The 144,179-nt window shown below is 32.0% G+C and overlaps 2 protein-coding genes across 2 annotated transcripts; both read right to left on the bottom strand.

The window, feature by feature from the left end:
• Nucleotides 1-118: 118 nt before the first annotated feature.
• Nucleotides 119-9,098, bottom strand: LOC143230888 (trypsin-1-like). Its single transcript, XM_076465179.1, has 6 exons — nucleotides 8,923-9,098; nucleotides 3,974-4,062; nucleotides 3,273-3,361; nucleotides 2,238-2,512; nucleotides 1,714-1,868; nucleotides 119-533 (listed from the first exon to the last, which is right to left on the bottom strand). Exons 1-6 carry the CDS (start codon nucleotides 9,005-9,007, stop codon nucleotides 372-374), a joined length of 855 nt encoding a protein of 284 aa, XP_076321294.1. The 5' UTR covers nucleotides 9,008-9,098; the 3' UTR covers nucleotides 119-371.
• Nucleotides 9,099-39,845: 30,747 nt separating this feature from the next.
• On the bottom strand, nucleotides 39,846-142,867 carry LOC143230884 (uncharacterized). The gene is given in 21 exon segments (XM_076465177.1): nucleotides 39,846-45,774; nucleotides 49,282-49,419; nucleotides 49,669-49,821; nucleotides 57,122-57,264; nucleotides 62,833-63,143; nucleotides 66,767-66,906; nucleotides 69,090-69,239; nucleotides 69,863-70,045; nucleotides 77,333-77,424; nucleotides 88,103-88,306; nucleotides 95,620-95,716; nucleotides 97,144-98,295; nucleotides 100,519-100,750; nucleotides 106,233-106,336; nucleotides 114,333-114,477; nucleotides 115,280-115,465; nucleotides 123,354-123,511; nucleotides 126,915-127,073; nucleotides 136,163-138,083; nucleotides 138,085-139,095; nucleotides 142,499-142,867. Coding segments are annotated over 20 exon segments (6,597 nt in total). The 5' UTR covers nucleotides 138,712-139,095; nucleotides 142,499-142,867; the 3' UTR covers nucleotides 39,846-45,472.
• Nucleotides 142,868-144,179: the final 1,312 nt, after the last annotated feature.

Below are 144,179 nucleotides of genomic sequence, written 5' to 3'. Positions count from 1 at the left end.
GCACATTTGACTAGCAAAATCACAGTTTATTAAAGTAAAGGATAATTTTTTTAACTTTATAAGGTAAATTTGATAAAATTATTTGACAAAATAATCACACTTTACTTTTATCTTACAACATTAAAATCATAATTTTGGCTTTTTTAATATACGTGTTTTGTTCCGAAATTTACGAAAGTAAAAAAAGACTTGACAGGTATTTTTAATATAAAAATGAAGTTTACAAACAACAGCATAAAACTTCAATATATTCAAAAAAAAAAAAAACTTTTCTTAACGCCACCTACAATACTAATTTAACTTGACTACAACAGAGCTCTAGTTTTCCTTCTCTAAACTGGATCTCGGCAATATTCCTCTACACTGAAGTGTTAAATATTGTTAATGTACTGTAATAGCCATGGTAAGTAAAAGGATACTTCGGTGTAAAGGCCTGGAAGAAGTGGCTTGGCACAGCCGATTCCTGCTGACACAACTCCAATGACCAGAAATTTAGTTCCCTCCTTAATCAAGAGAGGGCCGCCAGAATCACCCTGTATCAAAATAACACAGCTTATAGTTAATCATTTCTAGTGTTTCAATTGTTTAAGAACACTTGAACGTTAAAACATAATTAAGCTATTTCGTATAAGAAAAACTACATACAGTATTGCTTCTTTTAAACGCCCCAAGGGGGTTCCAAACTGTAAGGGGCACTAATTATAGTATTTGTGCAGTTCCGAATTCTATTTTTCGAATGTGATTTATTTCAGTGATAATAAGCATGGGTGTGGATTACAAAAATACTGGGGTGATGATATATATAAATGGGGCGTTCATTAGGGGCAATACGATATTAACAATTTCAATACAAAGGGATTCTCTTGACAGATTAAAATCACGTGGTAATATGTAATTCAACTACGAAGGTATCTCAGTATACTTCAAAATACTTATTTTCAACGTATTATATTCTTTTTCGTATTAAGAAATTCCCATATGAACGGATATGACCAGATATCAAAAATAAAAAAAACAGCACAAACATCTTAATAAATATGTTCATGAAAAGATAATTCTGTCAAATACAGTGACCAATATGTACAAGTAAACACCAACTTTTGTTTTGATTCATAAGTATTTCATATACTTTGGAAATTTTAAGTTTGTGTTGTTGTTTTTTTTTAAATACTAAGTAAATAATACGTGTTGGCCACAGTACCTATGAAAATAAAACGATCTTAAAACTTTTTAACTCCTTATTCATTAGAACATTTGAGAATTATTTAGCAAAGTCACTCTTGTGGGTTTCTAATATCGATATAATTGTAATATGAGTAACTCGTATGTTTCTAGTATCATCATAAATTTAAACAATGAAATATAACTAACGGAAATAACACTTGTATATTTACTGTCACGATAATGATGTAAGTTTTAACAATAACATTTCATTAATGCAAGAACAGTTTAAAGTTTAACAATAAGATTCAACACGTTTGTTGTTAATTATAAACATTAAACAACAGAAGTGATATTTGCATGTTCTTGTTTTAGCCATAAGCTTTAAGTAATAAAAAATAACAGTGTATTTGTTGCTTGTACTTAGTTTTTAGTTACAAGTTTTTTTTGAAAGAAAGGTAACAGCTTTGAAGTTCTCTCTATACATAAGATTGGGTAATAAAGTGTAACGAAAAAGAATTATTGAGTTTGAGGCACCATGGACTTCCTCACCTGACAAGAATCCTTCCCCCCTTCTTTGTAACCCGCACACATCTGTCCTCTTTGCAACACGGCTTTCTTTCCCGCCTTTTGGTACCAACTCTGGCACTGGGTGTAGTTCATTATAGGCACTTTGACCTTCTGCAATCGAATAGCACGTTCTCCACCTGTCGAGTTTTTGATTAATTTATTTTTTTATACAAAATGCTCAATATATATCATAATATTAATTACTCTTGACACAAACTAACTGATAATTCCGGACTGTAACACGCATGCAGTGCCTTCAAAACGACATTATGTTTGGCATATTTAAATAACGAAGTTAGAATAAATCATATGATGGAAAGATTAGCGATAAAATGAAAATAAAATAAACAAAACTTAGCAAAAGAGGTATTAAAACCTAACTCTAAGTACTTGTAAAAGAACATACGTCTATTAAAAAATCGTAACCACAATTTTCAAACTGTAACCTATGTTTGTAAACTTCTGTTGACTGGAATTAAGACTAGATTATATATATTTTTAGTTACCTTCTTTGGGATCTTTGTTCCATCCCCAACCCACAACTGTCCCAATGGAACCAGTAAAAGAGCTTGAAGCTTCAGGTAGACATGATGGCATAACGTAATTAGAAAAAGTTATATCTTCTGCTAGCCTTAGCAAAGCGATGTCATTATAATACAGTTTAGGTTTGGAATAGTTGGGATGGATAAAAAGTTGTTCAACCTTGATATCTTCAGACATTTGATCTTTTTTGGACAAATCAAACTCTCCTACTCGGACGACTAACTGTTGAGCGAAGTATCTATAGAAAAAACTGAATACGTTTAGTCATTCCTTGGTGAGCTATGAGTTGTTATATATAGAATAAAATCATTTAAAAAAGAGAGTGTTTACTTCGATAAATTTTGTATGACATAAAAAAATCGACTTGTAGTTTATCATTATAAAGATGACCATTCTTTTTCTTTCTGTTTGTTGTTTTCTATTTTATTCAGTTGTTTTATTTCCATGATATAACAATTCAAAATGTAAGAAGTCATAATTACTATTACTGAGCCAAAATAATGATAAAAAAACTGTTTGTGCTTCTCATATGTTTGTTCGTGTATTTTCCCAAACTACTTAAAGACTACTTTACTTCCCTATTTTGAAGTAACAGACTAGAGAGAAGGCAGATAAATAACACTGCCTACCATCTCTTGGGCTACCCTTTATTAACAGATAGTGAGAGTAACAGTATATTGTAATGTTCCCACGGCTGATAGGACGAATAGGTTAAGCAAGAGGCAGTTTTCGCAAACTATATCCATTGATGTAAAACTCGCATAAAACTAAGTTTTATACAGTGATGAAATAAATAAGTAGTGTAAAAACATGCATGTTCTGATAAACAATATATCAAGAAAAGCATGTAGACATGCAAATTTAGTTATATCTTATACTTTTAACAAAATGATTGTAGGAGTGATTTGTCTACAGTTAAGGATACATTTATTCCAGAAAGTAAACGTATGTTCACGACTCGTGTCAAAAAATACAGTACTAACTTGTCCTACACTTACAAATACACACAGTGGGCTGCAGTAAGAATCCATCTCTCGTTCAGAATGGTCCCTCCACATAAATGTTCTCCGTCAACTCGAATGGACACCTGTAGAACAATAAAATCCATTTATCAATATTGTGTCGTTAATGTGATCATCCCTAACACAAAACAGCATCTACCATCTACATAGATCAAAACTTTTATTGCACTTAGACAACTTATGCCTTACCAAGAATTTTAAATTTTACATCAATTTTTCAGTGAAAATAAGGTTAAAAATATTTATTTTTCTATACTTACGTCTAAATACAATGATTTAGTGTTTTAACAATTTGCAATAAATTCAGTTTTCATGAAAAACTACACAAGAGCTTTCTGCATTAGCTACCCTTAATTTTGAGATGATAAACAAGAGGGAAAGCCACTAATCTAGAAAAAAAAAAAAAAACAACGCAAGCTCTTGGGCACAACGACTCCCCCTCCAGACTGAAGTGCGCAATTTTGCGTCAACCGCAGGCGAACCTTGAACTCTCGGTTGCACTGACCGGCTTGCTAATCATTAGTCACTCCGGCCCTTTTATAAACAAATAAATACTAGCGTGGTACTTTTATTAAAATGTTAAATGTATTGAAAGCCGTTATTCGTAGTACACGTAATAAGTAAATTAAGGACAAGTTTTGTTTCTCGGTGAAATCGTTTATTAAACTAAAACTTACTGCCCAAGGAAACTCCCCTTCATAAGCATCTTCGCCATGAACAATACGGCCGTTCCTTGCTAGTTGTTGACCACACAGACTTGGCACAGCTAAAACAAAAAAAAAAAAAACAGGGTATCAGTTGGTCTGACAAAAACCTAATTATACAGTTAAGGTAATGTGATCAAAATAAAATCACCTTAAAATTTTGCTAGTTTCATGCTAACTGTTTGCTTAATCAGATTTTATTGGAACGATTATTTCAAACATTATCAACTGTTCTTAATCTTATAATCTTATATTGTGACTACCTACTATTAGCAGGTACCACATCATTACAAGTTTTTGCAAGGTCAGTCTGGAATCAAACTCTTCACATGCTTTTCGCTATACAAGGACATCAGCTTTAAAGACCAATTTTAACCAGACCATAAAACCACATTAAGATGCATTGGAAGTAACTCATTTTTGTTCTCAGTAAAAGAGCCGTCAAATTTTAAAGGTGGCTAAAAACTTAGGGGGCCTCCATCAACTTAAAAATTTGATTTGAAATGTGTCTAGATGCTTGAGGGCTTTTATCAACTTGAAATCTTGATTTTGGAATGTGGTTGGAAGCTTTGGGGCTTTCATTAATTTAAACTCTTGATTGTGAATGGTGGCTGGAATCTGAGGGCCTTTGTCAAATTAAAATAGTTATTATTATCTTATTGACAGTACCAAAAAACCTCACTATATTGGCATTTTAACTCGAAATAATTTTATTTTGTAATTAAAGTAGTCTTCGCTTTTTGAATTAGGCCCTTATCCCGAGTGTTATTTCAGAGTCGCTGATGTCCTAGATGCTCTGCTGTGAGTTTTCTAAATTCATTGATGAACATTGAAGAGTTCCTCTTTTGTAATACTGTGTCATTTGGCTATACACCAACTAACAATCTCTTTGAACAAACATCCTTCCTGTGGTAACCTACATAGATAAGTTTATCAGAGATGGCACTGCTCGTTAAATGGTGACAATTCGTAGGGAATCAAATACATAGGTAACAAACATGTGTCGTCCCCTAGTGGCTCAGCAGTAAGCTAACTGGTGTATAGAGCTAAAATTATAGGCTCGATGCTTACGATGGGCATAGTACAGATATACTGTGCAGCTTTGCTTTCAGCAAAAAACACACCTTGTTAAAATTACGGGCTCGATTTCTTTCCATGGAAATGGTAAATAGCTCCATGTGGCTTTGTTATAAGAAATATATACCCAATTGTTTTGTATTTGGTTTTAACTAAATTTGACGAGCTAATTTATCTTAAATGTAATAATATTTTAAAGAAATTCAAGAAGTATTGCTATCTAAGGTTGTTTAATAGACTAAAACCGTCGCTGTTCTGTTTTATGTCTAAAAATAATAATGCCAGCAATCTCTGTAGCTAAAGCAGACTTTTATATCTCGTCTCTACAATGAACTTCTAGAAAGGAATTTTTTAGAAGTTTTCAGTTAAAATATGTCTTTATATATTGTGGTAACGTAAATGACTAGTAATGATTTCCTTGTATTTATTAATCTGTATTTATGTACTTTTTTAAAGTAATAACAAGTTTTGTAGAAAGTAAATAACGATGAATAAAGAGGAATATAAAATATTTATAAATTATATTTTGAGTTCGTTTAGTTGGAATGAAAAATAATGGTTGCATTAACGAGTAATCTATCAACTACGTAATTAACTTTATCAATAGAGTGAATCATAAGTCAATAATTTATAAATTTATCTAGACCGACTCTAAATAGCTGGTATTACAATACGTTAAAATACACATTATTTGCTACTAGTGAAATGAAATAATGACCTTCACTGACCTAGTTATGTTACCTAATACACTTATTCAATACAGCAATTGTTTTAATAATGATTCGTAGGCCAAAATAATAACTTTTATTTTTTAAAGCTGTACTTTTGCACTGGTTTAGAAATTTCACATGATCATTCATATTTGGAGGCCCGGCATGGCCAAGCATGTTAAGGCATGCGACTCGTAATCTGAGGGTCGCGGGTTCGCATCCCCGTCGCGCCAAACATGCTCGCCCTTTCAGCCGAGGGGCGTTATAATGTTACGGTCAATCCCACTATTAGTTGTTAAAAGAGTAGCCCAAGAGTTGGCGGTGGGTGGTGATGGCTGGCTGCCTTCCCTCTAGTCTTACACTGCTAAATTAGGGACGGCTAGCACAGATAGTCCTCGAGTAGCTTTGTGCGAAATTCAAAAACAAAAAAACATTCATATTTGGACACTAGCCGTACACGATGATATACTAGCCTAAAAGCATCATTTAAGAATGCGTTACACATTTGAAATAGAAAAAAAATGTTGTTTATTTGTGTTATAAGTAGAATATAGTCAAACAAGAACAAGAGAAGTATTGTTTGTAAACAGCTCAATACCTGTAACTGCCTTTTTTATCCTCTTTTAAGCAATTAAAATTTTATACAAGAGTGCTCTGAGTTTTCCAAGCACCTCCACCCGAAATTCTAAATTTGAAAACCAATATATTTCACTCAAAGATTTAAGTACAGTAAAAACTCAATATTAAGGGCACCCTTCCGGCTGTGTTCAAATTCCCTCTATATCAAATTGAGCCACGCAAAGTTGGATTCTATATTGACTTTATCAAATTCATGAATTGTGAAACTTCCCATTTTGTTTGGTGTATGCAGAACACAGGTGTTGGCGAGTTGCACGTTGCCGTGACATAGATAGTTGTCAACAGAAAATCTCAGTGGGTGGATTATTTGTGACCTTCATTATTATTGGTCACAAAGTTTCAAAGTACTTCTTTTCAGTTTAAGCTGGTAAACATTTCATATTTATTTTACTGTTACCGATTAACGTAGAAATCCACTGAAATTAAAGCAACAAATCACTGCTTGTGTCATTAGACCGTTTACCTGACAGCGCAATATGATACCTTCAAGAGCAACGCGCACAGAAATAAGCCGACTTGTCCCCTGCTCCAAGAACATGATTTGGAATTTATCAACTTATGTATCCTGCAGTGTTTACAATGAGAATTCTCCAGAGTGATAAGATTGTACTTGAATCTGAGAAAAATGTTATTACAGTGTGTGGTTCGGAGCCGAGCCGAAAAATGTCACAAGTGTTTGTATATTGGTCATCTTTCTGGGATGTTTGGAATTTAATGGTATACCATACAGGCTTATAAAGATAACTAACTGTCACCTTTGCCTAGTGTATATCTAGATAATAAGACTTAAGACATGCTTTAAATCTGGAATACTGAGGTGCCTGTCATTGAAAAATTAATTTTGTTAGAAATAGCATCAAAAAGTACAGAGAGTGAAAAGGTGTGCCAGTTAATCGATGTGTTAATGTAGTTATATGTGTGAATAAATCTATTAACTTATCCAGAATTAGTCTTATGACAGTTAGTCACGGGTTATTATATTTCTTAATCATCTCAAAATTACTGAGTTATTTGTATGTGTGTGTGTGTGTTTTTCGTATAGCAAAGCCACAAAGGGCTATCTGCTCAGCCCACCGAGGGGAATCGAACGCCTCATTTTAGCGTTGTAAATCCAGAGACATACCGCTGTACTAGCGGGAGGGGGCTGAATTATTTATATTTCTTCAAACAGGTTTATACTTTAGGAAAAACAACGTTCTAAAATCTCCTAGATTTAAACGATTAAAATACTGTATTTATCATCAGTTGCTTTTGTGAGCTGAATTAATTATCTTGAAGTCACCATGAGCATAATTTCGCGAAAACAAGCGTCAATGATAAAGATTTATCTTGCGCGTTTCTTAAAAATACCACAAAAAAAGAACATTTCTAGTGTATAAGGAATAATTCACATTTAAATCCACGAATAATTCTTCTACATTTTAACACTTTTGTTCCAGGGGCTTCTGATTCCATCTTGCCTACTGGTTATCTATCCTGATATAAGAAATTCTATGTAGGTGTTTAGGAAAGTTTGTGTTATCTGCGTTCTGTTCACCACAGGGAATCGAAACCAGATTTTAAGGTTGTAAGTCCATAAGCTTACCACTGACAAACCGATGGACTATAATTAGAGCTGCAAACGAACAATCATTATGTTCTAAAACACTTTACATAAAACGAGGGCCTTCAATGTTTTAGCAGTGATAAAAATAAGGGCCAGATAATCGCGGTGGACATCATACAGATTGCTAAGCGCATGAGAACAAAACTCTGAAACGTAAAATATTTTACTCAGTTTTTTTTTCTATAAACTTGTACTATTTCTAACTTTACACAAACAAAAGAGCAGGCCAATTAAAACCATCAGCGAATGATTTGATTTCCATTAATGTGCAGCAGCATAGATACCTGACACTGGAAAAACCGAGAGGAACAAAATTCGTCCGCAATTCTTGAACATAGAGCTAAGAATTTACATGTAGACTGAAAAGCATGGTTATAAAATGTTAAACATGTGAGTAAAATTTTGACTATTGAGGGTTTCTTAATAAGTTTTATATTTCTTTTCTTAGATAAAACTTAGCAGTCTTAGGTTTCTACTGCATCTTCTAATAAAGATACTTCTTTGTAGCTCTGTTCAAACTATTCCGTCATAAGCTGTGTTGTGACTGGCTTAGCTTCAAACCTTTAGGTTTCAATATATCAGCCCTTTGCAACTGTTGGTTGCATATTTTATTTGTTTAACGAAGTACATTTGATGTCAGTTCTCGTTTCTCTCAACTGTTTCCTTTCTTTTAACGTTAGCAAGCAAGAGTATAATTTCTTTATGATGCATCCTTTGTCATTAACGTCTAAAAAGCAATAGACATTAAAATTACAGCTTGTTAATAAACACACTTGATGTACGAGATAAAATCTTGTACAATGTTTCTTGATGTCAAGAGCAAGGAGCTGCAAGTGTGTGCAAGAGTACAAAACAGTTTTGAATCGTAAGCAGATATATAAACGACTTACCTGCTGATTGAATTGGTGCAATAAATACCAGCAGAATTGTCCAAATCATTGGTATTAGCTGCTGGATTATTACAGTCAAGTACATAGTGAGGAAATATACATGAAATACAGGCAAAACAAACGTGTGGCGATTTGGGCAGCTCCGTAGAAGGACCGTGGGCAGAGGTGACTGACAACACACAACCATCACGCTCAGCTATTTAAACCTGCCCAAATAAATCTAGGTTATATGATGAAGCAGTGGACAATTATCCTTGCTGACCCACTGGCCTCGATATATTTGAAACTCGTGAGCAGAGAAAGTGGCCCTCCTTTGGGGAGATGTGTCGTTGAAAGCGACAATGATAAAGTAAGTCGTTTGTTACATCCTCTGTGTCGTGTCCTGTATCCTTTCATTATGGGGACACAATGAAAAGTGATGTCATTGTCATGTCATAGGGCCAAGTTAATTAACACAATCCATGTTCAATCTAAATATCAAGATTATATTGAACTAACAACAATGTTCTATTTTTTTCCTGGAATAATTGCAAAATACACCTATGAAAATAGTTTTGGGGTGACTATTTATTGACTGATGTCTGACACATTTGTGCATTCAAAAATAATGATCTATTATTTCAACATCAAGATCACTTACGATGTTTTGTATAAAACAAAGTACTTTCTCTAATTTTCAATCGCTGGAAAAATACAGTCATAACTTTACGTTTGAGATTTTAACGGACCATTTTCTGTTCACAGCTTCCAAGTCTGGAACACGGAACCAGAACAATGTACAATCTGTTTTGTGTCTTTTGTTTTCTAATGCTATTTCTTTTACATATTTGTAAAACATTTCTAGTTTTGTAGCACTGAAAACTTGAGAAATAGACTATAACGATTTATTTGATATTCTGTATTAAATTGTTTAGATAGATCATTTGTGGTGACTGTACAGGAATGGACGGCAACTGCCTCTTGTAAAAAAAAAGACCAAAAAAGCACACAGTTGTAGAGGATGACGTTTCAAAAGGCTGTCCTCTCCATCATTTTATTAAAACAGGTAGTTACCATTTTTCTAGTGTATTCCTCAATTTATCTGGTATTTCTTTATTACTATTTGTAATTATACAGTAATTTCTATGCAAATGATATTTTCAACTACCTACTGAATAAATCCCTGAATAACATCCAACAAAATTATCTAACCTTAGCAAATCAACTTACTGTTATTGAACATTGTACAAACGATGTGGATAGGTTGTAATTTCTGTGTTCACAAAGTTTCTTTCAGTTCCAATATCTTCTCGTTTGATGTACTTCTTAAAGGTGAAGGCCTGGCATGGCCAAGCGCGTAAGGCGTGCGATTCGTAATCCGTGGGTCGTGGGTTCGCGCCCACGTCGCCCTAAACATGCTCGCCCTCCCAGCCGTGGGGGCGTATAATGTGACGATCAATCCCACTATTCGTTGGTAAAAGAGTAGCCCAAGAGTTGGCGGTGGGTGGTGATGACTAGCTGCCTTCCCTCTAGTCTTACACTGCTAAATTAGGGACGGCTAGCACAGATAGCCCTCGAGTAGCTTTGTGCGAAATTCCAAAACAAACAAACTCTTAAAGGTGAAAATTTTGAATTCCGGATAAAGTATTAGTAGTTTTGTATATGTCGGAGAATAGCTGATTGATTAAATGTGGTGTTTTCTGTATGCTCTTTAACCTTAAAAACAAGTAGCACATTTGCCACCTTTGACATGTAAATTCATGACGACTTAAAAGTCGTCGGAAGGATTGTTTGTTTGTTGTGGAATTTCGCACAAAGCTACTCGAGGGCTATCTGTGCTAGCCGTCCCTAATTTAGCAGTGTAAGACTAGAGGGAAGGCAGCTAGTCATCACCACCCACCGCCAACTCTTGAGCTACTCTTTTACCAACGAATAGTGGGATTGACCGTCACATTATAACGCCCCCACGGCTGGGAGAGCGAGCAAGTTTGGCGACGACTCGGGCGCGAACCCGCGACCCTCGGATTACGAAGCGCACGCCTTAACGCGCTAGGCCATTCCAGGCCCGTCGGAAGGATGTATTTATCTCTAACATATTACACAGTTTTAGTTCAATCTGAAGACAAATTTAATAAGTGAACGATGTTTAATTATTTTATTACATTTAGGTCTCTGTTTGCCTGTGTAGGGTATACATAAAACATAATAAATCACTTCTGTTGAGATGAAGCAACACTCCACTCTCTTGGAATTGTACGAAGCCTATAATTTTTTTTTATAACGTTATCAGTCAAATGTAAATCAAAACATTATTTTTGTAAAACTTCTTTATATTCCCAACTTCATGATGAAAGGCAATAAGAAACTGACTCTATATCTCAGGACAGCTGTTATGGCTATTAACATTTTCACTAATAAAGATTTAGTTAGTTATTTTGAATTTCGTACAAAGCTACACGAGGGCTGTCTGCGCTAGCCGTCCCTAATTTAGCAGTGTAAGACTAGAAGGAAGGCAGCTAGTCATCACCACCCACCGCCAACTCTTGGGCTCCTTTTTTCCCAGCGAAAAGTGGAATTGACCGTAACGTTATAACGCCCACACGGCTGAAGGGCGAGCATGTTTGGTGCGACCGGAATTAGAACCCGCGACCCTCGGATTACGAGTCGAACGCCTAAACACATTTGGCCATGCCGGAGCCACTAATAAAGAAGAAAACAACATTTCGACCTTCTTAGGTCATTTTCAGTTAAAAAGAGGGGTTGTTCTCTGCTTTATTAATGAAAGTGTTAATACCCATATCAGCCGTCCTGAGATATATTTTTACTTTAAGGGGGTTTCTCATCATCACGAAAGAAATCGACTGTTTCATCAGCTCGGTGAATTCTTATATTTATTATATCTTTCTTATGCTAAAAGGGTATTCAACTCTCAAAATGAAATGGATTTATGATAACTTTCTGTCTGTTTGGAATTAAGCACAAAGCAACACGATGGGTTATATGTACTCTATCTACTACTGGTATCGAAACCCGGTTTCTCGCCGTGGGAGTTCGCAGACATACCGCTGTGCCACTGAGGGACTTTTTGATAACACTTACTTACAAATTTAGTATTTAGACTAATAATTTCTGTATTAACAAAATATAAAACAAATTAATTGTGTTTCTTATTCGTAAATTTAATATTCGGATGCTTATTATATAAATACTTTTTAGCCCCCCCAGTGGTTCAGCGGTATGTTTTAGCTGACTTACAACGCTAAAATCCGAGTTTTGATACCCGTGGTAGGCAGAGCACAGATAGCTTATTGTATAGCTTCGTGCTAAATTCAAAACAACAACAACAATAAATACTTTTAAAATTCATAAATGTGAAATTTATCCTTAAAAGCCCAAAGGTATCGTAAATATGTCTTCTAATATATAACTGTTTAAATGGTTCAGAATAACTATTTAACCAAAATATTAGATCATAACATCAAAAATAATTTGACCCCTTTTGACCCCTCTAATCATGCCATCTGTTTGTTTAGATTATTTTTCATCAAATCTCAATACAACTGTGACATTTCAACAGTAAAAGATTTAAACATTTTAATAATTGCATCAAGTGGAAAAGTGTTCAGACTGGGCGAAACTTGTGGATACAAAAATTATAACCTGAATTGTAATAATCTGCCTTGTTGTTAGATTCTTTATTTCTTGTAGATGGTTGATGTTGCCCGAAAGCTAGTCGGAATATAAACCTTCATGTGAGTTGAGCGATGGAGAAAGATTTGATTGTGTTGTTCGTGTTTTATGAGGGCGGAATTTTAGGTGTTCAATGTTGTTTGCCAGATTTTAATGAATTCCTTTAGGAATGTTAAGTGAAGTAGTAAGTGAAAGATTTAAGTGGAAACAACATTTATTAATATCAGGATTTTAAGGGTTAACTTGCTGTATGCGTTTATTTTTCTCCTCAAGCTGCTGTTTTCTAAATTTGTTTTTATTGGTTCGAATTACTCGAAAAAGACGCAATCATAACGTTTAATGAAATTTAGAAATGTCGAACAAGGTCTTTAATTGTTGAAAATATAGAAAACGTTACTTTTTAAATGAATGTGGCCCAGAACGACCAGATGTTTAGGGCGCTCAACTCGTAAGCTAAGTGTCGTGAATTTGAAACCCCGTCCCACCAAGCATGGTTGCACGCTCGGCCGTGGGAGCGTTATAATGTTACGGCCAATCCCACCATTCGTTGATAAAAGAGTAGATCAAAAGTTGGCGATGGGTGGTAACGAAAAGCTACCTACCCTCTCGTCTTTCCCTGCTTAAGTATGGACGAATAGCGCAAATAGTTCTTGTGTAGCTTTGCGCGAAATGCAAAAACTAACAAACTAAATAAATGTATAGATTATAAATTCGTTCCAAGTGACTTCATTTAAAATTAGCCAATTCTAATTTAAAATTAAATTTACATTATAGGTTTACATGATATTTTCATTTTAAGATTACAATTAAGTTTTAAATTGAGATTATAAAAAATTACAAAATGATTTGAAAAGTGTATTAAAGAATTTAATTTTGACTGGATGTTTTAGGATTAGATTTTAAACATCTAATCGAGGCTTTTATGAAGTTTAAGATTTTCAACTACTCCTAAGAGATTAAATTATTTAACGTGATGTTTGAGTCGCTATCGTAAAAAGTAAAAAAATGTCTCTCTAAATATCAGTTTTGTTAATGACATTTCATGAACATGAATAGCTCTTTCAAGTTTCATACTTTTAGTCCTGAAAATTTGAAACAAAAGTTTTATTTCTTTATTATAAATAACAATCTATACTACTAGCTTGTTCTTCCTATGTGTACCACGAATATCAAATCCCGATTGTGAGCGTTAAAAGGTTTCATGCTTACTGCTGAGTCACGGTGAAGCATTTGAAACAATTTAAACCAGATGAATTTTCAGCCTTGAAATGTCTAAATTGATTGGAAAACTTAGTAATTGTGAAACAGGATAATATAAAAAGTATAGTAATTTTAAACAAAAAATTACATTAAACAGCATTAAATTAATAACATTTATTATTTTGTAAAAAAAATATTTTAGTGTAAGAAATACTTTTTGAGTTTTTAATAATATTTGTAGACGAGATTTATACAAATAGTACATGTAAATTGATTCATTATACACAAATATATTTTTAATATAGTAACAGAGTTAAGCGTAATTTAGTTTTTTAAAGTTCAGACGTTCTTAAAGGTTTAATAAAACCGTATTTACTAAAGTGTTAGAGTTCGCTGGCATTGTGATAAAAAACATAGCACTGTATGAAGTTAAGTAAGGGTTGTATGATGTTTAGATAACGTTTTTTCTAAGTTATCATGAACAGTCTAAACCACTATATTATAGAAGATACGTTTATTGTACCTTTGTGGCGTTGAAAATAAGTTTTATATTTATGAATTTAAAAGTGTTTAAATAATCAATATCTCGATATTAAATTTATATCTCATAAGGAAAAATCAGTGTTTTGGATACAGAAATCATTAATCTAGGCGATAAATAATCAATATCTCGATATTAAATTTATATCTCATAAGGAAAAATCAGTGTTTTTGGATACAGAAATCATTAATCTGGGCGATAACTTTGTAACTGTTTTCGTAGATCAATTTTTTTTGGTTTTCTAATTTCGTTTTGAGAATAAAAATCCTCTTGAGAATAAGAACAATTTAATAAATGTGCGGATTCATCGAACGTATAAAATAATCAGTTTATTTATCTTTCATCGTGAAGTTGGGAGAATAATAAAGTTTTAATAAAAAGTGTTTCCTTACATTTGGTTGATAACGTTGTCATAAATAGTTACACTGTTTCTATAATCCTGAAACAGTGAATTACTCTACATTGAAACAAGTAGCATATTGTATTTTACAGTATATAAACAAATGTGCATTTAAACCGAAAAAATATATATTCTCAAATTCAATTACAACTGTTTAAACTTGTAAGTAGCTTGAAGGTACCGTTGCGTGTTTGTTTGTTTTGAATTTCGCACAAAGCGACTTGAGGGCATCTTTGCTATCCGTCCCTAATTTAGCACTGTAAGAGTCACTAGAGGGAAGGCAGCTAGTCATCACCACCCACAGCCAACTCTTGGGCTACTCTTTTAACAATGAATTATAACGCCCCCACGGCTGAAAGGGTGAGCATGTTTGGCGTGACGGTGATGCGAACCCGCCACCTTCAGATTACGAGTCGCACGCCTTAACACGCTTGGCCATGCCGGGCCTCAGCACTGGTATCTATATAAAGTGTTACATACTATATAAGAACACCTTCAGTTTTAAAGTTCTTGACTGGGACTTTTTTATTCTCGCTGGTTTATTTACATACGGTCTTACGAAATAGTTTCTACCATCTCGCAACCTTTCAGTATTATTGAATAATCGTTTTATCAGTGTCCTATGTTTTATCAGTGTCCCATTAATTATTTATTAGGCTTGTACGACTACACGTCTGACGAAAATGTATTCATATTACATAAAGATCTTTCAAGAGATCATTTAAACTGAAGGAAAGAAGGAAGCAAAAGTAATTGATGGTAATCGTAATGCTTTTACCCGTTAAATAGTATTTATTAATGAATAGCTTAACTGTAGCATGATAAAAAGGAAGTTATTCAACTTTGATATTATTATTATGGTTTGTAGGCTAGCAAACGACATAAGGTTAAACGTTTTTCTGCCCCTGCGGCTGTGACCTGAACCATTTGTAAGAAATCGTAGTAAGAAAAATCAATAAGCATGTATTAAAAATAATTTTTAAAATAGAAAAGGGGAACCTCTGATAATGTTATTATTTCTATAATAAACATCGCAACTCATTTTTAAATAAATCGTTTAATTTCAAGTCTATCTTATAATAATATCATTACTCATGTATTAATTTCTGAAATATTTGCATTCTGTACCTTAATTTATCAGATAATTAAACGTTTAATTACAGCTATTTCGAAATGTGTGTAAATTTATGTGGCTTACTGGCTTTAGTCATAGTTAAAAAACATAAAAGGATTAGAAATCCTGTTTGATATTGCCGAAACCGGAAGTAGAGATGAATCATTTAGAGCTGTCCTACTTTAGAAACTACAGTAATAAAGGAGAACTGAACATTTCCGTCTGTTACAAAACTTAACGACATCATAGGTCTTAGTGTGGAGAAGGTTATATCTCCTATCAGCAGCGCCTCTAGTAATTTTTTTTTTTTTTACTTTAGTTTTACAAGTGTTTCAGATGAGTCTCCGACTTCTTGCGTTACAAACTACTACTTCAAATATCTGGAATTTTTATTTGAACTCACTTGTTAGTTAAATGTTATAACGTATTAAATTTATGTTATTTTCAAACAAGATTGATACACTATTTCGTTTTGCAGCACAAATATATTTTAATATACAAATATAGAAGCATTACAATTTATATTAACGGTTATTACTAATAGTTATTGCAAATTATGGTTTATATACAACAGTTTTACAAACTCAGACAATATTTATATCTGGTCTAGAACCGAATACTGTATCACGCGAGTTTCCAGAACTTTAGACAGTATTCTCGCGCACTTTGGTAAAAAAGTATAGTTTATTTTACTTTCAAGACTTCTCTACAAGTTTCGAGAACAGGCGGGGATTGTACAATACACAGTTAAGAATATACGTCATGTGCATAATAGAAACCATATAGAAACAAACGTAGGTACCAAACTAAACTCACAGGGTTTTGAGTGTGAACTTTCATCCTGTAGGTTTAAGTCATTTGTTCTCACGCGCTCTGCTCTGATCACACACTGACAGAACCATATTTACATGAAGTTTTATGTTTTTAGCCGCGGCATAGCGGCTCATATAATAGCTTTGACTTTTATTTGGTTTGTTTGGAAATTCGCGAAAAGCTACACGAAGGCTGTCTAGCAAAAATTGATACACTTTTATTACCCCATAGAAAACTGATATAAAACATACAAAACAATAATGTTTCGCTGTTTTCTCGTGCATCATTTTGAGAAAATAAGTTCAGAAAAAATGTCTCCCAACCGAAACTCAGCCTCAAGTATGGAGGCTTATAACGCTAAAAATCGGGCTTTAATACCAGATAGCCCGTTGTGTAGCTTTGTGCTTAACAACGAACAAACAAACAAATATAATAAAATAATTTTTACTTTACACAAGTTTTGACGACCTTCATTACGAACACTTTTATTATTATTATTATTATTATTATTATTATTATTAATTGCTTGCAGGATTAGTAAATATTACTTATTTTATTAGTTATTGAATCTGTCCAATTGACAAACAAACATCCACAGTTTCATACCTCAGCTTATGTTAAACTCCTCAAAATGTATTCATTCTCTTTCTAGCCCCTTCTCCAAATCCCACAAGGTACATGTTTTAAAGGGGAAACTCCGAGACGAGCCTATCAATAACTTTCACGTAGACGTTCAGTTTTTCGGTTATTTCATAACACTTACTCCCTGAAATGCCAAGTGTGACCTAGTGATAAGCATGCCCAGGTTGTAAATCAGATGGCTCAAAGTTCATGTCTTGTTACAGAAAAAACGCGATTAGCACTTTAATGAGTACGCTATAATGTTAAGTGACTAAAAATCCCACTATTTAGTCAAGAAGAACAGTCTAAGAGTTGACGGTGGGTACTGTTGGATAGCTTTCATCTGTTTTGTCCATCAACATTTTATGTTTCACATTATCCTATTTGTTGCTAGCATTCATATTTCTATCTTACTTTTAGATTCGATTACTTGGTGTTCTGTTAATCAGGTAATTTTTACTGTTGACTTTATGTACTTAAGAGATAACTTTAGTCTGTTAGTCGAGGCAGATGCTTTTTTCATGGAAATACCGAACGTTAGAGTAATTTAAACATTGGAAACTGGTACACAGACAAATAGAAGGTTATTTCGATTTATCCACATTTGAAGTGGAAGGAAGCCATCACTCATTTTGTCTCTAGTGTACACCCTGGACAAGGTCGTGGCCATCTAGGGCACGAAATGATTAGTACTTTAACATGACCATTAGCAATTACAACTAAAACATATTGTGAGACCTCAATTCCAACTCTATTGTTCATTTGGCCGAATACAATTTAACTATAAAACTTTGCTCGTTTAACTGTTGTTGTTTTTTGAAGTTGGTTGTTAATTAATATATAAAAAGTGGAATTTATACTTTTAAGTCCAGTGACGTAGTACGTCAACAGCAGTTATTCTGAGTAGTATATAATGCATTTAAATAAACATTTAACTACACTCATTTTAACCACATAAGCTAATTAATACGTATGATGAAGTATCCTGAAGTTACTTGGCAAGTGTTAAAATTACAAGAGGTATAATATAATTAAAATAGTCTATAATCTCAACATTTCTTTGCTCTACAATTTCATGTCAAGATTCTCTAAAGTTGTCGCTTTAAAATTATGGTTGGTTTGGTTTGTTTGGAATTTCGGGCAAGGCTACTCGAGGGCTATCTGCGCTAGCCGTCCCTAATTTAGCAGTGTAAGACTAGAGGGAAGGCAACAAGTCATCACCACCCACCGCCAACTCTTGGGCTACTCTTTCACCAACAAATAATGGGATTGACTGTTACATTATAACGCCCCAACGGCTTAAAGGGCGAATTAAAATTATGTAAAACGTTTGCTATGCCTTAAATATAAAAAATAATATCGTAAGTTGTAACAAGTATCATATTTAAATTTTGTAACTTAAAGGCTTACTTTTGTAAGACTATCTTCTAGTTCGTCACAAAGTCTTCATTACATAAATAATATTGAAATGTACTATTTTTGTGTAGTAATGAAGAAGGTTATTAGTAGATGAAAGACGTCTATTGATTTAAAAATAAGTTCCTTAAAGCGTCATATGGACCATTACTTAGGCTTATATATAAATTTAAATGAGTTTTAGAACAAATGTCTAGGAAAAAAAAGAAACTCCTGTACATCTTGCTGAGGATATTGAGCACTTGATAAGTAGTGAGAGCAGTGATGTCACAAAGAAGAATTCTATATACGTAAAAACTGAGTGACATTTGCGATCCTTAACTAAACTGGGAAAAGCTGAGCGAGGAACAACAGTAGAGATTTAAATATTGTGTCTTATCTCTGCTTGAACACTAGAATGAAGAGCTGATAAGCTGAACTGAGAAGCAAAATTTAGCTGATAAAAGTTTGTTATTCAAGAAGGCCTAGAAGTTCTATAGTACTTAAGTCATATCGTATGCTGATTGATACTAAATCCCCAGCCTCTGTTGTCTAGTCATATAAACACTTCAAAATATGGAAAACTGCATTTATAGAGGGGAATATAAACTTAACTAACGTTAACTGACAGGTGTAATATCGATTGACTTGAGAAACAAAGGAAGTTCAACGTTGTTAACAGAAGTGCCTCTATGAGCGACACGACTAGAGTGAAACACAAAATAAAAAAGAATTTTTGAAGAAATAAGTCTTGAGTTTGATTAAACGGTAGCTGGCAAAAGAAGTAAGTTAAAAATACCTATTTATTTTGTCGTTGTTATTTTCTTATATTATTTTGCATGTCACGTTTTTAATAAAAGAAATAAAGATAACATGACTCACCTTCTTTGTTCAGTCATTAATTTTTAACAAAAATGCTTATTTAGAAATTCTGATTTCTTTCTGTACAAAATACTTATTATATTTACTATGAGCTTACCAGCTTTCTTGAAAATGCATAAATCTTATCGTATTAGATGATGTATTAATAAAATCATATCACGACTTCTCAATACGATACTCATATCGTATCGTTGTATCGCTACGTCATAGGTGATAGCGTAATGGTACTTATTTATTTCTAATGTCGATTATTTATTGCTACTATTATTTTATTTGAGTGAAATTTAATATAACTAAGTAATCCATCAGGAGACGGTCTGAACGTTCCAGGAGTGTGTGGAGCAATCACAACGTAAACAGGAGAAAATTGAATCAATATTCTAAGAACTTTCATGAAGAAGAAAAGAACAATATGTTATAATATACCAGCCACACTACATCTACCGTATCGAGGTATGTTATAATATACCAGCCACACTACATCTACCGTATCGAGGTATGTTATAATATACCAGCCACACTACATCTACCGTATCGAGGTATGTTATAATATACCAGCCACACTACATTTACCGTATCCAGTTATATCAAAATATACCAGCCACACTACACCTACTGTATCGAGTTATATCAAAATATATCAGCCGCACTATATCTGCCATATCTAGTGTCAATGGAGATCATTCTCGTCAAAAGCACATTGCAACTCCACTGCCATGTGGTACAAGCATGCACATCACGGTAGTAAAAGGCTATTTTATGAAGTAGAAAGTGAAACACTGCTGACTTTGAGACTAATCAATGACGTTGTACTGATATATTAAATATTCATATAAATGTATTCATATAAAAGGGTGGATTTTTGAATCGGCGTTGTCAAAGAAAAAATGGAGAAAAAATCTTCTTTATTAGGGAGGAGATTAAAACGACAAACCCAATTAATAATGTAGCAGACGAGAGAGAGAGGAAACATCCTACTTCTGGTAATTAAATAAATAAGTACAACGTACGAAAGTAAGAGTTTCATTCCAGCATCTCTCGTGTTTAAGTTAGAAGTGTTAATGTAGTCCTACTGATGAGAGGTCCAAATGAATACGCACAGTTCAAATTCAGTCGCCTGACGACATCAGCAAACGTGAAAATATGGCATTGTTAAGCGAATGGAAAAGTTAAATTAACATCAACCTGGTAATAAGTGTATCAAACAGAAAGTACGCCAATCGAAATAACACCCATGCAACACATTGGTTAGTTGCACACTCGTCTAAAACGGGAGAGGATTCTTCGAAGGATCAACAAGAGAATATTAACGCTAAACCAATTATGAATTATTGAGATACCTACAGTAATTTAAATCATAAAAAGGAATCGTTTGATTACATGTGAAGGAAACTGAACGTATCTAGATTATCTCATCAGTGTTGTAGAAATAATGAGAATCATCGTGAATCACTCGTGACAGGAAGTAGTTAATTACTGTTGTTGTTAATGTTAGGATTCAACAACAGTCAAAGCTTAACAAATTTAATGATAACGTTCTAGCACTAGTATCTTCTTCTATGCATAATTAAACGATGTCTATTATTTCTGTGTAAATAATTAGTAATCATCTCTGAACATAAATACAAAAATGTATATTCACGTCTATCTAATTTTGGTTTAAAATGAATGTAAAGTTCAATAAATTTATTAATGTATTTCTCATTAAATACTTCATTAGAAAACATTTTCCTCGTATCGCGTCCATAAACACATGAAAACAAAAATATCTTGTGAAAGCTAAATGTAAATCTCAAAGTACAGCTGTCAACAAAAGTTTCAGCTATAAACCTAGTATACACTTAAAAAGCTTTATCCAGCTTACCAGGATTAGGCTAGCCTCAATTGTTTGAAACAAAAACCATTGAAATGAATGAGATTACAGTTCTTCATAATGGCGATGTAGAAATACAAAACTCTTACACGTTCACATATATCACTACATAAGTAATCTACGTATTATAACTATTCACAGACGTTATTATTAATAGGTCTTTTAGAAATCAGTTCTAACCTTGCATGTTTTAAGTTTACTCTAACGAAGTTAAAGTAACTTACTTTGGTGATTTATGATTAATCCCAAATTAATGTTGTACTGTGTTGTTTTTTTTCTAACTCTCTGGATCCCCCGCTAGTACAGCGGTAAGTCTACAGATTTACAACGCTAAAATCAGGGGGTAGATTCCTCTCGATGGGCTCAGCAGATAGCCCGATGTGGCTTTGCTAAAAGAAAAACGCACACACACAAGTTGGAAGCAGAAATGAAATAGTAACTGGAATTGTGGGCAACTGGCTGTACGTATTTGACACGTCCTTAAAAATTAATTCTAAATTTTAATTGTTTAGCCACTAAGCAGCATGTGATATTTCCCGGACTGGTCCCTTAATGACTATCCGTCCCTGTCTGCAAGACGATGTTTTGGCATGAAGTAATAATGATGTGTGACTCCTAGAAATCTCCTGGATGTCTAAATTTTAAATGGTTTCTCGAAATGTATTGAGTATTAGGGTAAAATAAATTTTGTACTATAAAAACGTCAGTGACTCAGTGGAGTTAGCGAGCTAGTTAGATAGTGAGTCAGATACCTAACTAAATAGTGAATTAGTTTCTAAGTTCAGTACTGCATTTTTTTTAGTTTGTGACCTAGCTACAATATGAAACGAGTAGGTAAAGGTTGGGCCTTATTTGTGAGTTGGACCTATTGTTTGGTTATTATACAAACTTCGTGAATCCGTGTAAGTTGCACAACTTTCATTTAAGAAAATTTGCAGACTAAACTTTGCGTAATTTTTACTGAATAATTAGAAAACCCGTTTCAATTATATACCTAGGGTACATTTTATAATTCCACATTATAGTGTATACCCTGGGATATTTTCAATTAATGCAGCATTTTTTTTTAAATTTATTCTTGTTTCGGCTTGTTTTTAAGTTATATATGATATACCAACTTAAACATTAGTGCAAACGTCAGTATTACATTGTTATAAGATGCTCAAAATTTACTAACCAAAAAAACCTGAATTTTAAACAAATTTATGGAATTCATAAACTTTGGTTACTAAAAATATAAGCTAGTGTAATAGAAGAATAGTAATTACATGTTATTATACTGAAAGAGTGAATGGTAATAATAATTAAAGTTGACTCCATAATCAAGTGACATTAGCTACGGTTGCTTTTTGTTTGTTTGTTTGTTTTGTGCTGTTATCTTAAGAGTGAATCAAGTGTCCACCGACAGTAATTTAACTCCAAATTTTATTATTGTAAGTTCGTAAACTTTTCGCTCACCCATCGTTAAACAGATATAATTGAAATTGGATTTCCTTTTTTTTTTCATGTAAATGATTTTCAAGGAGTTGCTTCAGTGTAGTTCTATGTCTCTTGTTACAAGTTAATTTTACGTCCCCAATGATACGTTTCCTCCAGTGTGTCAAGGGTAAATTTACGGTTTTATGATACTAAAATCTAGGGTTCGATTACCCATAGTAAACAGAACGCCAATAAAATATAAAGGTTATTATATCTTACGTCTTTGTGTCGTTTGTTGTTCGAAAAAGAATTCGGCTGAGTGTCTGCTACATATCATTGTTAAATAAAGATATGCGTGCGTTTTCTTACATCAAAGCCACATCAAGCTATCTGCTGTGTCCACCGAGGGAAATCGAACCCCTTATTTTACCGATGTAAATCCGAAGTCATCCCTCTGTCCCACCGGAGGACAAAACAAAAGTAAATAATTGCCATACAACTGTTGCTTCCAAATTAACGAGTAACGAAAATATAATTTGTTTGTTTTAGGCGCAATACTATACAACGGGTATTGAAACCCAGCTTTTAGCGTTATAAGTCGTTGCCGCTGAGCCATTGGGGACGAAATGTTGGTCAACTGAAAATGTGTTGAATATTTATTCAAAGTAAAACAAACAAGATTAATAAAACTTGTTTAAGTTAAACCTTGAAAGTTTGTTTCTGAATTTTGTGCAAAGCTACAAAGGGTTATCTGCGTTAGCCGTCCCTAATTTAGCACTGTAAGACTGTAGGGAAGGCAGCTAGTTATCACCACCCATCAACAACTCTGGAGCTACTTTTTTACCAACAAATAATGGGATTGACCATCACATTATAACACCCGCACAGCTAAAAGGGTGAGCATGTTAGGTATAACGGGGATTCGAACCCGCGACCCTCAGATTACGAGTTGGCCAAATCCGGGCTACTATTAAGGAGTTGCGTCGTCTATCTATGCGTACACAGTGAAGACATTTCAGATTGTTGGTTACTTTAGAGACTTCTAAATGGCCAAAAACCCGCATTGCAAACGTCGTGTATACGTACACACGTAGCAGGTAAATAAACAGGAGGGGAAATATGACTTGTAAAATGATGGGGCAGTTATAAAAACTGACATAGTTTACACAAACAGTTAATTTGCTGAAGTTGGAGTTGTAATAACTGACTTTTAACTTATTCCATTATCCACAATACAGGAACTTCCATTTCTGCGAACAAAACAGCTTTTACTTTTTATTTTTCTCTTAATCACTAGAAACGCGGTGGAACTAATTACTAGTAGTAATTATAATATTGTTAATATCTTATCATTTTTAGTCTATTTATTGTATTGCTCCCCAGTGTCACAGTGGCATGTATGGGCAAATCTTTCTGCTGAACTTGAAATAAACTATTTATTATATAATATTTCAAAATGTCTTCACACCGCCATCTCGTGATTAATATTGGAACGATATGTATATAAAAGAACAGATAGCTGTTCATTATAAAATACATCATAAGCAGTCTAAAATTTGTTACTGTAGTTTGATATTTCTTCAGAACGAAATAATTTACTTAGACTTTTGTATTAGATGTTTAAAGGTTATAGCTTCTATTTTATTCAATTATTTAAATACACCTTTTTTTGTTCTTAACTTGTTTCGTTTTGATCATGGTTCTACTCTATGTGGTTTATTTGCGTAAAAAATAAAAAACAAGTGCTGTTTATTAACATCTGTACATTTAATTATGTATCATCGTGTCTTGTTTGTTTTATGTTCGAATACTTACACTCAGGTTTTTCGAAACTCAATAAAAGTACAGGTAGATAGTTTCATTGTTTTCTGTTATGCACAAAGCTACAGCTAAGGGCTATGTGTACTCTGCCCATCACGGGTAGCGAATCCCAGTTTTAAGTAGTATAAGTTCGCATACCTGCCGCTGTACCAAGGAGGCGTCATAGAGTTTTATATGTTAAAATTATGTAATGAAGTAGGGGTGATATTAATCATGGCCTACTGAAAGAAAATGATTTTTTTTTTTTTTTAGACAGACTGAGATTTGTCTTGCTTTTGTTAGCAACTTTCTTTACATGAAATTACTCAGCGAATAAGAGCAAAATCCACAAATGATTCAAACAGTCGTGATAAGCTAGAATGTAGTTTATTTTAAATTATTTTCATTTTAAAATAATCTAGATACTTCAATAAAGGTTTGCCGATTATTAAAAGACCGGATGTTATTTTTAATTGTTTCCTAACTGAGAATTTTAGTTTGTTTGTAATTAAGCACAAAGCTATACAATGGGCTGTCTAAGCTCTGTCCACAACGGGTATCAAAATCCGGCTTCTAGCTTTTTAAATCCATAGACATGTTGCTGTGCCACCCGGGAACCTGAGAGTTCTCATTCGGAAAGTAAAACATTGCAACAGATACTTGTAAATTAAACTACACTAAAGACTGAACTCTCAGTTATTAGTTTCTTCACGTGAAAGTCACCTTGCAATTCGGCATGGCTAGGTGGTTAGTGCGATCGACTCGTAATAGGAAAGCCGCGGGTTCAAATCCGCGTCATATCAAACATGTTCGTTCTTTAATGCGTGGAGGCGTTATAATATTACGATGAATTTCATATTCAATGGGTGTTGATGACTATCTCTCTTCACGCTAGTCTTACACCCCTAAATTAGGGACGGCTAACGCAGATAGTCCTGGTGTACCGTTAAACGAAATACAACCAAACAATAATCTTACAAATAAAACCCGTTCATTTTGCTCGTTTTCTTATAACAGACAATAATTTTGACGAAATAATTTAAATTATTTTTATGACAAATTGGATATTTTACAAAGCATTAGCTTAAAATAGACACAATATGATCCATTTATCCAGATCATATGAGTTTATTCGTCTAGTTTAGTTCAGTTGATAGCTTTGCTAACTTTAGTATTCCCATTTATTTCAAAACGTTACTAAAAATCAAAAATACATTAACATTTTCAACAAACCAAAACAAATCGTCAACCAATCATAACATCAAAAACCTTATGCTATAACAACTTATTTCCCTCCCGAGTATTCCGGGAGTGTTAATGCCCATATCAGCCATCCTGAGATACATTTTTCTTCTAGTGGGTTTCGCATCATCACAAACTACAGCTGAACATAATGAGGAAAAATATGAGGCAACCACATTGATTATAAACAATGTAACTTTTGTCCTGCAAGAATACTGCTGAAATTTAAGTTTGAAAGTTCTGCTGATAAGTACACAAATTAAGATGCTAGTAATATTTTCTTACATTTGGCTACGATCTATTGCTCATTATTTCGCTTTATTTCAAGAGTATTTTTGATGATTACTGCTTGTAAGCAAGTTTGAGTTTAATAAATAAATAAATGAAATGTTTATTAGAAGAAGCTGAAATATCTTTATCTTGTAGATTTTAAATGGAATGCTACTGATAATCTCAATAAAGGTGTTCTAATTGTGGTTTAATAAACATTTGATTTAAGAAGCTTGTTGGACTTCGTGAGCAAAAAAAAAAAAAAAGATACATTATATTTGAATGATTAGAAATTACTTACTAATTACAAATCAGTTTAAGAATATTATTAAAAGAGCTTGTTTATTATTAGTACCTCGGTGGGACAGCGGTAAGTTTTAGGATTTACAACACTAAAATCGGTTTCTCTAAGGAGACACAGTAGACATCCCAATGTGGCTTTGTTGTACAAAGAACACACGTTTGTTATCAAGCGCTATTAGTAGGGTATGGAAGACATTAAAACTTTCCACTGAGGCATCGGAGAGTGTATTAAAATAGCTTATCTACAAATGCAATAAAATGTACGTATTTAATACAAACAAAGTTAGAATACGTTGTCTGCAGAGATGTATTGTCTGTTAATTTTTTTTTTTTTAAATTTCAAAACTTTATTTCAAACGGAAAGTAATGAACGAAACGCATTTCTTGCTTGTTTCAACTCGACATGGATTTGTACCAGTGATAACTTTATCTGTAGTATAGTTTGAACAATTTATAGAAAACTTGTAGTACAGTATACTTTTTACAGTTTTATTTTTATTGTCACTGAGACTAAAGGCACATTCATTTGATTCAATGGCATTTGATAAAACACTATCGGACATATCTGTTCGATGTACGGTGAAAACTTATTCAAATGAACAAATCGTTTGTTGTTTTTATAGAAAATTGTTATTGTTTTGTTTTATATACGTGTACGTCTTAACTGAGGTTTGTGGCTATATACGAGCTCACAAAGTTTTTTCTTTCAATTATTTTGTTTATTTTTAACAAGCTTCTCTTATCTATTTGAGGGAGTGTGTGCGGTTCCCCCGCTAGGACAGCTGTAAGTCTTCGCTAAAGTCAGGGGTTCGATTCCCCTTGGTGGATGCAGCAGCCAATAGCCTGATGTGGCTTTTCTATTATAAAAAGATACACAGTAATATATATATTCAGAAGTCTTACAATAAATAACACTCTGTTGATAGATATTATTAGGAGTTACTTATACCAATGAATATTAAATCTCTCAAATCGCTGATTAAATTAAGAAACGAAAATTTTGCCAATTATGGATATAAAAATATATTAGTTTGTTTTTCCTGAAATATACCACTGACAACATAAAGGACATACGAACAAAATTGTTCATGTCCAGTGAGCTTGGTTATATAAATAAGACTTTATTTTCTGTTAAATTATTTTTACCGAAAAACAGTAAGTAACATGTGACTTAAAAACATCACTCTTAACACCTTTGTTTAAGTTGAAAGTATTTATAAATAATTGCGAAAAATAAATCCTTCACGTGGTTGTAGGTCCGTAATCTGAAGGTCGCGGGTTCAAATCCTCGTCGAACCAAACATGCTTGCCCTTTTAGCCGTGTTTGCGTTATATTGGTCGGTCAATCCCACTATTCGTTAGTAAAAGAGTAGCCCAAGAGTTGGCGGTGGGTAGTTTTGACAAAGCTGCCTTCTCTCCAGTGTTACACTGCTAAATTAGGGACGACTAGCGCAGGTAGACCTCGTGTAGCTTTGCGCGAAATTCAAAAAATAAACAAACAATCAAGTGATTGGCAGGATTTAAAAACGAAATGCAATTGTAGAATTAATGTTTTTCTATCTAGCTATATAGATATTGCTTCTATTTTTATCCTCAACATGTCAATAAAGACTGAAAGTACATAGACTGTATCTAAATCCCATGCAATCAAAAATAAATGTGGAATACTCCTAGTGTTCACCACCTCAGACTGTTCTATATAAATAGTCATTACTAAAGTTATAAAATATACGCATTTAAAAAGACAAATAACCTCTTCTCGGCATATTCCGAATTATTCCTAATTGATTGAAGCTTAAGAGAAAGGAAGAAGCAAAGAAACTTCTCACAAATTTTAGTAGCTTTGTAATATCAGAATTGGCAACAAAAACTGAATCGTCTAGTTCGTCTTTACAGTTCACCCAATCTAGATTTTTCAACTGTCCCCAATCAAAACAATGTTAACCCTTCTGTGCCGCTTTTCACTTTGATTTCCTCCTAAAATAAACAGGGAAAAGTCGCCGGAATTACGGTATTGAACAGGGCAGTAGGACTTGTTTACTGTTGCCTAAAAACGGAAGGAAATTCGTGACTCTATACAGATCGTTTTCCAAAGCTTTCAGTGGAATTTGTTTTATTACAACAGATTGTTTTAATAGCATTCCTAGTATAAAATAACCACTTTCAAATACTAAAAATAATGAATATATATTTTAACAGTACCTTACCGAAAATCCTTATAAGATATCTGGTTGATACGAGAAGAGTTCTGATTTGGTGAGGTGACCGGAGTGTAGCAGATACACCATAGTTGCCCATTACATTCGTTGTTGTTCGGGTATGACAAACAGAATTTTTCCGGTTTAAAATTTGATCGAGTGAGAATATTGTCGAGATCTAATTTCGCAGTTTGTTTAGTTGCTGACATAAATACGTGTTGTTATACTGAGTGTTTTTATATTACTTGACACCTTGAAAACGTGCTCGTTTTTAACAAACCAGCATTGTTCATCGAAATGTCTCGTGGATGAAATAAGGTTGCCGTGTCTCTAATAATTTTTTTTTAAATAAACTGGGCAAAAACAAAACCTTATTCCTTGTACTGTAAAATTACGGTTTAGATTAAGGTTTATCCGTGCGCATAAATATATATATATAATGTTAACTGTCCAAGACCGTGGACATTTATACATTGTTAGGTATAATAGAGGTTAGAACAAAGATCATTTCTGCTTTAAAGTTACTGATTTCTGAACTAATTTATCGAGAGGCGTAGGATGTGCTGATTGGGCGGAAATTTACAAATTATTGTCAGGAATTTTTGAATGAGAGCAATATGTACGTTTTATAACTTTGTTCAAGGTTAGGAGAGGATTTTCAAGATTTTTCGTGGTCACATAAATGAGTCAAATGCCCATGTGTGTAATGTATTGATAACTCAGTGTTTGCAACATAATGCTTTTGTATACTTTTGAGTCAGCTCATTTTAAGTAACGTCAAAATTACGAATTATATTACTTACAACTATTTCAATAGTTTTATTATGTAATATAGAGATGAAAAACAATAAATTGTAATTAAATACAATTGCACTTGAAGCTCTTTCGAAGTAAAACGTGTTTGTTGTTAAACGCAAAGCTACACATTGAGCTATCTGTGCTTTGCCTATCATGGGTACTGATAGGCATTATAAGGCCTCAAAAATTACTACCTAACCTTAATAATAGGGCTATCATGAGAGTAAACTATTCTTTACCGCTATTTAGTCTTGATATTAAAAATGAAATATCCTTAGCACGTTAAAAAAAACCACATACGGTTATTTGAAACTGTATTCTTATGTGTTACTGTGACTGAGGGCGGGATGAAAGGTTAAAGGAGAATTATTCGCCCCACATAAAAGCACTCTATTCTTTCCAGTAAAAGGGCGTTAAATCATATATCATATGTCTCCTTAAATAATATGAAGAGTGTTTTGCGGTAGTGACATTATTTTAAAATAGGGGTGGTCGAGGTTGATACAGGTCGAAAGGAGATAAATTTATATGAAGCATACAAAATGGTGTAGAAAGTGACATAAAAATTGAGGTAGAAAAGAGATTTAGGTTTATTTGCCAGTTCTTGACATTTTTCTGTCCGTTATTTTTATTACGTTTACTCAAAAGTAATTTCTCTATCGAATGCATCCTGCAATGTCTTTGTATCTTGTTGGTTGTTTTTTTTTTAATTAAGCACAAAGCTACATAATAGGCTATTTGTGATCTGCCCATCACGAGTATCGAAACCCGGTTTTCAGCGAACTAAATCTACAGAACACAAATAAGAAAAATATCAGAGAAAAGTACTAAAATTTCTTATACAAAAGCTATCACCAGAAAGTTGTAAAGTTATATATCTAAGCCTCTCTTAATTTGAAAACGGTGTTAAATCAGTTTCAAAACTAACTTTGATCTGGAGAGGGCAAGGACGCACTTCAAACAATCTGGCCTTTTCACTTTGTAAGACCTTCGGCTAGTCTTAGATCGAGTCTTACTTTACGATAATTATGCATTTACCTTAAGTTTTAGGATTTTTAAAAATATATATATATATTCATTGTATAAAGACTTTGAAGTAAGTAATAATATATCTGTTCTATTTCCTTTAACTCGAAATTCTGATGTTCACACAAAATTTCACATATCTTACTCGTCAACCCCCAATGACGCAGCGACATGTCTTTGGACTTACAATGTTAAAAACTGGTTTCGGTATTCGTATTGGGAAGATAACAGACGTCCTTTGGCGTATCTTTGTGTTAACTACAAACTATTTTACATCACCACCTTAAAATGAATTTTATTGGTTTTTGAGAGTATTACATTTTACTGACTTACATAATATTTGTTGAACATATTAAGGTAAAGTTATCAATATAATTGTGCTTAAAAATAACATAATTAAACAGTTAGTTGTTTTCATTGTTTACCAAAAGAGGTTGACGAAGAATAAATAGTAATAAAACATTCAGGGTTTCAAGTAATAAATATTAACAGATTTTAAAAGAAACTGTAAAGTGATTTAAATACTGGCACATTTTGTTTATGCACGGTTTAAACCTTTGTTTAAACTAATCTACTACCTCAGAGTTTTAAGAACACACCTACAATAAATATGTAACAATCAATTATACGTAATTTGGAATTATGTTTCATAAATATAAAGTCTTTATCTATAAAATTCTTACAGATTTTCCAGTTTAGGAAAATTAGTTATAAAACAAATATTGATAATTAATTGTCAGCAACTGACACCAACAACAGTAATGAGTTACTTGAGTATTATATATAATCTGTCCCACACTTGTGTTTTTCTGACAAAAAAAGAAGTTCTTAGTAAGAATCGGTAAGATGCATTGTAATACAATCCTTGAACTTGAATTTCCTCAGGATTATTAAGAAATGGTGAAGCCATATACACAGCAGTTACAATTGCAAACCTTTAAAATAACACAACGTCAACAAATAGTGCTTCAAAATTATCTTATTTATAGATAAATAAGTATATATATATTTTTAAAATAAACCACTACGTTATCTTAGATTTGTCAAGAGGCAAGATTGAAAGTAAGCGTAAAACAGTTGAAAACTGTCACGTTACAATGTCAGTATGGGATTACATAATCAACCAACAAGATAATATGATGACGAGAAAACCACTTGAAATAAAAACGTATCTCGGAACGGCTGGTATGGGTATTTATTTTAGAAAATACCCGAAAGGAAGTTAATCATGACGTTATGATCGTGGCCTTCTTGAACGTTTAGATAATTTAATACATATATACAAAAGCGAGTTTGGTTACGATGAATTATTTAGTCTGTTGGTCAGATAATAATTAATCAGTGCATGATTCACTCATCTAGTTAGTCAGTTAATCAAACTCTGAGCTCAGAGTATGTTTCGAAGAAGAAATAGGGAAAATTAGAAAGGAATTGAAATTTCTGTTTAAGCGTTTTTGTGTGTGTATGTGTATGCAGTTAAGCTTTTGTTTATTTGTTTTAGAATTTCGTGCAAAGGTCAGTGTGGCAAGAGAAATTTGTAGAATGGATGATTTAGCATCCTAATTTAGTCCCTAATTTAGCAATGTAAGACTAGAGGGAAGGCAGCTAGTCATCACTACCCACCGCCAACTCTTGAGCTACTCTTTTACCAAGGAATAGCGGGATTGACCGTCACTTTATAACGCCCCCACCGCTGAAAGGGCGGACATCTTTGGTCAAGGGGATTCCAACCCGCGACTCTCGTATTATGAGTCGAGTACCTTAACCACCTGGCCATGCCAGGGCCGTATGATAAAGAAAGGCTCGTATCTGTCCATGAAGAAATGGCTAGGTTATTAAATTCTACCTTTTCTTCAGTTTCTGCTAATGAAGCATTCCTGATCTTGAGCAATTGATAGATGAAGACAAAATTAAACAAGACAATTACATAAACTCTGACCTTATAAGTAAAATTAGGGAGTTTAATTAATGATAAGACTCCTGGGAGAAATATTTTCTCAAGAGTTTTAAAGGAGATCAAGAGTTAGATATGTGATCCACTTACCAGAATGTTTTGTGAGTCCTTGAATAGTGGACAAGTACCAAAGGATTAAAGATTGGCTAATTTCACTCCTATTTTCTATGGAGGTAATAGAAGTTGTCCCAGTAATGTGTGTGTGTTTTCTTATAGCAAAGCCACATCGGGCTATCTGCGGAGCCCACCGAGGGGAATCGAACCCCCTGCTTTTAGCGTTGCAAATCCGGACACATACCGCTGTACTAGCGGGGGACTGTGTCCCACTAATCATAGGCATATTAATCTTACATCACTCGTGTGAAAAGTTTTTTGAAAGCCTGTTAAAAGATGCTGTGTAAATCCATTTAATAAAATTTAGAATTTTATAAGTTAGTCAACGTGGTTTCACTAGGGGAAAATCTTGTTTTGAAAATGCTATTGCGTAATGAGGATATGGGTGAAGATTTGGTGTATTTGGATTTTCAGAAAGCATTTGGCAAAGTACCACGTGATAAGCTTATAAAAAATTTATCTCTGTATATATGGGGAATAAGTTAACTAACTGGATAGAAAAGTGGCTCGATAGAAAAACCAAACGGCAGTTATAAATGGAGTTGAGTGAAACTGGATTAATGTTGCATGTGGTGTACCTCAGGGCTCAGTCTTAGGACCACTGCTCTTTTTGATTTACATTAATGGTGTTGCTGGCTGTGAAGAGGATGCTGTTGCTTTACAAAATAATTTGGATCATTTAATGAGTTGGGCAAATAAATGGCAAATGGGTTTTAATTATGATAAATGCAAGATATTGCACATTAGATATCATAATTTGAAGTGTAAGCATAATTTCGATTGGAATAACCTTAACAGTGTCATGAAAAAAAAAATCATAGTGCGATGGTTGATCACACTCTTAAGCCATTCAAGCAGTGTGCTATTGTTAGTGGTAAGGTTTAGGTTGTGTCTATAGGTATATTGAAAACAAGTCTAAAGAGGTTATAATTTGGTAGTACAAGTCAATGGTCAGGTCACATTTGTAATATTCTGTTCAGTCTTGGGCTCCTTATTTTAGGAAATACAATGAATTGTTGGAAAGGGTTCATAGGAGATTTATTAAAACTGTACCTGGGATGTAGGGATTGTCATATGAGGAAAGATAAAGCTCCTTAAAATTATATCATCTTGAAACAAGGATTAGAGGGGTCTGATTGAAGTGTTTAAGATTGTAAAATAAACTGATAATGTTGATGCATCAACATTTTTCATTCTTAACATCAAGAATTATAGAATTAGGGAATACAAATATAAATTTAGGCAATGTAGATGTCGTTTTCAGCTAAAACAATGTTATTTTTCAAATAGAGTAGTTAGCCTATGGAATAGGTTGCTTTCAAATGTTGTAAAGTCAGCAAATTTAAGTGATTTTACAAGAAAGTTTGATTAATATATGAATGATAAAGGTTGACTTTCATTTTTATAATTTATCTGTTTAATAGTTTTAGTTTGACTTAGAGGATGAGACAGCTGAAACGGACCAACATATTCCTTGTTGACCCTAAACGTTATGTTATATATTTTGTTTTGTACCCTTTAAATCATATTTGAACATTTGTTATTTATAAATATTACGAAAAAATTCATTAATTCGTCCACATGCTTCACTGAAATAGCATTTAAATATAAAATTTAAGAAAATTGTGTCACTCCTTTTATTCAGGTATGGCATGGCTAAAACCACTTTTCTGATACCAAATGTATGTACCGTTTATAAGATATATATAATCAAGCTTCGTTCTATACCGATCAGCACTAGTACTAGTATAGAAGGCGGAACAGTCATTTAATTAAGAACGATAGTTGCTTCTAACTAGTTACTTGAAACAAACAACAACAACTGAAACGCTCTCAGCTGTCTTCGTAATATTTTTGGTATTAACTCTATAACACCAATTATACAGGGTGGCCCGTAAGTCCCTACCCATCCATATATCTTATGTATCCAGTGTATCTGTGTGCTGTCCCTCATTCTCGCTGCATAATATTATGCGACACCATGTTCTGTGAGACATTTTCCTCAACATAGCAGAGGTTATTGTTTCAAATGCCGCGGTAACAGCTGCCTTCAACTCATCATTAGTATTATAACGTTGTTTATAATAACATATGGATGGGTAGGGATTTACGGACCACCCTGTACTAACCGTTTAGTAGCAACTTTACAGTAACTTCTGCCCTCTATATATGAAAATTAGCTAATTTTAGTTTAAATTAATTTTTAAGATTATGTTTAAACAGCTGATCATTAAAAACGTAGAAATCAGATTGTATATTCAAACATTCCTAGTACCTGTTCCGTTTCCTCAAGAACATGGCCGTTACTTTGAAACCATGGGTACACTATAAGAATGATGGCCAAATCTTACAATTATACCATAAAATAACAAACGGCGGATCACATCAGGTAGCTTATTAGGTCAAAATTATGGACAACTGTAGTAATGAATAATTATTATTCTATTAACATATCACTGATTGAACTTCGTTAAAAAAACGTTTTTCTTGTTCAAACACAATGGAATGACGCTCCAGATGCAACTCATTTCTGCTACTAAACTCATGTTTATAAAATCCGTTGTAGTTCATGACGGATTTTCGACTATTCAACAGTCCAGTTAGCCTCTTTATGGATGGCGTCAGCCAAAATTATGAATATTCTATAATCGTAACCACCTCCTGGTAATGCCGGATTACTTCAACATTAATAATAATTATTAAGTATCCTCATGATATTGTTCACCCTGGATTATATCATGAATACTAATAATACATATCAGTATTAACATCCACAACATTAAACACTATTCTATTCATTTAACTTCGGTTGAAGTTATTGATGAATATAATTTTATATATTCGCCTTTTCGAAGGCATTAAATTGTACTTTAGTTATAAATTAATTCCATTCATTTAGCACATGGTTCTTGATGCCGGAAAATGACGTGTGTTTGAAGTACAATTCTTGTATGCGAACTTGTAAGCACCTTGTGGTAGATCCAGTATTACCTAAAGAACATTTGTATTTGTATACCGTATGTGATATTTTAAGATTCGATCATTAATCATGAAAAATAGTTGTAGTCCACATTCAGACATAAGGATTCTGAGTGAGTTTGGTTGCATAATTTATGTATTTCATTTCCAATGATAGTTCCTGTTTACATAAATATGGTATAAGTAACGTTTTTGGTTTCCAACATTTCAATTTCTCAGATTATTCAAACATATATAATTAATATGATCTATCATTCCTATTGGAAATATTTTTTCGATAATCCATAATATCTTTTTAATACTTTCAAGCTCTTTATGCAGAAGATCGTGAGTATTGGTTGTATTGTATCTTCAATAAACTGATCGTTTTGTTGTTGTGTTTTTAACAGATTTATCGAAATTGATACAAACCATCAAAGGCAAAATGCAGGCCTGATTACACTACTTTGAAATCCTTGTATCCCATAAACTGAACTGTTCAAACCCTGGCCATTAGAGCTCAACTAGTATAACCAATGTTGCTAAGTTTGGAAGAGATTGCTTCCTCTAGTGCACCAAATTCAGTAAATAAGGTAAATGGACTTTTGGAAAAATCGTTGAACGAATTGAACCGCTGATTTTAGCGTTGTAAGCGTCAGGATTATTAAGAGATGGTGAAGCCATATACACAGCAGCTACAATTGCAAACCTTTAAAATAACACAACGTCAACAAATAGTGCTTTAAAAATATCTTATTTATAGATAAATAAGTTGTTTTTTTTAAATAAAAAAATTGTCTCTGTGGGTGTTGGGAATAAGTAAACAAATTGGATAGAAGAGTGTCTTTAAGGAACAAAGCAGAAGATTGTTACAAATGGAGTTCACTCAAATTAGATTAAAGTCACAATTGGGGCACCTCAGGGCTGTTTTAGGATCTTTGCTCTTTTTTGGTTTATATCAATAACATAGCTAAAGAAATTGTCAATAAATTACTTAAATTTGTAGATGTATTATGTTGCTAGCTGTGAAAAAGATGTTGCTGATTTACAAAAGGATTTAGATCATTTATTGAGTTGAGCAAATAAATATTAGATGGGTTATAATTATAATAAATGCAAGATAATGCATGTGAGTTATCATAATTTGAACTATAACTATAATTTGGATAGAAATAACCTTAACAATATTATGTAAGAAAGAGATCTTGATGTAATAGTCAATCAGTCTCTAAAGCCATCCATGCAATTTGCTTTGCTGTTGTTAGTGGTAGAGCAAATAGGATTTTAGGTTGTATCAACAGAAATATTGAATACAAATTTGTTGTACAGGTCACTGGTTAGGCAACATTTGGAATATTTTTGCAGTCTGGAGCTCCTTACCTTAGGAAAGACATTGAATTGTTGGAAAAGGTTCAAAGAAGGGTTATTAAAATAGTGACCCTGATAGAGGGGTTGTCACATGATGATAGGTTGAAATCTCTCGAGTTGTTTTTTTCTTGAAAAAGAAGAGTTAGGGGGATCTGACTGAGGTGTTTAAGATTGTGCAGGGAATTGATAGTGTTGATGCATAATCTTTTTTTGTATTTAACAGTGAGAATATTTGAATTAGAGAACACAAGTATAAATTTTTGTAGGGTAGGGATAATCTTCAGCTAAGACAATTTAATTTTCCTGGCAGCTTTTGAAATAGGTTGCCCTCAGATGTTGTAGAGGCAGTAAATTTATAAATGAGTTTAAGAAAAAGCTTCATAAGTATATGAATTATAAGGGCTAGCTTTAAAGGATTTTTTAAGTTAATTTAATTTGGAGTGTGGAACATCTGAGATGGACCAACAGGTTCCATGTTGTCCCAGAAATGTTATATTATAAAATCAACTATGAATGGCTTTCAAAAATATGAAGTAATAAGAAACTTAAATTTAGACATCAAATCAAACATTTTATTACTTGTATTGAAAACAGTAAAAGTTTAGTTTTGTCTCAGAACAAAAAAAATTAATGGAATGGAAAAGTCATAAAACTGACAAAAATGTTTCAACAGTTCACTGTTTAGGTAATATATTTGTCTTAATCTATCATCTATATACTTTTACCCACAACAGATCACCTTTTCAATAGTACATATTAAAGCACAACCCTCCATATACATTGAATATGAATCTTGTACATTTTTTTCACTACAAATTTTTCTCCGAAACACTTAAATTATGACGCTGTTTAACTTTCTTGCAGTTAATACTGATTTTAACATGTAACAATGAAACTGCATATAGTTAAAATTAATGACAAATTATTAGTAGTAATAGGGTTTTGAACCTCCTAATAATGTGGTTGGACCTGAAAGATATTTGAGACTTAAATGAAAAGGATGTTGCAGTAAAAATTTGTAATCCTGAATCTTATATGTCAAGGTTGATAGCAAAATTCATCTATATAATAAGGGTTAAGCCTTTTTTCATGTCCAATTTGATGTTGCTAGTGTTCTGGGAGAAATGTCTGAGTATATATCTTACATAAACATATAACAATTTTTAAATGATAGATGATGGGCATAGCTTTCCAAACATATATATATATATATATATATGTGATATATAAAAATAACCAAAATAACATGTCTCTGTAATCATGTGTTCTCCTCAATGGATGTTTATTTTCAGGACAATAATTACAAACTTTTGAGTAAACAAAAAGTTTAGGGTCTAACATAAATCTGGGAAGTATATAATTTGATATAATAACACCACAAACACAGAGTATCAAGAGATATTTTGGATATGTCCATTCAGGACTTGTAATAAAATTAGTTTTCTGAAGCACATGATCTCTCTGATGCACATATCTAGTGTAGATACTCAAATCATTTCATTGTATTGTTATACACAATAGCCAAGATATTTCTTGTATCAATACCTGAAAGTGTATGATTAAATTCCATCAATTATAATCGCTGAACATAAAATTGTGTGAACGTCTTTACATGCTCTCCTTTATTTCAGTTTTGCTTCAGAGGGTAATATGTAAAATGTGTAATGGTTTTCCCACCATATTTAGTTTCCATCATATGAAAATGGTAAGGGTAGGGTGGATTTGAAATATATTACTCACAAATTAGCTCATTTTCCTGCAAGAAAAGTCCTTAAAAGTGTGACTGCATAACAAGAGTAAACCTCTTTTAACTTTATAAGTAACATTCAAATAGTTATAAATGACTGATAATTTACAAAGCTACATCTGTGAGCAATAATTAGGGTTATAGTTATAAAAACAGATACTTGAAGACATGGTGAGATGAATGTAAAGGAGTTCACTATTTAAACTTAACTCCTTATACATGCTTTGCATTTCTTAGTACAATGCCATATTATAATAAAAGCTAACATTTATGCTCTGTGGAAATAGTCTAATACAAAATAACTATTCCTATTAGTCCAAATTAGCTGGATTTACTGTAGGAATGTAAAGGAGATCACATTAATTTCTACACCTGTGTTTACTAATATACTGAGGTGGAATACATTTCTGTGATAGGTTTCATATTTGTAATTTTAGAATGGATGGTAAACAAAGTTGGCAGCTGAAATATTATCACAGAAAAAAGGAAAACCTTCTTACAATTTCGTAGCTTTTTGTCTTTCTATTCTAGGTAAAATATAACCTTGTAAAGGAGAACACAGGTAGAAAACAAATCAAGATTACAGTTTTTTACCATCACATTCTTTCCTTGTTCACCCTGATATAAAAATGTAGATTAATTTAATCAACAACACACCTTAAAAATTACTTTTATAATAAAAGGACTGTATAATAATTTTGACAGATAAATATATTTTCAAAATGTACTAACAAAAAAATAAGCTTCTTATTTGCAATACTATGAATCACATAACTAAATTAACTTGTTAAAAAATAACTCTTCAGAGTAATGATACTTAATTTTTAATGATAGCATGAAAATAACAATAAAACAAAACTGAAATATCTACAAGTTGTATATGGATGGTAATAAAAAATTACTTTTGAATGTTTTTCAGAAGCTACTTGTCCCCTTGGTTGTTGTAAAAGAAAAAAAATAATATGAAAACATGCAATCATAAAGTAATTAAATATGGAAGGCTGAACATCTTGTTTTACAGAACTCTGGTATATTGTAGACATCTGTTGACTGTATTAATTGAAGTCAGTTCCTTTACACAGTACACTAAAACTTTATTTGTAACAATTCCTCCATGTTTGTATACTGTTTTTGATATTAAATAATGGTGAATTTTGTTTTTTAATTACACCAAAGGCCTGATAAAAACAAATAAATATATTTACACAGAGACCTATATGGTATACAACTTTTTTAATATACAAATGTTTTAATTCAAGGGTACACATTATGAAACAATATACACGTATAACAAATGAATAAAATATACACTATTTACAATGTTTTTACTGTTCACTTTAGTTTACAATATTATCTGTATTGTATCATACAAATCAAACTTGAGACATACATTTCCTTAAATTCATGCAAAAGTGGATATATCTACTCATTAAACACAAAACTGTTAGAAAAAGTAACAGTCCACAGCATTAAAACAAATTTTTAACCACATGCAATAAAACACTACGTCACAGTAATAATTCAGATAACCACATGGTTAACTACTAGCTCTGATAAAAGACAAATCACCCTCAACTGATATAAGCAACGTAAAATATATTATACACAACTTGTTTTTACCAATTCCCCCCCAACATATAACAATAAAAGTTAATAACATTAAATATTTTACAAACACTTTTTCTATAAAATAATTCAAGAAATATATTTTTTTTCATCAAAGCATAATAAGTTTAAACTTTTCAGTTATAACTAACTTCGTCATTGAATCTTTACTTTACTAACACAATCAAACTCTGTCATTTATTTAACATTACCCACCTCCTATGGCATTTTAAAAAACTAGTTATTTAGATGTAGTTAATATAACAAATTTTATTAATGGTTATTATCTTTTTTCATATACATTTCTGGTTTCAACAATTTTAAAACTCCGATATTAACTAGCACCATTTCCTAACAAACTTTGAGATCAGATTTACTAAGCCAATATTAAATTATAAAATATTCTTCCAATAACAAACTTATCTTTACTTGCATCATCTAAAACATTTAGTATCACCTCTAAAATGCTGATATATAGTTTCATTTCTTAAAATATTTTACACCCATTTTAAGAAGTCAGTGTATGCTAACATTATATTCTACAATATTTGATATCAGATTTAGCTTTACATTCCTTCCTAAAATTGACTTTTAACATTATCCATATCTCAATAATACTCTTGACATTTTCTGATAGAAGTTACAGTTAGTCAATTTATGATAGTACCACCTTCGTAACATCTTGTCATCAGTTTTAGTGTTTCGATTTTGCTTTATGTCATCTTTCCTGAGACATCTTAATCATTCAAGACCAAAGTGAATTAAGTCATTAACTGTCATTTTTATCCACAATTCTGTTAGGTCGAGTACTAAACAATTTCAGTGACGCATGGGAAAAAATAACTACTGACTACCTGCAATGAAAGAACTGTAAGTAAAAAAATTATGAAATAAAATGAAACTTTAAGAAACCAAGGAAGGTTTTAACCATTATGAATATTTCTAGTATAATTTAACTAAGTAAGCCAAGTATACGATTATGGTTCAAACAATATTTGGTCTTCTACAAAACACTATTCGTCTTTCTCTAAGCATAGAAGGATATAGTGTGAGAACACTTGGCATTATTCTATTTTGTAAGTCATGAATATTTTTAGTTATTTCAGTGAACTTTGTTAGAAATCCAAAGACACAGTTGAAACATAGGTAGTGACAGATTTTGAAATACTGAATGATGTAGAAAAAATCAATAGCTATTCTTATCTAAAAATATAATATTTATAATATATAAATTCTGTGACAGCATTGGGTATTTATTGTTAGGTATAACTTGGTTTTAGCTGTGTGTGTGCCACTTCTAAAACAATGCACATTTAATTCTACAAGTTTTATGTAGCATCAGAAGTTTCAAGGTCTTATTTAAGTTATTGAGAATCACAGTAAAACTATTCATACATTTTTAGTTCTTAAGTTTAACACATTCTTAAATATTGAGAATCAAACATGATATTCAATATTTCCCAATGTACTTGTTCAAATTATTGTAAAAAAAATAAATATTTTTACAATGGTGATTGTTTTCTGGCGAGTAAAAATCATAAGTTAGTCTTATTCCTATGCTGTATTTATTGGATGTGTTTAACTGAAAGAGACTTCCTACAGCACGTGAAATTACCATTTCAATATCTCGCAGTAATCAGCATTGAGGTTAAATCTCTAAAAATACTCACATCAATTTTGGTCTGTAAATAAACACTGCCTTCTCACATAAACTACTATCAAATTTAGCTTATCAATTATTACCAGTTGTGACAAATTTTAATTAATAAGATTTTTTATCCAGCTCATGTTTCTTTACCAAAGACACTTCTCACAACAGTTTGTTTTTCAATTAAGAAGAAAATTATTGTCATATAACAACATGCTTACATTGTTTGCATCTATCCATTGTGTAACATGTGCTATTTACAAAATAAATCATCACAATAAAATTGCACTTTAAAATGTCATGTTCTGTTTCTACAAAAGCATTAAACAAATTGTAATATTGTCTTATATTGTTCTATACTGGACAAAAATGTTCCCGTTAAACTCTTTATCTATAGCTTCTATGCTGTTTGATCAAAGAAAAAAAAAGAGAGAGAGAGAAATGAGAAATCCCATATCAAAAATACAACTCTTAAAACTATCCAGAAAATACAATAATGATAAAATTTTAGTATTTCGTGCTGACTTCTGATCAACTCACAAACACACAGCACACATAATATGGACAACTTCATTCCTACAAAAGCATACAAAACTAAGTACAATAAAGCTATATTTTTAATTTTTTTAAAACTAATACTGGTTAAAAGTATTGTGCTCTATGCTACTAGTTCCTACACAACTAAGAAAATGCAGAAAAATAAAAAATATATCCGTCATTACCAATACTGTAGCTCTACGGACTTGTCTGTTACACTGCATGCTGCAGAATTGATAAAATGTGTATTTATTAAAATACATTTTTTTAAATTTAAAAAAACAACAACAGTCTATAAATCATTTTGAAATAGGTTTATATTGTCTACTCATGAAAACAAAAATATTCAACTTAAATACCTGCAATCCTGTATAAAATTTGTGAAATGCATTACTCTATCATTGATTTCATTCTACAACTATATCATTATTATATTAACCATACACAAACTATAACACAAAAATATTAACTTATGGTGGTTGTGTGTTTTCAGTTCAGAGCTACAGAATGAGCTATCTGCACTGTATTCTCTACAAGGAACCAAATCCCAGATTTTAGTGTCATAAGTCTATAAACTAATCACCTACTCACCTGAGAGCATTAATTACAGATGAATGTAGAATGACATCTAGCTGATGAAGAAGCAATAGTCCAGCAAAAGATGCTTATGAGAATTTATATAAATATGCATATATATAACTCACACCAAAAAAATTATCCTGTCATACAAAAACCTTCAAGTAATATAGACATATTTTTAAACAAGACAAATGAAACCACACATGAAGAAAAACAGATTGCACAAACAATTTCATATTATGTGGAGCAAGAGAAAGAGATCAATTGAAACAAATTTATTTAAAATATGTCTATTAACACATTAACAATGCTACTATTTGAACACATTAAAGATCACTTCCACTGAGGTGCTGACAGTATCTTTTATCACAAACAATTAGAATTATTTTTGTGACCATAAGTGTTTTAACAGCACCTAGTCACAGGCATTTACAAGATGAATCTTTTGGAAAAAAAAAGATATTTGAAGCAGAAAAGTTTAGCAAGACCTAAGACACAGCATGTCATTGAGGCAAACAGTGACCACATTTCAAAAATGTTTACTAAGTTATCAACAGCCACGTCTTAGAAACTACAAAAATAAAAAATTATTCTCGATTAACACCAAGAAAGCATTTCCTCTATGACATAGAAACATTTAAGTATCTTAACATAATAACATTAATGATCTACATACACATCAGTAAAAGAATAAATTACTTAAGAAAACTGAATACAAAAGAATTAAATTAATCTCATAAAAGAAAGAAAACATTAAATACAAGACTACATTAAAATATTAAGATACCAAGGAAGTTTTAAAAAGAGGTAGTAAAGCAGTTAGTTTTGATTTGATGATTTTCAAGCAAAATTCTTTAAAAGACTGTATTACACTTCAACATATCAGTTTTAGGTAAACTTCATACTCATTAACTGTAGTTTAACTTTCAACTGAATGCAGAAGATTTAACCAACTTAACAAATTACATAATAAAACTAATGTGATTAACAATTTCCACATCAAACCTGAAACATATAAAGCATTTAATTTAAATGATTAGTTATTATTGGGTTACATGAAATGTGCGTATCACTACTTATTCTGGTCTTGTGTAACCTAGTTGTGTCCACATACAGGTTACACTTCAGCAGAGTGTGTTGAAAATAAGACCACCTTTAAATATTCTGAACTAGATTTTATAGGAATACCACAATAACATAGCTTTACACACACCAACCAGGTCCATAGGTGAATGTTCATTTCCTTCAACCTACAAGTTATAACCAAATCAGTAATTTAGCTATATAAAATATTCTAATCAGAACCCTCTCTCTAATTAATTTCAGTGTCACCATTCAAACATTTCTGCGAAGCTTCCACCTATAGCCCTGTTAAAAAAGTGTTTAGTTAACAGATGTTTAAAAAACAAATGTTTTAATTTGTGGCAAATAATATCTCAGTTTTTACCATAAATTGTAGAAAGATGAAGTATATAAACAGTGAACAGTGACAATCTTCACAAAAAACATGATACTGGTACTAACTCAGATATTTTCTCACTTACAAAATCTTCCAAACATGAATTAAATTCAAGCAATGAATCACCTTTCTAGAAGTAAAAATTTTCATTATATAAATACAGCTGATCATTAAACTTCATAGTCCCTCTTTCATGTGATAGAGTTTTTTTAGAAGTTATTTAGCATACTTGTATTAGTTTCATGCCTCTTTACTTGGTTTTTATTTCATGAGCATATCCTGGAGTATTTTGTTCCAGACATAACAACTACTTTGCAATAAGATCATTTTAATTTGACTTTGCACTTTTATAATGTTAAAGTTTTCTTACAACTATTCTAATAAACAGTTATGTTTAACTTTTAAAAATTTCAAACAGTTCCATTTTTTGTCACATCAAACTTAACCAGCAGAGAGGAAGAGAAAATCAGTTTTAAACTAACAATAATCTCTTTAAGATTCTACCATAGTTGATACACTAGTGCAAAAACATATAGCAATGATTAGTGTTAAAAATAAGTGAATAAAATTACGGGAATCTACACAAAGAAAGAGGTGATAAAAAACTAGTGACTTGTAAGGCTATTAAAACATTTTTCATATCTTTTTAAATATGCCTCATTTCAGTAAACACTCAAATTATATGAAACCAAAGATAGTTTACCTCTTGAACTTTTTTAAACTGCAAAAAACATTACAATATGTAGTAATCTACATGCATCAAACACACATACCATAACACACATGGACATATCCTACAGACTTGACTCTTTTTCTTATTGTTCAGTGACAAATGGTAATAATTATGGAAAATCATTACCGTTAGAAAATTCCTCTAACAAATGTCCTGCTTACAATTTATATGGTTACAATTTTACCACTAAATGCAATAGTAAATTACAACATTTGGGAAGTTAAGGAAATAAAACTTACAGTGAATAAAAAACAAAATCACAAATATTTGTCAAAACAAAATAATTATTTTTCACCAGATATTGGTTGTCCTTGTGAATATGAGGGTGTAGTAGGATTGGACGATGTTTTTGAAGATGGTGGTGGCATTAATGTCTGTAGTGCTTGTGAAGTTGCTGGACTGCTTGGAGATGTGTTGAAGCTTTCTACTTCAGTCTGGTTACCCACTGTTGGTGTAGAAGGATTAGCAGAGCTGATACTGGCATTTGACATCAATTTCTGACGAACTTCGCGAATTTTCAACTGAAGTTTGTATTTGGTGGGGAAAATGTCACGATGTTGTTGCTGAAATGCAGCTGTGGCTTGGGCTGTATGAACATAGGCACGCAAGAAAATTTTATATATTAACTGAAGGGTAATAAGAATTTGTAATATGATAGCTATGACAAAGCAAAACACTATTATAATGCCAAAAATCCCTCCCCCCAAGTTCATTCTCATGAAAGTCAAACATATGATGACCAATCATGTGATTCAAAATGCACAAGATTAGTTATTCAGTTTATATTGTACCTAGTAACTTCAAAAACTCTTTTTTCGCTTCTAGCTACAGTACAGAGTTCAAAATTTTTTAATTGTTCTTGAATAATGGCTAAACCACATAAAATAAAAAAGACTTGGATGTTTCACTTATGTGGAAAGCCATTGAACAAAGAAAAAACAACAAAAAAGAATACACTCACCAATGTAATAACTAAATTGGAGCACTAAGAATTGCCACTGGAGGAACACTACCTGCCAGCAAAACATACAACCAGTATGAGTAGTAGTTCACATATCAGCCTAGACAATGCCCTTTAGAAAGCAATGAAAATAAGAGACCAATAACATAGTGACATCAATTTGATAACAGAAGATATGATACTTTTGATGTCTTTTGCTGGAGAAAGGAAGAGCAAGCCAACCAATTAAGCTGCTGAATTCAACCTGTAACATTGATGCAAGAAAAAAAACCAAGAGAAATAGCAGGATTCCAGGAAATAAATAAATATGAATGGGAACTCTGAAAAGAAAATATAGGAGAAGTATAGCAATGCAATGTTTATACAGGACACAAAAGGTGATCAGGACCTAATTCAGAATAAAAATATGAGATGGAAGGGACAAAGACAAGGGAGAGAAAAATTTTCCTTCCCAGGATGAAGAGGTTTTAGTAAAGAAGACAGGGTACTGTGATAGAGTGTACAAGAAACATCAGTGGCTAAAAGGTCAGACCTAAGTCAATCTGATGCCAACAGGAGAAGAAAATAGGTCTTAAGAGAAAGAAGACAAAGGAAACAGAATGACAAATCTTCAAACAGAGTATGTGACATTGCATAATAGACAACATGAAGAGAAAAATACAATGAAGCTGTAGAAGTCAAAATGACTGGAAGAAGAGGGAAGAATGAGACTCACATAATAAGAGAGGGGGTGATCATATGACAAAGGAGAAAGCTGCAAGATACTGTAAACCTGAGTAATCAAATGTAGGAATGGTGTTGAAAGTCAAATCCTCCACTGTTGCCTGAAAAGAAAGCACAGCAAACAATAAAAATGTGGTCATATTCCTCCTCCTCTTCATGTCCCTCATTGTTAGCTTGCACCACCTCACATGGAGAAGAAGAACCAGGCCCCACATAAAACGCTAACTCCCACTGAACCAAAGCCTATGCCTTCACGGCCAATAGTGCTGAACCCATAGCTTGAATAATGGGATTAAACATGTCTCCAGACAAAGAAAGAGCCAACACAGAAAATGCAGTAGAGGACAGTCCAAGGTTAAGAGGAGCTTCATATACGAGATGTGCTAAGTATCATATTGGAAGTAAACAGACTCCAAAAGACCAGTCTGTATGCTAGAACAGGAAAGCTGTTCTATAATATTAAACAATTTTTAGGTAAGAAAGATGAAAAAAAAAGATATAAACTTATAAGTATGTACACTAAAGAATTGTGTCTTCCTTACTGTACAAAGCAAATGAAAGGTATTATCACATCTTCAAAAATTTTTCAAAAGTGATAAAGCTACCTCATCAACTTGAAACTATGATGCAGGCTATGTTGGTAATGTGCAAAGTTACGTACTTTCCAGCACTATAGATGCCAAATAAAGGAAAGTAACCTTTATTACAATGTTATAAACAACAAAATGTTTTAGCTTTTGTGGAATCACCTCAATGGGTGCTTTTTAAATTATGAGGATGAACTGGAAATGATAATTACAATGTGAAAAATTAACTGAAATGTAAAATTAACCCTACTAACATTATAACTGTGTGCTAACAAATCATTGATGAAAAACTATAGTGCAGTTAAGTTTATCTGGCAGATGTAAAATAAAAATTGAGTACATTTTTCAACTGTTAAAATTCTGTTTGGAAGCAAGTTAATTCATGTATAACTATCAACATTATAAAAAACGTTCATGGCAAAGCTATGAGCCTTCCAGTCTCATCAATCATGGTAAATGCAGTAATTCATAGATCAGTGGACATACAGTGACAATACTTTAGCAAGTTTTTTACTGTGTTAAATAATGATATTGTTGGCATGTTTTATTTTCACTTAAATAAACAAAACAAACAACATTCAGTTTTCAATAGAAAGAGAACATTTATTAATATTATCTTTTCTCACATGGAAGAATGAAAACTTAAAAATGATGTATACTATAAATCAACACATACTTACAGACATTTACATTTTAATTTTCTTCACCTAATTGTCAGTAAGTTGTAGTTCAGACATATTTACATGTAGAAAGTTTAATCCCAGTAAAAAATGAGACCAAGTAAAATAATTAGAAATAAGATTTATACTTCAAGGAACAGATACCTAAACAGTTACAAACATCCAACAGAATAAGATGGAAAACTGTACCAATGATAAATCAATAACTAATAATAATGAATATGAATAATAAATTTTCTTTACATATATTAATGACATCTCAGAAAAGATCCAAAGAGTCTTAAAAATATTGATATTAGAACTATGTGCTCATACAAATGTTATTCCATCCCAAAATCATAATTCATATTATATCAAGCCAATGTTATTTACAAAATTGCTTGTTTAGATTGTCAGGCCATTTCTACTTACCAAAATATCAGTTTTCAAACCCATATACACCCACAAAAAACATTACACACAAAGTAATATCTTTACATCAGCAACTATGAAACATTACACACAAAATGTTATTAGCTGAGAAAGATGCTGAGGTTATTAGCCATGAATGAATTTTTAATTGGAACACATATAAAATACTAAATTAAAACTGAGTCAAAAAAATGGAACTAACTTCATTGTGAATCTATACTGATGTTTAATAACAAACTAAAAATATATTATTTTCAAAATTATTATACTTTACTATAAGTTTTGAGTTCTATGCATCAAAGTTTTATTAGCACCCTGCCTATATGATACACATATCACAAGCCTACCTCTTCTCATGATTCCAAACCTCATTAGTGCTGAGATACAGTTGTATTTTTACTGTATTTATTTAACTATAGTAAAAAAAAAATTTTTTCCATTGTGAGTTCTCCTGGTAATGAAATGGTTTTAATTCAACATGCACACTGTCAATGACATAAGAAAAGATTTTTTAACAGAAATTTTGTTTGAATTTGTAGAAATAATCTGATACTTTTAGAAGTGCTAAATATTTTACCTTTCTGTTTGACATAATACAACTTAAAAAGAAAAGATTCCTTGAAACTGTATCAGAGTACGTTACTTTCTGATTATAACAGTAAATATATTCATCTTTGGGTCATTCAAAGATTACATGTTAAAAAAGAAATATTAATGTTTATCATATTTACCTGTTGGATAGGCACTTTCTTTTTGAAACAACTGTAAAACCAACTGCCTTCGCTGGTCTAGAATTCTTCGTGACTGCCCTTTCTCTCCTTCACTGGGTGTTCTGGGTGTGCGAGGCGAATAAACTTCCTCTGTTAGTTCTAAAAGCCAAGAATTACATATGCTCAATTTTTTTGTCTCATCATATTTTCTATTTAATATTTCAACAACTAATAATAATTGATTCATTAAATGTAAACAAATGCTCATTGTAAAATTTGTTTTTAGATATTTTGGGAACAACATGTAATTGCAACTACTTTATTAACAAGGTTGTAAGTACTGTCTTTCGTTGAATATCAATGTAAGTCTGTTTTAAAAAACTTAGCAATGTTTAAAGAAATCACCACCTTTATAAGAATGATTCTCCACATCAAGGTTGAAATTTGGCCCAAAAAACTTATTTCCTTCACACTTGGCACTTTTTGGAGTTTTTTGAATTTCACCTTTCAGACCAGAACAGTTAGTAGAACCTTTGGTTCCTCCTTCTCCATTTTCATTTGCTGTAGATAATGTTCAGACATATTAATAAAACTAACTCATACATATGAGGACTTGAAAAATATACTTGCTTTACAGACTAACACATATTCCAAAATATTCAAAACATCAATAAAGTATTTATCATACAAGAATAACAAACCAACCATGATGATCTCAACAAAATTCCAAAATACATTCAAACTCCAAAAGCTGATATTTTTGAGGGCATTAAAGTCACAAAAAACAAAATTAGAAGTAAAATGAAAATATGGAGACTAAGTTTCACAAACTGCAATTTTTAATAGGTGTAATAATTTCTCAGAAATATTCCAGGAAAATGCATTTATAGAATCATAGTAAATGAACTTGTTTTGTTTGTTTTGGAATTTTGCACAAAGCTACTCGAGGGCTATCTGTGCTAGCCATCCCTAATTTAACAGTGTAAGACTAGAGGGAAGGCAGCTAGTCATCACCACCCACTGCCAACTCTTGGGCTACTCTTTTACCAACGAATAGTGGGATTGACTGTCACATTATACACCCCCACGGCTGGGAGGGCGAGCATGTTTAGCGCGACGTGGGCGCAAACCCACGACCCTCGGATTACGAGTCGCACGCCTTACGCGCTTGGCCATGCCAGGCCTCAGTAAATGAACTATTATATATGTAAAAACAGCTTGTTTGAGTTGATAATTTTTTTTTTTTTTTACATCGAGGAGTGAACAGTATTTTGACCTTCTTCGGTCATTATCAGGTTCACAAAAAGAAACAAAAAAGAACTATTAAATGCAACAGACAATAAAATCAAGCCAGATAAATGTTAAATGTTTCAGTAATAAAAAAAAACTTTGAAATATTTATTTACCCAAACATTAAGCAGATTCAGCAAATGGTTTGATTTACTATCAATGCTATTAACTGAAACTTTTACTTGCCCTAAAAATATGAAACACACTTAGTTATTCACACATTTGACCATTTGTTTATCAAATAGGAAAAGAGTTTTAAACTATTTTATTTGTCACATTCGACAAATTATGGAAATACTATCCAATAAAAAAAACTTTTTTTTGCTCAGTTGGAAGAAAAGTTTCAGTAAATGTATAACTACATGCTGAAATTTTTTAATGTATGGTTATGCAAAATTTATATAACTCATCTTTATTGGCATTACTAATCCAATTCCATGCTGAAACATTTTAAATATTGCTATAAACTGTACATAACTTAATTCTTCTGAAACTAAAAATCTAATTCCCTGTTGAAACCTTTCAATATTTCAACAAAATCTATGGTACTTATCTCTGTTGATATTTGGAGTTTATGAAGTCACTATAACTGGATATGATATTCTGCAGTTTAACACCTGAAATTTCCTAGTTTTCAAGATAGTTCACATAAAAAATTTCAAAATCTGAATTAAAACCTTGGCTTACAAATTGATAGGAACTAAGTTTCTGTGTTTAGCATATATATATATTTCCAGTTGAATCCTATAATAACTAAGATATAAGTTTCAGGAAACAAAATAATGGAGAAATAGTCTGTCTGTCAAAAATATATAGTGAATATTATAAATGTTTCTTTACAAGCAAAAGTGCAACTCACATTAACCAACAGATATAAACATACTGTTACCTGTAAAGATGCTTGAAACTAATTTAATGATAGTTTAAGCTATACAGCTTTCCTAATTACAGCTCAGGGAAACTAAAATAATAATGTTCAATTAAAAGCTATAATTTTCCTGTACTGAAAATGTATTTTTTATAGGTACTTACCTTTACTCACATAAATTGTTATTCTCATTCAGTGCTTACCATCACAAAATTTTGTTTTTTCCAAATCCCACAAGCCTTATATCTCTCCAATTCCAATGCATCTCTCATGCAAATCATGCATCAATCCTCCACCAGTAAGTGTGTGGCATACTTAAATGATGAAATTCTGTTTAATTCTACCAAATTATCACTTTGAGAATTGGCTAAAGATGGAAGCACCAGTTTTCAAAGGGGAGGAAATGTGATGGGAGCTAAATACTTCTCAGAAATACATTTTCAGTATAGGAAAATTATAACTTTCAATATGGTACATTATCTTCTCTCACATAAGTAGCTAGGACCCCACACTGAAAAAGGGAATGGAAGGAAAGAAGAATCATTTAAAAGTGTCTGAAGGACACTCTGAACCAAGTATACTCTTTGCCCATTGAAGAAAAATGTTACACAAATGGGCAGAAAATGCAGGAGTACATCCACTTGAGGGAGAACTGAAGTCAGACAGGGAGGGATCTGAACCATATAATATTTATGAACTATATCATAAAAAAAATAATAAAAGAGTGTAAATTAAAAGGATGTGTTCTAGGTGTAGAGTGTCGAGGGCACGATGGACCACACTTGGCAAGCCAACTACATCCAAACATATTCCATTGGTAACTGACTTCTATGTGGGGGTGGGATGAGGATAATACCATCAGTATGTAAACTATAATCCAAAATATGGCAATAAAGTACCAACATCCATGTGGAGGGTAAGAAATAAATAAATACCAGTACTATACCAGTACAAATAATACCAGTAATAATACTGGTAGCAAGTTAACTGCAATCCAAAACTCAGCCATCTGATAGGGAAGAAAAAAGGGTCATACCAATTTAACCTCAAGTTCAGGAGGCCAAAGGGAATCAGAAACCCTCAGACCAATGAATGGGATACATGTTAATATAAAAAGTTGTCAGATTGATCCAGGAACCTGATATCCAATACTGAAATGTTGTCTGTATAATGTAGAACCATCTCCCTCAAAATTAAAATTAACCAGAGTTGCCCTAAGCACAGTAACATCCTCAAAATAATAATAATTGAGGGATAGCAGAGAGGTAAGAATCATATGAATTTGCAAACACCTTCAATGTAACCCACAATGCTGATGGAGTAACAAAAGCATAATTGAGGATGGAATATAGTATCTGTAATACATGTGTGAGAACTTGTGTTGATTGTTTCAACTCTATATCCTAAATCCAACCACTGAGAATCAACATTCATGTGGGGGTAGGATGAGAGATCCCAATACAAGGTATGTCAGGAATGGACAGCTATTCCCTTCTGTTTAACCCAAGTAATCCATAGATAAATACAGTCTGGGATGGGCACATTTTTTGATAAAATTCCATCATGAGGATATACCTACAAGCAATCTTATGGAGCACCCCCATCTTTGCAGTTTGTCTTGTGTAGCTATGGAAATATAATGTGTAAGTCAACATGGTTTTACAGTGTGGATTTGATCAGCAGAAGAATACCTGGTTATGCACCATTCACCACAGAACACGATACAAATAGTGATCAATAGTAAAAGGGAAAAGGATAAAATAAGAAGATATAACTTACTCACTCAAAGTCTCAGTGAATTCTGAAGAATGGCTACAGGTAGAAGACAGTAACCTTCAGAAGAAGAAAACCTCAGTCCAATGCAAGTAGTGAGAAACAAACATATCATAGGTAATCCACATGCCCAACTGAAAAAGTACCTCCAAGGGATGATGAAAATGAAATACTAATGAAAAGGTAAGGGGTCAAATTGGTTGAGAAGACACGTAGAACAAAGTACAGGAGGAAGACAATTAAGAGGAATAAACAAATCAAATTAAGAATTAATCCCAACTGGCAAATGTATAGTGAGAAAAATCACACATAGACAAAGGCTCCAAAAGAAGAAAATATGGGAAAAGAAGCCAAAGAACGTAGCTGTGCAGTAATATTAACAGAGAAGATCAAGTTCAGGATATAAACATCTATATGAATCTGGCAGAGGATAAAGGAGTGAAATGGAAAGAATGGAAAGTGGCTAAATGGAGAAGTTATTATCACAGGCCAATGAAAAGTTAAGTAGGAAAAACCATCCAGAGAAAGGAGAAGATACATAGAAGGATAAAGAATACACAAAACATCAAAGGCAAATAAACAGACTACCCACATCCACAGGTGAATAGAAGAAGGAAGGAAGACATAAGAAAAGGTGAAACAAGTAGCACTGGGAGTTATCCAAACATAAGCAAAGTGAGGTAGTTCAGGACCACAAAAATATTTCAGCCTCAAAGGGCAGCATGTAACTGCAGACAATGAATCTAGCAAGAATACATCAACAGATAAAATGTAGGTGAGGTAAATATCTGCAAAAGCAAGAAAACATCATGAAAACTGTGGAACAGGGTTGTCTGAAAATCTGAGATTGAGGCAATAGAAGATCCCTGATCCAAACTTCAAGTAATGAAATTTGTGTAACAAAGAACAGTGAAACACTTCCATAAAGGAAGGACAAATGAAACAAGCCAAAAAAAGCCAGATCTCCTCACCAATAACCAAAGGAAAATCAAGGATGAAGACAGAGGACAGGAAGATCCCAGAGAAACAAGGAATGAAGTCAGAGCAAAAGGTAACACAGGAGGAAGTTGGGAGTTGGAGAAACTATGGAAACCAAGGCTGAAATATCCAGAAAGAAGCTATAAAAAGGACCTAACATGAAGTGCAAAGGATGATAAAAATCACCTGGGGAAGATGAGGGACTGAAGACCAAAACCAAGAGAATTTGTGGTTGAGAGACATAGCAAATGTCTCAATGTGAGGATAACACCAATGAAGTCAAAGCCACTGGAAAATAAAAGAATTGATAGACCACTCCATAAGAGAGAATTTATCTGGACAGGAATGCAATCCATGACAAGAGCAAAAGCACTCATAACCTGACATACAAGGATACAAACAGCAAGAAACTTCAAGATAGTGACACGATAAGACCTATCAGTCCCAAACTAAAACTCTGAATCTTTCTGTTGATCACCCATGCCCCCATTCCCCAAAAGGATGAATCCATGAAAGTGTATATCTGGATAAACAGAGGGAAGTGAGATACCCAATATACATGCATATTGTGTCTAACTGCCAACACTGATTGTTAGCAATGGTAGGAGGGAGGGTAATATGAGCTGACAAAAAGCCCCTTGATTGATTTCACTGGCTGTGGAAAGTCCACAAAACAGTCTGCATATGAGCTTGACCTAAAGCAATAAGGACTACCACAAGAGATCACAACCCCTCTCATGAGTGTAACAGAACTAAACACCCATCAATCAAAATAATTTGAAAGGAGAATGGTGGGCCCAACTGAGATGGGTGATGAAAGAATAAACACCAAAATGAACAAGATATTGGATAGATTACAGCAAGGACGTCTCCAACTTGATTACTTGGCTCACTGTAGCCCACCTCCAAGAACAGCTGATAAAGGTAACAGGCAGATTTCTGTTCAGAACAAACCAACAACAGCCACTCATTTAAAGAAGAGAAAAGCACAACTCAAGAGCATGTAAGTGACAAATTAATGCTCTGACTACCTGACAAATATACAAAGCCAAAGCAAGTATGAAAGTAAGTATGCACTAAACAGATAGATAACCCCATGAAAAACAAAGAGAACAGAAGGTCACATGTGACAAGATATTTATGCAAATAAGCATTTGCAAAATTCCTTGTGGCCATCTACAAGCCTTGAAAAAAAAGCCCACCTAAGAGCAAGAAACATCTCCAAGGTAAAATATGAGACAAACTAAGACAGGCCAAACCTAGTACATGCCATCAGTCTCTGGTTTGTCATAAGGACAACAAAAAGCCTAAAGAAAGATTATGAACAGATGTAACTGGCTGTTGAGACAGAAAATCTTTTACCACCTTGGGCAGATGCTAGCTAGTATCAAAATCCTAAGTCACAGGGAAAGAAAAAGGAGATGAGGAAAGAAATAGTAGGATAAGTCCCTCTGATAAACCCACACAACTCATGGATCTATACTGAAAGATGCCAAAGAGTAACAAAATTACAGAATCAAGTTCCCACTGAATTGGAACCCATTGGTTAGCTGCCAGTACTATTGGCAACCTGTCCATTGACACTGACTAAAACAACAAGATGAGAAACCACTGCAAGGAAGAACATAGATAAAGACAGGAAAGGATTAGGTGCTTATTATAGCTCCAACTGTGACAAACATGCTACCTATTGTAAAAAAAAATCACACATAAACGTATAAATGAAAAAAGCTGGGGCAAAGTCACATCATAACCCATAAGATCCCAATAGCAGTGAAACTACATGTGTAAAGCAAGAGGCAAAGACAAAAGAAGAGTCAATGTGAAGATAACAAGAAATCATAAAAATTGGGGGTTCAGATAAAACATCAGATACCTGAGAAATAATGTCGAAAAATGCCATATTAAGCCTAACTGATTCTGCAGGAGGGGCAGGAAAAGACATGGCAAAGTACTGTGGTGTAAAAAATTATTGAATTTTCATCAGCCCTAACAGTTTTCATTTGTTCAGGAGGATTTAGCGGGGCAAGTTCAGGAGAAGAAGGTTGACCCATATAATGATCAACTTTACAGTGGATAACAGCAGAGTAATCCAACAATGAGTCTTCCCCACTTGCAGCCTGTGAAAATATTGCTACAGGTATAACACCGGAAGTGAGAATATGAACCTCAGAATTAACTGCAGAAATACAATAATGTATAAAATATTCAAATTTGAGAAAAAATTACCAACTGCAAAATTATTTTTCATTATTCAATATAATGAAATCTCACTTCAGAAATTAAACTATTAAAATTACAAAAATAATACACATGAAGAACACCAAAAACAAAACAAAACATTTAACATGAGTACTGCCACACAAGAAATAACAGTTTGGCAGAATTGAATTTAGAAAATCATATGTGTCATAAGAATATGTCACACTCTTATTTGTAGAGGGTTGACATATGATAATTTGCATGAGAAATGCATTGGAGTCAGTCAATTCCAATGGAGGGGAGATAAAAGGCTTGTGACACACATATAGAGAATAACAAGAATAGCTATTTATGTGAAAAGAGGTAATGTACCATCTTGGAATTCACCTATTGATTTAAAGCTGGATATTTTATGACAAGAATACTTTTTAAAATAAATGGGGTTAAAAAAACAAACCAATTAAAATTTAGGTCAAAACATTACACTTGTATAACTATTTATGAAAAAGAAACAAGATCTTAAAATTTAATAACTATATGACTATTTTAGCTAGAATTGTAAGTACTTGTTTTCTGACATACAAAAATTATGAACATTAAATTAAAGTGATGAAACAGGATATAGTAATTGTGATACAATACAATAACAGTTAGATAACCAATATCCATGGTAAAATAAAAAGATGTAGGCTCACTTTTATGGAAATATTCTGCTGTGAATCTTATGTAATAACTAATACAATCATATACCTGTAGATATATTTTGCCTATGGTAACTTTGAACAAAAGCAATAGGAGAATTTGGAACAGATGCTGTGGCAGATGGAGATTTGTGAGGTTCGAATTCTGGAAGTCTCGCAAACCTAGCTTCAAAGTTGACTTTTTCCAAGATCCTAGTAACAAATAAAATAGTTTTTATTTTATATATTTTCTTTAAAATGAAATTACAACATTAGTAATAACATAGTTAATGTTGAATAAATAAAAGAGGCCTGAGATCTCATTTCAATGAAATGGGAATAACCAAATCTACTAGAATTGAGAGTAGGACAGAACAGACATACAAATTTGCAATAAAAAACTGAACTTATACATATATATGTATGTTTATATCTTGGTTTATATCTTGTAAGATTTTACATTTATATGTATTTATTACTTTTATTATATTTACTTTTCAGCCATGTCTAGCTAACAATGCAGTAGTTACAATGTGCACATGCACTCATGTTACCATATCTAATAATATAAAGCTAACCTTTAGTCTTCACAATGTGATCTGTTTAGACTGTGTTTTAGCGGACTAGTATTTTGTAAAATACAATCACATTTCAATTATTATACATTATATATGTATAAAGATTATTAGTATTTACAAACAAGTTCTTAAACTTATTTTTCTTAAAACATAGAACAATAAATAAAGAAGTAAAGCAAACAATTATCTCTCCTAGTTATGGTATTTATACTCTTTTGCTGCTTGTCATACGTTGCTAAGCCTTATCAAATTTTGTATGTGAAGAATGTGAAACATAATTTTTTTTTTTTTTTTTTAGGTTTTATACATCTATATTTAAAATAACCAAAAATCATAAATGATTACACTGATATCATAGAATTCCACTATAATTTATCAAGCTTAGTAACTCACTATAATTTATCAAGCTTAGTAACTAAGCTGTATTTGTGTCAAAAACATTATGAAATTTTGAGCACACTAAAGACTTGGCTTGACATTTTGTATTGAAAGAATGAAATGATGTTATAATACCTGAAAATGGGTAAGAAAGCCACTAGAAGGTCATTTTGAGCTTTTGATTGGTGACTTACATGCCATAAACAGAAGTAAGTGTGTATAAGGTAGTTTTTCCAAAAATGCAAAGGGGTGAGTGGGGACACTATATTCTTGATTCAGTAAATGAGTGATATCTCAGCCATAAACAGAATAAAAAAAAGGGGTGAGTGGGGACACTATATTCTTGATTCAGTAAATGAGTGATATTTCAGCGAATAAAAAAGATGAATGGTTCTTATTTTATATTTTAGCTTGTTCATACTGATAATTTGAGTTTCTGATTTGTACAAAACTACAGACTTTGTATTTTAATATCATAAACATCTAACCTGAACCAGTGCTGCCTTCAACAAACCAAGTGACACACACAAATTGATGCTTAGATGTGTTTTATAATATTAACTCTCAAATTAATAAATTAAATAACGTATAGTACTAAAAGTTGAATTATAATCTACAGTTTGATTACAAACTTATTGACATAACTTCATAAAATAGTAGTTTAATAATATTTTGAATGCTAGTCAACAAACACAATGACATGGTCTTTGACCCGTTACCTGTTTAGAAAAGGTTAATCATCAATTTTATGCTAAAAAGACTATAACTCTAATTTTTCATAATCATGGTTTTTTTCACTGCACAAATTAAAAAAAACATATTCAATTTTGTGGGAAATTTAACAACATGAGTTTTAACATTTTATGAGGTAATCCACCTTATAAAGATTTTCACATCTACACTTGAGCTGCTTGGAATATTGTTCAAGGTAATAATGAATAGCTTTAATGTATTGGCAATCACTAATTTTACCTTCTTAGTTAAAGTTATTATTATATATGGTTAAAATCAGCTGTATAACAGTTCCCTATATAGTATGACATTACATCATTATTATAGCTACTTTAGTTCTTATGATTACATGATTTCTTATAGCAATGGCTCTTATACTATTCCTTACTGTGTATTATCATTTTTATAGTACATTTTTCTTTCTAAAGAACTTATGGTTATTTGTTTTTAGTTTTGTTTTGCAGAAGATTTAATTTTATTTATTAGTTCCTTAACCAATCCTATGTGTTTTTTTACAAGAGATAGTTATAGTAAAACTGGTTTTAAAAGTTTTTATACACATTACATATTATGTTTAGCATGTTGTTTTCTTTTTACCACATTTAAGACTGTTCTGCAGGTATTATTTTATCTTTTATTTTGGACCTTCATAAAATTAGTTTTTGATTGTTTATGGAAAAATTAGTGCTGATAATTCGACATGGTTTAACTGTAACACGTCTTAAATTATCATGAGCATGACTCACCTCTGACATTATACAGTAAAAATGGCTTAACTATTTCACAACAGGTACCTCTTTAAACCATTTTTCCACAAAATTCATTGTATTACATTCAGTATTTAATTAAACACTTTTAATATCAATGTACATGAATGAAAAAACCCTGTAATTTATGTTATTTCACTTTAAGTCCTGCACTTCAAAAGAAACTTTTAAAAACTACTTAAAACTTCAAATATATTGTCACATGACCAACAAGCTCAGAAAATCTTTTGCTTTGGCACTCTTCAATAATACAATGGAAGTTGAATAGATGTATGTTTAGACTATGTGATGCTTATATAACCTTTTCACTCATACACTTTATAGATTTCTGTCTCTGAATGAAAGCATTTGAAACAAGTAATAAATGTTTTAAACCTCTGACACATGTGATACTCACTTGTAACATATTTGTTTGAGCTCTATAGCACACACGTACACACTACGTGTATAATCATCATACATAAGTCATTTTACACTATAATCTAACAAGGGTTATTTTGAAATTGGCACACAGTCATCATCACAGAATACATATAACTGATTATAGTATTGATGACTGCTTGATTGACTACAGCACTTATGGTTGTTTTTTTACCTAAATATGCTATAGTTAGAGATAAAGTTTAAACTATATTTAGGTCTAACTTTTATATTTTAGTTAATTGTGCATTAGTTATGCTTTAAATGCATAATTGAAAGGTTTAAATATTTATTTTAATATGCATCATATTTTGCATCAGTTCTCAAGGCTTATGATATGCAGAGTCCAAATATTTTGCTGAAAGGTTAAGCATGTCTACCAAGGACAGTGTAGTATGCCTCAAGAGCATCTTGACTTATGTCAAGATAAATAATAATAAATAAAAACATTAAAGCTTAATTATACATGAAAAGATACCTGAAATTACGAATTTAATAAAAGGAAAATAATTAAGGGCATTCGACACAAAATTAAAAGGTATATTTCTCTTCTGTTTCCTAATTTTAATTATTTCACTACATTGTATATTGATTATAATAGTTAGAATCAGTGATGTGGTAGAGAAATTGAAAAATAAAATATAAACATTTACCTTAAAAAACTTTTTATATTCTTTTTCTACTTAAAATGAAAATCACCTTGTACTTAAACTATTTTAGCAATTTGAGTGCAAATAACTACTGTAGATAGATAACATTTTTATTAGAAAGATGTAATTAAAATAATGTCATTTTTATGTACAAAATGTGGACTTTATATAAGGTTTTGTGAGTAACACAGTTACCTTATTTTTGTTGCATAAATGTCATTCCCTAATTGGGAATCACGTCCACCAGTGTTAAAAGGGTTAAAACTCTGATAATACAATCTTTACCTTTAAGAGGGTCCTTTGAGAACAACTTTACATTTTGTTCATTGTAGTTACATACCAGTACATGTGTTTATTTTTTGATGCACATTTGTTATTTATTTTTGAATATTTTCAGTGTGTTGGTTGGGTGAGAAGAAAACCAATGTAGTGGTAAACTGTCGAAAAATATATAGCATTTAACTCTAATTGAATGGTTGATAATCACTTCTACCTGTTCTTAAAGAGTTAATGAATGTCTTTCATCAAGAGACACTAGTGAGAAGAGGAGAACAATATTAGATTTTGGAAGATATTTACTTCTACACCAACAGCCCAAGCTAATAACCAACATTCCTGTGTTTCATAAATATTCCATATTATTTACCTATTACTTTCATTAATAGTATTGGTTATATTTGTTAGTATACCAAGTGCCAATATGTTTTTATTATGAATTTATTCCTTATTATTCTGCTATTATTATAAACATTGCTCTGCAATGATAGCTTAACTCTCTTGCTATGGTTTCAGTTGATCTGACCCAAAAACTAACCCCAAATTGACCTTTAGAGTTTCCATACTTTAACATCTGATATGTTTATGGTATTTCACAAGCTTTAAGTCATTTGTAAACAAAAATCAGTATTATTAATGACATATTGTCACTAAACACTTTTCTATGCATTAATGGAGTGAAAGCATTCACTTCTCCCAGTGCAAATTAATTACTGTTAAGACTGAATATAGTTTTCTTAATCTTAAATACATCAGATTTCATTTGCATAATCTATAAAACATCCTAAATAAATTTCAGACTGTTTTTAAGTAAAACTTTTATGTTGTATACATTTATTTTTTCTACCCTACCTCTATACTAGGTCTGTTAATTTGTTTGCTCTCATAACTACCAAAAATTGAGTTAAATGTAAATTATTTATTTTTTACTCTAACCCCAGAGGAAGTCAAGGTTATTGCAATTGGGTTTATGTGTGTCTTTCTGTATATGTATCTTGAAAACTAATAGACTACTGTGCATAAAGGTTTTACACATGATGGCAAGTCAGTATGGGATAATCTTGCCCAAATTTGGTCCAAATCCTCAATTACTTTGAAACAATTTTTTATGATGGGGAGATAGAGAATTTTTGCAGGTTTTGTAAACTGTCAGTGTAAAGTGTGATTGGAATTGTAACAAATTTCATGGGTGCATTAAGATTGTGACTCCTCATCACACTACGAAAAATGATCTGTGTCACTGATTATTCTGGATTAGCAAAGGATTTTCTACACTTTAAAAGGTAAAATTTGACATTATCCAATATAAATGCAAGCAATCTTGAAAAGAGCAGCAGGTCGAGTGAGGATATGTGATCACTACAATTGTTCTCATTTCTTTCTAAAACAATTTCAAATTGTAATAAGGAACAACATTTGTTTTTCCTAAATATCTTTAAATTCATAACAGTATACATCTGTTTACACTTATATTTTATTGTTTTGTTATTCTTTTAACAGTCTATAACTGGCATTCACACCACACAAGTTATAAAAAACTTGACAACTGTGTAGCTCATGTAACCCTATAAAATTACATAATGCACAGGCTATTTAGGAACATGATGTTTGTGGTACTACATAATATCCCAAAAGTACAATAATTAAGGCTGATAAAGATACAAATGACCCTGGAAAGTAAAATCTGAAATGCTTAGGCTTATAATGATGAAAGATGGCTTTCTTGAGTCAACCAAAATATAACTGTTTCAGTTGTTTCTGATAACAATAACGAGAAAACAACAAGAGTTTTACAGCATAAAAAGATAAATACGCATTAGATATTGAGAATCTAATGATGTTTTACAGAATACAATCATTTTTTACATCAAAATATTGTATTTCCTAATGTGCTATGTCTAAAATAAATAAGAAAACTCTAGTACACTTAACACTTGCTGATAATTAGTTTTATAATACAACCAAATGCAGGAAACATACTTATCCATTCCATCGTCCAAACTGCGTTTTAGGATCGGTTTTCTGGGGCTAGCTACTTCTTTTTGAAGTATTGGACGTACTGACTGACCAGATGTAGACTTGGGTGAGGGACTTAAGGTAGTGAGAGATTTACCTGGGGCTCTACGTAACTGTGCTGGGGTTGGAGCAAGAACAAAGCCTTGACTATGAGTAGACACTGGCTGATGGACAATAGAATTTGAAGAACAAGATGATTCAAGAGAATAAGATGGTGAAGCTGGTACTGAAGATGACAATTTTTCTGAATCTATGATCTTTTCTGATTTTGATAACTATTTAAAGAAAATATGAGTAACAAAGTTATACAGCACTAAACAATTGCAGTGGAGCACATAATAACTCCTTGAATTATCTAACATGTGAACTGTTTCAACAAAGTATACAAAAACTCATTGACCTACCTAGCTAATGGCATGCTACAACAAAGCATACAATCATTTCCTGAACTAACTTTTGATGTATTTAAATAAAGTACAAGCATGCAAATATCCTTAAACTATCTACCTTTTTCCATTTTACCACAAAGCATATAATAATTCTTTGAACTAACTCCTGGCATGTTAAACTATGCATATAATGACTCTCAACCACCTAATTCCTAGCATGTCAAAACAAATGATGACTAAACTAATTTCTAGCTTTTTGTTTGTTATTAAGCACAAAGTTACACAATGACTTTTCTGAACTATGCCCATTATTTAGCAATTAAAGCCCCCAGACTTACCACTGAGACATCAAGGTGGCCTAATTTCTGGCATGTTAGAACAAAACATACAGTAGCTCCTTCATTCATCTACCTTAGGCATGTTACAACAAAACACACAACAGTTCTTTCAATTATCTATTTCAGGCATGTTACAACAAAACACACAACAGTTATTTCAATTATCTACTTCTGGCATGTTATAAAAAACATACAATAGCTCCTTCAATTATCTACTTCTGGCATGTTACAACAAAACACACAACAGTTCTTTCAATTATCTACTTCTGGCATGTTATAAAAAACATACAATAGCTTTTCAACTATCTACTTCTGGCATGTTATAAAAACATACAATAGCTTTTCAATTATCTACTTCTAGCATGTTATAAAAGACATACAATAGCTCTCTCATTTATCTACTTCTGGGATGTTATAAAAGACATACAATAGCTCTCTCATTTATCTACTTCTGGGATGTTACAACGAAACACACAACAGCTCCTTCATTCATCTACCTTAGGCATGTTACAACAAAACACACACTAGTTATTTCACTTATCTACTTCTGGCATGTTACAACAAAACACACAACAGTTCTTTCAATTATCTACTTCTGGCATGTTATAGAAACATACAATAGCTCTTTCATTTATCTACTTCTGGCATGTTACAACAAAACATACAATAGCTCTTTCATTTATCTACTTCTGACATGTTACAACAAAACACACAATAGTTATTTCATTTATCTACTTCTGGCATGTTTCAACAAAACACACAATAGTTATTTCAATGATCTACTTCTGGCATGTTATACAAAACATACAATAGCTCCTTCAATTATCTACTTGAAGCTTGTTATAACAAAATATATAATACTTCCTTGAATGATCCACTTCTGGCATTTGCAGCAAACCATACAATAGTTCCTTCAAGCATGTTATAACAAACTATACAACAGCTCCTTGAACTATATACTTCTAGTATGTTACAACAGACATTACAATAGTTCCTTGAACTATCTATTTCTGATATGTTACAAAAAGTCATAGAACAGCTCCTTGAATTATCTACTTCTGGCATGTTGAAACAAACCATACAGTAGATCTTTGAAACAGCTTAGGATGTTATAACAAGGCATACAATATCTCCTTGAACTACCTAGCATGTTACAATGAACTATATAACATATATCCCTGAATTACCAAGCAATGCTAGCATATTACAACAAAGCACACAATGACTTTTTAATACTTTACATCAAAGTAAAAGACAATTACACAAATTTAAAACATAAGCTAATTCCTAGAATTACCTAACTTTTGATAAGTTATAACAAAATTTTGAGATGTAAATTATAACTTTCAAACTTCATAAATTAGCATATTTACTGAACAAATATTGAGCATCCTGCAGAATAAAAAAGCATTATAAAATAAAACATTATCTGTCATGGAGAAATGACAAGAAATAAGTGCTAATGGTCAAGTTTTTGTTGCTTCTTAATATAAGTGAAGCCTTAAAAACAAGTTTTCATAACTTTTGGAAAAATCATTTGTTTCCCCATACTTGTGACATATTCTGGGTTCTGAAAAATAGAAGATAAACAACTCGTAAGTATAATATTATACACAAATACACATTTCATAAATCAACCTGTTCATTGGCGGATGACAAAATTATGGTCATTAAACAATCTTTTACCATCTACTCTCAATTAACAGACATTTGCCATAGACTTAAGAAACCAGGCCTTTTGATGTGGGGGTGTCAAAGGCACTAATATATTTTTCTGGATGGTACTACTTCCCTTTGTCTACTGCTTCTACATTTGAGTTCTACTTTTTATGTCTCACAATTAGACTCAAAAAGGCCTAAAACATCATATGAAATTTCAACTGTAACAAATATATAAACTGAATGTTTCTATATATACTTTATACACATTTGTAGTGTTGACACACTACTTCCTCTCTCTCTCTCTCTGTTTTAATGGGACTTACTTACAGACCATTTTTTTATGTATTAGTAAGCATCAGGTTGCCAATGACCCATGTGAAAAATTACATAAAATTTCAGGAACATGTTGAAATGTTATCATACCAATGGAAAGTTCCACTAATACTTTTCATTTAATACAGTAACCTTTCACACATCTTTTCTAAGTATATATTCACATTAGGTAGTGACAAACCAGAGAAGCATAATATTAAAATTAAATTGTTTGGGTTACTGTGTGTAATTCATGGAAAATAATTTCAAAACTGAATTAAATTTAGGTTTTTGCCTTTCTATTTACTTGGTTTATAAAGCATGGTTTTGGTAATTAATATAAATATTGTAAAAGAAAAATTATGAAAAAATCTAACTAAACAGATGTTCATGAAATATAAGTAAATTAACAATCAAATGTGTCACAATCACTCAAAAGAGTTTATAAAAATAAAATAATATATTCCTGCAGGGAAACTTCCACACTACTACTTGGGAGGGGGTGCTCAGCTCACTTTCTCCTAATTTTTCATGTAATGTTGCTTATAATTAAGAATACCCCTACTTTCCTCTATTCCAGTTTGATCTCCTATTCCTATCCATACTAAAAAAAGTTGCTTTATATTGATTCTAATTCCAAACAATAGTGGTGAGAATTATCATAACACAGAGCAAATCATCACATAAGGAGATGAATTTAAAGATGACTAGTTTACTTTATAAACAACTTTAAGTAAAAATATTTAAAGACTCACTAATCTAGCCTATATTACTAAATTAAGATCAATAAACTCATATCAGACAAATTAACTACACTGACATCATACATGTCTCTTTCAGACCTTTTATGCAAAGCCATACAAGGGGCTACCTGCATATTGCTATCCATAATTTTGAACTGATATACCAGAAGTAAAATAACTATTCAAAAGCAAATAAACCAACTAAATGCAATAAACCATTACATTTCTGATGCATCAGGGTCAGACTGATTTATAATTAGAAAACAGAATCCCTTTCTTTATTGCTTACCTTTGTCTTTGTTAATGTACTGACACCAACAGGTTCCTTATTCTTTATTGCTTACCTTTGTCTTTGTTAATGTACTGACACCAACAGGTTCCTCATTCTTTATTGCTTACCTTTGTCTTTGTTAATGTACTGACACCAACAGGTTCCTTATTCTTTATTGCTTACCTTTGTCTTTGTTAATGTACTGACACCAACAGGTTCCTTATTCTTTATTTCTTCTTCCACAGATGTTTGATCATCAACCTTCAATGTTTTGTTTCCTTTGCTTGCATCAGATTCTGTAAATACTGGTGATTCAGAGCCATCTATTAGGCAGATAAAAACAAAGTGAGAAAAATTATGAAAATTTACTCTTTAGCAATGAGTGAAAGTTAAACACTCATAATTAAATTGAAGTAAAATACCTTGAGTTCATGTTTGAACATAAATGCTTACTGCAACCACATTAATTAAACTTAAATATAAACTAAATGAAAGCTAAAATAAAGAGGAACCATGTGTTATCTGTACAGCTACATTACAGAATGTTAAGTCTCAGAAATGAAATGAACTTTTGTTTTGACACAATATTATACACAAAAATGGTAAGGAAAGCATTATCTTCTCAACTTTTTGGGTTCTAGCAACTCAGCTGGTAGAATGTTGGCCTCAGAATACTAGCTTAAGCCAATGATTTAAGTCCAAATCAGAGCAAACGTCTTTACATCTTGATTCATTACAATTTACCTTATCAGGCTAAATAGCTTCTGGTTATAATTAAAACATTATGAAAATATTTCAAAAATTAATACTTTTTATGCAGACTACAATTTAATCAGTATTTATCAGATAGATTGAAAGTAAAAAATGAAGGAGGAAAGCAACAAAAACATTTTTAAGAAGGGGTTATTATAAACATTACAGTTTAAATGACTACATTTAGACTATGTTTCAGGAATTAAACTGTTGTAAGTAAGAAAGAAACAGAAAGCCTTAGGTTATTAAAAGAAAACAAAAATTAAATCAAGACAAAGAGTGTGTAAATTTCATGTATAAAGAAAAAAACAGATGATTCTGTGATAAATATTACATTGTTACTTGTGTTTTAACCTTTTAATAATATAACTAAGTGTTAAAAAATGTAACCTTGTTTCAATTGATTTTTTTGCAATCACATAATAATAATTCAAAACATATCTTTCAGTGCAATTTATATTAAAAATGGACAGTTCTTATACTTTTCTATAATATTTAGACCAATTTGACCATGTGGAAATCACACTATATGATACCTATGATACCTACTAAGGATAAAGGAGCAAGTCACTGGAATTTGTAAAATGATGAAACCATTGTCTTAAACCATAAGGATAAAGTTTTGAGCAAGTCACTGGAATTTGTACATTACTTTCTGTATGATGAAACTGGTCAACACACCAAGTTTCATAATACTGTGTCCATCAGTTTCCCAAACACAGTAATCTCAAGAGTAGTTATAAGTCTGATAACACCATTTAATTTCAAATGCATACAGTGCCAGCTAAATAGAAAAATAATAAATACATTGTGACATGCACAGTAAGGCAGAACATGTGCATCACATATAACAAATCTTTTATATTAGATATTATTTGAATTTCAAGATTGTCAACTTGCATATCATATACAGCATGATGTTTTGAGAAGCAATGTGTGAGTGTCATGACTGTATATGCCATCATCAAATCTGTTGTATCTTATTATTAAAAATAAAGCATGTTTACATAAAATTCCAACACAAATAAAACATTTACATTGGAACCCATCTAAAGCAGCCACCTTATTGACTGAGACAAACTGGCTCGATTACAGGGTGGCCTGATTAGAAGGGTTCCACTGTACATAATTAGGGATTATGTAAACAGAAAAAGGGACTGTGAATCAATGACCACATTCAAGGGGTGACCGAATCTGAGGGTGGCCACTTAGAGGGGTTCCGTAGTATTTATTAAAGTATGTCAGGGTTAAGGATATTATGTACAGTAAGAAATCTGTACCTTCACAGTTATTTATAACTGATCAGTCTTACTTTCTGTTTTACAAATACTTAACAGGAAGATGTTACACACACGTTGATTCTCTTAAGAAGCATCATAAAACCAAAATAAACAACAATTTCAATACTTGCTATAAAAACATGTATCATACTGAAATTATTTATCAAAATGTTGAATGTAAGAAGGTTAAAAGTATTATTATGAACATAAAAATGTACAAAGACTTTCAAGAACATTCTCATTTAAAATCAAAACCACACTCATGTAACCTCTTAGTATAGTTATAACAATGTTCCAGTATTTTAGTGGCTTTACAGTGGGAGCAGACATGACAAAAACCTCAAGCTGTTCTTCTACTGTGTTAATGTTTGTATTTATATATATGATGCAACAACTAGAATATTCAAGGCAAAGGAATATTACTATGAACAAGTTCGAACATTGCTAAGTAAGCATAGGTCTAAATTTATTACCTTGTACAGGTGAATCAACTACTTCATCACCAACTGGAATATTTACAACTGATGCCTTGACCTTGAGGTCTTTTACAGAATGTGAAAAGTTTAATTCCCCTTTCTGATCTTCTGCAATAGCAAGATTTCCAGACTTGGTATCCATTACTCCTATAAAAATAATTCATTACGGTAAAGAATCTAATCAGTTGTTTTTCACAGATAGAAAAATATGGTTTCTTTTTTTCCAAGGTCAACTAAGTTACAGAGCTTAAAACAGTAAAATCCCCAATACTGTTTTTCAACAACAGAATCCTACATTAATAAAAGCATAAGGTAAAAATACAAATTAGTTTAAATACACACCATAAGAATTTCAAACTCCTATAGGTTAATATCTCTGTAAGTTATACTGCTGAGAAAATACCATTAAATTTCATGAGATATCAAACCCCAACTAGGAATAAAGAACTACCTTTATTCAGGAAAAGATTTAAGTACTAGTGTTCCAAACTAAGTCTCTAAAGAACAAATCTAAAAAATAAATAAGGATGAAGCAATTAATTATAGTTTTAGCATGACTTGGCTCAAAGAAATAAGAAAAATACTGTGTGATAAATCTTCTTTCCATCACCTATAGTTGAACAGTAATTTTGCAAAAATCAATGTTCTGCAATTTTTATACATTCTATTTGTATTTAAATTTTGCATAAACATGCCACAAGATACAAGTAGCTGACTGAAACAGATCAATCTTCAAAAGATATGGAAATAAAAATATAAAAACTGCTGACCTGTAAAACTATGAGTTGCTTGATTCTGCTTCAATGGTTTTGTATTTTGGCTGGACATAATACTGCATGAACTACTGTTTAGGGTTGTTACTCCTGAACTGCTTTTTCCTGCTCCTGAAACATGAACCATTCTTGTGATAGGCAATGACTTCTGAACAAGATTTCCAGTCACAGTGTTCTCATCTAAATGAGAAAAATACATTGTAAAAATAATAGTGGTGACCCAGAAAATGGCTCCTAACCATCACCACCAACAAATAAGCCATAACAAAGATTCTCAAATTTTCATTTATAATTAGTGTGTGGAAAAAAAGATGAAATTATAGCACACACACACAAAAAATTGTGAGATAGCTCTACTTAACCAATCTATCAAGTTTAAAACATATTTTTCTATACAAAACTTGTGTATCACCATCTGATTGTATTTGACCTATAAAGAGTTTGGTTAACATGACAACTTAGAGATCATCTGATCAAGTTATTTTCTTTGATTTTGCCAAACAACTTATTAAAGTTTATGTTTATATAAAATAGATCTCAATATCACCTAATTTGTTCTCTAATTATGAGCTATATCAAAGAGAAACCTGTTTCAAAAACAAATGTTTTCAGGCCACCTAATAATTCTCCTGCTCTCAGTACCTTGTTTTCAATGACAAAGATGTGAAATATCTAATTAATTTTTCTCCATATGTGGTCAAGAGACTTAAGCTTACTTTTGAAAACAGTAAATCTGTAGATTATTTAGCTAAATTGTTTGAGTGTTTTTCTCAATACATTTATTAAATTTTACATTTTTTAAAACTTAAATTTCAAACCTTTTAAGTTGCTCTCATGTTGTCAACAACCATGTAACGTCAAATTCTGAATGTGTTTGATGCATTGTAAAGGGTATATTAACTTACCCACAATTCTCCAATCTCCTATCTATAGGTTCAGTACTGAGAATGTGTGTTAAAATGATGCACTGTACCAAGGCCTCAGAAAAGTTCCAGTGGTACAATTTGGAAGGTAAAATTTTGCAAACATGTTTTTATATCATTATAGCATTAGCCATTAAAAATAATAAGCAATATACAATGATAATGTGTAACCTTCAATATATTGTCCCATAAAACTGAACTAAGATTCAAAGGGTTATAGGAAGCCTGGGTGTAAACTTGTTCCCATTTTCCACAACTTATTTCACATGTATCAAAATATACATAATATGGGTAGGTAACCAAAAATGTAAAAAAAATATTGGTGACCTTCCGTCACAGTGCAAGTTTAGATCAAAAGGCACAAACAAGGTCTAAGTATAGGGCCTTGTGAAAAACAAACTAGGTAATTGAGGTATCAAGGGCACAAAATTCAGAATGTCTTCTGCTTGAAACAAAAAATAAAAGAAAGCATGTTAGGGATGATAAATGACAGAATGGACAAGTCACTGAAAGTTCATGCAGGGAAAAAGCCAAGAAATATAATCACGTCAGTCTAAAATTGGATTATGTGAAGATGAAAAAGAGGCACGGATCTCTGAGCAATATGGGGAGATTAGTAGCTTCCTTGACATATGAAAATGGCAAGTAAGGCAGATCCATAACTAACTATGGAACAATGTGATAATGAATCTAAAAACATGAAAAGAGAAGAAATTTGCCAAAGAGTTGATGATAGACAAGAATATAATATGTCAAATGCACAAACTCCAGAAGGTAGTTCAATATGATTTATATTCCAACCGGGAATAGAGTCTAAAAGAATAGGCACTCTAGAAGAAATTTCAGCTTCTTGGACAAAGTACCTAACAAACATCAGTCAAGAAGCCACAGAACTAGAATATCCCTCTCACAATGTGGATGTTTAAAATCTTTGAAGATGTTTCCAAAGTGATGATGAAACTGACCCCAAATGATAATGTTTATGCAAATATGGATATCATGATTGAGCTCATCAAAGTACAGCAATGAAAAGAAGCCAGCAAATCTAAAGATCATAGGAAGAAGTAAATGAGAAGAGTAAGCTAAAAATAAGGGTTCTCCTAAGACTGACTTAGAATGTCCACAGCCAAAAAATGTGGACCTGTAACATCTATTTCTTCAAAACACCTCAAAAGAGTATCTTAAACAACTTTTTCAAATAATTTTTACACAAAACCATCAACATAATTTCACAGAAAAGAAAATTAAAAAACAGCCTCACACAAAAAGATATTAATTCCATAAACAACTTAAAACAAGACAACAACATCAAAATTCTAAAAACAGACATAGGCAATGCTATGGTTATAATGAACACAAATTAATACATTAAAAATTGAACATCTTATCATACAAACAAATTTAAACTAATAAACACAAATCCAATAAAAACACATGAATGCCAATTAAACAAAATATTACTACAAATGAAAAACCAACACAATGTCAGAAAACCCTTATTCTTACCTGTGAAAGACTGACTCACGTACACCACAACTATACAGCACCCCCAAACCTCACAAACCTGATTGTTCACTACAACCCAGTATGCTGACTATGAATCATTTAACTACAACCTCAGTAAATATATAGTGTGGGCATTTTCTAAATATGCAACATCAGCCAGCTCCTCTTAACTTTAAATATATTCTTAATCAACTGAACCATAAAGCCTTAATGGCCAGTTTTGATGTAATCTCCCTCTTTATACTCCTGCCCCTAAGAAATGTGCCCAGCAACAGTCAGTTGCAAACTCTCTCTTTATTAACCTGAAGATGGCCTAGGAAGGATGAAACATTGTTCTCTGCTTATAAATAAAAGTGTTAATACCCATACCAAACGTTCTGAGATGCATAGACTACCAAAATGTCCATAAAGCCACTGAAAAATCTAAAGATGAATGATCCTTCGTTGATGAGAAGCTGACAATCCCCAGAAAGAGTATTTGCAAAAAATATACAGTACACCAGCAACACAGGCTCAAAGGTGAACATATTGAAAATGAAGTCACAGCTGTAAAACTGCAGTAAAACAAAAGATATGTGAATGAGTGACACAGAAAATGAAGAAAGACACTAAGGTGTATCCATCATCATCATCATCCAAAGGCCGTGTTAAGGAAACTTCCACAGCAACCTAATATTTTCTATTTGAAAATGAGGTATTTCCAGGTAAATATCAGTCAAGGAAAATCCCAAATCTCCTGACATTTTTGGAACTACAAAAAATAAGAGTAAAAATCTAGAAAAAAAGTAATAAATAAATTTTTACTTCTTCTTCCTGAAGGATATTTTGACTTCCTTATCCCAAAAGCATAAGCAAATGAATTAGAAAGAAGCAGAAAGATATTAAGACTGAAGAGTATGTCAAAACTAAATATCCCAAAGCCAAGAGCCCCTCAGAAGAACTATTTATTCCAAGTAAGTCAGTACATTACTGACAGCTCTTGTGCATATTTTCAATAAAAATAAAAAATAAGATGGTAAAGCCAACATTTTCACATACATAATAATTTTATTTTTAAAGACTGAGAGAAAGACACTCTACCTGCTTCAATGATGAAAATGATCCACCATCTTCAGAAAATAAAGAAAGACATGATGGTAATGGCACAATTTATAAAAAAAGTTCCAAAAAATTCTCTTCCATGGCACCTAGACCTAAATCTCATGTTATTAAAAACAAAACAATGAATTTTAATAGAGACACAAATCCAGGTGCCATGGAATTAAGTTTTTGGAATTTGATTTTCTTAATGGCATCACTGCACAATTTTCTAATTGTACACATCTTATTTACTCAAGATGATAAACAAACCTTGTGTGTCCTTGTCTCTTCAAAGTGTTGAATCATGTTTTCAACTAAAATATGAAGATGTTTATTTTTAAACTTATTCAAATAGAATGATTGTGCATGTGAAAATGTTCGAGTTGCCACTTTATGTTTTACTCTTTTACTATAATAAATCTCCAGTAGTCCACATGGAAGATTTGACCATAACAAAAGAGTCATCAAAAGAGTAAAAAAGACCCAAAATGCTTATTACCACATACTCTTCTCCAGTAAGGTCTAGAAGATAGCTCACATCTCCTTCCCAGCAGATGTAGGAGGCAGGACAAGAGTATAAAAATTACATATTGTTTTCTCCAAAAGAATAACCATCAGTGTAAGTTGAAATGCTAAAACCCTTACCAGCTTCTGCTGGTATACTTTGCCTGAGCTAGAGAACCTGGATGAAAATCCTGCAAAAAAATGATGCAGGAAAAGGAAACTCTCTGATGATCTGATGAAAATTTGAAAAGAAAGTAGAGAAACAAATATCATATAACAAACCACAAGGAGCTAAAGTGACAAAAGGAATATAATAGCAACTAAATCTATAAGACTTGCAGCAAAGAAATGTAAAATTTGTATCCTAATTAACCCTATCACCATGGGTATTCTTCAGTGCATGTGACAAGGTTTTAGTGTTTTACATCCAAAATTTTATTAAACTAGTTTTTATTTATGTTATACCAATTTGTATAGTAAAATATTTCTTAGCCTAATCATCACATTTTAGGAGTATACAAGTTTTAAGTTCTTAATTTTATATGAAAATATTTTTAAAAACCTTGAATTTGCCTTAGTGTGACAAATATGACATATGTTTTATAAACATTTTTTTTACTGTTTTATCCACCATCCCTTAAAAAAAGTACAAAATTAAATATAAATTACTCACTATAAAATTGTCATTGCTCAGACAAACCATAATTTTTATAATCATCAATTTTGTTTAGTTACAGTTATCAAATAGAAAATCAGATCCCTTCTGCTTCATCCTCTTTTTTTGGGATTTGTTAATAGTTTACACTTATACTTATTTAGATATTACCTAAAACAAACAGAAAACCAAGATTTTCATCTGTCAAATAAGGTATTAAATGATATTGTGCACTAAATAGATAATCATCAGTTTCACTCAGAGTGCAAGCCCTGTTCCTTTGTGAAAGCTAATGACTATCTTGGATGAATCTGTAACAGCTCTTATGATATAGTTAGAAAGGCAGAGATATTTTGAGAGTAAATGAAAATTGTCTCCTATTTGCATGTTATTAGTCTATGTTCTTTTGTGCATTATTTAATTAAATAAAGTTATTTAGTGCACTACTATCATTAAAATAAAAAAGTAGGGCTAAGTGTCATCAACAACTGACAGGAAAATAAAGACTGGGTAAGTCCTTTATTCCTTGGTTTTTGTTTATTCTTTATTTATTATTAAAAAGTAATGAATATGTAAAAATATGAATATTTTTAGGTTAGTTAAGATTAACTTAGGTAAAATAAATAATATAATAAAAATGTTTCATGAGGCATGAGTGTGAGCTGCTCATGGATAATGTAATTTGAAAGTGTAACATGACTTGCACATTTCCTAAGTGGTTTACAGCTAATGATGACACAGATAGTAGTTAAGACACAGTTCAAAGGGCAGTCAAAAGGCCTATAAAACAATAAAATTTAATTATAAATAGATGTGCATTGTTACCAGCTTAAAGCTACTTAGGATAAACAAATTTACTTTCTTGCTACAATTTGAAGTCATTATAGACAATAAAAAGGAGTAATTTAAATTTATTTTGAGTTTTTGGTGGTTATAAGGTTAGTCAAATTAACCGATCTTTACAGAGATAGGGTAAAGAAAATAACAGATAAAATATAATGTGTTACTGAAAAATAAAACGTTTGAAATCTATTTAGGAGGTTTTATAGATTACACAAAGGAAAAGTAATTTTAATCTTAACATGAAAACCAGTTTGCATATGGGCTTTTCAAAACAAATTCTCAATATATTCATGGACAAATTTTATTTGAAGTTAATAAAAATATTACACTAAAAAATATTAAAAACTGTTAACTGAAAGACTGTCAAATTTTGTGAAGATATGCACACTATTCTGAAAGTTAGAAGTATTAAATCTATAAAGACAAATATGTCACATGGTTGGTCAAACTGACCAAGCCCACATTGAAAGGGTTAAAAAAATAATCCCTAGAAGAGAAGTAACTCATATTTTAAAAATACTATTAAAAAGAAAGCCTCAAAATAAGACCAATTCACAGTATAAAGTGCAGGAACTTAACGATGGGTTGAAGCAGAAATCCACAAGGAAACCTCCCCGACCCCACATGAAAAATTTTCTGAGAGTCAAAAACTAAAGAAGTAAAATGAGTAAGGGTAAATAACTACTAAAACTTATTAAGATTTAGCTGATTTATAAAAACATAAGCAATTATCTAAAAATCACAAGAAGGTGGAAAATAGATCCAAGAACTGAATTGTCCAACATTGCATCAGCATCAGAATTAGTTCAAGAATTAAGGTATAACATACCTGAGAAAAAGAAAATCAGACTAGCAATAGTTCTTCAAAATTAGGGCTAGCTGACAAACCCTACTCTTCACACAATCATCAACAAGAAAAGAGCAGATGTTTTAAAAAATTGAACATATACACAAATTTTAAACCCATGAGTCACTAAAATAGGTACAAAAACAAAAATAAAGGCCTGAATATGTTGATTGGAAAAAGAAGCATAAATATAGCTACACAAAACCCCTCCATATTAGAGCCAAATTGTGTTTATAAAGTCTTCATATACACTATAAAATTTCTAATACTGGTGGTAGAAACATCAGCAGCTGTACAACACTAACTTCAGATTTCATAGTGAGAAAAGGTAAATGCACGACTATCATCAAAAAAATCTGGTTTAATGGAGGAAAAAAAGGCCATATAAAGCTTCATCTGATGTTTGCATAATGAGTGAAATCAAAATTGAGAGAGCAAAGAATTCTGGTTAAGTTGGCGTATGTTTTTGCATTGTAACAAGGAAATTCAGAGTTTGAAGTAACATGGTTGTTGAAAGTGTGAACACAATTTAATGAGAAAGGACTTTTAATTTGAGAATTATGGTTAAATTAATGTATGTTTCCTGCATTAGATCAACTAATTACAGAAACAGAAACTGAATGGTTGTTTTTTAACCAGTTATGGTGCCCTGAAAGCAACTCAGCAACAAAAGACTATTAATTTGAAAATTCTGGCCAAGTTGACATATCCTTTGCATTGCAACAAGGACATTCAGAATTTGAAGTTACACAGTTTTTGAAAGCATGAACTTAGATCAACAAGGAAAAGCTTTTAATATTTTACATGTAAATCTATTTCCTTTGAAAATCTGTTTAGAAACAGTATATCTGAAGATCAGTTACTCATCAAAATATAGTATAACAATCTTTTTTTCCATTTTTTTTATGATTAGTTGTTTTATAGACAACCTAATAACTGAATGTGTCACTATTTTTTGCAAGGTACCATATTTAAAACTTTAATCTGAAAAACATACATACATTTGTATGAGAATAAATACATTATATCACAGCTTAGGTAAAAGCTTATTCTGTGACATAAAATAAACAAAATAACATTTAAAGGATAACACATGTTATATATTTTACCTCTCTGTGGTGACAAGGCAACCTGTTGGAAATAAACTGCAGAAGTCTGTTCTGATGCTTTCGTGCTCAGTGGTGTTGGAGACACTTGCATCCTATTAAGTTGACAGAGAAGTTGGAAAAGCTATAAACATGATATTCTACATTTCTTTTTTCAATTTTACATAAAAGATAAAATGTTCCAATTTATATAAGTATTCAGCTTCTTTTATTTTCTACTGTTAAAAGTTTTTACATTATGAACTTAAAACATATATAAAAGAAACTAACTTGAGCAACAGAGAAATCTACAGCACACTCCAGATATCGTGTCTTGAGTAAAAGATTTTAGTGTTTTACTACACAAGGTCTTCTTTGCAAGAAACATGTTAAACATGCATGACTGTTTATTTTAAGTTTAATACAAGAGTATTATTTAGTTTAAATTGTGTGAATGTTTAAGTAAGTAAGTTAATGAGAGATACAGTTGAATAGATCTAAACTATATTTGTAAGCTCAGCTATAAAGAGTGTATAGTGGCAACTTTTAAAGTGTAATAATCACAAGTTGTATTGTAATAACAGAGTAGAGTACAATAAATCATCTTATCAGTTGATTTCTAAAGTAACTTGAACTAGCCTTTGTGGACTTTTGATGTAAAAGATAATTATCTGAAGATCTGGATACAATTGTGGTAATCAACAGGGTAACATAAGTAAATTTATCACTGACTATATGGTAATAACAAAGTAGAGAAGAATTATTTCTTTTATCAGTTAGGTTCTAAAGTAACTGAGCTATCCTCTGTGGACTTTTAATGGAAAAGAGAACTTTTTAAAACTCTGCATTCAACTGTGTAATGAACATTTGCAGATCTGTCTCAGCCTAGTTTTCACAGGAATGGGTGTATAAGTATATTCTGGTATGTCAGAAAATGTCATGGAATATGCAAAGTTAAAAGTGGCATTGCTGAAATGTTATAGGCTTACTGAAAAAGGTTCATAGAAGTAAACCCTGACACTGGAGAAAGTGTACTTCTGTTTCTGGCATGTCTATGGTGATGCTTCACAAGATGGACTAACATGGCAAAGTGTAAAAACAGTTTTGATGGACTAGCAGATCTACTAACACATAAAGAGTTCATGATCACATGCTCCATTGACATGTCACTATTTCTAAAATAGAGAGTAATAAAAGACATGGACAAGATGATCAAGCTGGCAGGACAGTATATGAAAGAAGATGTAGGAAATATAATTGGCAATTCCAAAAATAACCAGTTAAAGTTGAAACCAAGAGTAAATGACCAGAAAAAAAGATATCATCACAGGTGACAAACCCTCAACAGACAAAAGAGAGAAAAGGTACTATATCTGTTACAAAATGGAGCACATTGCAAATGAGTGCAAGCCTGTAGCCAACAAGCAATGGAAGAAATTTTAACATAAAGCAACTGGCACTACCAATAAAGATAGTAGTGACAAGAAACAAGCAAAGAATGATTATCACCAAAGTTGCTTCTGCCAGAAGAAACAGAACAGAAACAACACATCAAATTCACCACAAGAATGAAGTACTAGCCCCAAGTTTAAACAGTGAATGACTAATAGCTGAAATTGAAGAATGGGACAACAATAAGGAGACTGGTGAGGGATCCACAGTCATCACAAAAGCCCAAAACAGAAAAGCAAGCAAGACATCAAGCTCCTGCAAATCTCAAAATATGACAGCCTGAATGTAGGTTTATGGAAACTGAAGGAAACATAGAAGAGACACCCTTCACTGCAGAAACATTGGGACAGTTCCTGGGGCACAAGACAAAGAGGAAATTAACTTACAGAATAGAGGACTGGAAAGGAGTGCTGTTCCAGATCTATGAAGGCAATTATATTGGTGAGGTTAAACAGATAAGAGTACAAAGAGATTACCAGACTAGAGCAATGGAGTTCACTCATGAATCATTTGCAAGAAGACACCTTGGAGCAGAGAAGGTGTTAAACAGAATAACCAACAACTACTATTTGTCAGTGGTTCATGCGTGTATCATCAGATTCTACAGATCTTTTGACATCTACTAAAAGCCAATACTTAAAGGGAATATAGCTAAGGTAATACTGGATGAGATGCCTTCCATAGAAGAGCCATTCAGCAGAGCAGTTGTGGACTTAATTGAACCACTAGTGCCTATAACTTACAAGGGCAACCAGTAGTCAACTATGCAACCTGTTACCAGAAGCCACAGCACTGCTGAAAATAGAGACAGAGAGAGTAGCAGAAGCCCTCCTGTAAGTGTTCTGCAGAGTGGGTTTTCCAAAATGTCTTGATTTACAGAGGGACCCAGTTTACCTGAAAACTGATGTAAGATGTGTACAGACTCGTCATTACTAGACAGTTCTTTATCACCTCACTCATCTCAAGATGTAATAGACTTTATGATGTCTTAAAGAGCAAGTTGAAGAATGTGTGTCAGGAGAGACCAAATGACTGGAACAAGTAACTTCATACTTGGCTGTGGCTTTGCTAGAAGACCCACAACCAAATAGAAGATTTTCACCATTTGAGTTGCTGTATGGAAGAACAGTACAAGATCCAATGCCAATATTGAAAAAGCTGAGGACAAGAAAATAAGGGTCAGAAGTGAGGAACACATACATATTAGACCTCAGAAAATAACTGTAGGAAACCTGTCAACTCCCTTGACAGAGCTTATATGCAGCTCAAGACAGTTATAAGCATTTCCACGACAAGAAGACCAAGGATCAGTGTTTCAAGCTCAAACAGAAAGTCCTGTTTCTTCCACTTACTGATAACAACAAATTTACTCTGCTGTGGGAAGAACGTTTTGCAGTGATATTGGATGGGAAGGCAAAGATCTACTAATTCAATCTGTTAAAAGGTACTTTGAAAGGAAAAAAAAGACATAAAAGGTGAAATTATTAATATACAGACACAGAACTATAAGACAGTGACTTTTTCATTGAAAATAAACACTTAGTAGGCATAAGACCACAAGGTGAAGATGAGATATACAAGAACATTAACATAAGTAAAGAACTGATTGGCAAGTGGAAAAAATACCCACAAGAGCTATTGTGCAAGTAACAGATATATTCATATATGGGCCAAGCAAGACAGACCTTTTGCAATATAAGATTGAGACTATAATCAAGTATCCTGTCAAAATGAAACCCTAACAGATGCCCTATGTCATGAAAGATTTGGTCAAGCAAAAAGTCAAGATAATTTAGACTCAGACTACTATTAACCAAAAGCTGAACCTCATGATAAAGTTCAAATTTGAACCTATGAGCAATTACAGGCTATCATGGCAAAACTAGATGAGGCAACGTTATTTTCCAAGATTTACTTCAGTAAAGGTTACTGGCAGATTCCATTGGAGAGAGGATCCAGAGAGAAGACAGTCTTTGTGACCGCAGATAATGTTACCAGTTGAAGAGGATGTAGTTTAGGTTATAAAACTCAGCAGCAACCTTCAACCACATGATAAAAAAGATGTTGCACAAAACCAGCAACATTGAATATTATGTGGATGACATTCTGCCCCACATGGCTAGATGGGAAGACCACATAAAAATCTTGGGTAGCTGTTGAGGCATCTGAGACCAGCAGATCTGACCACTAGACAACCTAAGTGCTACATCAATTATTCTATGCTGTACTTTGTTGAACAGAAGATGGACAACCAACATGTTGCCACAGAAGAAGAGAAACTGCCCTACATACAAGATGTACCAGCTCAGTTGCCATGCAACTAATCAGATCCTTCCTGGGGTTACTGGGATACTATAGAAAGTTCATCTCAAAGCACAGTAAAATTGCTGAACCACTAACTGACCTGACCAAGAAAAACCTATCCAATAACATGAAGTGGGAAAAACCGTGGCAGATGACATTATAGAAGTTACAGAATATGTTAGGAAGTTCCCCAATCCTTAGAATACCAGACTTCAACAAACTATTCATAGTTCAGGTCAGTACTTTAGACAATGGAATTGAAGCCATATTCCTACAAGAGCATGACGATGGAATGTTTCCTGTTGAAAGTATTTGTTTGTAGTTATGTGCAAAGCTACAAAACTGGCTATCTGCTCACCAAAAGTATTTAAACATGGTTTCTAGCATTCAAAATCAGCAGACATACTGCTATGCCACTGGGACACTGAAGAGAGAGAACTACTCTGTAGGTAAATGAGTATGTCTGGTCATCATATTTACCGTTATAAAGTTCCACAACTACCTGTACAGAAAGGAATTCATTATCCAAACAGACCATCAGCCCCTTGCACGCAGCCAGGGCTGTAAAATCAACAGTGTAAGGGTCACAAGATGGATATTGTACCTCCAGAACTATCAGTTCTGCATTGAAGCCATCAAAGGAACTACAAAAGTTGATACATGAGAAGACTTTGTGCATAAACTGAAAACATTCTTTGTACATAGCAGAAAAATATTACAAGTATTTTTCTTGAATAGGACTAATCATTAAAAATACATGAATGTTCATTTTAAGTTTAAAATAAGAGTATTATTTATGTGTGAGTGTTAAAGTGCTATATAGTTCTAAATAATAGGAGGGTCCTGAATAATAGTACAGGATGAAAAATAGATTTCTTTTTCTCCATACCTCATTTCAAGTGATCTTCCAGGGTTGGCTATTGAAATGCAAAAGAGTAAAAACGTGCACATTTTGACTGTAATTTTTACATTTATTATGAAAACCATATAAATAATGAAATATTTACTTCAAATCTAAGTTTCCTGTCCAGTTGGACTACTGTTAACCTTGGTTTTACACCAAGATGAATGCACTTAGTTGAGCTTAGAAGAGTAGGTCTAGATGAAGCATATCAAAACCTGTGGTGCTCAAACTGTGAGATAGTGCCAGAAAGGAAGCAGAGAGAGCTGTTACAGGGGTACACAGTTTTGAATGTAGAAGCATATAAATTATACATGAAAATACAAATTTAAAAATAAAGGAGTAAAAAAAATACCACAGAAATATTACTACTACTAGGTAATATAGTAACAAAAAATAACATAGAGAAGTGACACATAAAGTTAATACACAAATCCATAATAATAAGGCTGTCTGCACGTGCATGTTGGTCAGTCATCACCATAGTTCCAAGAGAAAAAAAACTTTGTATGCATACTAAAGAAATTCTGAGTCTGTGCACCAGAGTATTATTTTGTCTCAAAACATTTGGCCATTTTCTGACCTATAATTTTGCCTTACAGCCCTTAAGCCATAAAATGTCAGAAGTAGATGCTGCCATCTGTTGTTTGATACAACAGATTATTTGGGAATAAGTATTTAATAATAAAAATAGTTTTGTAATTAGTGTTAGAATTCATATTAGCAATAAAAATTATTATATTTAAATGTTTGTTTACTTGTATTTCTAATTTTCAGAGTGATAAAAAATATTTACTAAAAGTCATTGCTATGCAGGAAAATAATAAATATGTAGTAAGGTCAAATTTGTTTTTTTGATGCACAGATAATAAAGGGTCTCATTAAAAAACACTAGAGAAAATTGAAGAAGATATGAATGATTTAAAACTTTTTCCAGATGCTTTACCAAAATAATTTCTGAACTAGCAGCAGCTATGAGTTTCACTAGAAAATGAGAAGAGAGAAAATGCCTATTCAGGAAGAGTACCACAAAAGGTAAGCAACGTTTTCCATTAAGCCGAACTAGCCTTTAATAAGTATTGTCATAATGTTGGTAATTTAATATGTAAAATTATGAATGGCTTTTATCTATGTTAAAATACTTTTATTTACATGCTTTTGGCCCTCTTACTGAGGCCTTCATCAGACAACAGTGTGCTTAGAATTAAAAAATTTTTAACTGTGAAATACGTATACAGACAACAGTTGTAACAATAACTGATATCTGGTATGAAAGTTAAATACATAGAATTATGATGAATAGAGAGTATAATTCAATTGCTTTCACATAGTAAACATAATGAAAATATAATTATAGGTATTATGTAGAACAAAATAAAGGAATCTTTTATACTTCAAATAGTACATCATAAACTTAAAGGCTTAATTTTACATTAACACCACATAGATACTATGTTTGTGCAAGTTCCTAAACACTGTCTTTGATTTTAACTTGCAAAGTAACTTGAGGAGTTTGGCTACTTGAGAAAGTGATTTATTTTATTCAGTTAAATATTGGACTGAACAAGAGTTGGTTTTATTTTGTACGACATTTTTAAAATCGTCTTGTTACAAAACTGTTACTTTACATTTTTTAAAAAGAAATCACACATAAAAGTGTTAGAAATTCATATTACCATTTGTGCCAGTAATGTAAAACAATAACACTTTTGTAACAATAGGTTTAAAGAAAAAACTGGCATAAATGTGTTAAAATTCATATTATTGGCAGAAATTATTATATGTAAATACTAATTTAAAATTTATAGAATGCTTTAAAACAGTATGTCTTTTTTTCAGTATTAATACCTTTATGAATTTGGATTGTAATATGACATGAAAAATGAAATTTTGACCCTTTTTATTTAAAAATAGCTAAACAGTGGCCTTCTGTTCAGGTAATACCTGTGTAATGATGGCTAGTAGGTTATATAGGATGTGGAGAATTGCAACAAAACAAATGGAGAGACCACAAAATAAATTTCTATATCACTATTACAGGTCTTAAAAAGTTAAATCCGATATGTTATTTCTATCATATCACAGAAGTCAGAAGAGTTTCATATAATTTTTTTTTGCTTCTTACATTATTAAATATACAAATATTAAATTATCAAAAAAGCAAACGACTTTATTACACATGTGCATAAAGGTCATTGAACAAAATTCACTGTTTCACTGTAAGTACAGACATCAACATTATTACTAACTGCAATATTCCAGCATATAATACTAAAGCCTCTAGATAATACGAGTCATAATTATAAACATTAAAGCAAACAAAATAACAGAAGTCATTCAGATAATCAAAATGATCATTATTACATCTAAAGAGACATGAAAATCACAAGCCTATGCTCATTGTAATATTTTGCTTCACTCCCATATAGCTATCAAATAAATTTTTAAACCATTTATACTTCAACTACTCAACATTTCATCAGGCAGACCAATCTCTGAGATTATAACTATCAAACTAGTAGTTTTTTAAAACAAATATCTAAATCTTGACTTTACATCTTATACTTCTTACTTCCATAATTCAATCTTATTATTCTGCTTCTTAAACTATAAGTTTTGGGAAGTTTACTTTAAAATTGTAACACTGTGTGAACCTTATTATTCTATACTCCTATATAAATAATTCTTCATAGCTGAACTATTTTAAACAAGATATTATTCAAGTTACTCATTTCTATAAATTTTCCACAGCATAACCTAGAGTAATAAGCAAACTAAAACTGAACAAAGTATTTAAATGAGGTCTTACCAGAGATTTTATAAAATACTACTTTTCTTACTCTTAAATTCAAAAGTTCTTCTGATAATTCAAATCACATTCAACCACAGATTTTAAATTTATATCAATAACCATATCCAAATTACTCTCTTCCTCCACAACATTTTTATTTAATGCACTTAAAAGGCAAGTTGTTTACTAATATGCATAACTCAACACTAGCTTTCAAAATGTTCATTAAAATAACCCCTAAATTCCAATTCCAACAGTTTAAAAACAGAAGATTTGTAATTTCTTTTAACCTCTTTATTATTGAATTATCAATCGCAGCAACAATATTCCAGTAAAATGAAATTTCTCCATTATTCAAGAGTAAGAAGATGGTGAGGGCCAAACAAATATCTTTTAGATTCTTGAGATTTTCTATGCCTTTCCAATAACAAAATAAAAATTGAGCTATTTAGAAATACCCAACTTTTCAACAATATAAAAAAATAATAATAATAGAAAAAATACTCCTTAACTGTAAAAATGGATAGCTGCTTAACCTTTTTGGTAATAGCTTACATAAACTCTTTAAATGTTTTGAGCTAAGAGACAATAAGTGTTTCTTAATCTTTAATGATACATTTCTTGGTATCTTTGTTTTTGTTCATTTTTATAATCCTCAGCACCTCCATTTCTCTTATATGTTTCATAACTTTTAAAGCTTTATCTAACTCATTCACTAATATTTTTCTATCCATCCAGTCACACTTTCCATACGGGGTTGATGCATTACATCAACTTTGTAACCTCAACCCAATCATTACAGTTCCCTTACTATAACTTTCAACATGTTATGTATCTTCAAGAAAGGTGGTAAGCTTTCAGTAAGTATTATGAGTCTTTTATTCACAAAAAACCTGACTTTTAAATTAAACATTTTGACTAAAGATTTATCCATGAATAAACAGAATTATAGTGTTAACTGGTCCAAGTGCAAAGAGATTTTCACATTAAGATTAAAAATACTTTTCTTCATCTAAAACCTTTTTTTAATTTTAAAGCATCCTAACTAAATATCAAACATCTTTTTCAGTTAAACTTTATATTTTATGTTATTTTTCCCTAGCCTAACGCTATATAGAAATGGTTAATTTAACTTACACTGTAATCATCATAAAAATATGAAATAAATCTAAAGTGCCCTTTTTTTTTCTTTCTAGAACGACTTGGACTTGTAACAAGAAATTGCATTTGTTTATCCTAAATAGCTTAAGGCTCTTAACAATATACATGTCTTTATAATTGATTTTATTGTTTTAATGCCATTTGAATTGTGTCTAACTAACAATCCTTAATCCTACCACACAAGTTTTAAATCATTCAACAAATAAGTAACTTAAGTTAATATAGTGAATGATGTAATGTACAAGCTACTCACAAGTATATAAATATATATCATGGAAAGGTTTTTTTTTGGTATCTTACCTATTTAACCTAATAAGTTTTGATTGTTTTTACATTTTATAGTTATTTCTATAATAATAAATAAATGAGATGTACAATAAACACAAGTAATACAGGGCTTACCTGTGACTCTTGTTGTTGTTTTTTCTATGGTTGTCAATGAAATTTATGCCTACATTTTTTTATATTGATGGTACTAGTGCACTAAATAATTTTTATTTACTTGAATAATGCATCTAAGAACACAGAATAATAACACCACCAATCAAACAACATTCAAAGCTACTATAATTTAGCTGGCTTTCTAATTATAGCATAACAGCCTTAAAATATTTTCATAATCTTTTTAATCTGAACACCACAAAAGAAACTTTAAAACTGAAAACAAAAGAGATAATATTTTGTACTGAAAACAATGTAATATAATGTGTCACTTCATGGATTAGGACTCAACTTTCTATTTGTTATAAATAATATAATATAAAGAGAGAATTATTGCAAATTTGAAAAAGAAAAGATACAGCAGGCAGATATAACAAATGAGTCTCACTTTCTAGTTTATGTCACTGTGAACAAAGAAGGTTGAAGGCTATAAAAATTAGACTTTGACTCAGTAATTACTATATTATAAGAAGCAATTTGTTTTAAGTTCCTCAGTTCAGAAAGAGGTGGTAAATGAATCAGAGATGAGAGAAGGACCAGAGAACAAATATCATAACTCACACTAGAGAAGATTGAGGGTTTTTCTGATACAATTAACAACTTAAAACTTGCATAAGATTAAAATTATTATCAACATATATGTTGATAATAATGTAGTTCAATTAAATTTTTGAATGTAAATCTGCAAAAAGGTTTTGATGTGCACTCTAACCTACCTGTAGTGAGAGTGTTAATCAATGAGTAATCAGAGCATGTCATTTTAGAATGAGTACAATGTTTGGATATATTAGCAAATATATTTCACGCTCCTTTAAATTTTTCACATACTGACCATTCACACAATCTTCCTTCCTCATTACATCTCACTATTCACTTCATTTTTGTCATCACTTTAGTATCACAGGTAATATGTAATGATCATTAATATCCAGATAGCTACATAAAACATTAACCCTTAGAAATAAAACCTGTGCACAGAATAACGTGTTCTCTAGTGAGTTACTTTTTTTTTGTGCTAAGAAAGAGAAAAATCCACACAAGTTTGACATATTTCCTAAACTTGCATGAAAAAAATCTATAACAGTAGTTCAATTTTGTAATCTTTTTTTTTACATTCACAAAACAATATAATTAGTTATACAAAATACAATATCAGTTTTGACAGATGTACACATATGAGACAGTATTATCATCACAACAAGAATTGGTGTGAACTGTAGAAGTTGGTTAGAGTATTTTATCTACCTTACTCACCAGGAACATATTCTGCATTAGAACTTTCTTCTTTTATAAGAAAAACATTATACATTACTAGAGAACAGAGATAGTAACAAACTCTTGCAATGTAATTCCTCATTAAGTAGATACGAAATTCTTTTGAACACAAATCCATCACTGAAATGCAGTTAAAAAAAAAAATCCTTAATACCAGAATAACTGAAATTAAAAGGTATCAAGATGTATAAATTTAGGTTTAAACTTGGTAATTAAAGTTTAGTTTACAAATTTTTATCAATCCTTTGAAATTAAGATAAATCAGGAACAGAATAAAACATCATTTGAAAAGTCAAAATAAGAAAAACGTATTTATGCAAGTGTATTGCTTTAATAGTTCAGTTGGAAACATTCACTGTTAATATTATTAAGTCATCGTCAGGGTGAACTTGGCCATGTTAATATAATCTACCAATATCATTTTTTCATTTAACTCCTGACAACATAGGCAAAGTTAACTCATATTTACCTAGTTGCTGATGACAACAATACTCCAGAAGTTGGTTTGGCAGCAGCTGAGGACTGTGTGACTCCAGTAACTTGAAGGTGTGAACCAGAAGAAGCTAGAGTAAGAATATGTGATGAAATTACTGGGATTCCGCCAGAGTTGCTGACAACCTGCACACTCTGAATAGCACTTGTTGGACTGTTTGCTAAGGGTGTTGAAGGTGCACTAAAACATAGAGAAAGAAACAATCATCACCTGAAGGGTGTTAATCCAGCTAATTGCTTGTTTATGATTGTCTGCATAGAAGTCAGAAAAATAAGTGAACTGACTATTCCTCTGAATGTCAGTTTTAATGCCTAGCATCAAAAATTGATAGTGGAAAAAAAACAATACATAAATGAAACAATTTCAATAAAGCTTGTACAGTTTGTTGTTGTTAAGTGTAAAGTTACTCAATAAACTACCTATGTCATGTCCAATGCTGGTATTAAAACCTGGTTTTCTTTTGTTATAAACCTTAGCCACCCTTGACCAATACATTCTTACATTAATATTTTGTTATAATTAAAGCAACATATGCTAACAACTTCAGGTATGTAAAAATGTATTCATTTAACCTTCTTGTTAGAGGCTTGGTGGATTACACTAGTCAACTGACCCCAGAGTGACCATCAGTTACAGTCCTATAACTTTTAATACAGTATATGTGACTTCATGAAATTTGTCAAACGTCTAGTAAACATTACAAGTCGTTTGTGCTAACTAAATATTTTTGCAAAACCTTGTATGCTAATATCTGAAGACAGAGTGTTGACTGTTTCAAGTGAAACTTTAGTGATTTTCATGTTAAGGTCAAAAATACTTTTCTTCATCTGATAATTGTGAAATTTCATATATATATTGTAAATATTATACATATTTTTCCAACCAAATTTTACATTTTATCTGTTACTTTCTCCACCCTAAGTCTATACCAATTCAGTCAATTTTACCACACTTGTAATCATCATATAATAAATAAAAATTCTACTTCTTCTTTCTAGAATAAATGCAAATTGTAATGTGAAACTACAGTTGTTTATCCTAAATAAATTAAAGCTTGTAACAGCATATGTGCATTTATACTTAAACTTCATTTTTTATTGCTGCTTTTTGTAACTCACTCAGCAAACATGCAGCTCACTCTACCTTACTGAATTACATAATACACAAGCATACCTTGTGAAGAATCTTTTTTTCCATTATTTTACTTAGTAATGTTTTTACATTTTAGTTACTTTTATAATAATAAATAAATAATACACATGAAACAGAATACTCACCTCACTCCTCAGCTTTTTTGCTGTCAACTGTTACGAAACTTAATTCTACTTTTTTATACTAATGGTCTACTACTACTACAAGACAAAATATTTTTATTTAATTAAATAATGCATGAAAAAAAATAGAATAATAACATCCACAAAACAATGTCCAGTAACTGTCAAGATTTTTCTGGCTTTCTAAGTATGTGATAAATTCTTTAAAAATTCAGCTATGCTACTCAATGAGAATTCCATTATTTTAAAATTTTCAAACTGGAGGTCAAATAAAAAATGTATATTAACCCTTTCACAACAGGCTCAGAATAATATGTACAAGTTAAGTATTAAAACTTTAAATTTTGATGCAGTAGGAGTACATTCACAAAATTTGGTAGACTTTTATTAATGACTACCAGTCTTTGGTACACCAAATGTCAATTTTTTTAAAATGCTTTTACTAAAGATTTGATTGTGAAAATACCATGTCTCTTTCATTACTTTTCCAAATGCAAAGTGATTTTTATTATTAGAAACTATTCTTCATCCCATAAATCTCAAACATTATTCGTATAATCTCTAAAACCTCCCAAATACATTTCAAATGTTTGTTTTAAGTAAACTTTTTATTCTGCCTGTTGGTTTCTCTACCCTAACTATATGGGGTTTCAATTTTACTGGCCTAATAAACACCACAAAAAATGAGGAAATAAATATAAATTATGTTTTTATTCATTCTAGAATTACTACAAATTATAAAATGAAAACACAAATGTTTAGTCTAAATAATTTAATCCTCATAACATGATACACTTATATATATATATTTATTATTTTGATCTTCCATTTGTGCCTGGCTAGCACTACAGAATTTATACTGATGCATTGCATGTACACTCGTGTTACTGTATCCAATAATATGAAATACAGTGTAACCCGTCTTGACTGTGTTTTAGTGGATTAGTATTTGGTAAAATACAGTAACATTTCAATTACTATACATCATACATATATACAGATTGTTACTATTTACAAATAAGTTCTTAAACTTAGTTTTCTGTAAACATAAAACAATAAATAAATAAGTAAAGCAAACAATTATATATTCTAGTTAAGACAACATTTGTACTCATTTGCTGCTTGCTGTAGGTTGCTAAGTATTTTCAAGTTTCACATGAGGAGGATGTAAAATAAAGTACTTTTTTTTAGGTTTTACATATACATTAGAGATAACTAAAAAATCATAAATAACTATATCCATACCATAGAAATACACTGTAATTTATTAAGCTTAGTAATTCAGCTGTATTTTTGTCTAGAAAAAATGTACTGTTGAACAGATTAAATACAACCTACCTGCTTGGAATCTTGGTTTAAAAGAATGAGATGGCTTTCAATTACATTAAAATAGCTGATAATGTAACTAGGAGGAAATTCTGAGCTTCTGATTGGTTATTCACCTGTTATATATTGAAGTTGTGTATATAAGGGATTGTTTCCAAAAAAAAAAACAAGAGAAGTGAGTGGAGCCAATGAGTTTAAGTCAATACCTCAACAAACAGAAAATATATGAGGTACTTATTTTACATTCTAGCTTGTTAGTATCAGTAAGTTGAGTTCCTAATTTGTACTAAACTATAAACTTTAAATCAGTGCTGTGTTCAACATACCACAATATTTACTTTTAAATTAAGAAATTAACTAATGTGTGATACTAAACTTTCATTTAAAATTCACAGTTTGACATAAATTCATAAAACAGTCATTCAATAAAATACTGATAGTGACAAACTTGAATATAAAATAACCTCCTATACTAATACCAGCCATTTGAGATACAGTAACCTCTTATCTTTTTTATTTGCTGAAATATCCATGCATTTACTGAATCAAAAAAGTGATACTGCTCACCTCTTTACATTTTTGGAAACACCAGCTTATTTATATACACCTACTTCTGTCTATAACATGTGAATAACCAACCAAAAGCTCAGAATGTCCCACTAATGGCTTTCTCAACCATTCTGAAGTATTAAACATAAACAGCAAATTGAATGAGCTCTACCAATGAGCTCAAATTTCATACTTCTTTAGACCCAAATTCAGCTTAGTTACTATGGCATTGATATAGTAATTTGTGACTTTCTGAATATTTGAAATTTATATATAAAAACCTAAAAAATATTTTTCATTTCACATTCTCAACATGCAAAACTTGATAAGGTTTAGTAATCTACAGAAAGCAGCAAATGAATACAAAATATGTAGCTATAAGGAATAATTGTTTGCTATATTTTTTTTATTTACTATTCTATGTTTTAAGAAAAATAAGTTTGAGAACTAATTTGTACATAATGAAAATGTATATACACATGTAATGTCTCATATATGAAATGTGACTGTATTTCACAAAATACTATTCTGTTAAAACACAGCAATGACAGGTCACTTTGTAAAGGCAAGTTTTTATGCTTTTGGATATAGTAACATAAGTACAAGTGTACCACTTCACTTTAACTGCTGTAATGTCAGCCAGACATAGCTGGAAGGTCAATATAATAAAACAAATAAAGATTTTACATGTACATGTATAATATTATGAGATTTAAGCTATTTGGACTAAACATATGTTTTAATTTTATAATTTGTAGTAATTCTAGAATGAAAAAAGCATAATTTATATTTTGTAATTTCTAATACTTGTTATGAGGTCAATCAAATTAACCAAACCCATACAGATATTCATTAGTGAAACCAGATAAAATGTTTGATGATTATCTGGATGTTACAAAGATATCACACATTAAATTTGAAAATGTTTTGATACATAAAAGTATTTTTAACCTCAAAATCAAATTACTTTGCATGTTAGAAAGTCAACCACAGGGTGGTCAGCCTTTAGAACAAGTTGCCTTAGATGTTGTAGAAGCAGAAAATTTAAGTGAGTTTAAGAAAAAGCTTGATAACTATATAAATGATAAGGGCTCACTTTGAAATTTTTAACTTATAAAACTTTAGTTTAGACAATGGGACAGCTAAGATGGACCAATAGGTCCCTTGTTGTTCCTAAACATCATGTTATGTATTGTCTAATTTATATCTACATGAAGGAGCATCATGGGCCCAGAATAGCCAGGTGGTTAGGGTGTTTGACTCACAATTTGAGGATCACCGATTCAAATCTCCATCCCAACAAACATGTTCACTATGGATATGACATAAACAGCTGTACAGTAAAAACCACCACCACTATCAACTGTTAAAATGGACAAGAAATGACAACTTTGTTACTACACACAAATGGATTTTTTAAACATCAAGAATATGTTATAAACTGTGATTCATGTTTTACATATTTTTTCAGTATTTTGAAATTTTAAAGTTTGGCTCAGAAGAGAAAGAAAGGGGGAGAATATTATATTGCCCACTGACCTTTCGAATCTTGTCCCATATGACTTTGGAACTGGTGATAGAAGATATGTTGGTTGTGAACTTAATCCAAGATTCCCTCTGGCTTTGATATCTCACCCACCGAGCATGTGCACAGGCATGCTGGAAAACGATGCAATATGAGAGTGTGGGATACCTACAAAAAGTATACCCAGGCCCATTTTTGAACTTTCTGTGCCACGTGGCAGGCAGGATTCCACAACGAGGATATCATGTAAAACATGTTGAGGATTTAGGAATACACTGAGCAGTTCCTGTATAACATAGTATAGTTAGTTTATTGATGGCTTACAGATGATGGTAGGATCAAGTTTTGTGAAAGCAGAGAAAGAGGGTCAGTTGGCCTGATCCAGCATCCACTGGGACATGTAGGTTAGGTGGCATTGACCACGACTAGTCTCTCTCAAAATTATGGGAAAACATTCACTGCCTCATGGGTTATTGTCAACCCTCCATGAAAAGTGGGAGAAAGTGAAGGGGAGCAAACTGAGATATCAGTAGCAGTAAAGGACTGACTAGGTGCATGGAAATAAGTATAAGAACCAGTATTGAAAAGAGTAAGGTTGTGATTGGAGAGTATACACTTTAAGGAGCAGCCCTTCCCATCAATATTAGTACCACATCAGAGGGGATTATGTCCATTAAAGTCTCCAATGATTAAAAAGTGAGATGTTTTCACCAATATATCACCAAAATGAAGCTTTCTGATTGAATTAATATGAGATACATTTGCCCTAAAGGTTTGTCTGAAAGAGAATGTAATATAAGAAAATGAGATACAGGTGTTATTGATGTTGAAGATTGCTGCTCAGAATCTTCAAGATGCAGTCATTTACCTCTGGACTGTTTTTTCACTATTTTATTTAAGTTTTTATTTGGAGGATCCATAATAAAAAAAAAGTGTTTCAGCACCAACTGATCCCACCCACCATGGAGCCCTACAAGGGGATGCACTACAGTGCCAAACAAGGACACTGCAACAATGCCAGGGTTTCGTGAGCACTATACCCAAACACCAGTATCAGATACAATGTTCACAACACCTGATGAGAACATCCAACACTGGTACTTGGTTAACCCTAACCCAAGTGGACTAGGCAATTGACCCTAGGGGTCACCCCAAGGCCGTCTGTCTACAGGAATTCAAGCCCCTGGTGTGTTAAAGTTGGACCCCTCAACCACTGAGATCCTCTCCTTCATGGGTTACCATGCATGGCAAAGACATGGGTGGATGTTTAGATACCAGAGGAGGTAAACTGAAAGAACAGAACCTTCCCTGGGAGGTCCCCTCACCATGTACATGAATGCACACTGAAGGGCTTCTACTGATAAAAGAAATTCAGTAGAAATGGTAATAAACTGCACTGTGAGGAGTCTGTTTGCCCACATTAGTAGAGACAGAATTCACACTGATTAGCAATAGCAAAATCATACGGAGTTTATTAAACTCAATGAAGTAGAAACTTAACAATCATAAACATATCTTGACAAAGATGTTCCAAGGTAAAGAGTGAAGATTTTAACATGTGAATTTAGAAAAAACACTTGCACAAGGAGGTGAGTCACACTTGTATTGATGGAGAGTTTAGTTGCACAATACATCATTATGCAGTGGTGAGAATTTACATGTATTCACATGAATTTTCAAAAGGTTGGTTGCATATAAGTCTCTCAGGTAGATAACATGATTTCAAAAGGAAATAGCTTTCTGTGCAGGAAGGGAAATTATTATACTGGGAGCATTAAATATGTGTTTTTTTTTAAATCATTTCCATTTTTATTATCCTGTCAAGTTCAGTTAAGTACTTTATTCCACCAATTGAAGGAGTTACAATTCTAGCTATAAATCATCAAAAAATGTAACAAAAATTGAGAAGAATTTACTGGTGACCTATGACATCAATATAACCATTGCCAGGCTAGATATCATAATTTTTGTTAACAATATTTTTGGTTAAAATAAATTTACATCTAATAAATAATTTTTTTGAAGTAAATATATATTAGATTCTTTCACTTGTGTGTGTTATATGAATATAATAAAAGTTAGCACTATATTCAATAAATAAGGATATGAATCATCACAATTATTTGACTTTGCTTACTGTACTTACTAGATCTGACTAAGCTTACCTGATGTCATATAAAAAAATTTTCTAGAGTTTTCAAACAGATATAATCTAACACAGAAACATTTTTGGAAATAAATATATTATGAAAAGAAACGTTAGAAAAGTTGTAAATTTGTGGTTTATTCCTAAGCATTGATACTTTGCCATTAGAATCCTTTGTTGATCACTGGGTAGTCATTATCTCAAAATATCACAATTTATTGTTTAAACCATTGTATTCACTTTACATTGATATAGACAGATTATAACCTCTTCTAGCTAACTGGTTTTAGGCCTTGGTTCTAGATGTTTTTAAAGATGAACTTCATTAGAAATTGTTTAGGCCACATGCTATAACGTAATAAAAGTGGTAAAAAATGTAGTAATAAAACCATTTGACAAGGAAAATCATGTAAAAAATACAATATGAATCATTATACTTTCAAAGGATGATTGTGTTTTTAGAAAATATCAGCCTATACTTTATGATGGAAAGAATAATATTTTTTAAATCAATAAATGCATTGTTTACAGATGAGACTCCTCGAACCAAGTAGAAATAAAAGTTTGAAGTTTCATTTTAAGTCAAAGTACTGAAAAAGATATACAAATGTGCACTCAAAACTTGAAAGGTATTAACTAGTCCAGATAAAATTAAATTAAAGTCACAGCTTACCTTTTGTTTCCTCCTTTCATCATTTTGATCCCATTCTGATTGTTTGGGGTAGTTATTTGAACCCCACAAGATGCTGGCAAGAGAACACTGGGTAATGCTACCAAATGAAGGAAATGAACAAAAAAATGTAAAATGCCATTCATTAACAGAGTATTTCTTACAGCTTTACATGTATTCTGAAAAATAGCATTAGAACAAAAAGTACATCTTATTCTAATACCTCTGTCTAGGCCAATAATTCAGTTAATAGCAGAACTAAAATCCCACCAAAGACTCACCAGAAGTCCAAGAAAAGATAAGCAACTGTTTATCTTGTAGTGGTATCACATGCTTTCAGCTCGAGCATCTACAAACTACTTAACTAAATTTGCATTGTTTGACATAAACCTATTATACCTGTAAAATATGTATTCTTCTTAAACAAAAAATAATTCAAGACCATCTACAATAAAGTCAGTGATAAAACACAAAACATGATTGAAAATTTGTCACTAATACTAATTTTAGTGGTTCAAAGTAAAACAGATCATTTCTTAAAGTTAATTAAACCTTTTCAAAAGCAAAACTTGCAAAAGAATTTAATAATCTTCAAATCAGATTATTAATACAATAACCTTACTCATCTAATAAGAATTTAAGATTTACACAATACTGTGATCTTCCCCTCTGTATAATATCAAAAAACAACTTTTCTGTTATGCTTACCAGTTCCTACTCAGCAACAGTTTCATAGTAAACTCAAAGTATAGATGGAAAATCTTAAATGCTCAATCAAAAACACTAACCACATTCTAACTACACAGCCGTAAATTCAACTATACCACTTATGTTACTTGTGAGGAACGAAACAGATATGTAGTATTATTATCAAATGTCATAACTCATATTAAACGAATCCAGCACAGTGAGCAAAATTCCAGTATTGGTTTGTAAACAAACCAAAAAAGTTAATGTTTCTTTACAACTCTGATGTTCTTCATTTAAAAAATATGAGAATTTTCAGTTTATCAGTTTGTTTTCAATCTTTACATTTGATTAAAATATATACTTTCTTTATAATATTCTTGTTTCAAGAATATTTTCAATTAAATAAACAGTAAACTAAGTTTAATAATGCAAATATCTAAAAGACTTTCATCTGGTCAACTACTGGTGACTCAACACCACCTGTCTTGCTCTGTCACTTTTATTGGATGCTGTCTCCTACACATAATAAAATTAATTTAACACATAATTTTATGTATAGATGTTCTTAGCTTATTTATGTTTGTATATTGTTGATTTGGTTTTATTTCTATTACAGATGACAGTATGATAATGGAAATGCCTGGATTATTTAAAATAAATATACTGTTGTGTTGAAAGAAGCCTATGGGTAATTTTTCTTTTATAGTTATATATTAATTTCTTTGTCAAAAATAAAATCGACATATTATGCAGTTTTCTAAAACATTTGGTTAATTAGTCCAAATGTGTCAATATAAAAGGATTAAAATAACTTACTTTGTAACCCTAATTTTATACCTTTTGTGACTGTTCCACCAGTAGTTTGCACAGGCAAAGAGGGGATAATGTACTGATATTTTGGTGATTCATTTGCAGATGTTCCATGAGATGATAGCTTAATGTGCTCTGATTGTGCTGCAATGGCAGTCATTTGATTTTCCAATTGGCTTGATTTTAATACAAACACTGCAGAAGTATCTGCAGAACCTGGAATGGATGCTGTTTGAGGCATGAAAGGAGTGTTGGCATAGTTATTCTTTTTTGATGCCGTAGTAAGATGACTGACAACAAGACCTGCATCTGTGCTTACTGTCCTCAGTAATGGTACTTGTTGTCGCAGATGGCTGCATCTAACTGAAGGGCTAAATATACTGGGTACAATTATAGTTGGAGAACAGGTTAGAACAGAATTAGGAATTATGGGTTTTGGAGACAGATGATGGTTCACATTTCCAGGGGAAGAAGCTTCTCCTGAAACAGAAAAACTGAAATTTGAGGTTATTGAAGTAGTAGATGCAGTGGCTGAGGTTGAAACAGGAGGTATTACAGTTATTGAAGGAATAGTTAATGGAGGAGGAAGAACAGTTCTTTGTGACAATTTCTGGACTGTTTTATGTGGATTTTTTACAAATTCATTGTTTTCTGCCTCTTTGGTCAGTTCATGCTTTAACTCCAACTGGTCTTCTGAACACAAGGAACTCTGACTATTAGTGACTGATGGGGAATAAAGTGATTTACCAGCAGGAGCAGCATAGGACTGCAAAGGAGGCATACTGACATAATTAACTCCTTCTTTCATTTTGCCCATTTCTTTATTTTCAAACTGCAATATCTTGTCATCATTTCCCTTCAGTCCTTGGCAATGTAATGAATCATCAGTTGTCAACTTCACCCTTGGACTCTGTACTTTAAACACAGCTCCAGTAGCTTGAAAATCAGAACCAACTGAAAGAATCTGGTGTTGAGTTCCATGACTAGGATTTGCTTTGATGGGGGTTGGTCGATGAGCTACACACGATGGCAAAACATGCTTCACTACCGGGGATATGTGTTGTTGTGGAAAAGCTTTGTTCTCAATAAAATGCTCACTATCTGAATTACTATCACTGTCAGATGCAGTTACTTTTTCCTGGTATTTAAAATCTACTGCTAGGTCTCCACAAGTTGCTTCTGAAAAAAACACAGATATGAGTTTTTATGAGCATTGTGTTTCACAATCTCTCATTAATGGTGAAAGTTTTTCTATCACTAAGATTAATTATTATTTTTCTTTTTTAACTCTGTCATGCCTGGATAAATGTAACCAAACTTAAGGGAAAATTGCACCACTGAATTAAAAGACATACAAAATATACGAGTTCTTTTTACATGCATTTACAAAAATTTAAAGTGTTGACATTTATTTCATAAAAACATTTTGTTTATTTGCTTTCATACATAAGAACGAAATAAAAACCCATAAATTTTAATAATGGAGTTCATTTCAGCATGCTCTGAATGCTTTTACTTTATTTATGTTTGAATTTCACATGGAGCCACCTAAAGGTTTTGATAATTGTCCATAATTTTGAGGTAACAGACTAGAGGAGTGGAAACTAGTCAATATCACTTACTGCCAACTTGTGGACTCCTCTAATTGAATAGTAGTATTAAACCATGCTTAATATTATGCTCCAACAGACATTATGTGGAGCATAATTTTTAGGGTGATAATTGGGCACAAGCTATAGTACCTCAGATCAACAGTCCAGCACCTTAATTACTAGGTCATGCTCAGCCCCAATCTCAAGAAAAACATTAGAATTTGTAAATTTCCTGAGTTTTTTATGAGGACAGCATGGTACTTCTAAGAATCTAGAAGGAAAGTCAGAATAATTTTTTTTAAAGACTGCAATAATTAGACTTCAATAGAAATGTAGTTTTACTGGTTTTAGCCAAAAACCATTTCTCAGCCTTACCTACCAAATTGTGATTGCATTGCCTCTACTTAAATACATAATAAAAGCTCTTTTCATTCTCTATTGACTGCATAGGCCAGTATGACTTCCACTACATTGGAGATTCATATACATACTGGAACAAACTGATAAAACTTCCATCACATTCATAGCATTGATTCATTTTAAAACTTGCCAAAAGTTTGCTTTATTGCTTTATCATTTTAGAATACATCTGAATTATACGGATGCAGTATAATAAGAAAACAAATGTTCATTTTGGAATAAGATGAGGTAAGCTTAGTTAAATTAATTTACAATTGACTATATCAAGCTTCATTTCACCAAGTAGGCCACTGTGTTAGGCTGTTTTCACATTAGTTCATCCAAAGTACCTTATTGAATTGGCAAAGTAAATTCCAAAAAAGAAATGTAAAAAGTATATATACAAATGAACATAAAATGAATTTGAAACTTATCATGAAATTAAACCTTCTGATTAATAATTTAATAAAAATTTGGCTTTATTATAATTTGTTTTATTAAAAATGGTAATTTGTATTGTAATTCAGTAATTGTAAACACAGTGTCAAACTGTGTGTGGTTCTTTTCAAATCAAAACAAAGGTAAAATTTAGAGTTTTATATAATAAGATTCATAGGAAATTCCTACAAGAACATAGGTTTGTTTGTTTTGAGTTTCATGCAAAGCTACATGAAGGCTATCTGAACTAGCCATCCCTAATTTAGCAGTATAAAATTAGAGGGAAGACTGCTAGTCATCATCACCCATCACCAACTCTTGGAATATTTTTTTACCAATGAATAATGGGATTGACAATCACTTTATAATGCCCCCACAGCTGAAATGGCAAGAATGTTTGGTATGATGGAGATTCAAACCTTGACTCTCAGATTATGAGTCAAGTGCCCTAACCACCTGGCCATGCTGGGCCAAGAATGTAAGAAAATGAAGAAATCAGTAAGTATTTAAAATCTAGAACAGAAATATGTATTTTAAATTTGTTCTTTAAAATGTATATCAAAAGCATAATTCAAATAAACATCACACATAAAAATAAGATACTGTATTTGCAGAACCTATATGCTCTGTAGAAAATTCTTCTGAAGTTTGAAATTATTTTGTGCAAATTTCTTTTTTGTTTGCAATGCAAGAAACAAACCATACAACAGGTGCATCTAAGCATTTGAGAGCTAAAATAATTACTTTTTAAAACATTTTACAAAAAACTCTCTCTTGCACCAAAATTTGTATAGAGCAAAAAAAGAAGTTGCTCTTCCTCAAATCCTTTTAAACCTTAAAACATATTTCCACTGTCAAATCATTGAGATGATAATCAAAAATGTTTTAATTTTGCCTGAACTGAAATTATTCCATCTTTTATTAACTTTTAAAATCATTGCAATAAGAATAACTGTTTTATTACTGCTTTCACCTTCTGTCAGATGAGTATTAGAAGTCTCTTCACGGTTAGCATAACTGTTTCTCTTTTCATCCATTTGCTGTTTTGATGTCTGATATTGGTCACTAACGGATTCAGATGTATCTGAGACCTCAACATAAACTGACTGCAAGCTTTCTTCATTCTCTGGTACACTTTCTGTGTTTAACTTTGAAGCATTAGGAGATGATAATTCTGATGACAAGGACTGAGATCTTGAAGAATGCTGTTTAGATATAATAAGGTTTATAATATTACAGATTAATAGAATAAAGCATTGCAAACTATGTGTTGAACATATTTTAGATCACAAACACATGTTATAGATTAATACAGAATCACTTCCTAAATGCCTAAACTAGATGTTTCATTATTTGTCTAATCACATTTGAAAAAGTTCCAGTAGTGACAAGAATAAATAACATATAAATCACAGTCTATTATTTTATCATTCTATTACAATAATTTCTATTACTTTTAATATCTGTACTTACATTTAGTGTGTAAACAATGTTTTTAATGTACTAGCCCCAAACCAGTAGGCATGAGAAATGTACTGACCTGAAGTTTTACCAGCCCAAATTTTAACTATACTGACTGCATTATTACATATTGCAAATATATAGATACCTATGCTAATTAAAATGGCTTCTTCTGTCATATTAGTAAACTAAAAACAATATAAAGTACTGCAGCATATGTAATACAGATATAAAATATATGAGTAAGTTAACTGGTCCACATATGTGATAGGCTGATACAACCAATGTGTTTAAAACTAAGAATTAAATCATAATACATAAAAATGAAAAATATCTCTCTGTAAGGCATTCCAAGTGTTGGGCTCCTGTGAAGTTGTTTTGATTTTGTCATGTATGTAGCAAGGAAAACCTGATAAAAGAATTTTATTTTTATGTATTCCTAGGTACTACAGAATCAGGCCACAGAATTCCAATTCAGAATTATGAGATCTTTTGCTCAAACACAAATGCACCAATAAAACATTGGATTAAAAAAACTATTGTGCTATAAATACAAATCTGAACAACTGGACATTTTAATTTACATTTTGGTAACTGTATCATGTATGTGTGTTAGCATATGGTGCTTGTGATGGATCAGCCCATTATCAGTAAACAAGCTTCAAGTCTTACAAAATATTCAGTGACAGTGGATATTTTATGATTTGAATGAACACAATAACAACAAATAGCACTGTTGCAAATTTTAATAAGTATATAAAAATAATTAATTTTGCACACATTTCATGCAAAAAACACTGGGCAATGGTCAGTACGTATGAAATTCACAGTATCTCAAACTCAAAACTTGATAGTCCCAAGCATCAGGTTAGTGGATTTTTTACACCTTTAATATAATCACTTATTAATTATTCATAGAGATCATCTTATAAAAGATGTGTATGGTTCTCTTATAAAAGATGTGTATGGTTCTCTTGAAATGGTAAAGGTGATATCAGGGGTAAGATCACTGAATTTCATTCCAGAAATAATGTTGTGTTTAAAAAATTAGCAAATGTTAACATTTGTCTTACATCAACAATGTATTTTCAATAATTACTTACCTTCCTCAAACACAGCTAACTCGATCCTTTTCTGCTCTCTATGCATTACTAAAAAAATCTTCACAATCAGTACCCCAATCTTTATACCTCATCAATTTTGTACCATTTCAGAATATGCACATATCATGTAACTGCTCTCCTACAATAGTGCTACACCACCTATAGTGGCAGAGCTAACTCTCTCTCTTTCTGTCATTCCCATTCAATACTTACTTTCAATAACTTGCATGTTCTAGAAGAACACTGGCTGTAGGGAGGAAGGGTGGGAGGTGTGTGATCAGAAATAACTACTTATCAGAAATACATTTTCAGCAAAAGAAAAATGTTGATTTCCAATATGGTCTTATCTCCTCTCACACAAACCGAGAATTGACATTGCAAAGGTGGAGGGGACAATTTAAGCACATGTTATAGTAACTAAGTGAAAAAAAAACCCATCCAAAATGAACAGGAATGCTCCAAGATGAATGAAGCACACAAATGGGGTACTGCACTACTGCTGAAACAGGTATGCTCTTCATCCTTGAAATAGGAAATGTATCTGACATGAGTGGTTACATGTACAACCTCAACAGGACAGAGATGGTTCCACAACTCATCCCTGGCATTAGAAGAATGTGCATAAATGCAAGTTATTCTGACAGGTACGATGGATAGTAAAATATAGAAAGAATTAACTATGTTCATACACAACCCCAACCAGACAGACAAGGTTCCATAACTCGTCCTCAGCATTAGAAAGATATGCACAAATGCTATTAGTTCTGAGAGACAAATGCATAGCAAGCATTGTAGTGCAAACAGACAACACCCACCACAGAGTGGAATCCCATTATCTGCAGTGAGAACTAGGGTTTCTGAAACCAAAATGTACATGAAATGAAGTGATAAGACTTAACCCAATCAAAGGCTAACTTACATATGTAGAACTGCATAGGAAGAAGATAATATCCTCTAGAGGAAGATACAGCTAGATCATGCAGGCAATGTGATACCAGGAGTAGTCTACATGCTGGCCTGAACAATCCCTTCCAATGGTCAGTGAAGTTGTGCACTCAATGACCTAATGATGTGACTAAGCTGACAAGAAGAAACACTGGGGAAAAGGCAATCTTCCACGAAAGAGTCCATATGCAGCAGTTTGATTTGTTCACAAACCCAATCAGTAAGCATGACAGGGGACAGATTGTGGGAAACAGAATGATTCCAGGGGCCAAAAAGTTGCAACCTGAACCAAAAATGGAGGCAGTAAATATAATATACCATCTCAAGTAAAAAACTGGACAAAGAGGCTGATCAGGATCAGAACTGAATACAGGTGGGAAATGGAAAGTAAAGAAACTGATGTGAAAGCCAATCCAACTACACTGGCAACATAGTTCTTAGGGAGGAGGAACCAGTTGAGAGAGAGGATGACATAGGAGCAATGGTAAAGGATGTGGATAGCATTAATGGTATCAGTATCTGAATGGCAATGAATACAAGCAAGAAGAACAAACAACTAGATCTTCAGGGAGAGAAGGATGACAGAACACAAAACAAAATTTTAAATAAAAGATGAGAAAGAGCATGAAGGACCACAGTGAGATCCAAATAGGCATTTCAAAGAAATAGAACAAGAGGAAGAGAACAGGAGAAGACATAACTAGATGAAAGCTGAAGGAATAGAAGGTGATTTACAAGGCTACTTGATAGCTTGACACAGGCAAAGTGGACAATCTTTTGTCAAACAACTGGGTGAAAAATGAGAAACAACAGAAGGATGGGAAGGACAGAGCCATGACAAAGAGATCAAAATCTAAAGGTACATCATCATCTGTGGTAAACAAACATGTAAAACAGTCTAATGGATCATGAGAGGAAAGATGCAACATATTCAGTCAGTTCCTGGGCTGAAAAAGTGAAATTGATAAAAGCCAAGGGTGAGGAGAATTTTGTTAGGAAAAGATAAATGATCCACCACCAGATTCAGGGAACTGAGAAAAAGGCAAGTTAAAACCACAGCATAGTGATTGTGGGCCCAGAAAGGAGATTCAGCATCTGAAAGCACAGACTTGGAATTAGTAACCTTGGCTCTGTGATGTTAGAAGTACCATAATCACTACCCTCTGTAGGAGAGGTAAGATGCAGAACAAAGGTGATATATAGAAAAGACTCCTTGAACAACCAATGGCAAAATATCTCTCAAGTATCCAGATAATAACCCAAACCCTCTAAAGGTAAGCTTGTAAACAGACATAACACTGGACAAAGAGAACTATGCAGCACCCCTGCTGTGGTCTGGTCTCTGTCTAACCACCAAGCCAGGGATCTGAGGAGAAGCTCCAATGATCGAGGAGTATCAACCAAAGGGAATTCATTTGAGCCACACCCATGGAAATGAGAGCTTCCAAAGAAACTCACATCTCCAAAAAAACAGAACAAATCAAGCTGTAAGCAAAGGTGAGGGGCAAATGAACTGCTCACTCCAAACCCAAAGATAAATAGTAGAAAGCTGGGCCTAACTGAATTTGGAAAGACTAATCCCCCCCTAAAGGTATTGAGAAGGGGTAAGAATGGACTTTTCCATGTCACCTAAATAAGCCTATACTTATTAGTAACAAACTAAGAAACCCACAAAATGTGTCTATAAAATATGTAAAATTAACAAATGTGTAAAATGATTACATTTACCTAAAATGCAATATCTAATTTATAATTTACCTGAAGTAGCTTAAATATCTACCTTACCAAAGTCTGAGCATTGATGATGTGAAATACATGATTCTCCAGTGTGTCAATAAGAACAAAGCTACACAAAGAGCATCTGAACTAGACCTACCACAGGTATATCAACCCAGTGTACATGCTGAGAAACTTACCATAGATCCCTGAGCTGAGCTGGAAGCAAAGGAAGAAAGGTAACAAAGAAAAATCCTTCACCAAAGTGAATAATGTGGTGACACAGCAACTGGTGGAAAGTGTCAAAAAAATAAAGTCCGAATTCTCTTTTCATTGATTGTATTCTTCCTCAAAAACATTGTTACATTGAAAAGAAAAAGAAAACTCTGCCTAAAAATATTAATTTATCTTCCTTCAAATTGGAACCTCTACACCTCCTCTGCAGATAAAGTTGAAACTGATTCCTGAGAAGTCATACCAGTAACACTTTTTACTGTAATGGGAATTTCCATAGTTGATACACTGATCATAAATTAAAATAATGATTTCTTGTAATTCAATAACATATACAAAAAGAATTATTAAAACAAGTGACTGCAAACACAGTGGAAAAAAGTGTTGGAAAAATTGAAATGTCAAAGAAGCATGCTCATAAATGGTAGTCACATGCAAAAAAAAAAAAAACACATCTAATCAATTCTGTGCCAATCATAAAAAAGTGAAGATTAAATGGGAAGAGCAGAAAGCTAGCTGTGTCAATATAGGTGGTATAATACTAGTGGTAGAGGGTAATCATATGATGCAAACATGTTCAGAAATAGTGCAAAACTGAAGGGATATGAAGACTGGTGTGCTGATCATGAAATTTTTTTAGCAACATTTAGAAGTCAGTAAAAACTGAGATAGCTTTTGAGGATACAAAGACACAATTTTAGAAATCAGATCTTGACATAATAATATTTAAAAACATCAAAATGAATACAAAAAATAAAAGATCTAATGGTAAAGTAATAAATATTCAAATCCCAAACTTCCATAAACTTCCAGACTTACAGTTATAAATTATATTCAAAGGTTATAGCACAGTCAAAAACAATTTAATAAATATGTTATAAGGCTGCATCTAATAAGGAAATTGTTACATACATAATAACATGCATACAAATTTCCTTACATTTTATCATTTAAAATAAATTTTCCAATAAATACTCAGTTTAAATTAATTTTTTTAAAATGGTGAACTTTTTTAATCTAATTTTGTAGAATAAGCATTTTCATCTTATAAGAATATTTCAACAATGGCAATAAAATTAATAAATATTTCTGTACTTTTTACTCTGTAAAAAATCTGTATTTAGTATATGTGTTCTTTCAAATTAGAATTACATAATTCTTTCTCAATCTAATCATATAAACTGATAGAATGAAGCATGCTTTATTGATAATTTGAGCTATCACTTACTTTCAGCCCTTCATTTTGTGTACTAGATGCATTTACATTAAATGTTTCTTTTTCCTTAATATTTTCAATATCAGGATTTGAAATACCAGGATCTTGGGACTCTTCTGTAACAAAAGGATGAAACAAATCCTAATTTAATGAATATACTGTTAAGTTTATTGTATGCAAACAAACTAAACACAAAAACTTCTTTATTGAAAATAAACCATAAATATTACACAAATAAAACAGTGATGTTACTTTGAAAGACACATTTTGTTTTCACCAATAGATTTTCAACACTCATACTTGTTTGTATGATATATAGCAGCAGGTAAAGTATTTCAATTTGTAAGATAAAGGATCAAAAGGAATATATATTAATTAATAACAAATGCATTAAAATTGAGGAATATATAAAATAAAAATTTCTGATCAACCATAAAAAAAGGTATAAGATGAAAGGAAGCACTTCTATACATTCACAACCTATATATTCATACGATTTATATCAAGTTTCATAAACTTTGGTTGATAAAAGTATTTGCAATGTGTGAATGGATATATTGGATATAGGACACCAATGATTCCCAAGCAGTTTGGAAGTTGTTAAATTTAGTGAGATAACTTGTTTTTTTTTATAATCCTCAATTAGTTATTTCTTATGACATCATATGTTCTCAGTAATTGTCAGGAACTATTCAAAAATTGTACATAAACAATATTTACGATAATTTTCCATCAAGCTCAATAAGTGTTTTACTTTTTGTTTTTTCAGGAAACATCAAACATATAAATATCCCAAGTTTTGTAGCTCTGATCTCATTGTATGACAACTTTTCTCCATAATTATTCACACACTACAAGTGATTCTTATTAGGAAGATACTTGGATTATATAATTTGCAATCTTAAAAAAAGTTCTAAAAGGCAGATATGTTCTATCTTTCTACTAGTCATGATGATACTAACAAATATGGACATATATAAAATTTCAACTACAGTAGTACTTAATAGTAAGAATTGGCAAGCATTTCAAATGTAACAAATTCCCAAGTAAAAAAAACCAACCATTAAAAATTTATCTAGAAGATTAAACATTTGTTTTTATTATGTATATATTCTACATTATACCTAATTTGTGTATGAAACAAAAAATTCATGATTTTATTTGTTTCTTTTGAAATTTCAGAAATTTTGTTGTCAAATACTTTGTAAAAAAAAAAACAATAAAAATACTTTCTCTTTAGATTTTTCTTTTGCTGTTTTACTGTTGATCATAAAGTCACATTTTATATATCTAATCAGTTTTAGCTTGTTTGATATTCATTAACATGTCTTTTTTATACTTTTTTCTAGTTGAAGCACTCAGTTTCCAACTCGTAGACAATACAAACACTCTATAATTAACAAAGATTCATCTGTACCAGTACACTTTCATCAGTTGTTCCAATACAAACATTTACTAACAATATTTACAATCAACATTGATTTGTATTTAATAGCTACAATCTGTTTTCAATAATTAAGTTCTTGTTTTTATATGTATTGTTTGAATGTAATAAACTTAAAAATATATTTAATAATTAAAAATTAGAAATTAAAATATAATAGAAAAAAAACCCACTAAAACTTCACTTTGTCATCATTAACATAACATTATCATATTTAATAAAGTTATTTGTGTAACACAGTCAAAAGCCAACTTACTGTTCTTGTTAAATTCAAATCATTTTCTTCTGATGTATTTCTTAAGAGAAAAATATTCTGGTAGCTTTCAGAAAAACATATTATACCATAAAATATTATATATATAATAAACATAATGCCAAAAGATACTAACAAAAGCTTTAGATTTGCAATTTTTTTTTACTACATGTTAAAAATTTTGTATTTCAATCCTCTCTTCACCCTAAGGGAACTTTGGCTGACTTATACATTGACAACGTATCTCAAGATGGCTCGTATGGGTATTAAAACTTTTATTAAAGAAAAATAGAATATAATGTTCGACCTTCTTAGGTCATCTTCAGGTTAACAAAGAGAGTTTGCAACTGACCGTTGCCAAGCACAGGTCTTAGGGATGAGAACGTAAATGAGTACGAAATCATAGAGGGTGTTGCAGTATATTAGGTTATTAATTAGTATATGTATAAAGGTTTTCCTTTATAATGGTTTAATTTTTGTTTCAGTTGTTGTATAAGCAGGGCTTTGACTTTGCAATTGTTTATGTTTCCCTACTTTGTATATGGGTGTTTTCTATGGTTACGAGGGCTGTTAAAAAAATACGCAGACTGTTTGAATTGCGCGGCTCCAGTTGGTTTCAGGGGAATCCGCTTGGTGTCACTAGGTTCGACAGATCAGCTGATTACGACGCCATTTCCCGATTGCAGATATCTTCATTTGTGTATTAGCTACACGGTTTTAAGTGAAGTGCGATTTTTTCGTTTGGCGGATTTCAGAATGAATGACCTGATGTTACGGTGATGTTGCTATGAAGCGTACGGCATGTTTCAAGTGGCATGAACGTTTTAAGGATGGTCGACAGTCCATTGAAGATGATGAGCGTCCTGGACATCCTTCAACTGACGACCCACACGTAGACAAAATCAACACCCTGGTGCGGGCAAATCGACGTCTGACTGTCAGGGAGCTTGCTGAAGAGTGTGGGATACCAGTTGGATCTTGTTACGAGATTTTGACCAAAAAATTGAAGATGCACCACGTTGCTGCGAAATTCAGCCCTCAGAACTCGTGCGTTTTTGGCCAAACACTCGATCACTGTTCTTCCCCACCATCCCCTACTCACCTGACCTTGCTCCTTGCGATTTTTTCTTGTTCCCCAAACTCAAAAGACCCTTGAAAGGAAGAAGATTTGAGACGATTCCCGAGATTAAGGCAAATGCGACGAAGGAGCTGGAGGACATTACAAAAGAAGCGTACCAGGACTGTTTCAACAAGTGGAAACACCGTTGGGATAAGTGTGTGCGTTGGGGAGGAGAGTACTTTGAAGGAGTCCCAGACCTGTAACTTCTAAATAAAGTACATTTTGTTTTATGACGTCAGTCTGCGTATTTTTTTAACAGACCTCGTACGTTGTGTTTATTGGATTAGCAGTGTTCAAAAACATGTGAAGGGTTTCTTCTGTGTTCTTTGAATCTGGTTTACATTTTTCTGCTTGTTTCTCCAATATAGAAGTCATGGCAGTTGGTGCATTGTATTTTATAAATAATGTTGGTGTTGTATTTGTCAGTGTAGTTTTTGCATAGTATGAACTTTAGTTTTGTACCTGGTTTTTGAATAAATTTAGTTTTTACTGGAATGTTGTGTTTTGTTATAAGTTTTTTCTTGGTAATTTTTTCACTGATATCAAAAATATATGGTATGCAGCAGCGTAAAGTTTTGTAGTTTGTTGTTCCTTGGGATTTATTGTTATTTGTTTGTTGTTGACTGTGTTGTTGATCTAGTTGTGTATGTGTATAATTTTTCAACAGTTTTTGAAGGAAATGTGTCGACGTTGATAAAGTGTTGTTTTATTTTGTTGATTTCATCATTAATTTTATCAAGTGAGCATAGTTTTGTAGCTGTGTTTGTTTTGTTTCTTAATATGTTGAGTTTTTTGTTTTGTTTCATGCGCTAAGTCCCAAGGAATGTATAGTCCAGTATAAATAATTTTTTTTTGTGGATTACTGTTTTGAAATGTGTATCTGTTTTTGTGATCTTGAGATTGAGAAATGCTATTTGGTTGTTTTTTTTCGTTTTCACAGGTAAACTTAATGTTGGGGTGTATGAAGTTAATGTGGTTGAAAAAGTGTGTGTTTTGTAGATGTGAATCCAGCAACTGTATTGTCAGCATATCTGTACCAGTATAGTGGTGGGTGTAATGCTAAATCGCTTGAGATTCAATCTATGTCATGAAAATGTCGGTTAGAACTGTTGACACAGGAATGCCCATATTTAAGCAATTTATTTGTAGGTAGTTTCGGTGGTTATGGATTCTATGAGGGTTGTTAATTGGTTGCTGGGGATGTGTTTCAATAGGTTGGGGTCTTGGATATAAAGTTCTAAAGCTATCTTACAGGCTTTGGTAGTTGGGACTTCTGTGAAGAGGGACATTAAAATCTATTCTTGACCAACTAAACTATAATGCTTTAATGGCTAGTTATGATGTAAAGTTAAAAGAGTTTTTGAAAAAAGGAGCTAGCTGATGTCACATGTTTAGAAAATGCCCACTCTGTGTATTTACCAAGGTTATAGTTGAATAAATAAATACATTGACAAACCACAAACTGCTGCTAAAACAACCTTGTTTAATATAGTGTAATGTAAAAAAAAAAATCCTTTTATCTATCCAACCATTTCTAGCCTTAGGTCTGACTAGATATTTTCAAAGCTTAGTTATATCATGAATGATTAATATCCACACAATCGCATTACAAAAACTGTTTTTTCCAATAAGATCATTAACAGATTAAGAAATGTTATGAAAAAGGAAAACATGGACCATTGTTTTTCCAGGTGATAATAATTCCTTAGTAAATGTAAGTCCAAACTTCAAGAAGACCAAAAAGATTCTAAAAAAAATCAATAAATGCATTGTTTCAGTGATGTCGAGAAACCCACTTGTTGAGAAATTTATATGCAAAAACGGCTCGTTTGGGTTGAGAAAACATTTTACATAGAAGAGCGAACAACGTTTCGACCTTCTTCGGTCATCGTCAGGTTCACAAAGAAAGAGGTAACTGACCGGAAGCTGACCACATGTTTGAAAGGGGTTGTGTAACTGTGTGTCGAAATGTAGAGGGCGGTATTAGATGTTTGAATATATAATTTTATTTATTTATTATATTAATATAGGTATAAAGGCGTTTCTTTATATTGGTTAATTTTGGGTTTAAGTTGTTGTATAAGTAAGGCTTCTTTGATTTTGCGTTTGTTTATGTTTGTTTCTTTATTTAGTATTTGAGTGTTTTCTATGGTTATGTTGTGTTTATTTGACTTGCAGTGTTCGAAAACGTGTGAACAGGAAGAAAGCAATCAAATATCATTTCTTAACCTCAAAATTACAAGAACTGACACACAATTCAAAACAGAAATCCACTGAAAAATCACCCATACTGGACTATACATTCCTTGGGACTCAGCACATGAAACAAAACAAAAACTCAACATACTAAGAAACCAAATAAACACAGCCATAAAACTATGCTCACCAGATAAAATTAACGATGAATTAGACAAAATAAAACAATACTTCATCAACATCAATAAGTTTCCTCCACAAACCGTAGAAAACATTATTAGCACACACCTACACAGAAAGCAAAATCAACCAACTAAAGTAAATACAGCTCACGAATCAAAAAACCACGAAACCATATACTGCTGTATACCATATATTCCTGACATCAGCAAACAAATAACCAACATTTGGCAAAAATTAGTAACAAAATATGACATTCCAGTTAATACCAAATTTATTCAAAAACCCGGCACAAAACTGAGGTCTATACTATGTAAAATCTACACTGACAAACACCACACCAACATTATTTATAAAATACAATGTGATAACTGCCACGACTTCTATATTGGAGAAACAAGTAGAAAAATGGAAACCAGATTCAAAGAACATAAAAAGTCACCTTCACACGTTTTCGAACACTGCAAGTCAAATAAACACAGCATAACCATAGAAAACACTCAAATACTAAAAAAAGAAACAAACATAAACCAACGCAAAATCAAAGAAGCCTTACTTATACAACAACTTAAACCCAAAATTAACCAATATAAAGAAACGCCTTTATACCTATATTAATATAATAAATAAATAAAATTATATATTCAAACATCTAATACCGCCCTCTACATTTCGACACACAGTTACACAACCCCTTTCAAACATGTGGTCAGCTTCCGGTCAGTTACCTCTTTCTTTGTGAACCTGACGATGACCGAAGAAGGTCGAAACGTTGTTTGCTCTTCTATGTAAAATGTTTTCTCAACCCAAACGAGCCGTTTTTGCATATAAAAATGCATTGTTTAGAAGCAAGATTCCGTGAGGCTACACAGAAATGAAAGTTGAAACTTTTTGTATGTGAAATACACTAAGTAAATATTAAATAAAGCTAAACTATATAAATTTCAATAAAAATTTGAATAAATGTTGTTGAAACACAATTAGAATTTTTTAAAAGTTTTTCAGGTAAAAGTTTGACACTTAAAGTTCACACTGATTGTGATATGGATAAATAGTATGTACATGAGTAGTTTACAGCTTCAAATAACCCTGAGTAGAACCAACAGAAAGAGATTTTCACACTGTGAAGTAAAAACCAAACACTCACTTAAAATGAACAATACTTTTCTGAAGTTTATTCAGATGTCAGCAGAAAAAGAAATGTTGCATTTATTTTAGAATGTACATTCTTTTCTTCACTTTATATTATAACTGTTTACCCATTTCTTTAAACATGATTACAACTCCTCCATATACTTCATCATACTCTTTAACCCTAAATAGACTATAAAAAACTTATGCACGAAATCTATAACACTACAAACACAGAAATATTCTACATACAAATATGCCATATTAATTCCAGATTAGACATTGAGAAAAACAATGAGCAATTTTTGCTTATAAATGCCTTATAAATAAGGCATCTGACAAGTAAACACACTGAAATCAGTGGTACATATTTTTTACTTCTTTTAGAACATAACATATTTCAAACTTGTCAAATATAAACATCTGACAAAAACAGTGAGTTGATCAATCTTACAATTATTTTGGTTCTAATAACTCACCAAGGCATTCAAAATCCATAAGCTATAAACTGACAATTACAGCAAAACATTGCTCAATTTCAAGTTTAACTTTTTTTTAATTTTCAACTGATATAATCTAAACTTGGTACACATTATTTATTTTCCTTGAAACTTAATATTCAAAACTTATTTCTTAAATAAAAACATCCAAAAATATTGAAAATTTATCTTCTTTATGGTTTAAAAACTCTACAAGTAAAAAAAAATGTAAATTTATATGTAAATAGTTTGTGATATAGATTTAGTTTCAACATTCCATTTTATGGTACAAAATTGCAAACAAAATTTTTGCAAGTTTACATTTTATGTAAACTTCTTATGTTTACATAAAAACATGTAAAAATAATTTCAGATCATTTGTCAATTCCAACAGAAGAAAAAATTAAGATATCTAGTGAACTGTTATTCAACATTCTTCTTATCAAGCAATTATCTGCACAAATGAAAATAAATCCTAAATAATGAAGAAGCTTTAAAAAAATCACCTTTACACTCAAGATATATATAACTTTTTTATTATAACCAATGTTTTGCCTTTGTGGCTTCCTCAAGGTTAATAATAAAAAACAATAATTCTATATATATACATGTGTGGGTGTATATATACATATATAAATCTGGAGTGTAAAGGTGTTTTTTTTCTAAAGTTTAAATCAAAATGTGTATATCTGTCCAGTATGCACTATAAATTTTTAAAAATAACAAAGAAACTATTCATAGTTTGACATTTTACTCATTATGCATTCTCAAAATTCCAACAAATTTATGAATATGAATTCATTACTCACATTTGAGTAACTCTCTAAACAAGTGTCCTATTGGAATATTTTTAACAAATATATGAACATCATTACCTACAGTAGTTAAGATACTCTTTATTTTGTAATAAAATGTTGTTTATAATAAAGATTTTGTCATACTGTTCTTTTACTCTCATACCAAGTAACATCTGTTTATTAATCTCTAGTCTCCTGGTAGGACAGTGGAGAGATTTCAGATTTAAATGCTAAAATTAGGGGTTCAATTCCCCTCAGTGGACACAATGCATACTTCAATGTGGCTTTGCTATAAGAAAATAAACACACACATTACAGTCCCTATTACTGTTTCACATATTAAGTCACTTTTTAGTAACACGCTTTGTCAAACATTGTTAGGTACGGTTATAAATTAGCAAATTTATATCCCATAAATGGTTACAAAACAAAGACAAAATATGATGAAAGAATATAAATATATATAAAAATTTTGACACAAACAAAATGTTTACTCAAATTGTTGTTCCTACCAGTTACTTCAGAAGGTTCTATTTCTTCAGCCGTAGAATTCTGACGTTTTCGACTGTCTTTAGGGATTGATGTGCTTGTAGATTTCTTTTTGTCTTTAGTGCACCATTTCCACTCTGGGTGTGCTTTAAAATGAGCTTCTTTAACCTATCAAAAATATAAAAAAACAGTTCTTCTTTTATCCAATTACAAAACAACAATATGCTTTTTAAGTCCATCGCTGACATAAACAAGAGTTTCCTCAACCTACATGCAACAGAAATTGAAAAAAATTAGTTTCTAAATATAATAGTGACAACAAAGGCAGTTATGGATGAGCAAATAACATAGAATCACAAGTGAAAATTTTGTTTTGTATGTTTCCAAAATGAACACTAAATCAAACTTAACTACAAACATCATTACAATAATTATTTATTCTAAATTTTACAAAGCCATACAAATTAAAACACTGATTGAGAAAAATCAAAAAGCAAAATTTCACACAATGTTATTTTAACATTTAAACAATTACATTATGTTTCCTTTCAGTATATTTATCTGTCTGTCTCTGGATCTAACTTATAATTCTAATGTATTTTAAAAATTACTAGTAAATAAAAAACTTTGACAATTCACAAATAAGCCCAATAACAAAGTACATAAGTATCTAAATGAGCACTATAAAAACAAAACAAACCTTTGTAACTATTAAGGGCCTTTCACTTTTTTTTTCTGTTTTTGTATACTTGTTCGGTGTTTAAATAATAAATATATTTTTATATAAATTATAAATGATTTGAAAGTTCCTGCAAAGAGAACAGGAATGGATCTATAATCGATCCATTATTAAAATAAATGACAATCTGTAAAACCAACTTTTCAAACACTTAAATTAATAAGCTGCTAAATATGTATGAAAAATAAAAGTATTCTTGAAATTCCAAGTTTCATATATCTGATATCTTACTTCAAAAGCTAAATTCTGGTACTGTTGTTTTTCTTCATGTCCTAAAGAGTACCACCATTCACCCAAAATTTTACTAACTGTCCTGTTGTCTTGATTAGGATGTAACTGATGAACTCTTGTTCGATGTCGTTTGCTAAAGATCATAAAAGCATTCATGGGTCGACGAATGTGATCTCTTTCTTTCACCTGTACAAAAAAGATAACAAAAAAATTCCAAATAATTAACAAAGGTTCACAAAAAACAAATATCTCAAGCATTTATTATAAAAAAAATAATTAACCAACACACACCATCTCAACCTGATTACCTAAAAGAATAACTGAATAATAATGATAACAAATGTGGTATGTAAATTTCATTGATAAAACTTGTGTTGTTATCAGATAGTTATTAGAAAGATTTGCATGACCCATATATTTCCAACATAAAATGTTATATATCTCTTCCTAAAAAATTAAATCTTGCATGGAAGTCCACATCCTTATAAATATCTTTACAGTAAAAATGTTTCATTTCTTTAAATAATTAGTTAAAGCTACTAAAGCAACCTATAAATGGATATTCTTCTCAACACCAAAGATAAAACTTTTGATGCACAACATTTCATGATTTACTTTTTTGACTTCATTTGGATGTAATTATTCAATGTGAATGGTTGCTAACTACATTACACCTTCCATTGCAATGTTCAAACTTTATTAAGTTAATTATAATAGCCTTAACTAGTGACATATTAAATTGAAACTATAATTTAGCCCAGCAAGCTGGTCATAATAATTATATTGCTACAAATGTAATAAACTGTAATAGCAAAAAATGTCTCACATCTCCTGCTCTAAATACTTTTCACCCTATTACTTACACTAATTCAATGATACAAAATTTAATAGTTAATGGATTTAATAAAGAAATTTTAGATAAAGTTATCAAATTGTTCTGTAATACATACAAAGAAAGTAAAATCAGAGAAATTTTACTAAAATTACTAATAATCATTTTAGTTAAAAATAAGGTCATTTAATAACTTGGCACTACAGTTGCTATGCAGATGCACACCTTCAGCTGCTTATAAAAGCACAACAGTCACAGTAAACTATCACTTTACTGAAGTTGTGTTAATTAGTGCCTCTACCATATTGATGGCAGGAATGCTAACTTCAAGAGGTAAATTTTATATTACTTACCCCCAAATGGTAATACCTTATTTTCCTTATTTTTTACTTTTATTTTATTTACTTTTTTTTTCATCTCTTTCTTATCCTTATTTTAACTTGGGAGAACAGTCACCTTCCCACAACTGTTTACAGGCAGTAAAGGGTGATATAGATGTGTGACATTGTGGGCTTGAGCACCCACATCTTGCTCTCCTAATTTCTAATCTTCTTATGTGAGACTAGAAAAGTGGAAGTTATGACCGATAGACGGTGTACCCCACTGCAATGTGGGCCCTACTTCCTCAGTCACATCCAATACCTAGGAAACATTTTATAATCCCATGTTGTAGCTTCTACCCTAGGATCCTTTTTTCAAAATATGCAGTGCATTTTGTTTAATTTTAATGTGTTTTGATTATGGCTTAAAAATTTATGGTTATAATATAATTAATTGGGATTTGCAGTTTTTAACACAGTCCTTCCTCATGATTTTATTTATTTATTTGACTTCATTTGGATGAAATTATTTAATTTCACTAAAATATATGCATATGCAGGTATTTACAACACTGAAGCCTAGTTACTTATACACTTTAAACATTCTTTCTAATACTCATGTTAAGAACATGAAAATTATACTTTTCCTATAATAAAAATATATTTCTAATGGGTATTTACCTCATCTCAGAAAATTAGCTATTCTAATTTAGAGTTGCTCTTTATATGCAAAATTTTTCTTTAAGCATGTCACAAGCATTCAACTCTACCCCTCCTTATTGGAATTGCAAGATTCCAACATGTCTCTTATGTACATCATCATGTGTCCCATCCCCACCAACAAGAGCATGATGTATGCAATGCATGTGACTCCCTTTACACTCCTCTAATGAACTATCATTTTAAAGTGTGGCAGAAGATGCCAGCACTGGTAACAAAGTGGGTAGAATGGTGCAAAATTTTTCTTTAAGCATGTCACAAGCATTCAACTCTACCCCTCCTTATTGGAATTGCAAGATTCCAACATGTCTCTTATGTACATCATCATGTGTCCCATCCCCACCAACAAGAGCATGATGTATGCAATGCATGTGACTCCCTTTACACTCCTCTAATAAACTATCATTTTAAAGTGTGGCAGAAGATGCCAGCACTGGTAACAAAGTGGGTAGAATGGTGGGAAGTGTGTGATAGGAGATAAATATCTATTGGAAATACATTTACAGTAAAAGGAAATTACAACTATTAATACAGTACTACCCTCCTCTCAAAAGATTAGCTAGAATACCACACTGAGAAGGAAGAAAGACCAATGTAAGGGAACAACAAATGTGACCATAAAAAGTATCCAAATGATACACCTGAAAATGAGAGATTCAGATCTGAAGATCAGAACTGGGAATTAAGAACCATTCTGATTACCAGGTATGACAAGAGGATAACCTCTGAGCTATTGATCTTGAAATATGACATTTGGTATCAAAAGAATGTTTATCTCATGAAATCAACTCTCCCAATCAAGACACAGGCCAGTACCATCCACCTGGCAATAACTTCTCAGTAGTAAGAGTATGAGATATAGTCAAAGACAGAACTGTAACAATCCCAAGTACCATCCTTGTGATCCAAAATACAGAATGCAAAAATTTAGGAAGGAATATAGGAATTCACTCTTATCCAAAACCACCTTATAAGGTACTAAAATCCACATGAGGGTAGGATGAGGGCTTCAGATTAAAGACGTGAACTGCATTCTGATGTCTCATTCTGTTGTATTGATTATTGCAAGTAGGAAGATATTATGTTAGCTACACCTGCACAATACCACTTCCCTACTCTGTAACTGAATGGTTACTGTGTGGAACACATTCAACATGGTGCCTCTATGATCAATCACCCCACTGGCTTGGAACCAGGTAGTGACAAGAACTCCCATACTCTATTAGAAAAAAGAAGAGTGAAAATGCAGTGAAGAATACAGAGGAATGTCATCACCAGAGACGATGCAATGGGTGGCACGAAACCTTAGTTTGAAAAACAGACCATATTCCAAGCATGGCAGGAATGGGCAGCAATCCTCTTCTGCTTTGCCCATGCAGTTCATGGGTGGCATGCTCCTGGATGAGCACATTTATGAAGCAAAATATTGCAAAGTTATTCACCACCAAGCAATCTTATGAAACACAATATCTCCATGTTATGGAGATATTGCATTTGAAGTTATGGAAGATAAAGCGGGAGTCAACATGGCTGGACAGTGCAGATTAAGAGTTAAGAATACCTGGTAAGACACCACTTGCCACTTAGTGGAATCTATGTGATAAAAAGTAGATAAAAGCCCCTAAAAGAAAGAAAGTATGAATAAAAACTTACCAGTGAGAGTCACACCTAAGTCTGAAGAACAGCCACAGGTAGTAAATAAAACCCTAATGTGATGAAAGTAGTGGGAGATGAATTTACTGGAAGTGGTCCACATGCCAGATTGCAGAATTTCCTCCACTGAACAACAAATCCAAGAAGTAAAAGAAAAGTGAGGTTTGAGACCTGATGAGAACTCACCTGGAACAAAGCATGAGAGAAAGAAGGTGGAGAGTAACAGGCCAAATGAACTGTAAGGTTGACCTAATTGGTAAAAGTAAAAGGTGAAAGATCACAAAAAAGAAGAGTGTTGCCAAGATATAAAGAGTCAGGAATGATTACCCTGGAACCTTGAAGGATGTGCTATAAAACACGAAAAAGCTCTAACTGAACACAAAAGCCTATCCATATCTGGTTGAGGATAAAGATGGAAAATACGAGAAAAAAAAGCTGCCAAGGTGTTTGGGAGAAAAGAACAATCCAGATAAAGAAGAAGATAGGTAGTGTGATAAAGAGTATGTGATGTGTCAATGGCAAACAAATCCAACCTTCGACATCCACAGGCTAAGAGAAAAAGGAAATATTTTCAAGGAAAGTTGAAATATATAACATGAGAAAAGTGATTCACACAAACAGTAATCGATTGAGCAGAGATAACATGATGAAACCAAAATATTCTATTGAATGAAGTTGTAAAAGAGAAGGGGGTGCTCAAATGATATTCATGTTGAGAATAAAATGGACAATATATTGAGCAGGTCTGAAGAAGAACTTCTCCAATTTTATCAAACAGCTCACCTAAGCCATCACAGAAACTATTTGCTGAGTATGATTGGCCAATTCCTGTTTGGAATGAGCCAGAAGAAGCCAGTCATCCATGTAATAATGAAATCATAGTCTCAGAGCATGGAGAAGAAGAGCAAAAGCCCAGACTATTCAATGAAACACACAAGTTTAAAGAGAGGATTCAAAACTGGTAATCTATCTCAAGATGAACGAACTGAAGATAAGGATGACACTAAAAGGATATAAGTCGGTATGAGTTAGAGGAATCTATTTTTGTCATCCACAACTCTGGAGAAAAAGCCTATCTCAGGGTGAAAAAAGACCCCATGGTAAACTTGGGTAGTGATATGAAGTAGTTGAGATGAGATACATTAATTACCAGCTGTCAATGCCCAGTTTTATTAGGGGCAATGAAAAGGTGGAAATAAAAGGATGAGGAACAGATTTCATTACCAGCTGTAAGTGCAATTTACAAACCACTTATGACACACATTGGCTAGTCACAGGATCTCAATCTCAGGAAATATGAAAAGGAGAAACTGGACAACAAATCCTTCTAACAGAACCTGAAGCACCCATTGATCATCAGTGAAGGGACACAAGCAATAAAGAAACTCTAACAGCCAAACCCCTCCCTTCAGACCCAAACCCACTGGGTAGTCACTGGTAGTGTTGGCAATAGAGGGAGGGATGCATCATCAAAAAAGGCAACAAGAAGTAGAAGGAATGGGTAAAGAGTGGTAAATTGAAGAACAGAAAGCAAGAAATGAATGCACATGAGGCTCTGACTGAGACAAACATAAGGGGGATTTGTTGGTGGGCTGTTGTCAGCTAAGGCTCAATAGAAATGGGGTCATACTTAAATCTCTGAGATATGTTGAGGGTAAGCACACACAAGCAAATATGTCATAATGTTGCTTGTAAACAAATTTGAAAATCATCAGTTGTATTTAAGATTCAGTTGCACTTCTTAAGTAATCCCACATGTAAAATAGCAGTTTTTATGCCCATTTATAAGAAGATAATGGAGATTACCACGGCCACTTCATCCACTCAATCAACAGAAATGAAAAGTTTTTATGACAAGTCATTTTATAAAATATCCTTTTTCCTGTGGAGTACTTAAATATAGGCAGACCAAAAAATATACAATTTCAGCCATGTGTAAAAACCTTAAAGAATAAGGGAAGATTTAGTAGGATATTGTTTTTACAATATAAGCCTGTAATTTATGAACTGGTACCAATTTTACTTTTTTATGATAAATGAGGAGTTTACAGTTTTTAAGTAAATGAAAATTTATTCAGATTTTACTGTCTGGGTGACAGCAGGTTAACATTCTACAAGTGAAAAATGAGCATGCAAATATACTCAACTATGCAGATATCTGTGCTGAAAAAACAAATGCTATGTTATTCACAACTAACCTGGACAAACATAAATCATCAGTATGGAAATATCTACCAATACTTTCCATCATTAATTGATCTCCTCTTCACTATTCCATCTCCTTCTGCTGATTTAAAGTGAAGTTTATTGGCCATGAACCAAGTAAAAATATGACTGACATGATTTCATTTGACCTACTTCCTGCCATAACAATATGGCTGAAGTTTGACTCCAGATATAGGCAACAAAAGAAGGCTTCTATGACAGTTGGCCATATCAGATGAGAGTGAACCAGACAAATTACATAAAAGTGAATTGGAACTACTTAATTTTTCAAATGTTAACAACCATATTCTAAAGATAGTATGTAAATGGTGGAATAATTCACAGAATCAATTTTGACCTTTGATTTGCCTCACTTGAAACTTTTAAACCTTCACATGTTTTGAAACTCTTGATGTATGCAGGATGTTAGTTTTTTGATGTTTGTAGATTTTACTCTTACAGGAAGTTTTAAAATTTAACAAAATTAGGTTGCTCATTTATATAAGAGCATTTCAGAAACTATAATGATTACTTTTACATTCATATTTGTAAATTTTCATGAACTGTAATAAATGACAAACCTACCTCTAAAATCATATCTATATTTTACTGAACATTATAAATTTATAATATGATGTTACAAATGTCTGGTATTATCAACTTCTTGTCAAACTTAAGAAAAACATATATCATTAATATATTTTCTTTCCTTTATTCCTAATAGACTATATTTCCAAAAGGGAGTACATGCAATGTCTCATTATCTGTCTATACTTTAAATTTTGACATTCTTTCAACAAGCTTCTGTAAATTAAAAGAGCAGTGAAAATGCTACACAGGAGAACTCATTCAGAATACCTCTTCAATGCAAAGGAATGCCAAAAAATCCTAAAGTTTAGACACTCACCATGGCCTGTGCTGTTGGTAACAATGGACAGTTATAAATATTTGAAGAAATATTTTACAATGAAAAATTCAAGAATAGTTATAAGAAATGGAGAAACATCACTTTCAGTGCTCTTATTATATAGTGGTACAGCTATCTGAAGAAAATATTGGTTAGGAAGTAAAGAAAAAGTAAACCTAAAAACAAGATGAGTTCACTGAATTGTCAGCTAATCTACAAAAGTGGTTCACAACATAGGTGGAGCAAGTGTTGCCAATCTGCTTTATGACTTTTGTTTAATACTAGATACTGATGAATTATGGTGGCATAAAATCTTCGAACTTGGATCCACTTTCTGCCCTTAAAACCATGATAACAAATGTTACCAACAAAAGCAATACACTAACAATTCCAGGTTGGCACATGGTCAACACTGATTGAATTTAAGGTCCCCACTTTTAGAAAGGCTCCAAGGCTTATGAATGTATTTCACTACAATATGATTTCTGGAGGGAGACAATGTTTTTGTCATATATCAGACAACCAATTCCTGATATCCAATTGAATTTGAATATTTTATGACTGAATAATAGATGTATTCATACATATAGAAAATGTAATACATGCATAAATTACCACTTCATTATAGTATGGAACCACTTATTTCTTCATTGTATTTTGAAAATTTGATAAAGATTTACAATTCCATATGAGTGAACAGCCATTACAGGCCCTTTAAAGGAATGCAGCACAAAGTGGTATGGAACAGTATTTCAAACCCCAATCCAAACCCCAAAGAGACTATTGTTTGGACTGCACTTTCCATTACTGTCCCTGCTGCGATCATATGTGGCATACAGTGGCAATACAACATGGACATGATGTTTATATAAACTACATAATAACTGTCTGTATTATGACTATTATAACTATCACAGCTTCCTCCCTCATGCATTGTAAAATGCTCCTATGTTCAAAAATTAACAGAAAGAACTGGTAAGCTTGATGCTGCAATATCCATTAAATGTGATGCATGTATAAGTAGTATAATATTTGCATTATATTATGATATAATCTGCTGATGGGCATGTTATTTGGTCACTCAATTCATTGCAAACTTAATATCCAATTGAATCAGATTTCATTAGATAGTGCAATATGCAATATCTGATTAGATCTGATACTTGTCCTATTCATTATTATTTCCATAAATAATACTGAAATCATGAGTGTCTTATGTACCTTAAAGAAAAAAAAAGGATAAATCATCTTCATATAACAGTCCAAAACATGATCTGCAAAGCCAAGTGCTTTCAAAACAAGATTAATTTGTAGCGATCTATTACCATCTTAAAATAATCTTTAAAAGTTCCTAAGACTGTGTGTGCAGAGAAATAAAAGCTCTAATAGATTAAGTCCCCTTGGAAATCAAAAACATAAAACTAAAATCTCACCTACCTTTTTTGGAGTTTTTAGTTCATCTGTGGTTAAAGAACTAAGAGACTGTGTTCTTCGCTTAATGGCAGTGGTAGAAACTTGCAGAATTTGTTCAGCTTTTGAGGTAGATATAAATACATCTTCTTCCTCATCTTCTTCAATTTTTGATTCATTAGAAACTACAGAGAATAATCACCAGCCTTCTTTATAAAATAATAGAAAGGTTACAATACAGACAAGAAACACTTCTGCATATCATATTTATTGCTCCTATAGTATAGTTTATAAAGTAACTTCAAAACCTAAACTATTTTATATGTTATTATCTTTCCAAAAACAATAAACCATCTACAAAGCATATAAGTTTTGTTTATGCAATTCTAAATAAAATTAAAAGCATTACAATCATCAAAATTACTTGGAAAAATAATTATTTCCCTTGCTATTCCAATCAATTATGTTTTCATACCAGGACTAAATCTGACTACTGAAAGGATACTAAATGCTTCTTATACCTCATAAAAAGATATATAGTAGCAGCTTTCTCAAACTCTATGGTAAAAGTATAAATGCTACTATAAGACCTTCTCTGCAGATTAGCATAACGCCATAATCTTACAATTTACAGTAACCAATTAAATACGCTTCTGAAATAAACAAAACCTTACAGGAACATAAAAGTGTGTGCATATATGATAATGGCTGGCTTTATTTTTTTAAGTTAATTTATTTTGGAGTTTGGAACAGCAGAGATGAACCAATTGGTCCAATGTTAACCCTAAAGTTATGTTAAACTGTGCAGAATCACCAAAATTCTCAGGGTGCAGACCATTCACTTTTAGACACTTAGTCATTGCTAATTTCCTCATATTAAATAACAACTAGCTATATTTTAATTGAATGTTCCAAATACATATACCAAACAAGCTTACATCAGTAGCAGTAGATGCCAGTACATAACAAACTTAAAAAAAACAAAAACATTATTTCTTGAAAACAAGTGTGGGTTTCAGTTTTTACTTTAACTCAAGGGATGACCTTCAACTCCCAAGTGGCTCTTTTTTGTCTGTATGTTATGTTATAACCCACATTCACATTCATAAATAAAAAAATGACATTTATAATAATGTTTCATTTACCACACTGTGTGTGGATGATGGAACTTTGTAAATTAAGTATATCATGTTTAAAATACTTTCTGTACTAGAGGGCAGTAGTACAACAACAAATATGATATCATCATACCATAAATGTGTTGTATTTATTTGGCTCATTTTCTTCACACATGCTAGATTAATATAAAATACGATGTATTTCAACAAGCATTCACTAAGGTTTTCTTTTTACCAAGAAGCATAAGTGTCTTAACAACTGTAACATTGGAGATGATGAACTGATTTCTAATAGATAACATTATTTGGTTAAGGCCAGTCATTTATTCAAATTCGAAATGTTCTTTTTTGTATGTATGTATAAATAATATTTTGTTATTTGTCGACTGACCACATTTTACAACACACATTGTATACATCCAAACTACTTCTTCAGCTCTGTCTACCCATTACAAATGTTCAGTAAATAATACATTCATACTTATTTTTAACCACTTTCAATTAATAAAGTTTATATATTTAATGTTTCACTGCCTTTGTACATCATCTTGTAACATCATAATACTAACTGTTTTTTCTAAACTGTATTTTTGAGTAATTTCATATTAGTATGACATAGTCACAAGTAAACACTTTTAAGAACAAGTCTATGCAATTAAAGTTAAGGACAATTTTTCTTTTCTTCTATATCAGGGGTTCCCAACCTTTTGGCACTCGCAACATGAAAATGTAACTGATGAAATAAAATTAATGTTATCCCAAGCTACTTCTAACAAGGCTACCCGACTCCCCTGTCAAGGCTTCGCGACCCCCCAAGGGGTCGCAACCCACCGGTTGGGAACCCCTGTTCTATATGGAAGCCTTTGTTTCAGAAAAGAAAATATTTAATGACATTTCTCCTTTTACATACATGCATATACTTAAATAATATGTACACTAATAAGTAAAAAGAGTTATATGAACACCTCTCAAAGGCACACTGGTATGTTTACTAACTTACATCACCAGCAACTGTGTTTCGAAACTGTGGTGAGCATAGCACAGATAGCTCAAGGTGTAGCATTGTGCTTAACTTCAAACAAATAAAGTTATATGAACTTTAAAAGAATGATTTTGATATGCTAATTCAGAAACATATCAGCATAGATGTTTGTTATGACAACAAATTTAATATCTGTATATATCACTCATTTTACATGTAATTCTACAACGAACAGACTTATGGCTGGGAACATACGTCATAGTCCTTTCCAAATAAAAATATGTGTATAATAAGATTATTATATGATGAAAATCCAAAGAGTATAATAGTTCCTAAAAGATAATCTTCAGTGTTTTCTACCAAATTGGAAAAAACTTGCATACCAGAGGTAATATAATGGAAGTTATTTTCATAACCACACCCAAGCCAAACTATTTAGTTTGGTACAATTAGAGACAAATAATTTAGAGTTAAAAAAAAGGTAATACTGAAATTTTTCCTGCTGTCATAATTGTTAATATAAGAGGAATCACCTTTGGCATGATCTTTTCTCATATCTATATATGTTGTTCAATATTTTACAATATAATCCTTTTGGTTTTATTTACATGGGCAGATGGATACACACTAAAATCTCTTAAAATACACATTTGTCAACAACTACACAAAACTATTTCAATTGGAAATTCATGAGCTTTAGAAATACATTTTAACACCTTCCATATCTTTTACCCCTAAGTAAGTTAATGAACCACAAGACAAATACATCAGATGGACTCTTGGAGAGGTGGGTACATCTTAGCTAAAATTATTAATACTGGGACATACAATGATTTTAAAAATTAAACACTAGTTTCACATGAAGGATAAATTGTCAAAAGCTAGCTTCTAATAATTTGAAAAGTTATTTTCTCTTCTACTTTTATTTTCATATTAATTTTTATATAACTTAATTAGCTCTGCTCTCATCAGTATTAGTTTTCACAATAAGCTCTGTTTAGCCTATTTAAAAGAGACTGAATGAATCAAATGAGAAAACTAAATAATTAGGTAAGTTTTAATATTTGTTCATTATTCAAAAAAAAATCTGTGAATAAAATATAAGATCAATTACTCAAAAAATACTCCTTTTTAAAAAAACAATTAAAAATAAAAACATGGTACACATACTTAAATATAAGTTTTTCCAGATTTTTAACTTCAAAAGTTATGAAAACCAAAAATTGGAAGATGTACAACAAGGAAAGAGCATAACATAAATTATCTTATAATATTCACCACTGTCATATTCAGGTTACTGGTATTCATGAAGTTCGTTACTAACCTTCTTAAGTAGGTTTATTTAATTACATGTGTAAATAAAATTACAAGAGATTTATCCACAATGGACTATATGAACTATATCAGTAATTTGAAAATAATATGTATGACTGAAAAGAATCCTTTTATAAGAATGCGGCTATCACCTGTTCACCTAGGGCAAATTACCTGTTTTACTCTTGACTTCAGGTGGGTGAGTAATAGCAGGAAAAGCTGGTGTTGAAGAAACAGCAGGTGGAGCACTCTTAGGTGGAGATGGTGGTGTTGTGAGATATGGAACCAGAGAATGCCATGGGAAGATTGGAATTGGTTGTGCATCACTGCCTACTATAAAAGAAATGACATAATAAACAAATACAGTTTAATAAATATGGTAAGAAAATAAGCAACATATATATGTTTTGATGAAAATACCTGTAGGGTTCTTGAACATTAAAGTGAAAACAAAACAGATATGTTAATGTATGGAAACTATTCTATATTATAATATTCCAAAATGTCTGCCACAGTTTATACATAATTTCAGGCTTCAGTCTTCAATGAAATTATACCATTACCTTATTTATCTTACCTATTAATCTCCGTAGTATGGGATAAAAGTATATCAAAACATTTGAACACATTTCCATAAAAATAGTTTTAATGTTTCAATTTTTGATGTTTGTTAGAGGGTACAGATAAATCAAAAACACCAAACTATTATTTAAATTGATACATTATTTATAAATATGAGTAATAAGTTAGGATGTAGCAGATAGTTCAGTCATTAAAAATTTAGTAAAGTATTCAAAGTGAAGAAAGTTGTTGATTGGGTAAAGTTACTCAGTACGCATTAGTGAATTTGTTCATCTTATCAGGTGGTTAATCAGGTTCGTTATCAAATGTGGTAATTTTTGGTGAAAAGTTTTCTTATTGATGTCAGTCCTACCGGCAAAAATGACAATAGCAAACGTTTGTTTAAAAAACAAATGAATTCGTTGGCGTTATGTGGCTTTCGTATAATTTTGCCAAATAATTCAAAAGAACTTATCCAACTATATAACGCGTTAGAATAGTATTTGGCAGTGATTTACATTAGTTGGATCCCATTTGGCCAAGGCCACGGTTTTGAATGAGTTACAGATGGGATTGTATTCTGTACATTTTCGCTCGAAACATGTTTAACTTTTCAAAGAAACGTGTTCGTTAAGACTAAAAGTATGAAACATCCATTAAGTCACACATTTTATTTTACATGTTTAGCACGTTTTAGCATTGATGCAAACACGCTGAATCTGAAAGTTATTTTAGTTTATTATTATGTAATTATTTAAGAACTGTATACGCACAAAAAACGTAAATATACTTGTAGGAAGGAATTCCATGAATACAAAAAAAAAAAGTGTGTCTCGAAATAGTTCAAAGGTACGCTTTCTACACTACTACAAATTACTGTGGAAAGTTCTGTATTAGTAATTTCTTACAAAAAAGAACGTCTGACGTTACTTACTAAAACCAACTATTAATAATATGAAACCGAACACTAGGGGCTCAGCTAGAATACAAAACTTTTATAAATGTGTATATGTGTGAGAAACAGGGCATTTTTGAACACTTTTAAAATTGCAGTGAGAGTTCTCGCACATATACGGTATAGCAAGTTTAATAACATTGTAGGTGACCTTTAACGCTCTCGAGAACTAAGACTGTTGCTAGGCGACATATGGCAAAAAGACAACGTTACGAGCACGCGCCAGCTGTTTGATGATCGCAAAAGCGAAGCAGGTGCACTGAAAACAGACTGAGCATGATCATAAAGATCTACTGGATACTCATTTTGGATTTGTTTCTTTGCGCTGCAAATTCGAAAATCTGAAATCATTGGTGACGTTATTGCACGTTATTGAGCACAATTTGTATTTTTTAATAAAAACCTCCATGGTCTGCACATAAGTTATCCATTACATTTTATTAATAATTAATTAACTAAGCACTGGTATTTGATATGTTAATAAGATAAATCTTAACAGTTAACCAGCGTATAGTAATAACATTTGGGTGACAGTTGGTACCTTGGCCCACCATGACTGCCCCATTCATTCTATCCATTAACTGCTTATATGAAGCCCCAATTTCATAAGCATTCATCAAACCTTCTCTTGAACTTTTTTAATCAGGTTTTTTTATCACATTTGAATCAGTCTATTCCAAAGGATAATCACCCTGATCGAAAAATAAAACTACGTGATATGCAAATAAGTAGAAACTGCCAAATTTTAAATTTGTTCCCTAGTTCAACTACTCTTACCCTTAACGTAAATATTTGTACACATAAATCCTAACTATTCTCTTTACTGATAATATATCATTACATCATGACCTGTGTTTTCAATTACATGAAAAGACTGAAATGATTTATCAATGTCTTTAGAAATGACATGGTTCAAAGGTGAAAGAAAGAAAGAGAGATCACAAAAAGAAAGTGTTAAAAGGCCGGGTTTTATTTGGTCTTTGTACTGATTGCTCATTCTGATTTTGCAAGAATGTTTCTAATAAACATAACTGGAAGTTCGCGTTAATTACAAAACATAGGCATTTCACATGTGCATTAGTAATATTTCGTAAATCCTCATTTTATATGCTTTGACAATATATATAAAAATAAATGTATAACAAGAAGCGTTAAAGTTATGGTATCGGCCTGAAATTTGTTTGGGCGTATTAAATTAGCAAATATATATATTAGTTTGTAGTTTAAAAACATGTACAAACACATTAGTTTTCACTAAATAAAAATCATTGTTATAATAATTGGGTGAGTAAAAACATGTGTAATAACCCAGTGGTTGACCGCTTCTCAAAACTTATTATATGATGTCGAAATATTTAACGTTTTTTGAGTCCTTTCTTGCGGTTAACGCCCTCTATAGCAATAAACACCTACGTATTCTCGTGTGTTTCACCTGCACTGTACAAATTCGGTGATGTACTTATTACGTCATGACGCTACACAATACTAGCGCAAAGAGCTAATTTACATCTTCTACACGAATGAAAATGTCACATAAATTGAGATTATGATATATGATTCCATATACCCTGTCTACAATTTTGCGTGGTAAAGTGTACAAAATAAACAAACAGCAGAAGGTGAGAATATTTTAGTTAATAATATTGTTTTAACAGTTTACAGAAAGTAAGTAAACAAACATTAAGGTAGAATTAAGGGTAAAAATATATGCTAGTTTAAAACATAAATGTTCTGCACAAGACGTATGAACCTACTAGAATTGGGTAACGATGCCAGTTTGAAATCCTCACGGTCTCTTTTTTTGAAATTTAAAAATATTACCTTTCTTATCTTCTAGATATAAATTTGAATGAGAAAGAATGACTCGTAATAGAGTAGAATAGATAAATGCAACAATATAAGACATGGAAAATAAAGAAAACGTCCTGGGCATTGGGAATAAAAGCTATTGTGTAATAACGAGTAAAATTCTGACGATAGTTGTTGACTCAGACTAAAGGGTAACCATAATTTTAAGCTGATTATAAACATTGGTCACAATTTGTAATCTCGAATGCGTACGTACATCCGGGAAGTTCGTGTCAACGTAAAGATGTTGGTTTATTGTCTTTTATATTTTCTCTTTACGAAAAGTAAAGTTACTTTCAGAGTCACTGTGATATCAGGCTTTAACCTGACTGAACCTCGTTAGCTTTAATTAACAGTAGCGAAAAAAAAACAAAAAAACATGCGAGTCAATGTGCCTATCTTGGCTTTCTGCCAAACTAATTCCTCACTGTAGTTATATTTTTACAATGGCAGAATTATTACACATATCAAAATATAGTAATGACACGACAAAATAATAAAAAAAATATATGTATGGCACTATATTTTGCGACAATCCCGACAAAGATTTGAGTTAGCTTTCTTGAACATGCGTGTTTAGGACTAGTCTAGTGAATGTTTATTTAAATATATGAATATGTATACAATATTAAACTGTCACATCGACAGCAGTACAGTGTAAATCAATAGCAATGAGAGACAGAAAATCTGTAGTTTCACACTCTGACCAAAAATGAATATTGCCATAACGTAAAAAACAAAAAGTCCTGAAAAGGAGATGAATAAGCACGAGGAAAAATTTTACGACTACGAAATATATGATATATTTATAAGTGTATAGGGAAAAAAATAAATGCTCAATATTCAATAATAAATAGTGACAAGCAATGCAGTACACATTCTGTGTACTTTTAGTTTTACAAATGCAAAGTGTGTTTATGAAAAACCTATCCCCCACCAATACTGAATTATATGTTTATGTCCCTCCAATTGATAATATAGTAACTGTTGGTGATGTGCCTGATTCTTCAACTTAAATCAGAGAGTGTACAGAGATTGTCTCAGTAGCACATGGATAATACTGACGTCATAGCATGTGACTGGCGTGTGATACATAAATCTAAACATGATTTATGGATACGTTGAGTGACTACTACTAAAGATGAACTTGTACATGAATTTCTTTTACGGAGAATAAGGCTTAAATAATGCATCGAAGTTGAAGCCTCTCATGATGGTACAATTAGTGGTAGATACATCTTGTAATATTATAGAATATGCTGAAGTGTTGATTTCTCTCGCGTCGCTGGAGAACAGTACAGTAAACCAATGCTGGTTAAAGAGGTAGATTTGTAAAGAACATTGATTCACAAAACCTCTAGTTTGGCATGGCTTGTTAGTGAACTATTAATATACATTGTAATTCCATGAAACTGTTTCCTTGAATTCTGTTTTGTTTTTTTTTCATAAGCAATTTAAAGTTTGAGATAGTGTGCTGGATTTTAATATAAAATCTTATAGCACTTATTTGAATTGTGCAACCAGCGTTGACATGTGCAATCCCTATTGGTTGATATGTTAATAGAGCAGATATCCATATGCGCAACAAAGGCTCTTGACATGTTTAGATATCCTGTTCTAAAATTTTGCAAAGTACATACATTATTCGAAAGCTATCAGCAGTAATCTCATGTCACTTTCCCTAACAATTAGTTGTTGTTTTTGAAATAAGACTTGTAAATTGCAAGAAAATAATAGACGATAACACAAAAACTGTTTTAAGTCATAAACAGTGAATTTGTCTCTGACCTTTGACTCTTAACCTCCAAACGTTAGTCAGTTGTAGAAAACTGTATGCAGTACCGTTGTATTAGTTTCGTCAATATATAATTAATCATATATTGAAATAGTATGTCTACGAAACTGAGACGCACGTTCTATGAACACCGATATTTTAACTTTGACTCATGACCTTCAAAAGTCAATCAGATTGAAAACTTTGTATGCTAGTACTTGCTGGACAAGTAACCTATTCAACTAATCTTGATATATCCTTCTGTCTACGATATCAGAAATAAGATAAGCCAGTATGTCCTGCTTTGATTCGCAGTGTAGATATAATAATGAAAACTAAAATTGAAGAATATGCTTATTACACGATGGTTTCAAAACTGGTACTGTAAGGATAGTGTAGGACAAGACGTATTTATAGCGTAGTAGTTTGATACCAGTGTTCCTCTAAATCCTTTCTCTTTGACAGAAATATGTATGCATGTGACTTAAATGATATTGGAGATGACAAATTATCAGAAAAAACTAAATCAATACTAATGAAGCGTAAAATCATTCATTTTATACTAGGATTTGGATAGATTGGTCAATTCGATGGATTAGCCCATTTTCGTCATTTTCTTTCATTTTGGAATGACAGGTATATAATTTAACGGAGCATATGATTTATCAGCACACTGGTCACAAAGCAAAACCCAAAAACATGTTTTAGATCTGACCTTGATAATAAATAAGTGTTAATTATATTTTTAAAACGAAAATACTTCATTCGATGCTACAGCGACTTTAAATTGTATTTACGTCAGACACAATCTATTACAATGTCATATTTTACAAAAGTATAATTTTCTGTTCGTAATCACACTATATTTAGTGTCTGAGTAAGGAAACATATTATGCTAATACAATAATAGGGAATAAAACATCATTTTATAAGTATAAGGGAAAGGTTTTCTTGATGGTAATAGATTTAGTATCTTCCATCATCAATAAAATTCTTCATGCTTATAAATCGTTGTTTGCCCACCTATAGCTATATTTGGTGTTTAGTCTGCACAGATGTACAACCTAGGCAAAAACTACATTCCCCAAATGGTAACAGGGGAGTATGATTGATTAAAACCAAAAACTTATTTAATCTGTCAATGCAACTTATATGTGAAAGTCCTTGATAGAGAAGGTATTTTGCAAAATGTAAATGAGTATAGGCTATCGTGCACTATTATGCATGGGTACTACCACCGATGGCACAGCAATATATGTTATATCGCTAGAAACCGGGTTTCGATACTAATGATGAGCAGAAGATAGCCCTTTGTATAGCTCTGTGCTTAATACAAAAAATAAAAACAAAACAACCGATGGAGAGTGGTGGAATGGTAGTCTTAAACTAGTACAACTTCAAGAATATCTATGATATAAGTCATTCATTTTTTTTCTTTTTTACGTGGAAACAAGCTGTGTTGTGAAAATAAATGTACTGTATATACACAGGCTTAGGCCTACCTACTTCGAATTATCAGTCAGTCAGTGACCATCAAAACTTATCTGGAAGAATGCACACGTTTTAGGGTAGAAGTCAGTCTGAGGACCCATCAAGGGTCCGAGGCGACGAAACTCGCAGGTTTTCACATTTAGGGAAGTTTAAAAAATGTGTTGAACTCACAAATGAAGCTTGAACGTAACACACACAAACAAACAAAGATGAGTATCATTACATCTCCGCAACTCTCAACACAGCTTTCAAGCACTTCGGGGAAAGCCAAAACAGAACGTCGATGCATTCATTTACAATGAACACTACTGATTACGTGTCAGTAACGATACTACAATTAGTAAAGTGGTTTGACAGCTCTGACGCCTTTTGTTTTTCTTGTTCCCCAGTAAATTGCAGTCTTCCTCATCATCAGTGACATGTAAATTATAACTTTTCATTTACTCTTTCAACTTGCATAAATATATTGTGGTACGTATATTTGTCAATTTTTACACCTCTTCGCACTGGTACTGTTTACACTATTTGCACCTGAATCAAACTTGATAAATATCACGATGGACATTTCAACAAAAATCACTTTTTCTTTTACATTTTACATTGTGTTTTATACTTTAAAATAATTTGTCTCAATATGTCTACTAAATTAGAGCAGCTAGCACAGATATCCCTCGAGTAGCTTTGCGCGAAATTCAAAAACAAACAAACGAACGATATCAATTTAAAGATCAGTTACGTTCCTCATATTCAACAGGTTCTAAACCCTTCTTCCCCAAAGGTCATGCTGTCATATTAATAACCCCTCAACAATTATTTGTGTCTCATTTAATTCCCAATGAAATGAAAAACAAGGGGCCTATAACTATTACATTATTTTAGTGCATAAAATAGTTAATTTTTATTGCAATTATATGGACGCTGTATGTTTAAAATAATAAAAAAACAGGTTTCGTGAGGAACAATTAAACGCACGCGCAATATTTCAATATTTTTTGTCCATGCATAACTGTCGTAATGCGTTAGTCACGAAATTAGCTAAGCCGCTGCCTATAACATATTAAACACGCGCATATTCACATAGCCTAACTTAAAATAAAATTGAACTTATTTCACTTCATTCAACCCTCAGCATTAAAAAAATAATAATTATGTGCAGTAATGTCAGTTATTTTCATAAACTCATAATTGTATTAATATAAAAATTAATTCACAACAGGATGACAAAAGGTTAATTTTATCCTTCTTGCCCTATATTATAATAAATAGACACACAATCTATTTTTCCAAGCTAGCAAGTAAGCACGTGCACACATATCCTGTCATCCTTAAATTAGAGCAGCCATACTAGTGCTATCGAAGCGCCACCAAGGAATAATGTGATAAGTACAACGTTTTGGATTACAACGAAATAAACATTCTCTGTCTAAAAATGAAGACTTCAGTTGTTTTGTAATGTTACGTAAACCAATAACCTATCTTGTTCGTTAAATATTTGGTATATCTATATGTTTTTACACATTATAATGTTTTTCATTAATTATTATATAGTTACTACTTAATCTCTTTTTGAGTACGTTAAACTGGTATTTTCGCACATGGTTGAAAGTGACGTCGCGGGTCGCGGGTTCGAATCCCCGTCGCACTAAACATGCTCGCCCTTTCAGACATGGGGGCGTTATAATATGACGGTTAATCCCACTATTCGTTGGTAAAAGAGTAGCCTGAGAGTTGGCGGTTGGTGGTGATGACTAGCTGTCTTCCCTCTAGTCTTACACTGCTAAATTAGGGACGGCTAGCGCAGATATCTCTCGTGTAGCTTTGCGCGAAATTAAAAAAAAAATTGAATTTGACTACCTGAACCTGTGGTTCCGTATATCAGTGGGAGAAAAATGAATTGAAAAAAGTTAAAATGGGGAGCGACAATAAAGATTATCTTTGTCACAAAATCACAGCAGAATTATCTAGAAGTAAACGAGGATAAGAGATTGGAGCAACATCCTAATTTATAAGAAATAACGTCAGTGATAGTAGTAAAGAAACTTTAAGGCCAGTGGAATATTTATTTGGTCACTTACGAAATAACCTTTGAAAACCATTGTGCTAGCGCGAACCCCGCAAAGGGCCCCTGACAACCCCAGCTCCACAGGCCGATCGTGCTGTGACCCTTAAGCTGTTTATCAAAGATTGGCAGCTCTGTTGGTTTGCTTAACTTTGTTTACTGTATATGGGCTTTTCCCTTGCTAATATAATTTAAACTATATTAAAAAAAAAGAAAAGAGTTCCTGTACTTGACACTAAACACTAAGTGTTGCTATTAGTCTTAAAGTAAAGAAATGTACAACTCTATTTTTAAGTCGTTGCATACTGTCCAGCAATAGCTACAAGGATATAACGATATAACAGAATAACGTGTCTTCATCAAACAGTGTGTAAGCGCATGTCTGTACAAAGGTGGTTGAGGAAATTCCAAATTTTTATCTTTCTGACACAAGAACTCGAGTTGACGTGGGCGTATGTTATCAATATACAACTGTGTGAACCGTTTATGGTACTGTCTATCCCTGTATGTACATATACCTAATTAGTTAAGATGTAGAAGTAAATAAGCACAGAAGTCGAATGCAATGAGATACATACTACCGGGAAAAACGTTGTGTCATCAATAATTATCTCAATTACTTTCAACAATTATAGTACACACTAAACAGTACCGCGTGACCTTGCTGGAAGGGAAAATTCGTTAGCTTTCTTTTTTTTTACTTTTAAATATAAATTTACATAATATACACTAACCTTCTCTGTTGTTTAATCCGTTTGAGGTCTCATCAGTATTTTGAATTTGAACATTTGAATTTGATATTTGTGGCAGACACGGATGACCTTCATGGTTTGATTCAGACGTTCCCACTTCATTTAGCTTGTGTAAGTCATAAAGTTGCTTACTTTCAGAACATGGTATTTCATCATCCCTCTCACCAGTTTCAGTAATATGAATCAATAAACTTGACTTGTCAATATCTGTAGTTTTACATATTTTGTCTCTGTTAGTGTAAAGCTTTTGCACTTGACCAGAAGATATATACTGGCAACCCTGAAACTGGGTTTTTATAACAGACGATCTATCACACTGGTTGATTACAGCAACAGGTGCTAAAATTTGCTTCTGTTGTGTAGAAGACTCTGAATTAGCTAAGTGGATGGTTTCTTCACCAGAATGATTGCAACTCGGAAGCACCTGCACAAGGGGTACAGTTCTAGTCAAAGGAGCAGAGGATTGAATTACAGATACTCCATCTTGCCCACGTGTTGTAACCACACATACCACAGCATTCTGTCCACTTTGTTGAACCATAGAAGCAGGTTGGGTTGTTGGAAATCCACCAAAAATTGAATCACATTTTCCATCAGTATGGTTGTAGTCAACATGTGGAAAAGTTACATTATGCAATGATGATGCTGAAAAACATACACCCATTGAAGAATGTTCAGCAAAAGATCGCTGCTGAACACGTGGATCTCCAATTGGTGTAAAATAATTGGTCTGGTTACTAGCAGTTGTATTTGGCAATGGACTGTGCTTGTTGTAGGCTGATTGAGGGGAAATAGGTAAAGGTGTGCTTCCAGGAGTTGTTGGACCTGGACTTCCTAAAGATACTAACATATTTGCTGCCTCTGTCTCATCCATGTTAAAAGATCCTTGTAACTTTTGTTCTTTATCTTGAAATATCAGATGGCTTTCAGTTTCATCTCCCAGATCTTCACTCTCCCATTCTGTTTCTAATCCAGATTCTGAATTTTTTTGTGTTGCTTTAATATGCCCTAGAAGAGAAGAAGATGGTACTGACAAAGTTTTACTTTTAGACGATAAATGCCTGGAACAATAACCTTGACGCTGAGACTCTTTAGTGCATCCTTCTTTGGAGCAAAGCCTCCTCCACTGTTTTCCATTGAATTTCTTCCTTATTCCACTTGGTGTAGCTACAATATCTCCCTTTTTGTATTTTTGGGCCGTTAATGCTGGTGATCGAGAAATACCAACTTGTTCTGAAGTTGTTGTGTTTGTCTTGTTTACATCACTTTTACAGTTCACCAAAGCAGGTGTCAAATTTTCTCTAGATAATGAAGAAGACTGTGAAGTGGAAACAGAAGGTTCCAAAGGTAAATTAGCTTCAAACCTCATTTCCTCCTTATTAAGTTCATCATCGGAAGATTCGTCATCATCACATGACTTCCCCAAAGAAACTACTGGAACAATATATGATGAATGTGGCCAAGAAAGTGTTGGAGTTACTCTTGTAGTTGCTGAAGTGATATCATTGGTTGTAACTTCCAATCCTTGATATAAAGATGGTTGGAATGTTTCTTGATCATTCATGACCAGCATGGATGATTCAGGCTGCAAAACTGGAAATACTGTTGTTTGACTATGTTGTTCTTTAAAGTTCCACCCATGAGGCTTAGAGGCTTGCATTGACTTAACATGTTGATGTATGACTGTGGTTGAATCATTTGCACTTTGTGGAACCTTTGAAAAAATTTGTGGGACTGATGAATTATCAGAAATACCTAATTCTGCCCACCAAGGAGGAAGTTTTAATCGTATGCTTGCTCTAGAAACTTTAATATAGTTGCCATCAGTCTTTTTTAAACAAATCATGTAATGCAGCAGCTTTGGAAATAATTCCACAACAACTCCTTCCACAAACACCTTTTTTTGTATTATCGACTTGTACACAAACTTCAGATCCTATAAAAACTTGTTCTGGAAAAGGGCTATGATCATTAATAACATCAAATCTTCTTTCATCATCAGCTACTACATTTGAAAAATAGGAGACACAGTGTTCTCCATCAAAAAGTACACCAATATCACAATTGTTTTGAATTTCCATGATCACACCTGGATGATATAGCCCATCATGTTTTGCAAGAACCCTATACCCTTTCCATTCATTTAAGTCTATATTTATGGTATTCACACAGTTAGAATCACCAGTTTTATAGGTTTCCTTAAGTGCGGAACATATTGTAGAAATTGTATTGAAAGAAGCCAGTTCATGAGGCTGTTGTTTGGCAGGTATACAACTTTTTTCACTGTCCATGGAATAATTCTCAATTAAATGAAACTTGCGTTTCTTTGGCAGCTTTTCAGCAGCTCGTCTTAGCTTTTCATCATCATTCTTCTCTAACATTGCTATATCTCCTTCAAATCTATTTTCATCTTCTTGGAGTGAAGACATTACTTGTACCTGAGAATTATTCAATTTTACTGATTTGTTTTTCTGATCCTTTACTTCTAAAACAAATGATTTTAAATTCTGCTTGTTTTTTTGAAGATACATCCACTGAAGATGTTGCTAGACTATGTGGAGTTGCCATGTAATCACCCAGTTCTTTACCACCTCCATTATGTGGATGTTCTTCCCCATTTAATGAATAAGTTTCTTCAGTACACTGAGTTTTATTACTTGAAAGTTTAACTCTTTCAATATCAACAACAGTTGAATTTTTGACTTGCTGATTATGAAATGATTCTTTCATATTTTTCTGATGTGCTCTGTGTAATTTTGGCAAATGAGACTGACTATTTTTACAAGATCTGGTAAATGATTTCAATTTCATACTCTCTATCTCAATACCATGATTCATGGACGTAATCACATTTATAAAAAAATTCCATAAGAGAAAAATATTTCCATTTCTAACTCCGCTTTTGAACAGATATTCTAAAGAAGGAAAGAAAATAAGTATCTGATAAATACATATTCAAAATGCTTTTTTAATTTAGCATTTCTTGAGTTTCATTAAAAGTAAGATTAAACCTAAATGCTAGTTAAAAGATATTTGGAGCTTTGCAAGTATTATATAGTGCATACAATGGCATACATGTGAATATAATATGGATATCCACAAACATCATTTATAAATATGGTCACTAGAGGGTTTCTGCATAGTACATTCCTTGGTATCCATCCAAATGTATTGCAGATTAGTAGTATTTTGACAAAACTACCTATTAGTTGACTTCTAGTTAAATTTATGTATTTAGACACGTATAAAAACATATAAATCAAATTTTGTCCTATTAATAATAAATACATATTACAAATTCAATGTATTGAACATGATTACAGTATGGCTAAAACATTCTGGACAGTTGAAAACAAGCATGTATAAAACAATACCTTTGACATTTGTTTCCAACATCAATGTCAGGATTTTAGTAAACTAAAGCAGAAACTCACTTTTCACTGGAATAATAATTATTTAATGGTATGAAACCATACTATAATAGTCTCTTCCCAGTAGTTAAGCTCTAAACTTATTAAGATAAAATGTACCAGGGTCAAAAAGCAAGCTTACATGGTTACTGGCATTGTATTTTTTGTGCACCTGCATCCTGCAAGATCTTGGAATTGTGTTAATACTTCAACCATAAGATAGTGGGACCAAATATAACATAAGTGTTCAGGCACCATGGACAGATATTCAATGTTTACATGAGGGAGGAGAGTTTCTTTTTTACATTTGAATGTATAGAAGAGCAAATTAAGCATGAATGTTTAGTTTGATGTTTTTAATAGAGTAATAATTTCAGCTATTAGTGCATTATTTACATATTATATTTGTTTGTTTTTTATAACAAATAAACATAAAAATAGTGTACACTTTAAACAAATATTTCAATTGTAACATTTTTCAGCTTATTACAAAGCCTAAAATAGGTAGTTTAAATAGTATTTTAATTTTGCAGCAAAGAATAGCTTTAGAAATATTTGAAAATATCCGTTAAATATAGTTTTAACTGGAATGTTTATTAAAATATTTTTCCAGCACTAATCCATGGAAATCTTGTTTCATTTTTAATCCATTTCATATAATTAAGATGACAACTAACAAATAATATAAAAAGTGTAAAACAACTTTCAAGATAAATGTATCAAAACAGGGATAATGAAAACAATAGACATGAATATTCTAAGATAAATAAACAAGTTAGTTTCAGGTTATATTATTTAAAATGTGTAAGCAAATCAGCAATTATTCATTTAGGTAGCCTGATATTGAGGTATGATTCTTATTTGTAAACATGTGACACAAGAAGTGTTTTTTTTCCTAAGTTTCTCAACTGAGTATTTCTAGTTACAAGCAAGAACATGAAAAATTGATCAATAATATTATTATTCATATCATGTTAACAAAAATACAAATATAGAACATATGTTTAGGAAAACAGTTCAACTATTTTAAGCAAAAAGAATTTCCTCTCAGTATTAGATATAAATGTATTTGTGCATTTACTGAACTTGTATGTAAAAACAACTTATATTACTCAGTTGAATTATACTATGTAAATTTAAAAAACTAAAACAGAACTGAAATAACAATGTTTATGCATAACCAAAGGTGACTGGAATGTTCAAAACTTAATTAAAATTAAGTAACAAATACATGCAGAACTTAAAAATCAGAACTTTACATTAAAGCAATTTACAATTTTATTTTTAATTTAAATTAAAAGTCCAGTGGGTGGTATGACCAGTTTGCCCCTGTGTATGACTTTTAGTAACAACATTTTCTATTTTATGACATAATTAATAAGTCTGATATTACTATTAAAAAAAATTAAATCAGTGCTTCAGCTGAATAATATACATTTTTAACAACAAATTAACCAAATGTATTTAATCAAATGGGAATTTTTTTAACTTCTGAGAATGATCTATTTTTAAATGTAAGTGAGAAAGCAACACTTACATCACTGATCAGTCCTCTAACAGCAGTAACTAATATTGGATCAGTAGTCTTTACTGACAAATAACTAGTGAGGTTATACCAAAATAGTCTGTTAAAACCTTTTACTTAATCTTTATTTTAAGAATTTCTATAAATCTTTTACATATAAAAAAATATAAGAAATCATAGTATTTATTTGAAGAACTTTGCAATTTTTGTCAACTGATGTACACATGTTAATATTTGACTACCACTCATAACAAACTATTTGATCTATAAATAAAATCTGTATTGTAGAATGATACAGTAATATATCAGAAAAGAGTATATGTAGTTGTATTTTAATTAATACCTAACATTAAAAACCAATGAAAAACTGTTTAAGAAAACATTAACCACCATGTGTAGAAAAAGTTAAAGCATATAGTGGTCTACCTCCTACAAATTGAGATTAGTTAATCTACCAACCTTTAATATGTATTTATATTGATAGAAAAAATTAATTGCTGTAAAAAAGACTCGTTCTGACCACTACCTGTCATTACATATAAAAAAGATGAGATAAATGTAATAATAAAGTTAATATACATTAAGGATATGTATATTAACAAACTGAATCTTTAGTGGGGCCACTGTAACTTAGAATAGCTGCATCAATAGTGTATTATTAATATTATATATATAAAACGAATTCAATTCAAACTAAAACTTTTAACAGCAGCATCGCCATGTGAATGAAGACTATCACCAGAAGTGTAGCATGTGTATTTCATCACGACATACTTGTGGGAAAAATCGTTTGTGGAAAAACCTAATTTGTTATAAACAAATTACAATTTACAAAATAACTTATTTGGTACAAATAGTAACAATAATTACTGATGGCAGATGACTGACTCTGATAATAGCGTTAGTTAAGATGTATTTGCATGCATTTGTCAAGACATTCATTAATAAAGAATTATTTCTTATGTAAACAGTAAAGTATGTTCACCGGAATGCAGCCGCTCCCACAGTTCACTTGTCATTCCTTAAAACCACTGAGCTAAAGGATTCAAACACCTACCCTGACAAGAACCGGAGCTAAATACAAAGTTTCTATCACACGTTGTGACAATGTTCCTCAGTCTTTTCTTTCCACATAAATGATATGGTAGTTTAGCATATCACAACAAATAGCTACCGTACAAAAATATAACAAAATTAGTGCACGCGTAGCCTACTTCAAATTATATATACTACCTTAAGTGATGTAGATAACACTAACAGTAACATTACCACAGTATCGGTACCACTGACAGTGACAGTAACTTTATTTCCTAAATATCGTTACATACGCTATATAATATTATAAAACGATTGTTAGAGTGTATAAAGCTTACACAACCTTACCGATAACGTCACAACGAATTACATAATAACAATTTTTCGAAGTTCTTTTCCAGTCTTGAAACTTAAAAGTAAATATACTCTTTGTGTCAAGTCTTGTGGACTCTGCTTAGTGAATCTTCTGTGAAGCTTGCTATTTAGAAACAAGACGTCAGTCACACTCGTACATCCAATTCATTCTCGAGTCTAAAGTACCCTACCTTAGCAACGGAGCATGCCAACTGAAGGCCTTGAGCTAAAAATGGTGAATGAGTAACTTACTTCCCCACAACCAGAAACAGGATTGGCAAAAATTCAGTCACGTGCACGTCTAAAGAAAAATTTCCAAATGCCTATTGGTTGAAGGATTTTTTTTCCCCTTTAACTGCTCCAATGGTGTTTATTCACCCTTACCTCAAACGTACCTCTAATAATGTCAATCTTTAATTGCTTGGTACAATTGCACTGCAGATATTATACAAGTTTTATAGGTTGCAAGAATCGGTTGTGTTTTCGCTCTTCCATTCCAAAAGTTAGACAAAATATGCTACTGCTGCATTTTCAAGTAAGCTAGTTTATAAAGAGGCTTAACATTCAACATCCAGAGAGACTTGATACGCGTGGCCCAGCTGACACTTTCCCGGTATCACTGGGAGAATAATGACATCGTTGGTGAAATAACCAATCATAGCACTTCTTATATGCGACGCAAGAGTGTTCCGTTTTTGTTTTGAATACCTAGACGCGTGTGTACCTGTTTGAACTTGTGTGTTTGTACTTGCACGAAAGTATTGTAACATGTTGTGACTAGTAAGCAGAAAGTTTTCTGCAGCATATAAAGCGAAGCAATCTAGCAATGAGAAATATATATATATATATATAACATCATTTAAAACGATTCCATTCATTATAGCAGTTCCTCAATTTGTCCGTGGTAAGCTTTAGTGGTTATAATGCTGGGATTTCTTATCCTGTTCCTGTTCTTGGCATATCAAAGATAGCACTATGTGTAATTCTGTGAATAAATAATAAAAAAAAAATTGTCATTATAGTATCATCTATAACATTTTGCTATCAAACCAGCATTCTTTTGTTATGAACTGAAACGCACACATTGTAAAACAACCACAAAAACACTCGTATTCGTGCTTCAGTATCTGAACTTGAAAGTCTTCTAAAATTAATGAATATTCTTTTATGCTGTCATCTAATTTTATTACTTAATTATAACCATACTGAATTATTTTACTTAATTACAAATTTCAAAACTGTAGTTTCAGTATATACAAGTTATCTACAATGTATAACGGTGATTAAGTTTTAAAACGCCAATTGTGAATTTCATGTTAATGCTTTGATTCAAAATCTCAAGTATATTTTATGGATAACACAAGTTTGTTAATAAAAGAAGTTCAAGTTTAATTGTGTTTTGGTAAAAGTATACTTTGTCATTTTAGGAAAACAGGAAATTTTAATCTGTGAAATTTGTGCATCATCAAGATAGGAAGTTCGTAACTTGTTATTCTAATATCCAGTTTAATTCACAAGTACACTCTCATCTTATCAACATTTTGTTTAGCCCCTTTCAAAATATTTTGCATGAATGTAAAAATCACCAATTTGTTCAATTCCAGTATTCATTTGGTATTATTTCAAAATTATACATTCAAAATGTGTAATTTCGTGAAATGTGTCTATATATTAT

The sequence above is a fragment of the Tachypleus tridentatus genome, chromosome 10 (assembly GCF_004210375.1).
Source record: "Tachypleus tridentatus isolate NWPU-2018 chromosome 10, ASM421037v1, whole genome shotgun sequence".
Classification (NCBI taxonomy): domain Eukaryota; kingdom Metazoa; phylum Arthropoda; class Merostomata; order Xiphosura; family Limulidae; genus Tachypleus; species Tachypleus tridentatus.
This window is presented reverse-complemented; position numbering and strand designations above follow the sequence as displayed.

What these genes read in the sequence shown, in the direction of transcription:
- LOC143230888 (XM_076465179.1), bottom strand. Translation starts at nt 9,007, where the DNA reads ATGTACTTGACTGTAATAATCCAGCAGCTAATACCAATGATTTGGACA. An exon ending in GCAGCCCACTGTGTGTATTT is followed by an intron (nt 2,513 to 3,272) that starts GTAAGTGTAGGA and finishes TTTTTTCTATAG; the next exon opens with ATACTTCGCTCAACAGTTAG. An exon ending in GAACAAAGATCCCAAAGAAG is followed by an intron (nt 1,869 to 2,237) that starts GTAACTAAAAAT and finishes AAAACTCGACAG; the next exon opens with GTGGAGAACGTGCTATTCGA.